Genomic DNA, 144,179 nt, shown 5'->3' with positions numbered 1-144,179 from the left:
AAGTTTTCGGCAATGACGGGAGTGGGGATGGGTGCAGGTAAGCAAAGACCAGGGGGTTACAGCTCTCGGTGGACATCTGCAGGAGTGTGTGTGGATAATTGTCCAGATGCTCTTCCCTAAAGTCAGAACAATAACCCCCAGTAATTTAGACTATCCTGAGGGAGTAGAGAGGAAATGGGGAGAGGAAGGGAAAGAAACTGAAGCCAGTGAATATTAACCCAAAGAGACATAGTCCCAAATAATAATAACCAAGATTATCTCCTGACAGAAGCAGCCATTGGAGCTTGGAAATTACAGAAAAGTAGTTTTACCTTCTTAATAGGTGACAATACTGCTTAAACTCTGCACCTGAATCTGAGTGAGGGCTTTGTTTCCTCACAATGCAGTGCCTTAGAATGGGTAGCTGACCAATAAAAAATCCACCAAGTTCATTTGAAGTTAGTATCACACTTGCCCCCTGCAAGATATCTGGGTCTTGGCACGATTGGTGTTTTTGGCTAGAGAGTTCCGAGGGGCTGTGCTGTACGTCACTTACCAGCATCCCTGGACCCCACCTGTACGGCACTTACCAGCATCCCTGGACCCCACCTGTTAGATGCCAGTAGTTAGTCTCCCCCACCAGTTGCAGCAACTAATTATGTCTTCAGCTATTGCCACGTGTGCCCTGGGGGAGGGGAGCAAAATAGCCCTCAGTTGAGAATCCCTAGGCTAAGGCTATTTCCTCTCCCACTTGTGGAGTCTTTGAAAAGCGCTGAGCTGACCTCCAATGGATTGATAATTAACAATTGCAGCCATTTCCAGTTCTGTCAGACTCCAAAAGACTCAAGGAGAGCAGGAGCCTTAATTAGGCAAAGCCCATCTTTTCTTTCTTAACACCCAGAGAAAGGCTGGAGGGAACCAAGTGGTCCTGCTGACCAGCACCTTTGAAAGACAGTGTAGGATGACCCTTGGTTCTTAAAGTCAGCCTGAGAATGATGTGGGCTATGGGTGGCAGGCTCTTTGTGTCTGCAGAGATAACCTAAACTATCTGTGACTTGTGGGTGTGGGATGATAAAAGGCTGCAGTCCTGCCCTTGGTGAGCAGGAAACAGTTTAACAATGCAAGGTCTATAAACTTTCAGTATTCAGGGGAAATGCAAACCAAATATGCTAAAAGCTTATCAAATGCCTGAGGTCCATGCTAAAAGCTTACCTAAGATGTGGAAATATATGCTAATTCAAGCCTATTGAGAACTGAAACAAAAGGACCATTTGGCCTTTCCTCTCTGTATAAAAGGGACTAAAAAATCTTGTTCTGGGCTCGGGATTGAAACAGAAAATTCCTGAGTCCGGCCGGCCTTCAATAAACCATTTTTCCTTCTCAAAATCATTCCTGAGTCCTGGCCTCTCTATACTCAAATAATTGAACTTCTCTCAAATTCTACAACAAGAATACTAGGCATGGAATACACTAATGACTCTATTTGGCAGCTTGGTAAGTTCCTGTTTTATCTTCGCCAGGGTTTTACACATCTTGAAAGTCAGGCTAGAAGGCCCTCCAGAATGGGTCTATTCTTCCAGGTAGGAAACTCAACTTTGGAGTTGTTCAACTTGCACTGACTTTTCTCTTGCTCAGGAAAATCCTCTTGGAGTGATGACTGTACATGGACTTTGGGTCATATTGTGGAATTTGTACTAGTGATTAAAAAAAACCAGTACTTCCCTCCTGAGCTCTCCTAGCTGGCTTCAAATTCTTGTTTCCTGCCACCACTTCAATCCTCTGAGAGTTTCTTGAGCAAGATGAATGAGATACCAGCCTGTGTCTAGACCCTGACTAAAACTTTGAAGAGATTCTTATTCATACCACCAAGTCCACTTATTTTGTCTAAAATGCCAGTCCTGCGGTGCTTTTGCTTTCAACAACCAGCAGCCTTTCCTGACAGACCCCGGACTTCAGAGGCCCCAAATCTGGATTGTGAAGAGGTTAATACCAGTGAATAGCACTGAAGTGAAATCTTAAAAAGGGATGGGGAAGAACAATCTTGATAGAAGGTAGGTCTCTGGCTTCTCTGGGTTCTTGCCAATGGAGGCTGGGTGAGGAGAACCTCTCCTAGGAGAGGGGAAGGAATATGTCTCATCTCTCTGCCCACCTCCACAAGTTCCACCTACAGCATTGAGCAAGTCAAGGAGCCAAGTCATCAGAAAAATGAATTCTCCAGAAAAGAAGTCCATCATCAGGACCATATAATAAAGCTTCTAGAGAGCACATGTTCTGCATTTTAGCCATCCAGCCTAAGGTTTGGGATTTAAGAGTATACTGAAGTATGAGGAGAAACAATAGGAACTCGGTCAGTGGTTCCTCTATTGTGAGGATTGCTCATCTTGCCAGAACCGACTTGTCTGAAACCAAGACTTTGCTCTGAACAATCTTAAGGAACCCTATTATCTTGATAGGGAACGGAGGTTACTGTTAGCACTTCCTTAAAAGATTGGAGTTTCCAAAGATCAATTGTCCTTAGACCCATTTTGAGTGCAGCACACATGGGCCCAATCACACTTCCTATGGGTGCTGGGCAAAGGGAACTGAGATAACCTGAAACTCCTGCTGCTTGCTGTGTTCACGTCTTCTCTGACCCAGGGGACTCACGTCTTCTGCCAGCATCCATGAAAATGTGGCAGGCTAACTTGCTGCCAGTAGGATAGAAATCTCAGACCCTCCAATTATTGAAAACATCGGCATTAAGAGTAGAAGGCTGGCCGAGACATGGCTTTTGGCAAGAGAAAGGATGAAGACCCTTGGCAGGGGGGTAGGGATAGGAGAAGTGGGTAGCCCTGGGATCTGGCAGGGAATACTTCTGCCGAAATGGTGGGGAGGTAAGATTCCCACAGGGCTGTCAGTGAGACTGAGAGGTGAGGCAGGATTGAGACAAGCAGCCCAAATGGTGCTTTTGGTAGTGGTTGTCCCTCCTCTCAGTGGGAGGAAGGAGTCCCCAAAGCTGATACAGGGTTTGGAGTGAACCAGAAGGGCTCGGTTGGGCCATAAGCAGCTGCTGGGATGCTGAGACAAAGCAAACATGCCTTGCTTGCTGGCATGGAGCCCTCTTCTCCCTTCACCCTTCCGTTCTTCCTTTCTCCTTGACCCCCCTCCCATTTCAGACACTTTAAGGAAAAAGCTGAGTATGCGGGGGAACTTTGGGTAGGGGAAGAACAACAGCTCTGTTGGATAAAGACATACATCGCCATCCTACTCAGTCTTGTGCAGGAAGGGGTGCTTGGATGGGGTTTTGGGGGAGTTCACACTGGAGCAGGGGAGAGGGAACAAATTGACTGAATGGGTTCATCTGAGTGAAATCAACGTTGTTGTTTTGTGTGAAGCCGGCACTCAACCACTGAGACACATTGGCTTCCCTGCATTGGTTTTCTCACTTATTTGCTTGTTTTGTTTTTGTTTCCTTTAGGAGGCACTGGGATCCAAACCCAGGACCTCCCGTGCGGGAGGCAGGTGTTCAACTTTTTGTGCCACATCAGCTCCCTCAATATGCTGTTTTTGTTGTGTCTATACTTAAACCTACCAGGAATTGATGATATGCTTGTATTTCTCCATCCAATGAGAACCAGAGGGGATTATCCCATTTGGAAGAACCGCATGTAAGAAGAGCTAGTGGGACAAACTCCACTGCCATTGGGCACTGGTGGATGGATCAGGATGTAGCATGAGAACCTCTACCCTCTGATGTGCAAAGTTAGCACTATATGAATGTGTTTGTTGGCAAGTCAAAAGCCTCAGCCATCATGCTTCAGCAGGTGTGGTTGTTAAACGCTGAAAATTTGGGGACTGTATGCCAATCAAAGTTTCTTAGGATTATGTGGGTGAGTTAAGGACTTGCTATCTTCTTGGCAGTCAAGGACAAAATGCTATGTCTTCACCCTCCCCCCCCCGCCCCAAAAAAAATAACCCTAGCACCTTACTGGACTCTAGGCATTAAAAACAAAATGAGTGTCTGCTAAATGGAGCCACTGGTAAAGGGAGGCTGCCTCCACTTGGAGATGCCCTTGGGTATTGGACCCGTGGCTCTCTGAAAAAGCTACCAAGTACACCCCTTTTGGAAATCGGCCATTGGCTAGCTGCTGGGCTTTTCTTGAAATGAAATACCTGACTTGTAGAGGTCTTTACTCTCCATCTTGAAATTCCTGTTTTGGGGTGGACCAAATTGGACTCAAGATTAATAAATAGGGAAGCCTTGCACAGGAATAGAAATGGTAGATTCAAGGACACAGCTGTCCTGACTCCAATGGCATCTTGGCTTAACGTGGGAAAAAATAGCTGTAGTCCCTCTGGGGAAAACTATGTCCCCACTCATCAGGGCCCTGTTCAACCTTCCTGGGCCTGACTCAAAAATGGTTTAGCTAAACTGAAATACCAGATGGTATTTCAGATGGGATGATATATATGTTCAGCCTCAGTACCAGTCAAACAGATCTGAAATGGACATAGTTGGCCTGCACATGGGTTATAATTCTGAGTCACTGGGCTATTGCCAGTGGCCTATGGTTTGTTCTACTTGGAAAACTAGTGTGGTGGATTAAAGATGTCCTGTGTTTGTTGATCTGCTACTTATGTAGATGCCCATGGCAAAGATTGGTTTATACAGATTGGACTCAAGTTGCTGGTTGGGTCCAGCTGTTTTTGTGTGTTTTTTTTTCTTCTTAAAGATTTATTTTTATTTGCTTTTTCCTTTATTTATACCTCCTCCCCCAGATGGTTCGCTCATCTGTCTGCTCATTATTTATTTGCCTTCTCTAGGAGGCCCCGAGATCAGAACCTGGGACTTCCCACATAAGAGGCAAGTGCCCAAGAAGCTGAGCCACACCCACTCTCTGTGCACTGCGGAGACTGCTAGCTTGTGGCCTCTGCTCTGTTACAGCGGGAGGTGGCGTCTGCCCCTCTCTTTTTAGGAGGCCCTGGACCCAAACCTGGGACCTCCCATGTGGCAGGCAGGTATCCAAGTGGCTGAGCCACATCCGCTTCCAAGCCAGCTGTTTTTGATGCAGAAACTACTGCTGTGTACAGACTTGTGACTCCTGCCAGAAGCTGACGGGTTTGTCCCGTAATAAGGGAGGCCACCGCAAGCAGGTCAGACTCTCAGACCTTTGCTCTCCCTTGACACTCTTTTAAGTTACTGTTTCATCAACTCTGAGGCACACTGCTGTAGTCCTTGAAGCTAATCTGTCATGTGTTCAGCTTTCCAGATGACTTGCAGTCTGATAATGTGACTTATAAGCTAAGCAACAGTGGGCTGACAGTCTGACTTCACCTCTGTTTCTGCCTGGACTAAACAGCTTAAAGTAGTTGAGGCACTGAATGCAGCTGTCCCCAGAAAGGGAAAGGGATCACCTCGACTGCTTCCTGAGTAACAGCCGGGGTGAGAGGGATGGCGATCCTGACCCCTCTTGGGCACGGTGTGCCTTTGTTCCCCTAACAGTAACTCCAGGCTTACCTGTCAGCTCATCTTCTGGGTGGCAACCTGGGGGACTCAAAATTTAAGATTAATCCTTCTTCTCGTATACCTGGCCCTTTCAGATGAAAGGTCTGGAGGGTGAGTATAAAAGTGAAGTTACAGCTATTAGAATGGGCTGCCCAAGTTTTGTGGCAGTGGAGGTGTTGGGGGGAGAGGGCCATAATGACCTTTTCTTTCAGAACTTCCCCTGGAGCCTTGTTTCAGAAAGCTGACACTTGGTGTGGCTTTCTTAAACTTTTGTAAGAAACTTAAGAGATAATGGGTCTGCCCTCCTTTGTCCGACATACCAGAGACCTAGCTGGTATTGTGCACATATTGGGCTGACTCTCCTCAGAGTCCTGCATCAGCCCTGTGGCAAACCAAGACAGTACCAGAAATGGGTTGGCTCTTATAATGGGAATGTTATTTACGGTAAAAGCTTACAGTTCTAAGGTAGTGAAATGCCAAATCACGGTACCATCAGAGGTACTTTCTCAGCAAAGTCAGCAGCCACGTGGTGATGCAAGATGGTGGGCGATCTCTTGCCAGGTCTCCACCTGCCCCTCCAGGCTCACCAGCTTTTGGAGCCCAGCTCCTGGAGTTCAGCTGTAGCAACCAGCCATAGGGCTTGTCTCTTTCCTGCCTCCTCTGTCTTGCCAGCTCAGCTTTCTTCCTAGTTCAGCTGGGAGCTATCAGGCCTATGGCAGGGCTCGTCTCCTGAACCTTGAGCTGCTCCCTGGACCCAACCCCTCGGAGGCCTCTTTCTGTGCCTCGATGCCCTGGTAGTTTGACTCCAGGACCTGTCAGCCCTCAGGGCTTCTTTTCCCTGCAGACTTCCCTTACAGGGCAGGATCAATATGGCAGCGCCTTCTCTGTTCATATCAGACCCAGCAAGAAGGTGGAGACCCAAGCTGGTTCACGCCTCACTGATGTAATCCAATCAAAAGGCCCCACACCCACCGGAATGGATTAATTAAAAAATATAATCCTCTTTGGGGATTCATAAAAGAACTTCCAACTATTATATGCTCCAAATGAGAACTAGGTAGAAGGCTAGTCACTGTCAGCCTGTGAGCTAATGTAGGGCCCACTTTTCAGGGTCCTATAATAGTTTTCTTTGAAATTCTGTCTTGACATGGCTAGGAGGCCTTGTTGGTTCCCCTTCATGGGCAGCTGTGTTAAGTCTACACCCCAATTACTTGCCCTTCAGGACCACTCTGGGCCCATCCTCATCACCCTGGGGTCACATGCCAAGCAATCAGCCGCTAGGCCCCAGAATTCATGGAATCATTCAAATTAGTCAAGTGCCCACAACGTAGCTAATGCTACCTTGTTGGTTATTCTTTAGCTGCCTTCTGTGATCTCCCTGGATGCAACCCTCCATGTGGCCTCTCATTTGGAGTTATAAGACTTCTGCCTTTCCACTCTCCAAGTCCTTATGTCCCACCAATTTAAGAACCTAGAGTCATACCTAATATCTTCTGTATTGGGTTAATACAGAAACTAAAGACAGACACCTGGTTCTCTAAGGTAGACATTGAGAGGGTGAAGGATTTGTTCAGTTGGAACCCTGAGGGCATAGCTGAGGTTAACACTGCAGGTTGGTCTAATTCTGCTTAGAATACAAACTGAGCAGATTTGGCCTTGGCTCCTAATTACTCAGTGGCTGACAGTGTGGCCAGGACAGAATGGAAACAAGGAGTAAATGTTGGGGAGGGCAATCCCTAACAGCATTTCTGCACATCTTGTGACAGCTTATGTCCTGGAATATCTTAAGGATGCCTGTATGGCAAACAGCCTGTAACAGGGCAGATTTGTTTCTGACCAGGATAAAGATAATGGCTCAACATTGCTACTTGAATTCCCAAGGGAATCTCAAACTTCACATTGAAATCTGAACTCTAGTTCTTCATTCCTAAATCTGCAACTCCTGCAGTTCTCCTTTCAGTTAATGCCAACTTCATTTTTCTCCCAGTTGCCATGGCCAAAAACGTTCTTTCTAACTCATGCTAGATGCCCTAATCATCAGGAAATCCTGTTGGCTTGTCTTCAAAATGTATCCAGAAACGTGCCACTTCTCACTGCCTCTGCTACCCTCACCTGGGTTGTCTCTCCAGGCTTGTGAGGAGGAGACGGTGAAGTGGGTTTTAAGCCCACCGTTTTGGGTGTTCCTTTGCCTCGCTGTCTGCTGGGCTGGATTCTCAGTTCCCTGGGCCCTGTACCTTGTGCCTTTCCAGAGTACTGCGCTAAGGCTCTGTCTACTTCTTGACTTCCCCCAGCCCCTGCAGAGGCTACACTTCCAACTTTCTCTAGGTGCTAAGGCAGCTCTCAGAGGTGTGCTTGCCAAATTCCAAAACCTTGTTCAACTTCTCTGCTGGTCCTCTCTGTCTTTCCGGGATTCTGCCCCCATTTCCCTTTCCTCCTCCCCAATCTTAAATTCATCTTGGCAGGTTTTCAGAAGAGATCCAGCATGTATCCAGTGTACTATGTTTAACTGGGAGTCCAAGTGGTAATTCCTTGAATACTAGCCTTACAGAGTACCTGGCTGACTGTGCATTTCCTTACTACTAACTTCAAGCATTTAGATTTAAATGTATTGCTTCACCAGCCCTGCCTCCAAAGCCCAAGGGGCATTGCTGGAACATTAAAGTTAACTGTTAGACATGTTGAGAGAGTGTCCTAACAAGGTGAAGGACTTTGAAGATGGAGCTGTTTCTAATGGAGAGAACATCTAAAAACCATCTGGATATAGAACTTGATTTAGCAGTAAGCGTATGCTTTGCATTAGCCCGGTCTCTTAACAACAAAGTCCTCTTTAGCATTGTGCTTTTAGTCCACAAATTTTAAAGTGTGTTTTTGAACATCAAGAACATGACTTCCTACTGCATGTGGTGTACTGGTGTTGAACAAAACATGTTTCTGCTTAAGTCCACTTGAGTCAAGTTCAGCGTGTAGAAGTATAAAATACTTAACATCTTTCCAGAACAAGTCCTTGTACTCATCTTAGTTTACTGGCCAATTTATGACAGCAATAAAGAAATGGATTTTATTTAAGAACAGGATAGGAACCCCTAGAATGAACATTGTAGAACTTCTAAATTAATGAGAGGAAAAAAAAAAGGATTATGAAAAACCATGATCAAATCATCCATTCTAAGAAACAGGAAGAGTGAAGAGTAAACAGTAAAAATAGGAAGCAAGTTGTAAAAATCAGTTAAAGAGGAGCCAGCTGACCTTTCCTATTACTAAACGGGCTGTCAGAGTGAGTTAAAAAGCATAGCTGTGATTTTTAGAGTGATGTAATGAAAGGCAAAGAGATTAAGAGGAAATCAAAACAAAATAGGTAAGCAGTGTTATTTGACAAATTTAAGGAAGGTCAAGGTTGTTAAAAGCATTAAGAAGACAAAGGATGTAAGATAATTACTTGGAGCTTAAATTGAAAATATGGCAGTGAAACTTGGCCTAGATTTAGCCAACTGTAAAGCAAAGCAAAAAATCCTCTCAAAATACAGAACAATTTTAGTGGGATTGTTGAAAATACCTCATAAAAATGACCAGACTATTTAGTGGGCAAAAAAAATTCTTTTTTGGAAAGAAATTGCAGTCCTAGATCTATAGAGAACTACAAAAGGCGTTTACAATGCAAAGAATGTAGGTTCAGTGGAACGTATAAAACAGGACATAAAACCCCATGTCCTTTTCTGATTAATAAATAAAAAATATGATCGATGAGAAATTCTTAATTACTTTGAACAGAGTGTGAAATTAAATGCCTGGATCAAATAGGAAGTCAAAATAATTTAAAGCACACTGTAAAATATCAAAAAGGGAATATTTTGTACCAAAAGAAAAAATTTAAGCTGCATTCTGGGGCATATGTTAGCTTTAATGCCTTTCGTATTTTAAAGAGTGAAAAGAAATGAACCAGAAGTTAATTTCAACATTTTGGGAGGAACGAAACAGGAGAGAAATACTAACCCTGGCTGAACACATACAAATCACCTGTTTTACGTGCATTAATGCTTAGAGCAACCACCTGCGGTGGGTGCTCTCATTATCCCATTTTATAAATGAGGTAACTGAAGTTCAGGGAGGTTATTTTCCCCAGGGCCACACTCAGACACTGACAAAAACTGGCATTGAAACCCAGGCAGTTGCTTCCGAGCTCATAATCTTTTTTTTTTTTTAATTTTGTAAAAATATTACATTAAAAAAATATATGTGAGGACCCCTTGAACCCCACCTCTCCCACCCCACCACTTCCCCCCCCCCCCCCCCAGCAACACTCATTCCCATCATAATGACACATCCATTGCATTTGGTAAGTATGTCTCTGGGCACCTCTGTACCTCATGGTCAATGGTCTACATCATGGCCCATACTCTCCCCCATTCCATCCAGTGGGCCCTGTGAGGACTTACAATGTCCGGTGATTGCCCCTGAAGCACCATCCAGGGCAGCTCCAAGTCCCTAAGATGCCTCCACATCTCGTCTCTTCCTGCCATTCCCCATACCCATTAGCCACCATGTCCACTTTTCCCACTCCAATGCCACCTTTTCTCTGTGGACATTGGATTGGTTGTGTCCATTGCACCTCTATGTCAAGAGGAGGCCGAGCCCATAATCTTAACTACCATACTAGACACTCTTCACATAAAAGCTGAAATTAGACTACAAACAAAATTGAACCAATAAAGCTAAAATCTGGCTCTTTGAAAAGAGTAGTGAAATATATAAATTCCTGGTACGTTTGGGAGAGATAGCAGAGAGTAAAAATGTAATTGAAAATAAGAAAAGCAATATAACTAATGACATATTTGGAAGAGATTACGAAATACATGAGACTACTGCATGTAATTCCATGGCAATGAACCTGGAAATCGGGAGGAATTTTGATTTCTCAGCAAAACGTGAAGGCAGTGAAGTCATGATCTACTGTGGTAAAAACCTTCGATATTTCAGTGGCTTAACACTACAAAGGTTGCTTTCTTGAAGCAAACCGTTCATCACAGGGTGGCTCCTCTCTGAGCATTGAGTCCTTGTCCTCTGGGACAGGTGGATGGAGGAGACGTGTGCTGGCCACATGGCAAAGTGGGAGTGACGGGAGGGCTGTGTACTGGCTCTTGATGCTCCTTTCGATGGGGGACACACGTTTCTGCTCACGTATCACCAACCAAACAAGTCACATGGTCACACCCAACTTCAAGGAGGTGGAGAGTGTCATCCTATTGCGTGCCCCAGGGGCGACCAAGGAATAGACATATGCACAGAATGTTTCCCCAGTAGAATACCTTTTAGTTTTCAATGCCCAAACTTTCATAGATTATATGTATTTCTCAGTCTAATGGGGTTTTTGGCAGCTGCCTGACCATGAAGACTTTATGTTGACATTCCAAAAAATAATGCAACGTTTTTAACAATCTGTAGGAAAAGCTAGAATTACATTGCGCATACAAGTGGTAGAATTTCAGAATCAGCCACAAAAGAGACATGAATCTTTGCTGTGCTAAGAAAAGCACCACAGGTTGTCCAACATCAAACAACCATGTCAGTTTTAAAACCGTATGTTTTAAGCCTTTTATGTCCCATCATTACAGTTTGCAGCTTTCATATCTGCACGTTGCTGTGCTTAAGAAATTGGGGAGTTTTGGGTTATGGATAACATCATAGTTTTCCCCGTTTGTAGTATGAGGTGTTGGTGAGGACATGGAAGATATGGAACTCTCACGCTTGGTGGAGATGTAAAATAGTACAACCCTTTGGGAAACAGTCTGGCAGTTTCTTAAAAAATTAAACATGCTCCTACTATATGACCCAGGCCTTCCACTCCTAGGTACAACCCCAGAGAAATGAAAGTATATTTCCATACAGTGACTTGTACTCGAATATTCACAGTAGCTTTATCTGTAGTAGCCACAACTGCGAACAATCCAAATGTTCATCAACTGGCGACTGGATAAACAGTTTATTCCATATCGGTACAATGGAAAGCTACTCAGCCTACACACGGTGACATGAATCGACTTAGTGAAAGGAGCCAACCCAAACCCAAAAGAGTCCATACTGATGATTCCACTTGTATCTCTCTCTAGTAAATGCAAACTACAGTGACAGAAACCGGAGCAGTGGTTCCCTGAGCAGTGGGGTGGCACTGAGGGATGGAGGAGTCAGGAGGGGATGAGAACATTCTGGAGGGTGATGGATAATTGTGTGAATGGCAGGGCTCTTCATATGGATAGCCAGGTGTGGCAAGGCCCAGGGGCACCGGAGAAGTATGAAAGGCAAGTTGGTTCGTCCTCACGGGTCCTAGAACAGAGAGGCGCCTGCAGCTCGCACGGTCCCACGGAGTAGCACATCGGGGTGTAGGCTCCCCCAAGCAGGAGGGAGGTTACAGTGGACCTGGGCCTGCGCCTTCAGAAGGTTACAGGGGATGAGCTGTGGGGTTGGTGGAGCAAGAGTGGGGACTGGTGAGTTTGTGTTGGACTTGAGGCGCCAACACAGGATGAGGCGAGGACAGGGAGAAGTGGTTTATCCTGTATAAGTGGGGGTTTGGGGTGATCGCTGAGGGACCTCTGTTACTCAAGGCAAGGTCCGAGATACTGAGTCCTCATGACAGCGCAAAGCCTTTATTTTATTTTGACTCACTACAGATGTATTCAGTCTTGACTGTGGGGATGGTTTCACGGGCATATCCATATTTCAATATCACATTTACACATTAATCGTGTGCTGTTTATTGCATGTCAATTAGAACTCAATAAAGCTACTTAAAGGTAGGAAATAACCTTCCAGTCAGCATTTTCACACATATTTCTGATGTTAAGCAGGAGATGCCAATATTTGGAAGAAGAATTACTGACTTCCCCCGCCAGGCACGGAGCTCAAAGCCCTCAGGGGGGTGGCAGGGATGGGGCTGAGATGAGGCTCCTCCCTTAGTTCTTTCTTTATTCTACCCCCCTCCCCCCCCAGTTGTCCGCTCTCTCTGTCCATTCGCTGAGTGTTCTTCTGTGATTGCCTCTATCCTTATCAGTGGCACCGGGAATCTGTGTTTCTTTTTGTTACATCATCTTGCTGTGTCAGCTCTCCGTGTGTGGGGCACCATTCCTGGGCAGGCTGCACTTTCTTTCATGCTGGGCGGCTCTCCTTACGGGGCGCACTCCTTGCGCGTGGGGCTCCCCTATGTGGGGGACACCCCTGCATGGCAGGGCACTCCTTGCGCGCATCAGCACTGCACATGGGCCAGCTCCACACCGGTCAAGGAGGCCTGGGGTTTGAACTGAGAACCTCCCATGTGGTAGATGGTCACCCTATCAACTGGGCCAAGTCCCCTTCCCTCCCTTAGTTCTTAAAGGCATTGAGCTGGGGACGCTGGGGAAGCTGGGAGCAAGTGAAGGCTCTAAAATAATTAGGGCATCTAGGGCCAGATGCTGGTTCTGCACCACCTGGTGCTTCCAAGACCTGGTTCAGAGATCTGGATTCTGGGGATACAGATATGGGCCCTGGCTCTGGCAAGCAAAGGCCGCTGGTTCCCCAACGCTGCTGGGGGGCTGCCCCGAACAAACCTGCCGGCTACAGAGAACGACAAACCACCGACCGGCTGCAGGCTCTGTCCTCGCCGCCCTGTGTGCACCGGGTTGTGGACATCTCTGCCCCGGCCTTCCACCAGCTGCCGCGGAGGCAGCTACTTTCCCGCCCCCGCCGCCTCCCCGGGCTGCTGCCTCCCCCGCCGGCCTGGCCGGCCTGGCCTCTCAGGCCTGCAGCGACTCCGGGGAAGCCGGCGGGAGCCCCAGGCCCGCTGCGAGAGGTCCCCGGAAGTTGCCCGTGGCCGCTTGGTGCCCAAACTTGCAGAATGCGCGGGACTCCGGGCTCTTAGCCCCGAGCGCGCCGGCGGCGAGGCTGCAGCCGGCGAGGACGGCCACGAGGGGCCGCCGAGCTTCCGGGCTTCCCCGCATCTGCCCGCCGCGCGGGCGCCGCCAGCCGCGTGCGTCTCTCTCCCGCAGGGGAGACCAGCCTGAGCCAGGAGCGCCCAAGAGGCCGCCTCTGGGGACCCTAAGGTGCACCCTGGGGCTCCCCTGGGCACCGGGCGAATCCCAAGGGGCCAGTCGTGAGCTCCCCTCCTCCCGGCTTCCTCCCCGCACTGCAAACTCTGGCGAGGAAGAGGGGAAAGGGAGGAAAGAGGAAAAGGAGGGAGAGAAACTGAGCCGTGACTTTGGGAGATCCCTCCCGGTTCCGATTTAAACTAGTTCTGACCTTCGTGAGAGGCCCTCAACTTTGGCTGCACTTCTGAATCACCTGGAGAGCTTTAAAAAATCTCATTCTTTTCGCTTTTCAGTCACTCATCAAAGCAAGTCACATCCAACTACAATGTGCTTAGGAGAAGGGTACTATTTAGGGGACAGCGCTAATGAGTGCCGCCTGAGAGAAATAGAAAATCAGAAGAAACCAATTATCACAGGTGATGGCCTAGTTGGTTTTATATAAACATTCACCGTAATTTAAAGTATAATCTTTAAAGAATAGAAAATTCCAAACCATTTGAATTATTTTCTGGTGGAAATCTCTTAATTATCTTATGAAGGTAGCATTACCTTAACCCCCAAATCTGATAAGCATCTGCAATTAAAAATTACAATTATATCATTAGCAAACTGAATCAAGAAATGCTTCAAAAGAATAACAGCAAACACTTAAGATTGTGCTTATTGTTTGTCAGGCACTGTGCTTTTCACGATTAATTAATCTTCACAACAATCCATGATTTAGGTATTATATGATTCCCATTTTACACCCCTGTGTGGCTGGTCACTCCTTGCACGCATCAGCCCTGCGCGTGGGCCAGCTCACCACGTGGGTCAGGAGGCCCTGGGTTTGAACCGCGGAACTCCCATGTAGTAGGCGGACCCTCTATCCATTGGGCCAAATCCGCTTCCCCGATTATAAGCTTTTTGAAACCAACAAAACAGTGTCTCTGAAATGCTTATTTTTAAGAGCAACATCCAGTATCATGATGGGCCTGCTTCCAGGATGAGACAGTTTCAACTAAAGTTCTGTCCTGAGGAAAGGGTCAAATGACAAAGTGCTCTAGCCAAGAATGGAGATTTGGAGTCTTCATCCTTGTCCTTGAAGCCCCAAAATAACCTCAGGGTGTCCTGGTTTGATATTTATTCTGGAAGTTTATTTAACATTTATCCATATTTCCTCCGTTCATGTTTAAGTTTTTCATGATATTTAAAGGTGAGCATAACAGGACTACTTAAAAACATCTTCTTAATTACACAGTCACGTAATTTAATGCCTCTTCTATGCAAGGTGCTCTGAGGGCTTCAGTTTGATAACAATCCATGATTAGGGTGTTGGTAATACTATTTCCATCTTACAGGTGGTGAAAAAGGGCCTAAAATGCCTAAACCATGGATTGTTGAGGGGAAATAGCTATAGTAAATAGCAGTCAGGGTTGAAGGCTGTCCTATAGGAAAGGGGGTCAACAAACACTTTCTATAAACGGCCAGATAGTAAATATTTTAGTCTTTGCAAGCCAAGAGGCAAAGTGGCAGATATTACGTAGGTGCTAATATAATAGAAAAAGCATATTTCCACATTTAAAAAAATGAAATTAAAAATATAATATTGAGTACTTTTTTGTAATATGGATTATTAATATGAAGACTAGAATTCACTTTTTGGAATAGTTAGGGATGCAAGTCAGTTTTCCTAGTATCAAATTATTTGCAAATGTCATTGGCTATGGGCCATACAATGTCATTGGCATATAGGCAGCAGGTTGGATTTGGCCTGCCAATCCCTGGTATAAAAAATAGAATTTCACTGTTTAACATGATCCTAGAGAATGTGGCTAAAGTTAAAAGAAAAGGGAAAAAAAGTGTTAAGGTTTGGAAGAGATACACTGACATTATTTGCAGATAATATGATCATATGCCTAAAAAGCCAACAACCTCCACAATTTATAGAATAAACTTCGGGAAACGGACTTTGGCCCAGTGGTTAGGGCGTCCGTCTACCACATGGGAGGTCCTCGGTTCAAACCTCGGGCCTCCTTGACCCGTGTGGAGCTGGCCCATGGGCAGTGCTGATGCGCGCAAGGAGTGCCCTGCCACGCAGAGATGTCCCCCGCGTAGGGGAGCCCCACGCGCAAGGAGTGCACCTATAAGGAGAGCCGCCCAGCGCGAAGGAGGGAGCAGCCTGCCGAGGAATGGCGCCGCCCACCCTTCCCGTGCCGCTGACGACAACAGAAGCAGACAAAGAAACAAGACGCAGCAAAAATACACAGAAAACACAACCGGGGGAGGGGAGGGGAATTAAATAAATAAAAATAAATCTTTAAAAAAAAAAACTTCAACAAGGTTGCTAGAGGTATCAATCTACAAAAATCAAGAGCATGTCTACATACTAGCAATAGTTAATGATAGCTAATGGTAACGAAAATAAGTTATCTTTCACAAAAGTGTGAAAGTATATGGGAGTTAATAGCCAAGCATACACAATGTAATCACCAGGAAGAAAACTTTAAAATTCTAAGAAAGAACATAAAGATGATCTGAGTAAATTGACAGATATTCCATGCTCATGATGGATGGTTTAATATTTTAAAATTTCCGTTCTTTCTAGGTAAATCCATAAATTCAATGTATTTCCAATGAAAATTTGGATTGGACTTTTAGAGGAACTCAATGAGCTCATAGTAAAATGTTTATGGATGAATAAAATAAAACCACTGTTGGGAATTGAATCATGTCCCCACAAAAAGCATGTTTAGGTCCAAACCCCTGGTCTTGTGGTATGAACCCAGAACCTTCAATAAGCCCTTTGAAGATATTATTAGTTAAGATGTGCCCAAACTGCATGGGAGCAGGGCTTAAAGAAATACGGCTGAAGTTTTAATAAGCAAAGGAAATTGGTCACAGAGAGAGAAGGCACAAGTAGCAGTCAGAAGCTGAAAGCCAATGGAAACCAGAAGAGAAAGAAGAAGCTGCTAAGTGCATTGCTATGTGACAGAAAAGCCAAGGAAACCTGAAGAGTGCCAGGCAGCCAGAAGATCCTGGCCTTAGAAGGAAACGAACCATGTAGTCTCTGAAGCTGTGAGCCAATGAATTCCGTTGTTAAGCCAACCCCTTGTATGGTATTTGTTTTAGCAGCTAGGAAACTAAGACAGTGTGACCCAACTGAGTGAGGATGGGCCTTAATCTGGGTTACTAGAAGCCTAATAAAAAGCCAGAAGCAGGAAGTCAGGCAGACACCAGAAAAACAGACAGAAGAAAGGAGAGGACACCTCTATGTGACCTGAGACAGAGATGCAAGCCAAGGAACCCCAAGGATTGCAGCAAACCAGCACCAGAATGCTGCCTTTGGGAAGAAAGGAAGCCCCGCTAATACCTTGATGTTGGACTTGTGGCCTCTGAAACCATGAGCCAATAAATGCTTGTTTAAGTCAATCTATTGCATGGTATTTGTGATAGCAGCTGTATTAGTCAGCCAAAGGGGTGCTGATGCAAACTACCAGAAATTGGTTGTTTTTTATAAAGGGTATTTATTTGGGGTAGGAGCTTACAGATACCAGGCCATAAAGCATAAATTACTTCCCTAACCAAAGTCTATTTCCACCTGTTGGAGCAAGATGTCTGCCAATGTCTGTGAGGGTTCAGGCTTCCTGGGTTCCTCTGGGCTCAGCGCATCTGGTTTCTCCACAAGGTCAGCTGTAGACTATGAGCCTCCTTAGACTTTGCCTCTCTCCACAACATCAGCTGTAGACTACAGGTGAATGGCTCTGTCTCTCTCCCTGGGGTTTCTACCATGTCTAAGGAGCCATCTCAATTCCTCTATGTGCTACTCCTGGCTCACGTCCTCTCTTCCCGGGGCTTGCTTCTCTTTCCTCTGTGTGCTTACTTCCTGGGGCTGCAGCTTAAGACTTCAGCATCAAACTCCAGCTTCAGAACTCCAACATCCAAAACCCTCAACTCTGTCCTTTGCCATGCCTTTTATCTTTGAGTCCCCATACTCTCCGTACCCTGGGGCAGAAAAACTCCCCACCAAGGGGTGGGGACTCAACACCCTAATGACGTGGCCCAATCAAAGCTCTAAGCATAACTTAAGCATGCCCAGGTACAGACCAGATTACAAACATAATCCAATATCTATATTTGGAATTCATAACCATATCACATTGCTACAGCAGCTAAGGCAGGACTAAGACATACTTGTAACTCTTTGTTTTCATTATTTTAAGGTTGCTTTAGGTTTTATAGCATACACCTTTAACTTATCACAGTCTACCTCCAAGTGATATTATACCACTTCATGTATAGTAAAAGAACCTACAACAGCATATTTCCATTGCTCTCCTCCCAGACTCTGTGCTATTTTTGTAATGCGTTTTACTTCTAAATATGTTAAAACTTCATGCTAAATAGTTATTATGTTGTTTAAGCAGTCAAATATCTTTTTAACTGATATAAATAATGAGAAATACACACACACACACACACACACACACACTATTTCTGTTCTTCATTCCTATTGAAGTTGCTGCATGACTGTCCCTGACATTTGAGTGGCTGCTCAAATTGCTTATTAAACAGCTAAAACAAGATTTATTAATCCTTACTCATTGCATTAACCAGATGCTTCCTTTTGGCTTTCACTTTTTATTATAGTTATTTTAGCCAAGTGATTTATTAATCTTTAATCATTGTAACCAGCTGCTCTACTTGACCTTCAGTTGTCATCATCACTGAATACTCCTTTGCCCCCTCCTTTATACCCTGTTTATTCTAACTCCAAGTAGTTTTAATCAGTTCTCGGAACCTTCCTGGACCCGTGTTTGCACCCTCCCCACTAACTGTGACTGAAAGTAACCTGTTGATGTCTGCCCTGCTGAATTTCCATCTGTGCATGTGCATGTTCTGTTATCATGACTATGTAGTCAAAGTTTTCCCCTGCCTATTCAGGTGATTCTATCAACAACCAATTGGTACATGACAATTTGGATTTCTTCATAATCCCTACCTCCCTTTTTTGTATACCATAAAAATCCCAAGCTTCTTCAACTTGGGAAGACAGATTTGAGCTCATCTCCTGTCTCATCTCCTGTCACCTTGCCTGGCAGCCTCACAATAAAGCTCTTTCTTTGCTTGAAATCCTGTCGTCATAGTATTGCCTTCTATGTACATTGGGCAACAAACCCACTTGCTCAGTAAAACTTTGTATAGATTCTTATTTTCATCTGGCATAATTTTCTTTCTACCTGAAGGACTTTCTTTAATATTTCTTGTACTTAGGGTCTGCTGATGTTAATTTAAATATTTTTCCTTTGTTTTATTTTTAAATTTTTAATTTACTTTTATTGTAGTATATCATTCATACATGAACATGCATAAACAATAAATATGTAGTGAAGATCGTAAACTTATAAAATAAACATCCATAACATCACACAGGGATCTCATACATCACCCCTCCACCAACTCTTTGCATTGTTGTGAAATATTTGTTACAAATTATGCAAGAGCATTGTCAAAATATTGCTATAAACTATAGTCCTTATCTTACATTTGGTGTATTTTCCCCCCAACCCATACTATTTTTTAAAAATATACTTTTATTACAGATATTGTGAACTTGCAAAACAGTCATAAGATGGGTAGATTTCCCATACAACTCCACATCATGGTGGAACTTTTGTTACAGATTATGAAACAATATCATCAGACTATTATCACCACTCATGGTCCATAGCATACATGTGACACACTGTATTAGTCAGGGTTCTCTAGGGAAACAGAATCAACAAGGGATATCTGTTGATAGTAAGAGATTTATCAGAGTCTGTCAGGCAGCCATGGGGATGCACAAGTTCAGGTTCTGCAGGCAGGCTGAAAGCAGGAGCTCTGATGAAAGTCCAATGAAGATTCTTGACTAGTTCTATGAGATGTTGGCTGTCCAAAGACGAGCTGGGAAATTCTGTCTCAATGCTGGAATCACTTCCCGTTTTAAGGGATTCAACTGATTGGGTTAAGTGTCACTCACTGCCTATGGCAATCTCCCTGGTTAATGTAATTTTAACCAGCTATCTATGCTTTACCTCTGCAGTAAAGTCAATGGTGACTAAAGTCCATCAACGTCCTTGTATTACAGTTAGCCCAGTGCTTGCTTGACCAAACAACTGGGTACAATTATCTGGCCGAGTTGACACAATAGCCTGACCATCACACACACTTTTTCCATACACCTCCATTATCACACAGTATAGCTTTGGCATTGATGCAAGAATATTAGAGTATTGCTGCTAGCCACAGTCTATAGGTAACACCAATTGTATCCCATGCTTCTCCATATTCCTATCACTGTGCAATACTGATGTACGTCTGCTCTAGCTCACAGAAGGACTCTCTTGCATTTGTACCCTTTGGGTTCACTGTATTATTCAGTCCCCAGATTATTCTTTAGCTTTCTTTCTATTGATGTTTACTTCCCCAGACTACCTTTTTCAGCCACAAACCTGTTTATAATCCAGTTGCTACTCACTATAATGTGTTACTATCAACTCTATCTATCTCCACACTTTTACAGTCAACTTAATTAAAACTTTTACATACATTAAGCATCCATAGTTCTTCTCAACCCTCCTCTTATCTCCTAATAACCTATAGTCTAGGCTTTAATTCCATGTGTTTATTATTTGTATTTAGTTCTTATTAAGGAGACCATGAAATATTTGTCCTTTTGTGTCTGACTTACTTCACTTAGTATAATGTCTTCAGGACTCATCCATGTTGTCACATATGTCCCAATTTCATTTCTTCTTAGTGCAGCATAGTATTCCATCATACGTATATACCATATTTTGTTTATTCATTCATTGGTGGATGGACACTTGGATTGTTTCCATCTTTTGGCAATTGTGAACAATGACGCTATGAATATTGTTGTGCAGATGTCTGTTCATGTCATAGTTTTCAGATTTTTTGGATATATTCCTAGTAGAGGAATTGCCGGATCATAAGGCTGTTCTATATTTAGCTTCCTGAGGAACCTACAAACTGTCTTCCACAGAGGCTGCACCATTTTACACTCCCACCAACAGTGAAGGAGTGTTCCTATTTCTCCACATCCTCTCTGGCACTTATTGTCTGTTTTTTTAAATAATGGCCAGGCTATGTGGTGTTAGATGATATCTCATTGTTGTTTTAATTTGCATTTCCCTAATAGCTAGTGATATGGAACACTTTTCCATGTACTTTTTGGCCATTTGTATTTCCTCTTTGGAGAAATGTTTATTTAAATATTTTGCCCATTTTTAAATTGGATTGCTTGCTCTTTTATTGTTGAGTTGTATGATCTCTTTATATAGAAGGGAAATCAAACCCTGATTGGATAAGTGGTTTCCAAATATTTTCTCCCATTGACTGGGCTGCCTTTTCACCTTCTTGATGAAGTCCTTTGAATCACAGAAAAGTTTAAGTTTGAGGCGGTCCATTTATCCATGTTTTCTTTTGTTGCTTGTGTTTTTGGTGTAAAGTTTAAGAATCCACCACCTACCGCCAGGTCTTGAAGATGTTTCCCTACATTTTCTTCTAGGAGCTTTATTGTACTTCCTTTTACATTTAGGTCTTTGATCCATTTTGAGTGAGTTTTTGTATAAGGTGTGTGAGAGGGGTTTTCTTTCTTTTGGCTGTGGATATCCAGTTCTCTCAACACCATTTGTTGAATAAACTCTTCTGCCCCAAGTGGGAGGGCTTCACAGGTTTGTTAAAAATCACTTGGCCAGGGAAACGGACTTTGGCCCAGTGGTTAGGGCATCCGTCTACCATATGGGAGGTCCGCGGTTCAAACCCCGGGCCTTCTTGACCCGTGTGGAGCTGGCCCATATGCAGTGCTGATGCGCGCAAGGCGTGCCGTGCCACGCAAGGGTGTCCCCCGCGTGGGGGAGCCCCACGTGCAAGGAGTGCGCCCTTGAGGAAAGCCGCCCAGCGTGAAAAGAAAGTGCAGCCTGCCCAGGAATGGCGCCGCCCACACTTCCCGTGCCACTGACGACAACAGAAGCGGACAAAGAAACAAGACGCAGCAAATAGATACCAAGAACAGACAACCAGGGGAGGGGGGAAAATTAAATAAATAAATAAATCTTTAAAAAAAAAAAAAATCACTTGGCCATAGATGTGAGGGTCTGTTTCTGAACCATCAATGCAGTTCCATTGGTCTATGTGTCTATCTTTATGCCAATGTCATGCTGTTTTTACCACTATAGCCAGGTCATATGATTTAAAGTCTGGAAGTGAGAGTCCTCCAACTTCAGTTTTTATTTTTCAGATGTTTCTGGCTATTTGGAGCCTCTTACCCTTCCAGATAAAGTTGATAATTGTGTTTTCCATTTGCTTAAAAAATGCTGGTGGAAGTTTTATTGGGATATCAATTGGGTAGAATTGACATCTTGACAATGTTTAGACTTCTAATCCATGAGCATGGAATGATCTTCCAATTATTTAAGTCTTTTTAAATTTCTTTTAGCAATGCATTATAGTTTTCTGAACAAAATTAACCTTGGTTAAATTTTTTCCTAAATATTCGATTCTTTTAGTTGCTATTGTAAATGGAAAATTTTCCCTGACTTCCTCCTCAGATTGTGCATTATTAGTGAATAGAAACACCACTGATTTTTGCATATTGATCTTGTATTCTGACATTCAACTGAAATAATTTATTAGCTCTAGCAGCTTTGTTGTAGATTTTTCAGGACTTTCTAGATATAAAATCATATCATCTGTGAATAGTGAATATTTTAATTCTTCCTTTCCAATTTGGATGCCTTTTATTTCTTTTTCTTGCCTGATTGCTCTCGCTAGAACCTCTAGCACCATATCGAACAATAGTGGTAACAGTGGGCATCCTTGTCTTGTCCCTGATCTCAAAGGGAAAGCTTTCAGTCTTTCACCATTGAATACAATGTTAGCTCTGGGTTTTTCGTATATGGCCTTCATGAAGTTGAGAAAGTTTCCTTCAATTCCTATTTTTTGTAGTATTTTTATCAAGAAATGATGCTGTATTTTGTCAGATGCCTTTTCTGCATCAACTGATAAGATCATGTGATTTTTCTTCTTTGATTTATTAATGTGGTGTATTATGCTGGTTGGTTTTCTTATGTTGAACCAGCTTTGCGTGCCTGGTATAAAACCCACTTGATCATGATGGATAATTCTTTTAATGTGTTGTTGGATTTGATTAGCAAGTATTTTATTGAGGATTTTTGCATCTGTATTCATTAGAGAAATGGGCCTTTAATTTTATTTTTTTTGTAATATCTTTATCTGGCTTTGGTATTGGGGTGATATTGGCTTCGTAGAATGAGTTCAGTAGCATTCCTTTTGTTCAATTTTTTGGGAGAGCTTGAGTAAGACTGGTGTTAAATATTCTTTGAATGCTTGGTAGAACTCACCTGTAAAACCATCTGGTCCTGGACTTTTCATTTAGGGAGACGTTTGATGACTATTTCAATCTCTTTACTTGTGTTTGGTTTGTTGAGGTCTTCTATGTCTTCTAGTGTCAGTGTAGGTTGTTTGTACATTCCTAGGAATTTTTCCATTTCATCTACATTGTCTAGTTTTTTATAATTAAGTTGTTCACAGAATCCTCTTATGATCTCTCTTATTTCTGTGGGGTCAGTAGTAAGGTTCCCCTTATCATTTTGTATTTAATTTATTTGCATCTTATCTCTTTTTTCTTAGTCAGTCTAGCTACGGGTTTGTCGATTTTGTTAATCTTCTCGACGAACCAACTTTTGGTTTTGTTAATTTTCTCTATTGTTTTTTTTTCTTCTCAATTTCATTTAATTCTGCTCTGATATTTCTTATTTCATTTCTTCTCCTTGCTTTGGGATTAGCTTGCTGTTCTTTTTCTAATTCCTCCAGCTGCGTAGTTAGGTCATTGATGTTAGGTCTTTCTTCTTTTTTTAATGTAAGCATTGAGGGCTATAAATTTTCTTCTCAACACTGCCTTCACAGCATCCCATAGGTTCTTATATGTTGTATTCTCATTGTCATTCATCTCAAGATATTTATTTATTTATTTATTTTAAAGATTTATTTATTTATTTCTCTCCCCCCCCCCCACCCCAGTTGTCTGTTCCCTGTGTCTATTTGCTGCATCATCTTCTTTGTCCGCTTCTGTTGTTGTCAGCGGCACAGGAATCTGTGTTTGTTTTTGTTGTGTCATCTTGCTGTGTCAGCTCTCCGTGTGTGCGGCGCCATTCCTGGGCAGGCTGCACTTTCTTTTGCACTGGGCGGCTCTCCTTCCGGGGCACACTCCTTGCTCGTGGGGCTTCCCTACGCGGGGGACACCCTGTGTGGCATAGCACTCCTTGCGCGCATGAGCACTGAGCATGGGCCAGCTCCACACGGGTCATGGAGGCCCGGGGTTTGAACCGCGGACCTCCCATGTGGTAGACGGACGCCCTAACCACTGGGCCAAGTCCGCCACCCCCATCTCAAGATATTTATTGATTTCTCTTGAAATTTCCTTTATGACCCACTGATTATTTAAGAGTGTGTTGTTTAATGTCCCTATACATGTGAATTTTCCCTTTATTTGCCACTTGTTCATTTCTAACTTTATTCTATTATGATCAGAGAAAGTGCATTGTGGAATTTCAATTTTGTTGAATTTATTGAGATCTGCTTTGTGACCCAACATACAGTCTATCCTGGAGAAAGATCCATGAGCACTTGAATGTATATCCTGCTGTTATGGCGTGCAATGTTCTGCATGTGTCTACTAGGTTTAGTCCATTTATCATATTATTCAAGCTCTCTGTTTCCTTACTGATCTTCTGCCCAGATGTTCTCTCAATGCTGGGAGTAGTATAGTGAAGTCTCCAACTATTATTGTCGAGATGTCTATTTCTCCCTTCAGTTTTGCCAGGGTTTGCCTCATATATCTTGTGGCATCCTGGTTAGGTGCATATATATTTATGATGGTTATTTCTTTTAAAGAAATAACAGTTTTGCTTTCGAAGGCTATATCATCTGATAAAAGTATTGTTATCCCAGCTTTTTTTGGTTACTGCATGTGTGGAATATCTTTTTCCAACCTTTCACTCTCAGTGTATTGGTATCCTTGGGTCTAAGGTGAGTCTCTTGCAGACGACATAGAGACGGCTTATATTTTCTTATCCATTCTGCCAGTCTGTGTCTTTTGATTGGGGGGTTTAAACCATTAACCTTCAATGTTATTACTGTAAAGGCATTCTTATTTAATTGATTTTGATCTTTGCATTTTGTCTGTCATTTTATATTGACACTTTTAGTTACTGTTACTGATACACTTGTCATTTCTAGACTCTCTTCCAGATCTCTCTCCTGTCTTTTCTTTTCAGTCTATAACACTTCCTTTAGTATATCCTGCAAAGCTGGTCTTTTTGTTATAAACTCTCTGTTTCTGTTTATCTGTAAATATTCTTGTCTCACCCTCATTTTTAAAAGATAATCTTTGCTGGGTATAAAATTCTTGGCTGGCAGTTTTTCTCCTACAGTATCTTAAATATATCATACCACTGCCTTCTTGCCTCTATGGTTTCTGATGAGAAATTGGCACTTAATCTTATTGGGTATCCTTTATATGTTATGCATTGCTTTTCTCTTGCTGTTCTCAGAATTCTCTCTTTGTCTCTGGCATTTGACAGTCTGATTAATATGTGTCTTGGAGTTGGTCTATTTGGATTTCTTCAGATGGAAGTACATCATGCTTCTTGGACAGAGATATCTATGTCCTTCAATAGGGTTGGGAAATTTTCCACCATTATTTTTTCAGATATTCCTTTTGCCTTCTCTTATCCTTCTAGGACACCCATGGCATGTATGTTTGCACGTCTCTTGCTGTCATTTAGTTCCCTGAGACCCGGTTCAACTTTTTCCATTCTTTTCTTCATCTGTTCTTTTGTTTGTTTGCTTTTGGAGGCCATGTCTTCAAGCTCGCCGATCCTTTCTTCTGCTTCCGCAAATATGCTGTTATAGGCCTCCAGTGCATTTTTTATTTCATTTATTGTACCTTTCGTTCCCATAACGTCTGATATTTTTCTATGTATGCTTTCAAATTCTTCTTTGTGCTCATCCAATGTCTTCTTAATATCCTTAATCTCTTTAGCCATCTCATTGAATTTATTAAGGAGATTTTTTTTTGAAAAAATAAGATTAGTTGTTTCAGCTCCTTTATGTCATCTGCAGGCTTATTTTGTTCCTCTAACCTGGGTCATCTATTCCTGTTTCTTGGTATAGATTGTAATTTTTTGTTGGTGTTTCCGCATTTGGCTTGCTAGATGTATTTATTCTGGGTACAGTTTCTCCTTTTAGTTTAGTAATTTTTAAAATCTTTTCTCCCTTGCTATTTGTGTAGTAGGAGGCCAGGATGTAATTGGTGCTGTAAGCTATGGAGGCTGAAACTTCCCACATTGCCCCAGGAAGTGATGAAGCTTCTCCCACCTTTCCCTCTGTCAGGGGTAGGGACAGAGCTGCAGCCATGTATAATAATCCAAGTTGGGCACAACAAGACTCTCTGTAGTCACCTGGAGACACTGATGAAGCTTCAAACCCCTTCCTCCCCTCCTTTAGGCAGGGATGGAGCTATAGTTTTGGTCAGAAATCTATGCTGTGTGGGTCCAAAATGACCACAGTTGCTCAGGTAAACTGATGTAGCACCAGACCTTCTCCCTGCCGGGAGTGGGAATGGACCCTCTGGAGTACGCACCAATCTAATCTCTGTGGGCCAAATATGCCTGCAGTTGCCCTGAGAGGCTGAGGCAATACTGTCCCTTCTGCCCTTTAGGAGGTAGGAAAAGAACCACAAATGCTCAACAGTTCAGTCGGGTAGGCTGGAAGTACCCACTGTTGCCAGGAGAGGCTGAGTAAGCACCCAGCCTCCTCCTATTCTATTGGGTGGTAGGGTTGGTTCTATGGATGCTCAAGAGTTCAGCCCCTTTAGGCCGAGAAAACCTGCCATTGCCTGGAGAGGCTGAGGAAGCACCAGCCCCCTTTCATCCTCTTAAGGCATGGGCTTGAATCCACAGGTACCTACAGTTCAGTCCCTGTTGGCTGAAAGTACCCACTGTCATCCGGAGAGGCTATGGAGACACCAGACCTCTCCTATCCTACTGGGGGTGGGTGTGGATTCATAGGCACCAATAGTCCAGTCCATGCAGGCCAAAAGTCTGCCGTTGCCCCAAAAGGCTGTGGAAACACCAGCCCCCTTCTTTCCTACTGGAGGGTGAGGGAGGGTCCACAAGTACCCACCAGTCCAGGATGTGTGGGCCAAAAGCACCTGCAGTTACCCAGAGAGGATGGGCAAACACAGTCCATCTCTTGTTATATTGGGGATTGAGCTGGAGCCACAGGTGCCCAAGAGTCAGGCTTGAGCAGGCCAAAACTGCCTGAAGTTGCCCTGAGAGGTTGAGGCAACACCAGCCCCCTCCTATCCTGTGGGAGGACAGAGGTGGAGATGGACTCAAAGGCACTCAACAAACCCGTTCGTGTGGGCGGAAAACTCCTGCCATTACCCAGAGAGACTGAGGATACCCAGCTCCTCTCCTGTTCTCTTGGGGAGAGCACTTGCAGTTGCCTGGAGAGCCTGGTGCAGGTCCCTCCAGCTACCTCTCTGTTGGACATGGGGCTGGAGCCTAGGCTAGGGCTGCAGCCCAATCTTGGTGGAAAGAAACCAGTCCCTAACTTCATTGGATTTCAGTCAGCCAGGCTTCCACGCATACCAGGGGCAGAGTCAAAATGGTGGCCACTGGACTCCCTCCCGCCCAGACATGCACAGACCCCAGCTATCTCTAAGATTATACTTTAGCCAGCTGAGTTCACCAATTGGTACCTGAGGTCAGTAGACATCTATCTTTTCCTTGACTGTTTGTGGACAATGGAGCCTCCAACTCCAGCCACAGAATAGCTCCTGAGGCAGCCTGCACCCCCAGAGTAGGATGGGCACCTGCCTGCACAGCGTGGCTTACAGCTTCCTCAGAGAGATGGTGTAGGTCCCTCCAGCTTTCTTCCTGCTTGAGTTGGAACTGGGATTTAGGTTAGACCTGCAATCACCCTGGGTGGAAAGAAGCTGGTCCTTATGAGCACTATGATTTTCAGTCAGCGCCACTTCCCCTTGTGCCTGGGGCTGAGTCAAAATGGTGGCCAATAGTTTCCCTCGGACCTGGACAGGTTCAAAGTTTAGTAGTTCCTAGGATTCTACTTCAGCCCACTGAATCCACTAATCAATAGCTGAACTCAGTGCCACACTGTGTTTTCCTCCCGTTTTTATTGGGGGAAATGGAACGTCCAACTCCAACCACAGCATAGCTCCTGAGGCAGCTTGCACACCACAGGCACTGACCTCTGTGGCATGGAGTGCTCTACTCATGATTCCTCTGTGCAGATGGGTAGTCTCTTCCTTCCACACTCTCAAGGATGTTGCAGGATACTCCTCTGGTCTCCTGGGTCCTCCAAACAGGTACTTTAGGTAGCTCTGGGTGACCACCAACTGCCTTGTTACACGAGCTGACTCCAGGAGCTCCTTACTCTACCACCATCTTGGCTCTACACCCTCCCTTGGTTTTAAAGGATATTTTAGCTAGGTATAGAATTCTAGATAGATGTACTTTTTTCCCTTTCAGTATTTTAAAGATGGTCCACTTTATTCTCTTTTGTGTGGACTAGAATGAGAAACCTGCTGTAATCCTTACTTTTCTCTCTAGCTGCTTTTAGTACTTTCTCTTTCTCACTTATTTTTTTCCTTGAAGATTTATGTATTTATTCTATTTCTCTCCCTTTCCCCCCACCCCCACACCCCAGTTTTCTGTTCCCTGTGTCTATTTGCTGTGAGTTCTTCTTTGTCCACTTCTGTTGTCAGCGGCATGGGAATCTGTGTTTCTTTGTGTTGCATCATCTTGTTGTGTCAGCTCTCCATGTATGCAGTGCCATTCCATGGGGCCCACTCCCCGCGCATGGGACTCCCCCATGTGGGGACACCCCTGCATGGCATGGCACTTCCTGCGCACATCAGCACTGAGCGTGGGCCAGCTCCACATGGGTCATGGGGCCTGGGTTTGAACCAGGCTAACCACTGGGCCAAGTCTGCTTCACTTTCACTGGTTTTGAATAAGTTGATTGTAAAATGCCTTGTGGTAGTTTTCTTCATGTTTCTTTGCTTGAGGTTCGTGAGCATCTTGCATGTGCAGATTTATAGTTTTCACCAGACATGGAAAATTTTCAGTTATTATTATATAAAATTTTCAAATAATTTTTGACCCTCCCACCCCCATTTTCCTTCAAGGACTCCATTTATACGTATATTAGGCCACCTGAAGTTGTCCCTTATCCAATGACTTTCAGATAATTTTTTTGAGTTTTTCCTGTTTCATTTTGTATAGTTCCTATTGCTCTATCTTCAAATTTACTAATCTTTTCCTTTGCACTGTCTAATCTGCCATTAATCCCATCCAGGGCAGGTTGTTTCACACATTGTAGTTTTCATCTGTAGACATTCACTTTTTTTGGGGGGGGGGAGGAGTCTGAGTATGATAAGGACATTTATTTCTTTATTTATTTGGATGTACCCGGTATTGAAACCCACGAGCTTATACATGGGAAGCAGGTACTCAACCACTGAGCTATACCCACTCCCTGAAGCTCAATTTTCATAACTGTTTTAAGGTGTTCTAATGAGTCTAATGCCTGTGCTAGATCTGGGTCAGTTTTTCAATGATTGTTATTTTTTCTCCACTGTGGGTCATATTTTCCTACTTTTTATATGCCAGGTAATTTTTGATTGAATGCCAGATATCGAGGTTGTATATTTTGTATTACAATAAATATTCTTCAGCTTTGTTCTGGGACATAATGAAATAACTTCGAAAATTATTAGATCCTTTTAGGTCTTGCTTTGAAGATTTGATCAAAACAATGGCAGCATGGAGTCTGGGCTAATTATTACTTAATACTGATTAATACTTAATTATTAAATGTCTTTTTTTAAAAAATTTATTTATTTATTCATTTCTCTCCCCCCCCCACCCCGGTTGTCTGTTCTCTGTGTCTATTGGCTTTGTCTTCTTTGTCCGCTTCTGTTGTTGTCAGCAGCATAGGAATCTGTGTTTCTTTTGGTTGCGTTATCTTGTTGTGTCAGCTCTCCGTGTGTGCAGCACCATTCCTGGGCAGGCTGCCCTTTCTTTCATGCTGGGTGGCTCTCTTTATGGGGCACACTCCTTGCATGTGGGGCTCCCCTACGCGAGGGACACCCCTGCGTGGCACGGCACTCTTTGCGCGCATCAGTACTGCACATGGGTCAGCTCCACACGGGTCAAGGAGGCCCGGGGTTTGAACTGTGGACCTCCCATGTGGTAGACGGATGTCCTAACCACTGGGCCAAGTCGGCCACCCCACTTAAATTTCTGATGCAAGAAATTTCTGAGTATCCTATGCACTTTGAATGATGAGGTTTTCCAAACTTTGCCCCAAATGTGTATAAAAACTAAGCCCTATTATCTAGACTTAAATAGGTCTGTAATGTCATTATCCTCTTTCAATTAAATTTATTAGAAGTTAAAAAAACAAAAAGGAGTGCTATTTTTCAGGAAATATTGTGGAAATACCTGAATGAAAAAGGAGAGAAAAGCAGCCCAAAGCATGAATGTTGGTTTGGAGGGTCTATTTCCCATGGTAGGTGGAGGAAGCCTGGCATGGAGAAATCCTGTGGAGACCTGTGGTGAGTTCCCCAAAGATGTCCACATACTAATCCCCAGAACCTGTGAATCTGTGAGTTTACACAGTAAATGGCAATTAAGGTTGCCGAAGAGCTGATCCTGAAATGGGAAATTATTCTAAATTATCTGGGTGGGTCCAATGTAATTACAAGTGTCCTTCAGAGGGGAAGGCAGGAGTGGGTATAGCTCAGTGTTTAGCTTCTTATGTACAAGGTCCTGGGTTCAATCCCTGGTACCTCCTAAAAAAAGTAGAAGGCAGTGGTGGGCAAAGAAGAGAAGCAGAGAGATGGTGGGGTGAGAAGGACTTGGCCTGAGGTTGTTGGCTTTGAAGATGGAGGAATGGGGCCAAGACCCAGTAAGTATGGGTGGCCTCCAGGAGGGGGAAAAATCAAGGAAATGGACTCTCACTTAGAGTCTCCCAAAATGCATGCCACCCTGACACCACCTTGATATTAGCCCAGTAATGCCCGTGTCAGAATTCTGACTTCCAGAACTGTAAGAAAATATATTGGTGGTGTTTTAAATCTCCAAGTTTGTGGTAAAGTGCTTCAGCAGCAATAGAAAACTAATCCAGGGAAGCGGACTTGGCCCAGTGGATAGGGTGTCCGTCTACCACATGGGAGGTCCACGGTTCAAACCCCGGACCTCCTTGACCCGTGTGGAGTTGGCCCTTGCTGATGCGCGCAAGGAGTGCCGTGCCACGCAGGGGTGTCCCCCGCGTAGGGGAGCCCCACACGCAAGGAGTGCGCCCCATAAGGAGAGTCACCCAACATGAAAGAAAGTGCAGCCTGCCCAAGAATGGCGCCACACACACGGAGAGCTGACACAGCAAGGTGACGCAACAAAAAGAGACACAGATTCCCATGCCGTTGACAACAACAGAAGTGGACAAAGAAGAACACGCAGCAAAAGGACACAGAGAACAGACACCTGGGAGGCGGGGGAAGGAGAGAGAAATAAATAAAAATAAATCTTAAAAAAAAAAGAAAGAAAAAAGAAAACTAATCCAGGACCCCTTTCTCCTATCATAAAGAATATGTTTGTCTGTTTTTGATACACAGGCAGGGTTTTCTTGCAGATATTTTAAACTCTTGGAACAAAGTGTTGCGTGAATGGTCACTGAGTAACCATATCACATTTGCTTGCCTCTGACATATTATTCTGTGGTGCTATTTGCAGCAGATTTCTTTTTTTTAAACATATTTTAAATTTATTTTTAAAAGATACATAGATCACACACAATGTTACATTAAAAAACATAGGAGGTTCCTATATGCCCTACTCCCCACATCCCCCACTTTTCCCACATCAACAACTTCTTTCATTAGTGTGGTACCTTCATTGCATTTAAGGAGTACATTTTGGAGCACTGCCACACAGCGTGGATTACAGTTTACATTGTAGTTTACACTCTCTCTCAGTCCATTCGGTGGGTTATGGCAGGATATATAATGTCCTGCATCTGTCCCTGCAACATCATTCAGGACAACTCCAAGTCCCGAAAATGCCCCCATATCACACCTTTTTCCTCTCCCTGCCTTCAACAACGGCTTTCTTTCCATTCCTTTATTCAACTTGTTTTCAGACCCAAAGAACAGGATGACAGGGAGTGAAGTAGAGTGATAGGGGAAAAATACCTTAGAATTCAAATATCATGGTGGAAAATCCCCAAAGGCACTTGGTTGGGAGCAAGGACTTGTAGTTTTTGTGCAAAGTGTACCAAGAAGCAGTAGCATAGTTCCCTTTGATGGCAGCTTCCACCATAACTTGCATTTGATTCCTGATTTCATTAGATATTGTAGCCAGTTTAAAAAGAGGTTTGAAAACTCACTCTGCCTTTTAGTTTAGATAATAACTGATTGGGAAGTGATTGTGGGGTGGGATTGAAAAAATGGTCAAGGTGCACCAATCCTTTCCCCAAAGAGAACATCAGTGTGACGCTGTCATGAGGGGATCCTGTGTCCCTTTCCTCATGTTTTTCATGAGAGAGGAAGACTTCTCCATGAGTAGGATTCCTGGCCTCTCTCACTTCCTTCCTAACCTTTTCCTGGGAGGGAGGAAGGATTTGTCTGCCTAATAACTTGGAGAAAAGGAACTGGACATGCCTGTTGCAGACCATTCTGGGTTCATTCTTCTGAGAGTTTGTATTCTGGTCTGTTCTTTTTTTTTTTTATTGACTTTGTAATAATATTACATTAAAAATATATATATATGAGGTCCCATTCAACCCCACCACCCCCACCCCACCTCTCCACCCCCCAGCAACCCTCATTCCCATCATCATGACACATCCATTGCATTTGGTAAGTACATCTTTGGGCACCTCTGCACCTCATGGTCAATGGTCCACATTCTGGTCTGCTCTTGACCAGGCTGTAAGCGTGGTACACCACTCTGCTCTCTGCTGGATGTGGAGGAGATGTTTAATGGGAAAGGGAGGGTGGACTCGCAAATCCACCTGGCCACACTTACATTTTCCAACAGATTTCTGAGTAGAAAAATTCATCTTGAGTGACATGACTGTTGAGTCTCTGTCTCAGTTCATTCTAAATTTAGTCAGAAATAAAAAGGATGTTATTTATTAGTGTTCTCAAACTTCTCAAAGCCAGTTATTTAGAAACTTCTACCAAGAACCACAGTGTGGTTCTGGAGGTTCCTTTTTTGTGTCTGTCCCAAAAACATGTTTCTTTAGCTGTACTTATGTCCAATGAAATCTTGTACCCTGTTTCACTTTTTAAAAAAATTATTGTGGTAATATATATACAATATAAATCATTCACAATGTTGTGCTACTGTCACTACTAAGATTTCCAAAACTTTTCCATCACCCCAAACATAAACTATACCCATTATGCATTAATTTCCCATTCTCCTGCCCTCCTAATTGGTAATCCTCGATATGTCTCTATGAATTTGCATATTCTAGTTATTTCATATAAGGGAAATCAGACAATATTTGTCTTTTTGTGTTTGGCTTATTTCATTCAACGTGATGTCTTCAAAGTTTATCCATGTTGTAGGATGTATAAGAACGTCATTCCTTTTTGTGGCAGAATAATATTCCGTTGTATGGACATATGACATTTCTTTTTACACTATCTGCCTATTGATTTGTTGACCTAAGCTTTCCCACTCACTCCCCTCACCACCCCTTACTCACTCTGTTTATTTTTTGGTTTAGTTAGAGTTTGGGGAAAGGTGGGAGGAGCCTCCAGTCCAGGCAAAAGCCTTGCTGAATTTCAGAATTCATCCTCTTCCACCTAAAGCTTTCCTAACCATCAGCCCAGGAGAAAAGGAGACTCTAGCGCATTCCCTGGCTCTCAGCTCAGCTCTCGATATTCTTTACCATTTCTTTCCCTTTTTAATTTCTCTTTCCTTCCTTAACCGCCCCCCCCCCTCCCGCCCCACACTTTTTGGAGAAATTTTTAAAATGCAGAAAGCTAGGAGGAAGAAAACAGCAATCACTTATATGTCCCTTGCCCAGAATTAACAGCTCTTAACCTTTTTTCCTGTTTTTCAAAATTTTAATGCATATACTCTTTTTTAAAAATTACTAGTAATTAAACAACTGATTTTATTATTTTTAAAGATTCATTTTATTTATTTCTCTCCCCTTCACCCCTGTCATCTGCGCTCTGTGTCCATTCACCATGTGTTCTTATGTTTCCACTTGCGTGCTTGTCATGCGGCACCGGGAAACTGTGTCGCTTTTTTTGTTGGTGGTGGTGGTGTTGTTGCGTCCTCTTGGTGCGTCAGCTCTCTGTGTGTGCGGTGCCATTCCTGGGTGGGCTGTGCTTTTGTCGCGCGGGGCGGCTCTCCTTGCAGGGCATACTCCTTGCACATGGGGCACCCCTACTCAGAGGACACCCCTCGTGGCACGGCACTCCTTGCACGCAGGCAGCACTGCGTGTGGGCCAGCTCAACACACGGGTCAGGAGGCCCTGGGTATAGAATCCTGGACCCGCCATATGGTAGGTGGATGCTGTATCAGTTGAGCCACAACCGCTTCCCCAATAACTGATTTTAAAAAAGATTGTATCCCCTCTGACTACCATCCCCATCTCATTCCCTTCCATCACTACTCAGAAGTAAATTCTATTGATAGCTGGTAGATGCCCTTCCAATACTTGTTAATAATTTAATATCTTGCTGCTCAAAATGTAGACCACAGATTAGCAGCATTGACATCACTAGGGGACTTGTTAGCACTGCAGAATTTCTTCTGGGGAGTCCTGCTACATTCTCTAACAGAGTTGCAAGAATCTCTAGAGTACATAGGCAGTGCCTAGAAATAGAGGACAGACCAATATGCCAGGCCCTTGACAGTAATGCATGTACTTACGAACCTTATTCTTGTAAAACTTAAACTTAGTCTAGTAATATATTTTGCCTAAGAGTTACCTTCTGAAAACCTCCTTGTTGCTCAAATGTGGATTCTCTTTAGGCCAAACTCAGCATATAAACTCACTGCCTTCTCCCCAGCATGGGACATGACTTCCAGGGATGGGCCTCCCTGGAACTGAGGGATTATGACGAAGCACCAACCAGCAATGCATTTAGGAAAACTCCTTGACCAGAAGGGGGAAATATTACATGCAAATGAGTTCTCCAGCTAAGAGATTTCAAGGGGAGGGAGGAGGTCATTCCAGAGGTTACATTTATGTGGAGGATCTCACTGACGGCCACAGTAAACAATGCTTCAAGCAGAGGTGCTCCTGACAGCTCTAGAGACATCTGGAACCTATTGTTAGGGCAGACAACCCCAGGAAATTAACAGCCCATTGGTGGGACTTATCTTGGTATATATGTTAATCTATCTCCCCAGTGTAACCAGACTTTTCCTACACATGATTCTTTTGCCTCTTTTATTTACCCTCTAATTAGCACTATACCTATTAAATATATGTTCCAGCAACTTAAATCTTCTGTCTGTTCATATGTCAGTTGAACCCTGACTCTCAGCACAGTTACAGCTAACACCCACTCGCCAGTTCATTGGAATCACCCAGGAAAACTAACAAAATGATGAATATGGACAGTGCCCATCCCAGAAAACAGAGTATCTTACAACTGCAAGCAAGACAGTTCAATCCATCTGTGCTTTGGGATCTAAGCCCTCTCTCAATCAGAAGGAGAGTGGCTTCACCATCCCAAAATCCTCAAGATTCAGAATGAACAAACATAAGGGGGGAATGCAACTATGGACCATAGTAGACTTACTGTTATTCTAGTCATGGAAGAACTTTTAGCCCTGATGTAAAGACAGTAGTCACCAGAGGTTCTGAGGGGAGGGAGAGGGAAGAATAGCTTTAACATGAGGCATTTTTGGGACATTATGCATGTTCTGCATGATATTGCAATGATGGATACAGGCCATAATACCTTTTGTCAAAACTCATAAAATTGTGTAATGCAAAGTGTTAAACCATACCATAAACTATGGACCATGGTTAGTAGCAATGCTTCAATATTTGCTTGTGAATTGTAGCAAATGTACTACATGAATGAAAGATGTTATTATTAGGGGAAAACATGAGAGAGGGAAGGGTTAGGGTATATGGGAATCCCTTATATTTTCGATGTAACTTTTGTGTGGTCTAAAACTTCCTTAAAAATTAAAAAAAAATTTTTTTTAAAAAGAATTGCAGAATATCAAGCCCACTCGAGACCTAGTGAATCAGAGCCTGCATGTTATTAAGATCCCCAGGTGATATTTATGCACATTATGAGAACTGTGTTAAGATACATATAGGTATCCATGAATAATCGAGCATGTGTTCCGTATGTTATTTAAAATTATTACAAATGTATCACACTGCCCACAGCATTCAACAACTAGATTTTCTAGCTCAACAATTTTTTTTCAGCTCTAGCAATGCTATTATAGATCTAGTACTTTCCTTTTTAACTTGTCAAAGAAAATTCACATTTATGTTGCTTATAATGATCTGTTATTCAATCAATCTGTTAGGGGCATTGATCTCTTGCAACTGGCTACGAAAGGAGATGGGCCAGAGAGTACTGAGGCTTTTTACCTACGGAAAAAAAAATGCACCCACTTATTTCCTGGGAGGGATCACAGTCACTGGAGGAATATATCTTGCAAAGAAATGCAATTGCTCTTTATGGCCTTAAGACTAATTGTTACATAGCACTATTTGTTGAAGAGACTATTCTTTCACAATTAAATGGACTTGGCAGCCTTGTCAAAACTCAATTGGCCATAGGTCTACTTCTGAACACTCAATTTGACTGGACAATGTATCTATCCTTATGCCGGTACTGTTTTGACAACTGTATCTTTGTAACTTGCTTTAAAGTCGGAGAGTGTGAGTCTTCCAAGTTCGTTCTTTTTCAAGATGTTTTTGGCTATTTGGTTCCCCTTGCCCTTACAAACAAATTTGCTAATTGGCTTTTCCATTCCTGCAAAGTAGATTGTTGGAATTTTGATTGGGATTGTGTTGAATCTCATTAGTCCTTTATTCCATCATGACTGAACCATTCTTTGGCATGACAACCCTCCACCCACGTCTTGCTCTGTCAAAACACCCATGTATAACATTTACACTGTTTTCATTTGCCCGTGGTGGTGGGAAAGGACAATAAATGGGGAAGGATCCATAATTTCCATCTTCCTAAAGACTGTTAGCTCTTCAAAGAAGAGGTTTATAACATTTAACCCCTTGATACCTCCTGACATTACCAAGTACAGAAGACAGGCGTTGCTATCTCACATTTAATAGAACCTCACTTAATATGTTCACAGTAGAAAATAGCAGTGGTTGGAGAAGGGTTCTACATACTCTCTAAAAGCGTGAAAGGATACTAACAATCTCACAGCAAGAATAATATAGAGAAGCTGGGCTACAGGGGCATGTCTTGAAACACGTCAATATGGTACCAGCCTCAGCATTTTTATCTCTCAGTAGATAATTCTAAGATGGAGAAGTTATGGGGAAATTCTTACATTCTTACAGTACATGGAACAGTCTTATCAGTTTCCTAAGAAGTAGACAAATCAAACGGCAAGCAGTGTTCACAGGGACTTGGGATAATGGACAGAGAAGTACTGCAGAGGAGCAAGAATCCTGAAACTTAGGAAGCTTCTAAGAAGCTAGAGGAGGAATTTGGGTGCAGGGCCAAGGAAACCCCCTCATTCACTTGCTATCAACCCACATTTCTCCCATATCCAAAGACATATCACATGACAGCAAGGTTAATCATTTATTGACTAGTTAGAGGAAGGATATATTCATGGTACAATTCCCTGGGTATGGCAAAGAGAATCAGAAACTCAGAGAAAACCTTTGATTCTTGGTGAACTGATGAGTCTTCCGAGGCAATCGGGGAAGATTCTGAAGATGTGGGATCAGGCTTTTATATGTGACAGTGATGGAAATCAGGTTGCAGGATTTATCTTGAGATGATGAAGAGACCATGGAAAGGAAGCACTTGGAGCCCAAGTGAGGAAGCATTCACTTGGTGCTAAGTAAGAAGAGGAGAAAGAGAACATAGAAACTTGTTAAGCTTTCTTTGCATTGAACTGAGGACCAAAATAATTCCCATTGTAGAGAAAATTGGTGAAGGAATAGATATCAACCTGCATTCTGTCTAACCTGTTATTTGCCAGAAGAGGGCAGGGAGAGCATTAACTAAATGACATCTTTTCTGTGGCTGATGCCATCTTAACTTTCCTCTAACTGAGACTATGGAAAAGAGAAAGGATGCACTGAAGAGTTCTAGGCTTGCATTTGCCATTTTCCAGAATTAGAAGTTTTGAAGACTTTGTGATAGATTAAGGAATAATGGCAAACAGTCACAGCAACCTTTTACTAAATGCTTACTTTATGCAAGCCTTAGGTGCTGAGACATTTCACACGTTCTCTGAATAAAGCCCCACAGTTACTCTGAGGCAGGAATCAGATGAGGAAACTCAGTGTCTGTTTGCCGGGTTGGAGGAAATGGGAAGGCCACACAGCTCCCTGTCGAGATTGAGCAGGCACAGCCAAGTACAAAAGAAGTACGAAAGAAGAAATTCTTATAAGTGGAGGCAGAGAGGGCTTCCTGCGCTTGGCAGATGGGCCACAAACAAGGAAGTGTATTTGAGTTTCATACTGCTACTCTGCTACTCTTTTTCCATTTCAAACTTCAAGTGCCAATCATTCTTTAGCCCATTATCAACGACTGTGCCTTTTCGCCAGCATTATATCCACTCTCCACAAGGTCGATGTCATTGTTTGCTTCTTAATTCCTTAGGTCATCTGCTGGAAAGCTCACGGTAGGAGTGGGTCCTGAACCCAGGGCCTCCAACGCAAATTTCACGCTCTTCTCACCAGCTTCCTTACCAAGTTGCTTTTACTATAACAAACTCCCAATGCTTTCAGAAGGCACTAGCTCCTGGACCACCCCATCTTCCCCAGCATTAGAGATCACCAACCTGGAGGCTGGGGCATCTCCCGTCTCTCGGGCCTCCTGACAGCGATCTGTAGAGGCAGAGCAGAACACATTCAGACCCCAACCCCAGCTCGTTTCCCAGAGAGAAACCAGATGATTCTCTCGGTTGGGACTAAGGGCAATGAATAGAGGAGGCATTACTGTCCCTTGGATTTTTCCCTTCAGCCATATGGAAAGTGAGGAAGAGAAAGCTAGAAATCGCTGAACTTACCGACTTTTGTCAGGTCAAGTATGTTTTCCTTAACAATTCCATTCTCTTGGCAAAGTTTCTCAAACCGTTCCTTGATTTTTCCGTTAATGTTTTTCTTTCGGGCTGTAAGGAAAGTGACTGTAACTACTGGGACTCTTGTCACTGAGGCAAGTGAGAGGGGTGGGGCTCGAGATGGATCAGGGAACGGATGGTACTTTCTGGGGGCTCAGGTGGCAGAGTGGGGGATATGAGCTGTCCTGCAATTTGACATCAGTAGACTCTCCCTTCTGGCATGATGAAAGATTTCATCATCTTCCCATCACTGAGACTGAGGAATCCCCAAAGTGAACATCTGTCTTCGGAGAGGGAGGATCTCCTAGGCTAAGCCTTGGAGGACCATTTTGTCTCCAGGGTTCCTTTCTCCCCTTTCTCCCCACCCCTAGATGAGTGCCAGCAGGAAAATACTCTACCATAGAGCGCCATCACGTTGAATTGTGTTCCCTCGTTGTAATTCGTGAGTAGGTAAATAATATATTCGTCATAAACAGTTTCAAGTATGTGAAATTTATTAAGTCCATAATCTGTGGAGGAAACAGAACACAGTTCAGAACCTCATTGGTCCATGGGAAGCAAGCAAAACTCTTCACCTGTTCTCTCTCACATAATAAATTCAAGTGCATGTCCTGGAAGAGGTAGAGACAGAGGATGGCTAATGCCTTCCATTTGCGTCAACCTGTGCCGTATGAGGTGAATTCTAAGAAAAGGGATAGTGGTAAACTGACCACTAGTGGCAGAAGGATTCAGCCCCAGCAGCCATTCACCCTCTTCACCTCCCTGAGACCACCCACCTCTCTCAGCATCGCTGCCCATGACGTGTCTCCATCTTCTTGTTTAAACCCCACTGGCCTATGTACCCCGTGCTACATCCTCAGCAATGTGCTGTTCAGTGGCCACCAGGCATCATCAGAAAGAGAGAGACTGTCCTGCCAATTTACTTTTTTTGCAGGAGGGACATATGACCAAATCACTTCTCTTCATCTAGTGGCATTAAGAGCCAGGCATCGGTATTTTACAACAAAGTTTTCCCAAACTCAGGTCATTGACTATTAGGTGGTCCCCATTATATTACTTAAAAAAAAAACACAAAACGTTGATCAGCAATTGATCATGGTCCCAAAGATATTGGGGTTCTGTAAATTCCTAGCAGTCTGAAGTAGAAATAAGAAAGAGTTTTCTGTTTACTTACACTCAACACTGTATTCATCCTGCACTTCTGTTTTGTCACAAGTAAAATTTATTGAAATACATTCTCCATTTGTTCTGTAAAACAGAGTGGATTGATGTCCAAGAGATGTTGCTAGGAGCTGACTCCCTCCCCGCCCCCCACCTCCGATCTACCTATAACTTCAGTTTATCATTCCATTTACCTTTTGAACATTTTAATACCATTTCCAAAGAACTTTAATTTACATTATTTCACTTGATTTGATACTGTAAAATAACTCAACTCTTCCTGTTATTGTTATTCCTACCACTATTTACACTATTACTCTTTCTGAAACTACTTTTTTAGACAGTTAGCTGAGTCCTCATCACGTGCCAGCCTCTCAGATGAGTGCTTTACAACATTACCTCACCAAAAAAGCCATGAGGGACAGTTATTATCACCTACTTTTACCAAAGGGAAAATGCAAATGGAAGGAGAGGAATTTTCTTGGTCAAACAACTAGTAAGAAATAGAAATAGGTTAGAATTCAGGCTGTTAATCCAAATTCTTTGCTCTTTACCTAAGCTATACTGCCACACTTCCTGTGACTCTGATGCCTCTCTGTCCTCTACTTCCCTCACTGCCATTTCCTTCTGTTACCAACTCTTGTCTCTGAATCTGGAAAAGCCTTAGGTCCATCAAGTCCTCAATCAGTGCCAGATGAGAGACTCTGATTTTGGGCACAGGCCCAGCATGCATGCACAACATGCATATGTGTGCATGTGTATGTGGGGGTGTGTGGGTGTAGCGGTCCAAGCCAAAACCAAGGCTTCTACTTTCCTCTCCCAGCTAATAAAGGCCACACTTACTTTATAAGAAATTCAAAGAACAGAGATGAGTTAGGCAAGACATGGATGCTTTCCAGAAAAACCCTCATGGGACCATTCTCTGCTATATAGTCTAGCCTCTGTGAGGCCAAGGTAATGGTATACCATTCACCTTCAACCTGTAAAAAATCAGTAAAATGATGAGGTAAGAAGAGAGGAGAGAAGACACACATGAACATGCTCACCTTGAACGCTGGCCCATGGGGTAAGATGTGAAGACAGAATTAGGACTCAGGTCAACTGGCAAAACACCCAGGACTCTTTCCACTGTCCCTCCAGTGAGAATGGAGGTCCCCATGTGTTGTTGTCTTTTGACATGGTACAATCAATTTCAGTCCAAGGTCTGAAACCATCCCTTTTATCTAATAGGCCAAGTAACCCCTACCCTCCAGTAGGACTCAACTAGTTTCAAAATCCCCCAATCCACCCTCAGAAGTCCACAGACTCTACCTTTGACATATCAAAGTTGCTCGTCACAACATCATGGCTCTCTTCCTGGTCGGCATAGATCAGAGACAGCCCCAGACACAGCAAAAGCAGCTTCATCTTGACAGGGGACAGCACGTCTCCTCTACAGGCACCTGGGGTGACTTGTTGCCTAACAGTGACTCCATGCCCCAGCTCCTCTGTCTTTATATCCATTCTGAGCCCAGTTTTCTGTCCATGGGTCACTACCTTTCCTCCTCCCACTCCATGAAATGGTCTGGCATTCACTGGTGTGGGTCCAGGGATTATCCATGCCCTTTTTGAAAATTGGCAATCCCAACCCTTTTAGATCTACCTGGTGACCTTGAATTTCTCAAAACATGTTCTCAAGAAAAATAGTGGATGTTATAAAGAGCTGTCTTTTAGAACCAGATTTAACCGCAGATCTGGCTTGGAATAAAAAAGTCAAAGATAATGAGAGGAATTAAGTTTTCATGAACCTCAAAACAGAAAATCGTCTCTATTAAAGATTATAGTGGGAAACAGACGTGGCTCAACTGATAGAGCATCCATCTACCATATGGAGGGTCCAGTGTTTAATCCCCAGGGCTTCCTGATATGTGTGGAAAGCTGGCTCACACACAGTGCTGCAGCGTGCAAGGAGTGCAGTGCCACACAGGGGTGTCCCAGCATGGGGGTACTCCAAACGCAAGGAGTGTGCCCTGCAAGGACAGCCCCCCATGCAAAAAAGCACAGCCTGCCCAGGAGTGGTGCCACACACACAGAGAGCTGATACAGCAAGACGATGCAAAAAAAAGCGATGCAGTTTCCCAGTGCCACTGGGTAATGCAAGTGGATCCAGAAGAACACACAGAGAATGGACACAGAGAGCAGACAATGGGGGTAGGGGAAAGGGAAGAGAAATAAATAAAAAATAAATCTTGAAAAAACAAAGATGATAGTACCTGTCATAAAGCATTAAAATTGAGTTGAAAAAAATAGTCTTTAAAATACAGTGTCTAGTACTCAGTATTCTTTAGGTACTTTTCCTTATTCTCTGCATCCAGCCTTTGCAGCCTTCCTTGCCCCACAATTAATGACGAACTCTTTAACCATGATGCCTATATCCCTACCCAATGGGCTCCATGGGAGAAATGGATAGCTTCCCTTCTTTCAAGTGATGTTGGGGCAACACTTCATACTCACTAAAAATTCTAATGAAAAAGCTTATGAAATAAGCTGTTACGTAGAAAGTGCTTAAGAGCATGGACTTCGGGGTCATGCAGAGCTGGGCTTCGCCTCCATTTCTGCCATTAGGAAACCGTATGGACAGGTCAGTTAACCTCTCTGGACTTAAGCATCCTCCTTTGGGGATCGTTTTACCTAACAGATGGCTGTAGGGACTCAATATGTGTAGAATCCGCAGCATAATGTCTGGACGGTTAGGTCAGAAAAAGCTCCGTGGAGAAGGTTGGGCTTGGGGTAAGCCTTGAAAAGTAGGGAAGGTATGGAAATGTGTAGTGCGGATGAGAAGAGTATTTTCTCTAGGTGGGAGAAATACTGAGGCAGGATCCTGTGTGCTCCCAAAACAGAAAGAGGCTGGTGTCATGGGAGGAGCTGGGCACAAGAGAGTGGGTAGAGGACCTAAGAATCATGGCTTTCCATCTGTGGCCTGCTTACAAAAGAAAGTCACCCCAGCCCCTTAGTGATCATTCCTTGTTCATGTTCAACCAATATCCAATCTCTGGTATTTTGAAGCTTATGCCACTTCACCCATCATGGATTGTAGTGGGTTTAGCTGACCTGACCTTGACACCTGGTGGAAAAAGGCTGACTGCCTTATTCCCTCTATTTGCTTCTCTCCAAGAATAAGATGGCAGCCCATGACCAGCCAGTTTGCACAATGAACTCTTCCCGGGCTATGAGGTTGACATGAGTGTCAGCAGCTGCTGCTGCACACACCGTCCCTATCCCATCCCTCAGCTTTCCTAACTCTGGACTCTTATACCGTAGTGCAATACTGTCACATTCTGGTGTTTTTTTTTCCCTACAAGGAATAATTTCCCTGAAGGAGGAGATATCTACCTTGTTCAACTTTGTACCTTTCGTAGCACCGGATACATAGCACCACATTTGGAATGCTTTGTAAACAAAATCCTATCTTTAAAAGCACTAGGGGTTCTTTTTTTTTTTTTAAGTTTATTGGATTTATTTTTTTGTCTTTATTCATTTTTTTAATATTACATTCAAAAAATATGAGGTCCCCATATACCTCCCACCCCCCTCACCCCACTCCTCCCCACATAGCAACATTCTCCTCCATCATCATGAGACATTCATTGCATTTGGTGAATACAACCTTGAGCATCGTTGCACCTCATGGTCAATGGTCCACATCATAGCCCACACTCTCCCACGTTCCATCCAGTGGGCCATGGGTGGACATACAATGTCCGGTAATTGTCCCTGCAGCACCACCCAGGACAGCTCCAAGTCCCGAAAATGCCCCCACATCCTATCTCTTCCTCCCATTCCCCACCCCCAGCAGCCACCATGGCCACTTTCTCCACACCAATGCCACATTTTCTTCGATTACTAATCACAATAGTTCATGAATAGAATATTAGTAAGTCCACTGTAATCCATATTCTATTCCTCCATCCTGTGGACCTTGGATTGGTTGTGTCCACTCTATATCTATATCAAGAGGGGACTTAGATATTAAAGTGAACCTTCTTGAAAATCCTCTTGTAAATAAGAAATTGCTTTTGGGCATTCACCTCCTAATGTAAATTATTGGGTCAATGGAGTGGAAGGAGAGCTTTAAACAAAAGTCTATGATCAAAAGCTTATGTTTTAGATTATCTTATCTGCTAAGACTTGAGTTGACTATTCCCCATTCTGGCTATTCACGTCCATTTCAAATCTGCCACGTTTTGGCAATTAGCTTGGGCATTGCCAGGAAAGCCTAGAAGCACTGAAATGGCAAGGACAAGGCTGCAAAAATACCCAATAGACGCAATGCAATCCATCTAGAGACTTGGTGAAAGAAAATCCAGACAAAACCAAAGATGAACTAATTGAATCAGTCAAGAGGGATACTTTGCTTTGAAAAAGAGTTCCCTTAAATAATATACTTGTGCTGCATTTAAATATTTGTGCTAAGAGCTGTGGACCTATGATCTGAAAACACTCACAAGTTGTCGGTGATCAATAAATATCACAGTCAAATGAAAGAATAACTTTTGTATTGGGGAACATTGAATAAGGCAGAGAGATAAGGAAGGATGACCAGAAAGAAAAAAAAAAAAAGAGGAAGTGAAAACAGAAAAGTAAGTACTGATGTTAAGGAATTTCCCAGATGATAATGTAAACACATGGGACAAAGACTTAATTTACAAAAGTTCACTTGCCCACCCATCTATAGGAAATGCATCTATTGTATAATGCAAGATACCTGATTCAGCATTTGATTGCAGAGCAATTTTTTCTGTGGTGTAGCAAGTTGCTTTAGAAGGTGATGCTACTAAAAGGTTTCAAAAAATGATGACTGAACTTAGTTCAATTATCATGATCAAATGTTTACTGTGCTGGGTGTATACCTGGCATTGGGAAGGCTAAAGAGATAGACAAGGTGGGGGCTGGGCCCTGAAGAAACTCCTGGCCAGTGTGAAGATGATTTGAAAACAATCTGATTATAAAGTCAAAAGTAAACAATTTCATATAGGAGAAGAGAAGAGTCAATAGTAATGAAGAAGAATAAGAAGAGAAAAAAGGGAAACGTGATCAGGTCCAGTTAAAGACTGCACTCCCAATTCCAGGTATGGAGCCAGAATGGTTGTTTCTTCCTCCAGGTAAATGGGGCTTTACCCAAGGAGCACAAATTCACAAGAAGTAAAGACGGAAAACAAGCACTCTTCAATGACATCCTGTCCTCTCCTGATCCAGCAGGGAAGGAAAAGGAGGGTCTCTGAGGAGTAAAGGGTTTCTGTTTCTCCCACTCCCGACAAGGTTCTGCGCTTTCTGTTAGGGAGAAAGGGGTGAGAACTGAGTTGTTCTGCCAGCCTACAGGTCCAGGGGCACTGACTCCTGCCTTTCTGCCGAGGGAGGAAGAGCAATTCTGATGAGTGGGTCTCAGCAGAACAGCAGCAGATGGGACAAGTGACCCTCTGGTCTACTGCTGCCCTGAAGAGCTGGCCTTTGGGCCTTGTCTTTAATGGGACCACTGAATATGGTCCTGACTCTTGTCAAGAATGGCCAGCCATTCCAGGGTTGAGCTGCCCAGTCGCCTGCCCCCCAATCGATCAATCTTTTAAGAGCAGAGTGTTTATCTAGTTATATCTCCACATTTAAAGCATAGCACTGATATCCGATTGCAAACTGCTATATTAGAGCCATATTGCATCAGCTAGTTTAATATGTAAGGCCCTTGGATTTCAATACAACAATTGTGGCAAAAGCCTGGTAACCAAAGAAAGAACATCTTGTCACAAAGTCATATTTGCGCAGGGCGCTCCAAGCAGGGATTATGCCAAGGTCCATTTACCAAGACAAATAATTACAATGGAAGTATGTTTTGTAGCAGTCCAAATCTCACTTGTCCTGGGGCCAGATATATTAAAATAATAGTTCAATGTCTGAAATAGGGTAAGCCCTCAGTCAGCATTAAATGATCACTTTACACACATTATTTTATCAAATCTTCATAAGCTCTGCATGGGAGCCGCCATTTTATCTTATTTTACAGAATCGTGTGCACTAATGCTCAGAGAGGTTAAGTAACCTTACCAAAATCATGCAAGTATCGATGGGAGAACCCATATTTGAATCTGAGATTGTCTGAGGCCTGAGCCCTCACTCTTATTGGCTCCACTACATGAATTGGGGCCTGCTGTTTCTGACATGAAAAACAGATGACAGGAATAGTAATGCTGTCAGCCCTCAAAGGAGTCTGCCTGGTAGTTGCTACTGAAGAAGCTGCATGCAGATTTCTTAAAGATGTGGTGCTTGGCATGTGGCTGCAAGAGTCTGAGCAATAAAGGGCGATCAACAACTATTGGATGGATGGATGGATGGATGGATGGATGGATGGATGGATGGATGGATGGATGATTTAAGGGTAATTCTCCTCTGATCAGGAATTAGGAGGTGCTTTCATACCAAATATACCTAGTCACCAACCACATTAAGACTCCCACACCAATACTAAATATAGGGCATTTTGTAAGAGGCCCAAGAAAAGGATGACAGTCTTCCAGGTTGTTGAGAAGCAAGTGGCCCAAGTCTTGACTAACTTTGGGTGGGCAAGGGGTTTATGGAGTTCATGTGTGAACAGATAACAGTCCATCTATAACCGGGTAACTTGAATGAAACGAACTGGCTGGCTGGAAATGTACTCATGACCTTGTCCTCAGTTACACTCTCAATCAGTTGGACAAATTCCTCATTGAGAAAGCCAGTGGCAACATTTAAGCCATGTTACACTATACCAAGGCATATTCTGTGCCAAGAAGAATAGCAAGAAACACAAGCTTATTTGATCCATGTGCCAGAGTGGAAATATTTGTTGGTCCCTAGCAGTCAGGTCAATATACATGCTGCTAGTGTTGGCTCAAATCCAACTTTAAATTCTCCATTCCCTTCACCATTGGAAAATTGTTTGGCACTACCAACATTACATCTGTGTTAGCTGGGTTCTCCAAAAGGCAGATGCTGAAGCAGACTTGGGAATGATAAAGGTTTATTAGGGAGTAATATTTGTGAATGGGAAAGGCAGGAAGCAGTATTGGGCAAGGGGAGCTATCAGACCATCATGCAGATCAGATAAAGTTTCTGTTCCTAATGGGGGGCTCCAGAGGCTATTAGAGGAGTCCTACATCTAGCAGAAATGGGTAAGCCCTTGTATAACATGCTTGCTCAGTCATTGGCTGGGGCCATCCTAGACTGGTACCTGGACTCAAGGGTCCAGGCGAATCTGAATGAGTCACCAGTTGGAGGCTGTCAGTCAACCATACCCCTCACAACTGGGCAGCATAGTGAGTCCTTTCTTGAAGGGAGAATTGGAGCGACACATCTCTGTCTGGGACTCCATTCCAGTACCCAGAAACATGGAGAGTCTTCTCATAAGAGGTCCAGAGATCTCTTCTCACATGGGATAGGGACAGGGGTGAAAGCAGAACCACTTTCCCTCTGTTTTAGTTTAAAATTCCCACCACAATACCAGGGTGCCCTGTGGGTCAGAAAACCAGAACCTCAGGGATTGTTGCCTCCAGATCCACTTATTAAAAATCAGCAATGTAATCCATGCTGTGTAGCAATGCTCTAAAATTTACTCATCAAATGCAATGAATGTCCCACACTAATGAAAGAAGTAGTTGTTGTGGGAGGAGTGGGGGGATGTGGGGAGTGGGGTATATTGGGACCTCTTATATTTTTTATTGTAACATTTTGTTTGATTTCAGTATCTTATAAAAAAAAGATAATACAAATTAAAAAAAAAAATTCAGCAAGTACTTACTTACGCATGTCCCCGCGTAACCCAGATGGTACTCTGGGCCTCTCTCAACAGCACATAATTTAGGACTGACTCCTTCCAATGATGATGACACCACCAGCCTTGGGATGAGAGGAGAAAGTTTGGGCAATGGAAGAAATAATTATAAGTCTTGAGTCATGGAGAAAGGATTAAGGAGGTCCCCAAATTAAAGATCATCCATGTTACAGTTTTATCATAGGCAGGACCATTTAAAAAAATTAGAAAATTCTCCATCATACCATCAAAGTGAGAACTGATGCAATTATTTGTGTAAAGAGTTTGGCACAGGTTCTGGTCAATGAATGGAACCTAATCATAGTCTTCCATTTTGATGAACTTACTCATTCAACAAAAGCCTCTCCAGGTCCACTATGTCCAGGAACAAAGAATATGTTATTGAATAAATTAGCTCCAAATTCTGCCCTCATTGAACAGTAGTTTTCGTCTGTTTGGTTTGGTTTTTTTTCCTTCTCCTCCTCCACCCCATCCCCACCCCCACCCTGCTGTTTTTGCTGTCTGTGTCCATTCGCTGTGTGGTCTTCTGTTCTTATTTCTCTTCTTGTCTTCTCCTCTTTCTCCTCTAGGATTCACTGGGATTTGATCCTGGGGACCTCTGATGTGGAGAGCTGTTCCCTGTCAATTGCACCACCTCAGTTCCTGGTCTCTGTTGCGCTTCACCTTGACTCTCCCCTTCACCTCTTTTGTTGCATCATCATCTTGTTGCGTGACTCACTTGCGCAGGCACTGGCTCACTGTGCAGGCACTCAGCTCACCGCGCAGGCATTGGCTCACCATGTGGGGACTCACATGGGCACTGCCTTGCCACATGGGCACTGGCTCAGCATGCGGGCACTAGGCTCACCGCATGGGCACCTGGGTCACCATGGGGTACTCGGTTTGCCATGTGGGCACGCTTTCTCTTCTTCTTTTTTACCAGGAGGCCCCAGGGATTGAACCCAGGTCCTCCCATATGGTAGGTGGAGGCCTTTTCACTTGAGTCACATCTGCTCCTTGTTTGTTTAAGAAGTACCAGGGATTTGAACCCAGGACCTTGAACATGGGAAGCAGGCACTCAGCCACTGAGCTACAGCCACTCCTCTATAGTAGTCTTTTATTTTTTCTTCATTTTTTTAATATTACATTCAAAAAATATGAGGTCCTCCTATACCCAAACCCTCCCCACCCCCCTCCTCCCCCCATAGCAACATTCTTCTCCATCATCATGAGACATTCATTGCACTTGGTGAACACATCTCTGAGCATCGCTGCACCTCATGGTCAATGGTCCACATCATAACCCCCACTCTCCCACTTTCCATCCAGTGGGCCATGGGAGGACATACAATGTCCAGTAATTGTCCCTGCAGCACCATCCAGGACAACTCCAAGTCCCAAAAACACCTCTGCATCTCATCTCTTCCTCCCATTCCCCACACCCAGCAGCCACCATGACCACTTACAGTAGTCTTTAAACAAAAATCTTCACATTCACAACTCATGAGGTCAAGAACTTGATCCAAGGAGAAAGACTAAACCAGGTGCCCTTCTTCTAATCACAGCCTCTACCAAAAAGCTTAATTCCTTCTTTCTTTGCTTGTGTTGCAATCCTCCCCTGGAGAGCCCTCCTTTATTGCTACCTATTCAAATATTATCCCTCCTCCAAAGCCCTGTCTTTGACTCTGCTGGCTCTCAGCCTTCTCATTTGTTCTATATAGCAGTTGGAGCTTTACTCTCACACTGCAGCAGCCAAGTGATATTGGCATAATGCTAGCACACAATATAACCCATCCTCCAAAAAATGTAATCTCCAAGGAACTAAAAACCTAATTCTCATACTATGTAGTGAATATGTGTCAATGATTTCATTAATTTATTACTGAGGAAACCAGAAGAAGGGCAGCTGGTTCAAAAGAGGATGTGAGAAAGATAAAAAAATCTGGAATAAAACTGCTAGGTTAGATACAAGGAGTCAGTGTTTTACAAGGCAATAAATCTACAACCTTTACAGTAATCTTCTCTATTGGACAGAATCATTTACATATCTATCCTCCTTGGGGAAAAAAATCATTTGTACTTTCATGGTTTTCTATTAGTTGATCTCTAACTTTAGAGTCTGGGCCCTAAACAATCGTAAATAGTAAGTTAAACAGTTATATTTTCTAGAGAGCCAGATGACACTTAGCAAGGCTTTTTAGACAGTGCTCCAGCATACCTTTTAAAGGACACATGGTCATCCTTTTTACCTTATTTCCAAATTTTGGAAAATATTTATTTTAACAGTAATTTCTAAACTTGCACATATACTGGAAAGGTAATAAGTGAATGGATAACTGACTTTGGAGTCAGAAGAACCTGGGATCATATTCTTACTCCACAATTAACTTCTCTGGGTCTTTGTTTCCTCAGAGTTGTGGCAAATATTACATGGACAGGTTTCAAAGGTGCTAGAATGCAACGGATGCTCAATAAATCTTAGCTCCTTCATTCTTTCTGTCCTCTTTGGAAAACTGGTCATTTCTTGTACTTCTGTGGCTTGCCTAGGCTCTAGTAAAGTGCCTGAGCTCTCTATAGTAGGTTTTCAGCAAACCTTCTCTGATTGTTTGATACATGGCTTGTCTGTGACTTAGGCAAGTTCCTTCCATCTGGCCCTCAATTTACCCATCAATGACAGTGAGAAGCGTCAGTGGTTCTTTACCTCTGGCAGCACGAGTCCTGGGGGAAGGCGGGGTTTGGGACTCTGGGAGGAATAGGGGTAGTTCTGGTCTTCATGGTCACTAAGAAACACTACTGACATCTGGTGCCCAGAAGCCGGGGATGATGGACGCTCTGCAGTGCTGAGGCCAAGCCCCTACAAGGAGGAGCTGTTTCAGCCAGCACAGCAGTAACGCCCCACTGAGAAACACTGGCTCTTCCCCATACGTCTTTGCATCGCCCCTTCTGACAATAAACTCATGCTTCCGCACTGTTCTCTTCAAAGGATGGGAGGTAAACAGTTGCATTCCAAAGACCTGCTTTGCCTAAAGAAAACAGTGCAGTTTCCAGACATTTGAGCAATTCAGCACATTATTCCATGCCTGAAATGTAGCTTCATGTTGCTGATGATTCTTGTCTGAAGAAAGGCTATAGCATTTTGTTGCCTACAGCCACAAGGATCTGATGTATTTTCTGGCTAAAAGGAATGCCACAAGCATCCAAATTAGGAACCAATTAGTTTTTGCCGAGTGCCCAGGTCAATGCAAAGACCAGCAGTGGCGGTGAAGACAGGTCCCTGACAACCAGCAGGGAACAGACAAGCACCCTATTGCCAAGGGCACCAACCCACGGGATCCCAGCTTTCCAGGAGAAAGCTTGAGGCCACTTAGCTCCGTTCCATGTGCACCCCTTCCAAAGAGCCTACCTTCTCTTCATTCTTTTGTTCACGGCCTTGTACCACATAATTGTCTATCTCCCTCCACTGGACACTGAGCCCTGGAGGGAAAACAACCGGGTTGTATTCTTCTCTGATTCCAAACATACTGAATGGCTGAGCTTAGCCCACAGCAGGCACCAAATTTATACTTTCAATCCAAACCTAGTTTCCTCATTGGCTACCCTTTTGTCTGGCCTCCTGAAAAGAAGTAAGTGCTATAAGCCAAAGAACCAAATAAATTTTCTTCTAGAAATGCTAAATCCTGATAAGATTCATGTTTCCACAGAGATTCTTTCATTAAACACCAGCAAAGCAGAACTAGGAGGGATCCACAAGGCGGCAGGAAAAGAGAGATTTTCTTTCCCTGCAGAGGACCCAATGAGGAAGTGCCTAGTACTCGCTTACAAAGTTGCATGTTGTGATACATTGATAAGAATCATGAGAGTGGGCTGAACAGTGGAAATCTGCTAATTAATTATCACCTGTCTGTAAGGAAATATTGTTGCATTTTTTTCAACTACAATTAGTTTAAGCAATTCAAATTTGGGTAGGGTGATTTGGGGAGTTGCTTTCTCTAGCTTAATCAGAGTCTATAGCAAATATGCTAGACCATATTTAGGGGAGACTGGAAGGGAACAGAGCCTGGGGAGTAGGTGAGTGTGGTCAGGCAGGCTATTGGAGAGGAACCTCGACAATTCTGGGGGAAAAGTTCTTTGAATGCTTACTCCTGAGGACACTTGGCATTTCCCTAGTTGTGATCCCTCCTTTCACACAGCCACTTGGGGAATCTGATTGTTAATTAGGCATACGCCATGCCTGGCCCTCATTCAGGGACAGTACTTTGGCAGCAATAACCAAGAAGGGTCAAGACTCTGCCCAATGTAGGGAAGATGGCCATTAAATGAACAAGCACGCAGATGAAAATAAAACTGGAAATTGCCATGACTGCTATGAAATACTACACATGGGTGCTGTCATCCATTCATTCAAAATATATTTAGCAAGCATCTCTGTGCAAGGACTACTGCTTAGGGAAAATAAGGAAGGCAGATGGGATCCTTCCCTTTGTGGAGTATAGAGGCTGGGAAAGGTTGAAAAATCATTCTTCTAAAGTTATTTACATCCGAATCTCTGGAACATGTGAATGTTATCCTATATGGTCAAAAAGGATCTTGGCAGATGACTGTTGAAGATCTTGATTTTTTCTTTTGGAAAATCAGTTTTCCTCTGGTGCGTCCACTGAAACTTTTTCATTAAAAAGACTAGCAAAGAGGAGTGGATGTAGCTCAAGTGATTGAGTGCTTGCTTCCCACATACAAGGTCCCCAGGTTATATCCTTAATATCTCAAAAATAAAATAAGATGAAATAATAAAATAAAATAAATAAAATGCTTTTTTAAAAAACGTGCAAAGCAGTAATAAGATGCAGTCACAAGGTGGCAGAAAGGAAGATTTTATTTTCCTACAGGCGACCTAATGAGGAAATGAATGTCTAGTTTTACTGGCTTAGAAATTTGTTGCTGTGATGTTGCATGTTGTGAGTTGTAATCACTTGCATAAGAGGGAGGCAAAGGAAGATTTTACACACAAAGAGGGGAGAAGATGCTGTGAAGATGGGACAGAGAGAGAATTGAAAATGCTGGCTGTGCAGGTTGGAGATATAGGGCCATAAGCCAAGCATGTCAGCAGGGGCCAGAAGCTGGAAGAGGCAAGGAACACATTCTCCTCTAGAGTCTCTGGAGGGAGCATCTCCCAGCTGGCACCTTGATTTTGGCTCAGTGATCCTGATTTTGGACTTCTGGCTTCCAGATCTGTAAGACAATAAATGTGATTTTTTCAAACCAAGATTGTGTTAAGTTGTTACAACAGCCACAGTAAACTGATAGAGCGTCCAGCAGGGGAGCTTACTTTGTTGCAAATAAATACATTACCAAAGGACAAGTGCCATATAAACACAGTAACAAAAGGGTTTAGAACGGAGGGTTCCAATATAGTTGGGGAAAACTGCAAACCCCCCGGGGGCAAGGACTATGCCTAGTTCACCAATTCATCCTCAGCATTTAGCTCAGTGCCAACCAGGTAATTAGCACTCAAGGAATATTTGTTAAATGATTGAATGTGGAAGGAAACTTAGAGTAGAAGGATGAATATAAATCAATTAGAAAGAGGAAAGAGGAAAAGAGCATTCCAGGTCGAAGCAAGAGTACATTATATAAGCAAAGGTCTTGTGTCAAGAAGTTGGAAAGTTCAGGGAAATAAAAGGAGGCCTGTGTTGCTAGAGATAGAAACAAGTAGATTATGAAGTGGGCTGAGCATAGAGAGGGGGACAAAGGCCAGGTCATGCAGAGCCGTGAAGGTCATTTTAAGGATTTTGACTTTGTCAAAATGGGAAACTGTCGAAGAGTTTTAAAAGCAGGGGAGTTTCCTGGGAATGCGCCTCCTGGGATGCGCCTCCCTGGCACTGAGGGATTACCGCCAAGCACCAACTAGCAAGGCAACTGGAAAAAGACCTTGACCAAAAGGGGGAAAAGGTAAAGACAAATGAGTTTATATGGTTAAGAGACTTCAAAGTGAGTCAGATCATTCCAGAAGTTACAATTTTGCACATCTCAGCGGAACTCATTGACTGCCAAAGTAGATACTACCACAAGTAGCAGGGCTATGAGGGCTCCGGAGACATCCAGACACTATAGTCAGGACAGACAGCTCAGGAGTTTGGTGCCTTGCCAGTGAACCTACTTTGGAATATATGCTCCCCAGTGTGACAGAGTTGGACGCTGTGGTTTCCCTACTCATGGCTCTTCAGCCCTTCTATTTGAACCTATAATTAGTACTAGAGGTGTTAGGTCTACGTCCGAGAGACTTAAATCTTTGGGCTGTCCATGTGCCACCTGGGCCCTGAATCTCAACCGAGTTGCAACACCTACACTCCAGTTCATTGGTCTCAACCAGGACAACTAACAAGGAGATGACGATGGACAACTATCATGCTGAGGAACTGAGAGTGTTTACAACTGCAAGCAAGAGAGTTCCATCCACTGGCCCTATGGAATCGCAGGCCCATCTCATTTAGAGGTAGAGTGGACATGACCATCCCAGAATCGTAAGGATTCAGGAATGAACGGTGGACTAAAGTAGAATACCAGGAAGTCTAAATGAATCTTTAAAAAATAAAAAACCACTAAATATATTCCTCTAACTCTAAAAAAAAAAAAAAAGAGCAGGGGAGAGGTATGATCAGAAATCACTCTTTTAGAACTCACTCTGGCAGCAGTATAGAGAATGGATAGCAATGGGCAGTGGGGAGGCAGGAAAGAATGCTGGTAGATGTTTTAGGAGTCTACTGCAGCATTCTGTCAAGAGAATGTGTTAGCTGGAACAGAAGTGGATGGAGCCAAGCAATTTTTAGAAGCAAAATAAATAAGATCTGGAAATGCAGTAGATATGTGGTTTACAGAGTGTGAGTTATCAAGGTTAATTTCTAAAATTTCCTCATTAGTCTAACTAGATGAATTGCAAATGTACTCATGAAGACAGGAAACACTGAAGGAGGGAGAAGTGAAGGAAAAAATGATTCCGTTTGGATGCATTGATTTTTAGATGGCTTTGAACATGCTAGGTAAAAATTTTAAACAGGTACAGAGCCACCTGGGACTCAAGGCTAAAGAAGAGATTGAGGCAAAATAAACACCTGGGAATCTGAATGTGGAGAGTAATTGCTAGCTTAGGGTGATGAGCAATCGAACTTCATTGCAACACTCAATAACCTACATGTGAAAATGTTTACTGAGTTGAGTCGTCCAGATCTTTTGTGTATGTTTCTGGGTCCTGCAGAGTACCCGTGTGTCTATTCCCACATTTCTGTATCTGGCATCAGTGAGTGCTGTGAATCATTCTAGTGAATGATTGAACCTAATGGGTATGGCAGGAACCCCCAAATTTGTAGCCAATTGGTCAGAAGCATGGGCAGCCTGGGCCCCCAAACTTGCCGTTGGTGCCTGTAGGACAGTCTTTTAGAGAAAGGATTGCTTGTACCTTTGGAGTCTGGCCTAATTCCCAGTAGTTAGGGTCAGAATTGAATTGAGTTATTGCAGTTTTTGCAGTTGTTGATTGAGTTTTTGGTGCCCTTTACAATATGACTGCCAAGACTTTTATATTCTCATTCCTCAAAATGAGTGTATTCACACTCATTTGATGGTTTTCATAGACATTTTTAAACAGTTTGGATAGCATTTAACTGGTGTTGTTTTTTTTAAAATCAGAATCAGGGAGGAAAGCCGTGCCAATATTTTAGTTATATCTGTGTGTACATGTGTATGTTTAATTTACTGTGTTTTAATATAAGCAGATGCCACATGAGCCCACAAGGACAGATTTTAAAATAATGTACATACAATGTGTTCAAATTTTCACCTTTCTCAGGGATTTCATGGTGTGGCTAAATCCTGCTGTGTTCTTTTTATCTCCACTTAAAACATATTTTTCTATGTATCCTATCATGAATGGTTTTATTAATTATGGTTAGGACTTTATTCCTTAGAATGTATTGAGATGACTCATATGAAACTTCCATTTTTAGAGGACAGAGTTTGGAAGTTTCATGTGGTTCAAACAAATAATAGTGATACTACTGATGATTTTCTTTTCCTGAACTGTAATCATTGATGTGAAATAAAATAATTTTTATAAGAACAAGGCCTAGAGCTGCAGGGTGCCTAAGAGTTACCTCCTGAGAGCCTCCATGTTGCTCAAATGTGGCCAGTCTCAAAGCCAAACTCAGCATGTAAATGTGTTGCCTTCCCCCCAGCGTGGGACATGACTCCCGAGGATGATCCTCCCTGGTGCCGAGGGATTACTACCAAGTACCAGCTGATGATGTAACTAGAAAATGACCTTGAATAAAAGGGTCAACTAGGACCAGCAGAATATCTCAGTCTATGTATAATACCAGGAGTTAAAAATGCTTTTTGACCTGAATAAAAGGGGGAAATGGAAAGGACAAATGAGTTTATATGGCTATGAGTCTCCAAAAAGAGCCAGGAGGTTATCAGAGGGGTTGCCCTTATGCACACCTGAGTAGAGTCCCAGAGACAGATAAAGTAGATACAGCCCTATTTATTGGTTCTGCTGAGGGCTATAGAGACCCACAGGTTCTATGGTCATGGCAGATGGAGTTCAGTGCTATCTCAGTTGGCCCTACTTTGGAGTTTGTGTTTCTGTGTGATGGAGCTGGACTTAGATGTGATCTCTGTCCACAAGTCTCTCCTTTTACTTTTACTGGAACTGTAGTTGGTGCTGGGGGTTAATGTATACCCAGGGGACCTGAATCTCTGGACTGACCATGTGATAGTCAGGCCATGGGCATCAACACACTTGCAACTCCTACACTCTGGCTTATTGAACTTACCCCACTCATCTAACATGGAGGTGAAGAAAGTCAACCACCACACCAGGGAGCCAAGACTGCCTGCAACTGAAAGCAGGAGAATTGCATCCAGCATCCATGTGGAATCTAAGCCCCTTCTTGATATAGATGTGGAGTGGACATAACCATTCTAAGGTCCACAGGATGGAGGAATAGCGTATGGATTAGAGTGGACTTACTGATATTCTATTCATGAACTATCGTGATTAGTAATTGCAGAAAATGTGGCCTTGGTGTGGAGAAAGTGACCATGGTGGCTGCTGGGGGTAGGTAGCGAGAGGAAGAGATGTGATGTGGGGGCGTTTCCGGGACTTGGAGTTGTCCTGGGTGGTGCTGCAGGTACAGTAACCGGACATTGTATGTCCTCCCATGGCCCACTGGGTGGAATGTGGAAGAGTGTGGGCTATGATGTATGATGTGGACCATTGACCATGAGGTGCAGCGGTGCTCAGACATGTATTCACCAAGTGCAATGAATTTCTCATGATGATGGAGGAGATTGTTGTTGTGGGGAGAGGAGTGAGGTGAGGGGGGTGGGAGGTATATGGATGGGGACCTCATATTTTTTGAATTTATTATTAAAAAAATAAAGACAAAAAAATAAAAAAATAAAGATAAAAAATAAGAGAATTTTTAGTACTGTAAGCATATTTAATCAATAATGTAAGAAACATAAAGAAATGCTTAGAGGAATGCTTAAAGTGAAACTGTTAACTGCCTGAAAGAATTTGGCAATAACTAATATTACTTGGTTTTGCTCTACTTAATTCACCAAATACACATTAATGCAGTGCCTGTATGCCATGGAGTTTGACTAATTTTGGGGGGGGGTAACCATCAGTTTTTATTTTAGCACTTAGATTTCATTTGGAATTCAAGAGAAATTAAATAGTCTCTAAATAGTATATATGGGACAGATTTATTTGAAATATATTTTTTAAAATGTACCAGAATCTTCAAATACATTATTTCCAAATCCAGTCTTGTACAATGTGTTTGTTATTTATTATCAGTCAGCTAAAGACACAGTTTTATACAATGAGAAAGACCAAATGTCATTCTGTGTTAAATGACTGTGATGTTGAGCTTAACCACATGTGGTGTAGACCATGTGTGACAGTTTGAAGCTGGATGGACCCCACCTGAGGGCGTGAACCTACTGCAGGTCAGACTTTTGATTGTGTTACTTCAGTTAAGGGCCTTTGGATTATGTTACTTCAGTAAGGCATGACCCTGGGTAAGTGTTAATCCTCTTCCTGGAGTCCTTTATAAATGGGATAAATAGGGAAGAGACAGACACAGGAGCTGAGAGAGAACCATGGAAGCAAGAAGACGAAAGCAAGGAAGCCCAGAGGAGGAGGGAGAGCCCAGCAGATGCCACGTGTGCCTTGCCATGTGACAAAGGAGTCCAGGATTGCTGGCAGTTGGTCTCTGGAGAGAAAGCATCACCTGATGATGCCCTGATTTGGACTTTTTCTCAGCCCTGGAACTGTAAGCGTGCAAGCCAATAAATCCCCATTGTAAAAGCTAACCCACTTCTGATATATTGCATTTCTGCATCCCAGCAGACTAAAACACTATGTAATGATATGTCTTGGAGAGTGTTGTCTGAAAAGTCAAGTAAAATGAGGACTGAAAACGTCCATTTGATTTAGTATCTTGTAGATAATAGGTGGCCTTAGAAGCTCTGTTCCTATGGGGCCACAGGAGCAGCAGCCTCTCCAAGGTCACTGTCCATGCCCGGATCTGCTTCAGCTCATCCGTGGATGAAAGGTGAAGAATTTCTAACTCGATTTTCCATTAGCAGCTTGGGACACAGTTGAAGCTGGTTGAAGCTGGCAAAGAGGACAGCTGATGGGCCCACTGCATGCCTTGAAAGAGCAGGAGCTGGCAGCGCAGCAAGGCTGAGCGTCGCCCCCTGCTGGCCAGTCGACGCGGAAGTGCATGCCACAGCACACCACAGAAGCCGCCTTTCTTTCTTCCTCTGTGCAGGGTAGGAAGGTTTCTGTGATCAGGAGTATTCCCCGGTGTTTATTACACACATACATCAGCGTAAACATAATTTGCCACAATTAGTTGGAGAGCCTCAGCAGAATTCAGAACTGATATTCATGGTCCCCTTTTGAAATTAGTTGAGGAAAAATGTTAGGGGAAAAAGAAAGTAGCAATGGCTTCTGGCTCTAATCATTTCCTTATTGATTTTCATTCACAAGTGCAACCTATTTTCTTCAGAGCTTCCAGAGCAAACTTATAAAAATGGAAATGAGATCATGTTACTCCTCTACTCAAAACCTCCAATGTCTTCTCTATACTCCTAGAAAACCAAGCTGATTCCTGCCTGTGCTGGCTTCTCCAGGTCCAACCTTGGGCCCTACTTGGCTACCTCTTTCACCGGCTGCTTGTTACCTGCCGTGTCAATGGCCACAAGAGCACAATGCATGACCTAAACAAACATGTGGCAAATAAATAAAGGAATGGAAAGAGACCTGCTGTGTGGCATTCCAAAAATCCTGTTTTGGTTGCTTCATGCCCAAGTGTATTAAAAAGCTTTCAAAATTTTTCTTTTCAGTTCTAAGAAAAGCCATAAGCCATGAGCAAATAAAACAGCCTTTCACATTGTGATTCTGAAGATACATAAGTAGCCCAGGTGTCACCAGGACAAAAGAAATCACTTCAGGACACTGGTTAGTTATTGGTCATATTTTTACAAATCTTTTAGCATTGTCTCAATTGAACATTCTACCAAATTTTCTCAAAAGAGGAAATTAACCCAAGATCTCAGAAAATTATACATCAAAAATAGTCAAAATTTATTTACTACACTCTCTCCTAGATGGTTCAAGGTAGATAATTTCTGGGAGTCCAGTCCCTTCTCACCTTCAGGTTGGAATCAACAGCCCCTGCATGTGTTGGCGGGAAAGGAAGGGAGAAGGCATAGCTTTCCGTGAACAGACAGGAGGCACTCTGGACTAGGCTCGTTTTCCTGTTCTACTGGCTGCATGGAATGAAAAACGCTGCTTGTTTCTCTGAGCTTCAGCTTCCCAGGGCCCGCCGGACTGAGGATGAGCTTGGCCCGCCTGACGGCTGGTGTCGCCTGCTCCCTGGATCGGATCTTGGTCTCCAGCTCCTCGCCCTCGCTGCTCTCCAGCCCAAGCTGCCTCTGTCCCAAGCCCTCCCCGCGCTGGACACAGCGGGCCGCGCAGTCTCCCTGTGGAGTCCCCGACTACCCTCCACCACCACCACCCCCTTCCTCCCCACCCCGAAACAAAACTGTCCAAAGAAGCACCCAAATAGACCCCTCCCTCTGTCTTGCTCCCCTCTTGCTGAGGCCGCCTGGGTGTAAAGAAAGTTGGCTCGGTTGAAAGAGTTTGATGCCGCCAAGATGGCCGCGCCCCAAGAGACGCGGCGATAAGGGCGGGGCCGCCTCCCGCGAGAGCGGCCTCGGGCGCGGTTACCCGTCACCACTAGCGCCGGAGCACCAGGTCAGGTCCGTAAACTAGCCGAGTCCCTGCAGCCTCAGATTGGAGACAAGTCTGTGTGTGGTCCTGTGGTTTCATCTGGAGGGGAGAGGAAGGGTAAATATACCCAGGAGTAGAATGGCTGGGTCACACGGCAAACATGTTGACTGGTTCCAGTTCTGGACAAGAAGGAGTAAACTCACACCAGACTTTCTTTCCCATTGAACACAATTGTAAAATCTAGAAATGCATAGGCAGTTATTTGAGATCTCTTAAAAGTATCAGAAAGAAGGTGGAAAAATTCAAACTCAGTGAGTTTCCTGAACCTAAGCGAGTCAATTACCTGCTAAACCAGGAAGAGTGTTTAAACAAGACCCACTGTCTCATAAATTCATATTCAAACTATCCAGAATACAACCCCAAATTATTCAATGTGTATATGAGACAAATACAGCATAAAAGGAACAAGTAAGGTGACTATATGGTGGTAAGGCATCTACATTCCAAATGAAGTAATGAAAGTATTGATTCCAAGTACAGCATGAGAAGTAAGTATGTATTTTGTTGTCCTGTGAGCAACCATTAAAAAAAATACAAAGAGGGAAGCGGATGTGGCTCTGGTGGTGGGCCTTCTGCCTGCCATATGGGAGGACGTGGGTTTGATCCCTGGGGTCTCCTGGTGAAAAAGAAGAGAAAGCGTGCCTGCACAGTGAGCCAGTGCCCGGGCAGGTACCCGCGGGGCGAGCCAGGGCCCATGCAAGCAAGTCACGCAGCAAGATGGTGACCCATCAAAAGAGAGACAAGGGGAGAGTTAAGGTGAAGCACAGCAGAAACCAGGAACTGAGGTGGCGCAATTGACAGGGGACCTCTTCCCACATCAGGGGTCTGAGGATCAAATCCCAGTGAATCGTAGAGGAGAAAAGATGAGAGGAGGAGACAACACAGACAGCAAAGAGCAGAGGGGTGGGAGGAAGGGAAGGGGGACAATAAATAAATAAATCTTTTTAAAAATATAAAGAAATATAGTCAAAATAAAACAAATTTATATTTAAGTGTAATAGTAAAATGTGTTCAAAGAATCCAAAAGAAGGCAGAAAAGGAGAAATATAGAGTGACTAAAACTGGGGAATCAGACAGAAAACAAGGAAAAATCCAAACATATCAATGATTACATTAAATTTGAATGGTCCAAATATACCAGTTAAAAGAGAGTGTCAGATTGGATAAGTAAAAAAGACCCAAAAAAATGTCTATAAGAAACGTACTTCAAATATGAATATATAGGTGGATTGAAAGTAATAGGATGGATAAAGACATGCCACCAATCACAAGAAAGCTGCCGTGACTATATTAACATCAAAGTAGACTTCAGAGCAAAGAAAGTCACCAGGGATAAAGAGGGGCACTACGTATCAATAAAAGGTTCATTTCATCAAGAGACATAACTATTCTAAATATGCATGCACTTAAAAAATGAGCTTTAAGATACATAATACATAAACATACATAAACAATAAGTGTATAGTAATAGTTGTGAACTTACAAAACAAACATATATGACATCCTACAAGACTCTCATAACGCACCCTACCACCAATACCTTGCACTGTTGTTAAACCTTTTTAACTAATGATTACAGAGCATTGTCTAAATATTACTACTAACCGAAGTATTTTCCCCCAACCCACCCTATTACTATCTTTATATCATTTATATATGAACATACATAAACAATTAAGTGTACAGTAAATGTTGTAAACTTACAAAGCAAACATGCATAACATCATATGGGGTCCCATGCATCAACCCTTTACCAACACCTTTGCATTGTCATGAGATGTTTGCTATAGATTATGAAAGAATATTGTCAAAGTCTTACTATTAATTATATTCCTTATCTTACATTTGGTGTGTTTTTCCCATAACCCACCCTATTTTATTTTTTAAATATATTTTATGACAGAAGTTGTAAACTTATAAAACAATCATGCACATGTGCAGAATTCCCAAACAACACCCCCCTATCAACACACCACACTGTGGTGGAACATTTGTTACAGATAAGATAATATCATATGATTGTTACCATGTCCATAGTGTATATTTGGCTCACATTTTCCATACTGCCCCATTATCAACACAGTACATCTTCGACATAGATGCAAGAATATTATATTATTACTGCTAATCACAGTCCATAGGTCACTCCAGCTGTATTTTTCCCATGCGTCTCCACATTCCCAACACCCTGCAGTAGTGATATACATTTGCTCTAGTTCACAAAGGACACTCTTGCATCTGTACCATCAACCACAATTCTCATCCACCTCTTGGTTTACAGTGCTGTTCAGTCCCTAGATTATTCTCTAGCATTCTGTCAGTTGGCATTTACATACCTAGACTACCATTTTCAGCCACATCACTATTTGTTACCATTCACTCTATACATTTCCACACTTTTACGGTAAAGCTAATTAAAACTTCTACATATATTAAACATCAGCAGTCCATCTTAGTCCTTCTCTTATCTCCCTTAAGAATTCACCACCTACCACCAGGTTTTGAAGATATTTTCCTACAATTACTTCTAGAAGTTTTATGGTTCTTGCTTTTATTTTTAGGTTTTAGATCCATTTTGAGTTAATTTTTTGGATACGTGTGAACTAGGGGTCCTCCTTCCTTCTTTTGGCTGTGGATATCCAGTTCTTTCAGCACCATTTATTGAATGGACCATTCTGCCCGAGCTGTGTGGGTTTGACAAGCTAGTCAAAAATCACTTGACTGTCCATGTGAGGGTCTGTTTCTGAACCATTGATTTGTTTCCATTGGTCTATGTGTTTGTCTTTATGCCACTTCTATGCTGTTTTTACCACTATCACTAGGTAATATGATTTAAAGTCTGGAGATGAGGATTTGCTTTTCCTTTTGATGATGTTTCTGGCTCTTCAGGACCACTTACCCTTCCAAATAAATTTGATAATCATGTATTCAATTTTTTAAAAAGTGCTGGTGAAAGTTTTATTGGGATTGCATTGATTCTGTGTATCAATTTGAGTAGAATTGACATCTTAATGATATTTAGTCTTCTAATCCGTGAGCATGGAATATTCTTCCAGTTATTTACATCTTTTAAAATTTCTTTTAACATTGAGTTGCAGTTTTCTGAATACAAGTGCTTTACATCACTGTTTAAGTTTTTCCCTGACTATTGGAATTTTATGTCATATTTTACTTTCACTACTCTTTTGACAGTTTTAGTTCTTTTTATTGATATAATCTTCATTTCTAGACTCTCTTCCAGGCCTCTGTCTCCTGTCTTTTCTTTTCAGGCTCTAGCATATCCTTTACTATCTCCTGAAAATCTGGTCTCTTGCTTAGAAATTCTCTCAGTTTCTGTTTATCTGTGAATATTCTAATCTCACCCTCATTTTTGAAAGAGAGTCTTGCTGGATATAAGATTCTTGGCTGCAAGTGTTTTTCTTGAAGTATCTTAAATATGTCATAGCACTGTCTTCTTTCCTTCGTGGTTTCTGGTGAGAAATCAGCACTTAATCTTATTGAGCAGGGACTCAGAGAGTTAAATGATGACACAAAACACAATAACATATGTCATGGGAATTCCAGAAGGAGAAGAGAAGGGAAAAGGGGCAAAACAGTATTTGAGGAAACGATAGCTGAAAATTTCCCAACTCCTGTGAAAGAACTGAACTTACAGTCCAAGAAGCACACCGTACCCCAACCAGAATAAATCCGAACAGACATACTCCAAGACACATCCTACTCAGAATGTCAAATGTCAAAGATAAAGAGAAAACTCTGAGAGAAGCAAACCATCATGTACAAGGGACACCCAATAAGTCTTACCGCAGATTTCTCTTCAGAAACCCTGGAGGCAAGAAGACAGTGTATGATACAATTAGGATACTGAAAGAGAAAGACTGCCAGCTGAGAATTCTTTATCCAGTAAAACAGTCCTTCAAATATGAAGGTAAATAGAAAATATTCACAAACAAACAGAACCCAAGAGAGTTTGCAAAAAATAATCCACCTTTGCAGGAAATATTAAAGGAAGCCTTAGAACCAGAAAGAAAAAGACAGGAGAGACAGGCTTGCAGAAGAATTTAGAAGAAAGAATATCAGAAAGGATAACCAAAATAGTAACAAGACAGACAAAAATATCACATATCAAAACCAAAGAATAAAATGGAGAAAGTAAATAGTACATTTACAGTAGTATCATTGAATGTGAATGGATTAAACTCCCCAATCAAAAGATACAGGCTGATGGAATGGATGAAAACCATGAACCAGCCATATGCTGCTTACAAGAAACTGACTTTAGACCCAGGGATACAAACCAGCTGCAAGTGAAAGGTTGGAAAAAGATACTTCACACGAATAGTAACCAGGAAAGAGCAGGGATAGCTGTGCTACTATCAGACAAAACAGACTTTAAATGTAAAAAAGTTATAAATGATACAAAAGGTCATTATATATTAATAAAAGGAAAAGACCACCAGGAAGATATAACTGTCAAAAATATCTATGCACCTAACCAGAGTGCCCCAAAATACATGAGACAAACTCTGGAAAAACTAAAGGGAGAAATAGAATCTCTTTACAATAATTATTGGAGACTTCAACACCCCACTCACATCATTAGATAGAACTAGACAGAAGAAAAACAAGGAAATAGAGAAACTGAATAATATGATAAGCAGACATCTACAGAACACTGCATCCAAACTTAGTGGGTTATACTTTCTTCTCAAGTGCCCATGGACCTTTCTCCAGGATAGACCACATGTTAGGGCACAATGCAGCTCTCCATAAATATAAAAAGATTGAAATTATACAAAGCACCTTCTCAGATCATAATTCATTTCCAAAGAAACTGGAAATCAATAATAGACAGGGAAGAAGTAAGTTCAGAAATGAACTAAATAATAACACTCCTAAATAATCAGTGGGTCAAAGAAGAAATTGCAAATGAAATCACTAAATATATTGAGACAAATGAAAACAAGAATACAACATATCAGAACTTATGGGATAAAGCAAAGGCAGACTTGAGAGGGAAATATAGAACCCTAAATGCCTATATTAAAAAAGAAGAAAGAGCTAAACTCAAAGATTTAACTGAACAATTAGAGAAACTAGAAAAAGAACAACAAACCAACCCCAGAGCAAGCAGAAGGAAAGAAATAATAAAGATTAGAGCAGAAATAAATGAAATTGAGAATAACAACAACAACAAAAAAAAAAACACAAGAGAAAAATCAACAAAATCAAAAGCTGATTCTTTGAGAAGTCAATAAAATTGACAAACCCCTATAGCCTAACAAAGAAAAAGAGAGAGAGATGCAAATAAATACAATCAGAAAGGAAAGCAGAGGAGTTACAACTGATCCCACAGAGACAAAATGAATCATTAGAGGATATTATGAAAGACAAACTGTATGCCAACAAATTAGACAACCAAGATGAAATGGGCAATTTCCTAGAAATGCACAACCAACGTACAATGATGCTATTAGAAATACAAGAACTTACCAAACCAATCACATTTAAGGAGATTGAATCTTATCAAAATATGATAATGAATATCAAAATATGAATTATCAAAAATATTCCAGCAAAGAAAAGTCCAGGACCAGATGGCTTCAGGGGTGAATTCTACCAAGCATTTTGAAAAGAATTAACACCAATCCTGTTTAAACTCTTCCAAAAAATTTTGAGAGGAGGGACAATTGCCCAACACATTTTATGAAGCCAATACCACCCTAATACCAAAGCCAGATAAAGATATTCAAGAAAAGAAAATTACAGACCAGTCTCTCTAATGAACATATGCAAAAATTCTGAACAAAATACTTGCAAATTGAATCCAACAGCATACAAAAGACTTATACATCTCAACCAAGTGGGATTTATTCATGGTATACAAGGCTGGTTCATCATAAGAAAATCAATCAACATAATACACCACATTAACAAGTTGAAGGAAAACAAAACACATGGTCATCTCAATTGATGCAGAAAAGGCATCTGACAAAATCTAGCATCCTTTTTTTGATAGAAACACTTCAAAATTTAGGAATAGAAGGAAAATTCCTCAATAGGATAAAAAGGCATATGTGAAAAGCCACAGCCAACATACTCAATGGGGAGAGGTTGAAAGCTTTCCCTCTATAGAGGGAACAAGACATGAATGCCCACTGTCACCATGGTCTTTCAATATTGTACTAGAAGTTCTAGCTAGGGCAATTAGACAAGAAAAAAATATTGAAAGCATCCAAATAGGAAAAAAGGACGTAAGACTCTCACTGTTTGTGGATGGCATGATCCTGTACTTAGAAAATCCTTAAGTATCAACGAACAAAGCTACTTGAGCTACCAAATGAGTTCAGCAAAGTGGCAGGATACAAGATCAACACCCAAAAATGAGTAATGTTTTTGTACACTAGTACTGAACAATCTGAGGAGGAAATCGGGGGAAATCCCATTTTCAATAGCAACAAAAAGACTCAAATACCTAGGAATTAATTTAACCAAAGAAGTACAGGACCTATATTCAGAAAACTATTAAACAATGCTAAAAGAAATTTTAAAAGACCTAAACAAATGGAAAGACATTCCGTGTTCATAGATTAGAAGAATAAATATTGTGAACATATCAATCTTACCCAAACTGATTTATAGATTCAATCCAATACAATCAAAATACTAACAGCTTACTTTACAGAATTAGAAAAGGAAATAACCAAATTCATTTGGAAAGGAAAGTGCACCCAAATAGCCAAAAGCGTTCTAAAAAAGAAGAGCAATGTGGGAGGAATTTCACTGCCTGACATTACAAAGCTACAACATCATTAGTCATTAATGAAATGCAAATCAAAATCACAATGAGATACCACTTAATACCCTCTAGGATATAACCAAAAGGTCAGATAATAAGAAATGTACACAAGGATGTGGATAAACTTCATACATTGCTGGAAGGAATGTAAAATAGCGCAACACTTTGGAAAATAGACTGGCAGTTCTTCAGAATTACTATTTGGCCCCCAAATTTATGAAAACATATATTGCACACGTTTATAACAGCACTATTCCTAATAGCCCAAAAGTGTAAACAACCCTAAAATCCATCAAATGATGACTGGATAAAGAAAAGGTGATATATCCATTATAGAGAAAACTATTTGGCCATAAAAAGCATGTATGCTATAACATAGATGAACCTTGAAAAAATTATGCTAAGAGAAAGAACCCAGTCACAAAAGGGGGTAGTGGGTGTAGCTAAGTGGTTGAGCACCTGCTTTCAATGTACAAGGTCCCGGGTTCATTCCCTGGTACACCTCCCCCCCTCAAAAAAAAAGCTCACATCTTCTATGATCCCATCTATGAAATGGCCAGATTAGACAAATCCATAGTAAGAAAAAGTAGATGAGTGTATTGCAGGGGCTGGGGAAGAGAGAGCATGGGGGTGATTGCTAAGGAATAAAGGTTTTGCTTTTGAAGTGATGAAAATATTCTAAAGTTGATTATGGTGATAGGTACACAACTCTGTAAATATAGTAAAAAGCACTGAACTGTACACTTTCAAAAGTTTATTTTCTGGCATGTAAATGACATCTCAATAGAGCTGTTATTTTTTTTATTCCATTGAGTAAATGTTCAAAATTAAAGATAAATTTGAGACAAGTGATGTGTTTATACTATTGTTTTCAATCATGTATATTTATTAACTATTATTCTCTCTCTTCTTTAGAAAAGGCTTACTTATTCTTATATCTTAGAATCTTTAAATTCCTGGTGTTTTTAGAAATGTATTGTGAATGTCACTTTTATATATCCACTTTATTATTTCTATTAGTTGGGTTTTTTCATCATCTCAAATGATGTCAGTCTTCTTCCTTACAAATATTAATAGCTTATTTCTTTTTTCTCTTATTGAATTACCTGGGACCTTCACGAGAATGTTGACTAACAGTGGTGACACCAAATATTCTTTGTATGACTCTTGTCTCTGGTGAAGAGTGCTTCTGTTATTTAGGGTGTTTACTGCAGGTTCTTGGTAAATGTCATTTATCAGTTTAAGGAAGTTTCCTTCTATTCCTAATGTTTTAAAAGCCACCAATTCCTGCAGAATTTTACCAAATACTTTTTCTCCATCTATTAAGATACTATGTAGGGAACAGATGTGGCTCAATCAGTTGAGTGCCGCCTTCCCAATGAGAGCTGCTGCCTCCTAAAAACAAAACAAAATGAAAAAAGTAAATGAAAAAACCCATCCCAGGGGTGTGGATGTGGCTCAGAGATTGTGCGTCAGCCTCCCACATACAAGGTCCAGAGTCCAATTCCTGGCTCCAGTACCTAAAAAAAAAAAAAAAAAAAAATATATATATATATATATATATATATATATGCTTTTTCTTCTTTACTTAGTAATGTGTATTTATACTTTTGAACTAATTTGGCAGTACTAGGATAAACCTAATGACTGATTTTATTAAACTGCTAAACCTGATTTGTGACTGAATTAGAAATGTTAACTTCCTTTTTATTTGTATTTCTATTCATTTCCTTACTCCTGGATGTTGTTTACTCTATTATTCCTTGTTCCTACTTCCTGAAATTTTGTCTATTGGTTTATCAAATCTCTTTTTGTACTTCTTTCATAAATGTATGCTTTTATCTATAGTAAGGCATTCCTTTTATTTTCTTTGGGGTTGCTATTCTTTTTCCTATCTTCTTAAATTGAATGTTTTGTTCTAGCTTTTTTTTTAAGATTTATTTATTTATTTATTTTTATTTCTCTCTCCTTCACCCTCCAACCTCCCATTGTCTGCTCTCTGTGTCCATTTTGCTGTGTTTCTTTGTCCACTTCTGTCGTTGTCAGCGGCACAGGAATCTGTGTTTCTTTTTGTTGTGTCATCTTGTTGTGCCAGCTCTCCATGTGGGTGGTGCCATTCCTGGCAGGCTGCACTTTCTTTCGGGCTGGGCAGCTCTCCTTACGGGGCGCACTCCTTGTGCGTGGGGCTCCCCTACGTGGGGACACCTCTGCGTGGCATGGCATTCCTTGCACGCATCAGCACTGTGCATGGGCCAGCTCCACATAGGTCAAGGAGGCCGGGGGTTTGAACTGCAGACTGCCCATGTGGTAGATGGACGCCCTATCCACTGGGCCAAGTCCGTTCCCCTTATGTTCTAGCTTTATTGTTTTCCAATAATTGCATTTTTCCTCTTCTGATTTATTTTTAATTTCTAAATAATTTTGAGCCTTTAGTTTTTCTTTGTAATTTTATTGCAATTCCATTTCTATTGGTAAGAAAAAATTGGAAGGTTCTGAATAGTTTGCTCTGGTGGAATTTATTCAGATTTTCTTTTTAGGCATATTTATAGCATATTAAAAATATTCTATGAATGTTGGAAAAATAATGTATATTTTATCTGTTGAGTAAAAAATACCTTTTTTCTATGGCTATTAATCAAACTTGTCAATTTTGTTATTCAAACTCTCTTTAAATGTACTCAGCATTGCACATTAACATGGGAATTACTATAAAGACAAGAGATTATGTGTACAGTGAACAATTTTCATTTCACTAGAAATTCTGTGTACCAGAAAGGCTTTATTTTTAAATTATAAGCAAATATGTACATCTGCAAACAATTGTCTTTATAAAAAATTTCTTTTAAAAAAACTCAATCTGTATGAATAATTCCATTAAAGCTTTTCTCTCAATGCTAACAAGTTTTCCAGATTAATTATAAGAACAGTGTTTCTTCTTAGCAGAAAGAGTATAGTTTTGAGTGAATGGGTATTTCACCTGAAGTTTTACTCACATAATAAACCTAGGGTTGTTTGCCACTGTGAATGCTCATGTGTGACCATTATGGCTGCAGGCTTTCCCACATTCCTTACTCTGGTAAGATTTTATTTCTGAAATGAGATCTTTGATGTCAAACTAACAATGTATTATAACAAAAAAATATCACCGCATTTACTACATTGGTAGGTTTCTCTACTGTATGTGTTTGCTTATGTTTAGTATGGGCTGAGCTTAAGCTAAAGCTTTCCCACATTCATTACAAAGGTAGGTTTTCCCTCCTCTGTGAGTTTTCTGATGTCGAATTAGTGATGTTCAATAGCAAAGTAGTTTCTAACATTCATTACATTGATACGGTTTCTCGCAAGAATGAATTTTTAGATGTTCCATAAGGTGTGTTCTTCAGCTGAAGGTTTTTCCACATTCCTTACACATAAAGGGTTTTTCTCTAGTTTGAGTTCTCTGGTGTTCTGTAAGATGTGCGCTCCGACTGAAGGCCTTTCCACATTCATTGCACTCACAGGGTTTCTCTCCAGTATGAATTCTCTGATGTTGAATGAAGGCTGGGGTATGGTTGAAGGATTTCCCACATTCAGCACACTTGCAGGGTTTTTCTCTGGTGTGAGTTCTCTGATGTTGGATTAGTGATGTGCTGTGGCAAAAAACTTTCCTACATTCTTTACACTGGTAGTATTTCTCCCCAGAATGAATTCCCTGGTGTTCAATAAGATGTGTACTCCGGCTGAAGGTTTTCCCACATTCAGTACATTCATATGGTTTCTTTCCAGTATGAATTCCGTGATGTTGTGTAAGGGCTGAAATATGGCTAAAGGCTTTCCCACATTCGTTACAAGGATAGGGTTTTTCTCCAGTATGAATTCTCTCATGATTTCTAAGAGATGGCCTATGACTGAAGGCTTTTTCACATTCATTACATTCATAAGGTTTCTCCCCAGTATGAACTCTTGGATGTTGAATAGGGTTAGTACTCTGACTAAAAGTTTTCCCACATTCATTACATTCATTAGGTTTCTCTCCAGTACATATTCTTTGATGTTGAATAGGATTAGTGTTTCAGCTCAAGGATTTACCACATATTGTGCATTCACAACGTTTTTCTCCAATATGTGTTTTGCAATGCAAGAGTAGCCTTTCCCACATTTAATACACTGATAAGATTTCTCTCTCATATAAATTTTCTCAGATCCCATCAGTACTGAATGATGGCTTTACATTTAAATTGTACCCAGAATAAGTAAGGTTTGAGGTACAACTGCATCATTTCTTATATCTAATAAATTTTTATCCATGACCTTCCTGAAAAATGTCAATTAAAGTGAATTGTATTTCAAGCCCTACCATTTGTGTCATAATTATGAGGTCTTTGTCTTATAGAAACTCAGTTGTTTAAAATGTTTGCACGTAAATTAACTATTTCTCTAAAATTACCATGTTCATGATTTTTCTTTTGAAACAGCTTTTCCTTGTAATCTTTTTATACTGGTAGTTTTCAAACTGGTCATCGAATTCCAATTCTTCTAATGTGGAATTTCGGGAACCATCATTTGAACATTTTTCTAATGTCATGTGAGAATATTATTTGTCTTTTGGAAATGCTCTGCTTTGGAGCTGCTGCTCTGACTTCAGGTAAGGTATTCAAGATTAAAGAGAAGACACTATCTCTTCCCTCTGTAAACTAGAGGGAAAAACAAGACTCACATGTCAGTTACAGAAAAAAAATTTTTAATATAAAAAGAAGGCAGTGCAATGAAAAAATATAACATTATACACTATAGGTCATGATTAACAGGGGGGTTTAGAAAAGGAAAGGATCAATATAGATAGGCATGGTAAAGAAATGGTAAGACAAAAGGCGTAGTATAATCAAAGATGAAACACAGAAAAGTATATGATGTGACTACCAGCCCATGAGATGAATTCAAATATTAATACATGTCTTTGGAATGCAGAGATAAAAATATGACAGGATAAGTGAAATGAGATCAGATAATGGAGAGCTCTAACAATTAAACAGAGAAATTCAATGTCATATAGCAGGAGACAGAAGAGTTTAAATTTTCTTTCAGCGTAGTATCATTAAAAATACATAATGGTTTAGATGAAAATGCTTGTTAATTCCATATAAAATGGTTAAGAAGAGGATAAGGCTATCATATTCAGCATGAAAGTATGAAATTAATGTCTGGTCCTGGGTTGGGGTAATACTGATAAGAATTTAGTAGAGGAGTAAATCTAATATATGAGGAGGAAGAAACAAAAAATACTGATATTGATTATGGGAAAATTTTCAAATAAGATTCATAAAAATACAATGGTTTCTAGCTTAGGAGGTTGGAAGAATAATGACACTAATGACAGAAAGAGTAAAGAAGGAAAAAGAGGTACTTAATAAAAGCTAGAGATTTCACTTTTCAACAAATTGACTTTAAAGTGATTTAAAGTGAAAGGGGACATTCAGGTGGAGACTAAGGAGGGGAAACCATGAGGATAGAATGCAAATTAGATATCTGGGCTAAAAAACTTATTTCAGGGAGTATGAGGGTTAATGTCATGTGTCCACTTGGCTGGGTTGTGGTGTCCAGCTGTTTGGTCAAACAGCACTGGCCTAATTGTTACTGTGAGGATATTTTGTAAATTGACTGGCATAGGTAATCAGTTTGATTGCATCTATAGTTGATTGCAACTTCAGCAAATTGGGGAGATTTCCATTAGCAATGTGAGGGGTCTACTCATCTGATCAGTTGGCAGACTTGGGAGCTGGAACTGAGGATTTCAGAGGTCAGAAGGAAGAATTTCTGCCTCTACTGCTATTAGCCAGCCAGCCAGCTTCTTCTGGGGAATTCAACATCACCTTCACTGGAGTTTCTAACTTGCATTCTACCCTACAGAATTCAGACTTGCCATTCCCCACAGTCACATGAGCTAATTCTTATAAAAAAATCTCTTAGTAACTATATACATATATAGCCTGGTGACTTTATTTCTCTAGAGAACCCCTACTAAAACAGAGGGTTAAGACATGGAAGGACTGACTATTTGAGGATATCAAAATTTATGGATTCTCTGAGACAAAAATAAACAATTAGGAAATAAACCCTAGAAATTTATGTATTTTCATTAGAGAGGAATTAAAGTTAATGAAAAGCATTTGGAAAGAGGCTAGAATAGACAAGAACATGGTGGTGTCACACCAGAAAAGATAAAATATCAAGCACAACAAGAAAGTTTGACTAGTGAAAAAACTATGAATACGCTGCTTTAAAGAAATAAACCTTCAGGAATCTCTTCAAAATAATTTTACTAGAAAAGTAGAAGATAAGAATATAAATTCAAATAATGAAGAATAGGTATTGAAGCTGTTAGCTACAAGTTTTTAAAGTTTGGTAATAAAAGAAGAGAATAAAATTGAAGGGAAGACAAAAATTAAATTGCTGTTGGGCAAGGTATTTGTTTTTAAAAGCAGGATAAACTCCTAAACGTCTGAAAGGAGAAGGAAAGGAACTAATGAACAGGGAAAGACCAAAACAAAAAATAATTGTTAAAGCAACGTCCTAGAATAAGTAGAAAAGAATGGAATCTGGAGAGATTAAATAGCAATGGAAGAGGGCTCTGTCTTTCTCTGAGATCACAGAGACATGTGGGAGCAACGTCAACTTCCTTTCTCCATACTATACTCCCTATGCCCTCACTAGGTGAAACCAATCTTCTGAACATAAAAGGGGGATCTGCGCAGAGGACCCTAGCCCACATTTCCAGAGCTACCTCCTAGAACCACTACTGTTACTATCCCCACAAGGGACAGATGGACTGCTGCTTACAGAGGATCCCACCTACTCGGTTGTTACTTAGCTAGATGATTCTTTTTTGGCTATGTATTTTGTGACTTTTTCCTTTTTTTTCTTCCGTTACCCATTAATAAGGTTCTTCTCACTTGGAAGATAAATGATTAGGAAAAGGCGATAGCTTACTTTTGTCAAAGGATCTGGGCTTAGGTGTTTATGATGGATAGAAGCATCTCAGAATTTTGTCCTCAGCAGTCTTCAGGAACTCTGAGATAGAGGAATTTTGATACCTCTCAGATAACACACTAAAGCTATCTATTTAGAATGTTTTAAAACAAAATAGCTTTCACCTGGTTAGTAATAAAAGAAAATCTTGTCTCTATACATCACTAAATACAAAAAATCTCTTGTCCCTAAACTCAAAGCCCAGGCTCAGACGAGAACTTGTAAATCCTATAGATGCTGACATTTAAGGAAATAGTAACTTCGGTCTATAGAATTATAAAGCTATACTTACCCAAGGAGACAGAGTTCATGTGGTTTTTCAGGGTCTCTGGTAATGGTCTGTTTTCATTCTTACAACGTAAAGTCCACTGGCACATCCTCTAGTGTCACTGGTTCCTACAACATCAAGCAAATACTTTCTAAGGGATCACTCAGGCACCCATTAATGGAAGAAGGAATAAAGCTGGAAACCAGAAATGACAAAGTGGAGGGACGTGATGTTCAGAAAGGGTACAAGTTCTTAAGTTCAAAAGTGCCCAAAGTTACATTTGGTGTCTGCTATGTAAATGTCAAAATTATAAAGAAGCAATAATGAGGGGGTCTCTACCAAGATACTGAAAATAAGAAATATAAAATTGGCCTCTAGTAGGGAAATATAAACTCAAGAAGTGAAGAGATATCCTAAGAAGGTAGTGCAGACAAGGACTTGTTTACAATCCTATTGGTGGTAACAATACACATGAAGAAAAATGGATCGATCAAAAGTAAAGTGATTAGGGAAGCAGACGTGGCTCACGTGACTGGGTTCCCATGTACCATATGGGAGGTCCAGAGTTCGATTCCTGGGGCTCCTGGTAAAGGCAAGCTGGCCCCCACAGCGAGCTGGCCTCAGTGGAGAGCTGGCCCATATGGAGTGCTGGCCTGTCCAGGAGTAACGGCAAGATGATGCCACAAAAAGAGACAGAGAGGAGAGATAATATGAGACACAGCAGACCAGGGAGCTGAGACGGCAGAAAAGATTGGGGGCCTCTCTCCCACTCCAGGAGGTCCCAGGATTGGTTCCCAGTGCTGCCTAAAGAGAAGACAAGCAGATACAGAAGAACACATGGTGAATGGACACACACAGCACACAGTGAGTGCAAAACAACAGGGGACGGGAGGGGGAAGCATAAATAAATCTTTAAAAAAACAAACAAACAAACAAACAAGTAAAGTAATTGTACCAGAGCACAGAGAAAAGGAAAATTAGACATGCAAACATCGGCAATTTCCTCCTATATAATATAGGTAGTCTTGGGAAAAAGAGACTGGCACCAAGGAGCTAAAATCCAAAGACAGCATAATATGAATGCATTAAACATTTACATCATGCCATCATCTCTCCTTGGATTACAATTTGGTTCCCATATATTTTTTATTGCCAGAGGAACTAAAGATCTGAACTCCTTGGTAGTTCTAGATCTCAATGTAAAATAATAAAAACACTGTTTAATACTTCAGTCCCTTGTAAGTTTGCATAGTATGATTCCATTTCTACCCTGATTTCAAGTTTCTGAATCTGCAAATATGAGGACCAGACCTTAGTCCACGAGGAATTCAACAAGATAAATGTCACAGTATGAGATTCCTTGGCTATCAACCAGCCAAACCAACTTCCCCAGACAACTTTGATATCACTGTCAGCTATATTTAATATTTCAGTAGACCCTCCTTTATTATTACACTCTCTAAATGATAGAAAAGATAGAACAAATACCAAACTGGCTATTAAAAGACATGTCCTCTGGTTGGAAAGAAAAGTTTCAGTGGTAGGGAAGGGAGCCTGAAACCAAAACAGGCAAAAGAAAGATCTAGAGAAGTAGTGAAAGGACCACTTTTTACCTGGGAGAACTAAATTCTTACTTCTGACATAAGCTAGAGACTGAGAATCCAAGTTTGACCACCTAGCAGAAGGCCACTCAAGAAGGACAGAGAAACCAGCATGGATTTTGACATTCACAAGAGGCCAGAATAACAAAACCAGGTACCGAAGGGGCCTCAAACCCATGATTAGACTCTCCCAAAGCATCTGCTGAATTTTGGAGCCACAGGGGTAAGAGTCTAAAGAGCTAAGCTGAAAACCTCTGAATGACATATGTAAGTCTCCCACAGATTTTCAGAGCTGAGGAGACAAAGACCTACCATATTCTTAACTGAATGCTCAGGACATCCGCACCCTAGGAAAAGAAGCAACGAAAAGTTGATTAAATCTTGTCAAAACAGAAACCACGTCCTAATTCAGCTGGACTGAAGTGATCCTATCTACCTAAAATAGAAAAAGGAAAATACTTCCTGGAAATGATGCCATCAACTTGGAATTTTATGGTTCTTTCATACATCATAATAGATGTACAATCAAAACTTACTTAACATGCAAAGAGTCATTACCATATAAGCAGTAATTAAGAGAAAATTAAAATAGGAGGAGAGACAAAATAGAGGAAAGGACAAAAAAATTTAATAGCTATTTGGAATCAATAAAAAGGAGTCAAAGAAGCATTCTAGAACAGAATATCTGAAATTAAAAACTCAATAGATGGCTATAACAACAGACCAGACCCATAAGAAAACAGCAGGAATTAACAGGAACACAGATCAATAAAAAATACCCAAACTGAAATACAGAAAGGATAAAAAAAAGAATAATAATAACCAAAAAAAGGAGAGAAAATGTTATAACCAAGAACAGCCTATGGAGACATGACAACTAAATGTAACATATCTTGGATGGGTTCTTGAAACAGTAAAAGGACATTAGGTAACAACTAAGGAAATCTGAATAATACGGACTTTAGCTAATAACAGTGTATCCATATTGGTTCAATATGTGTGACAATTTATCATAACAATATAAGATATTAATAATGGAAACTAGCTAGGGGATATATGAGAACTGTGTGTGGTGTATCTGCAATTTTACTATAAATCAAAAACTATTCTAAAATTAAAAGTTTAGTAAAATAAAAGTAAAAAAATGATACTTCATTACATTTTAATTTCCTACTTACATTATTTTCCTTTGTTTTTCTTTTGGTTAAAATGTAGTCTTGCTTTTTTGTTTTACACCCTGATGGTATACTTTATATAGTTCTTTTCATAATTCAGACATTTAATAAAAGATTATCTCTTTTAAAAAAAAGGATTAGCACATAGGAAATCTATGAGACTCACTCAAAAGGTCTAACATACATGCAACTGAAGTCTCAAAAAAGGGGAGAGAATGAAAACAAAGAATATTTGAAGAAATAAATGTTGCATATTTTCCTAGTGGATGCATAGATTCAAGATGATCTCAAACCATAAGCAAGAAAACCATATCCAGAATTCTCTTTTCAAACTACAGAGAACTCAAGGGGGAAGGTATTTAAGCCGGGAGGCCTGGTTCCCAGGACTCTAGAGCGCTTGGCCTGACAACCACGAGGGGCAGTGGGAATGGACTTGGGCTGGTGACAGGGGGATTCCTCGCTTCCAGGTGGTAAGTCTCCTCCTACTCTCTGTAAGGACTTCTGGTCAGCCAAGCGCTGGGCTGAGGGCTGAGCAAGTCAGGACTGCAAACCAGGCTTATTTAGTTCACTCAGTCCTGGCGATGCTTAAAATGAGTCACTTCAGGGAAATGGACTTTGGCCCAGTGGTTAGGGCATCCGTCTACCACATGGGAGGCCCGCGGTTCAAGCCGTGTGCAGCTGGCCCATGCACAGTGCTGATGCGCGCAAGGAGTGCCCTGCCACACAGGGGTGTCCCCCACGTAGGGGAGCCCCACGCACGAGGAGTGCACCCATAAGGAGAGCCGCCCAGCGCGAAGGAGGGAGCAGCCTGCCGAGTAATTGGCGCCGCCCACACTTCCCTGCCCTTGCCGCTGATGACAACAGAAGCGGACAAAGAAACAAGACGCAGCAAAAAGACACAGAAAACAGACAACCGGGGGAGGGGAGGGGAATTAAATAAATAAAAATAAATAAATCTTTAAAAAAAAAAATGAGTCACTTCACATGTATCTCCAGGCCCGTGGCTTCTCCTGGGGAAGTCAGCAACTTTCACAGTGCTTCTCACCATGGCTCCCAGGGGTCAGTGGAGGGCCACAGGGGCAACCCGCTTTGCTGAAAAGTCAGGTTTTTCCCGACTCACGTTTTATCCCTTCTCTATTAACAGCAAAGCGCAACAGAACACATGAGAGGCCGCTTTTTTCCTCAAGGCTTCTAGTCACAGATGTCCTAAGTTGAGGCCAGAGCACGGCACTTGTTCCTTGTTCTTGGCCTCATTACTCACAAGTGCCTCTGTCTAGCATGTGTTGCTTTATTAAAAGCAAAGGATGTGGAAGAAACCTAGAGGTTTCTGGACACAAAAGGAAGACCCCAGGTGAGGAAGGACTGAGAATTGGAAGAAGACTCTAAGAGTTACGTCAGTGAGTGTTCCTGGGAGACCCTGAGCTGCTTCCTTCTGCTACAGCCCCTGGGGGGTATATCTGCAGGGTGGGGTCACGACAGAAGTCCTGCAGGAATCTGCAGGGAGGCCAGTAAACCAAGTGAGTTGTACAGAACTTCTGCCTAAGATCCTGGGCTAGAAGAGCCTCACCTGCTTAGGGCAAATACAGCTGAGTGGAGATGGCTGCAGGGCACTGAAGGTCAAGAGAAGGCCTGGTTAGTTTACCATCACCACCCCACCTCAGCTTCCCAGGGCTGCAGAGGGTTGTAGGAGTGGGTAACAATTCCCCATTGCTTTGGAATGGCAAACCTCCTGCAAAGAGAATTAGCAGGCCTGGAATGGGCCTTTTTGGGGAAGAGAAGATGAATAGAAACCAAGTTGTTAACACCTAAAGGTTGGGGGTGGGGGAGGATATGGGACCTGAGAAGTTTTCGGCAATGACGGGAGTGGGGATGGGTGCAAGTGAGCAAAGACCAGGGGTTACAGCTCTCGGTGGAGATCTGCAGGAGTGTGTGTGGATAATTATCCAGAAGCTCTTCCCTAAAGTCAGAACAATAACCCCCTAGTAATTTAGACTATCCTGAGAGAGTAGAGAGGAAATGGGGAGAGGAAGGGAGAGAAACTGAAGTCAGTGAATATTAACCCAAAGAGACATAGTCCCAAACTATAATAACCAAGATTATCTCCTGCCAGAAGCAGCCATTGGAGCTTGGAAATTACAGAAAAGTAGTTTTACCTTCTTAATAGGCTACAATACTGCTTAAACTCTGCACCTGAATCTGAGTGAGGGCTTTGTTTCCTCACAATGCAGTGCCTTAGAATGGGTAGCTGACCAATAAAAATCCACCAAGTTCATTTGAAGTTAGTATCACACTTGCCCCCTGCAAGATATCTGGGTCTTGGTACGATTGGCGTTTTTGGCTACAGAGTTCCGAGGGGCTGTGCTATACGTCACTTACCAGCATCCCTGGACCCCACCTGTTAGACACCAGTAGTAGTCTCCCCCACCAGTGGCAGCAACTAATTATGTCTTCAGCTATTGCCACGTGTGCCCTGGGGGTGAGGAGCAAAACAGCCCTCAGTCGAGAATCCCTAGGCTAAGGCTATTTCCTCTCCCACTTGTGGAGTCTTTGAACAGCGCTGAGCTGACCTCCAATGGATTGCTAATTAACAATTGCAGCCATTTCCAGTTCTGTCAGGCCCCAAAAGACTCAAGGAGAGCAGGAGCCTTAATTAGGCAAAGCCCATCTTTTCTTTCTTAACACCCAGAGAAAGGCTGGAGGGAACCAAGTGGTCCTGCTGACCAGCACCTTTGAAAGACAGTGTAGGATGACCCTTGGTTCTTAAAGTCAGCCTGAGAATGATGTGGGCTATGGATGGCAGGCTCTTTGTCTCTTCAGAGATAACCTAAACTATCTGTGACTTGTGGGTGTGGGATGATAAAAGGCTGCAGTCCTGCCCTTGGTGAGCAGGAAACAGTTTAACAATGCAAGGTCTATACACTTTAAGTATTCAGGGGAAATGCAAACCAAATATGCTAAAAGCTTATCAAATGCCTGAGGTCCATGCTAAAAGCTTACCTAAGATGTGGAAATATATGCTAATTCAAGCCTATTGAGAACTGAAACAAAAGGACCATTTGGCCTTTCCTCTCTGTATAAAAGGGACTAAAAAATCTTGTTCTGGGCTGGGGATTGAAACAGAAAATTCCCGAGTCCGGCTGGCCATCAATAAACCATTTTTCCTTCTCAAAATCATTCCTGAGTCCTGGCCTCTCTATACTCAAATAATTGAACTCTCAAATTCTACAACAATAATACTAGGCATGGAATACACTAATGACTCTATTTGGCAGCTTGGTAAGTTCCTGTTTTATCTTTGCCAGGGCTTTACACATCTTGAAAGTCAGGCTAGAAGGCACTCCACAATGGGTCTATTCTTCCAGGTAGGAAACTCAACTTTGGAGTTGCTCAACTTGCACTGACTTTTCTCTTGCTCAGGAAAATCCTCTTGGAGTGATGACTGTACATGGACCTTGGGTCATATTGTGGAATTTGTACTAGTGATTAAAAAAACCAGTACTTCCCTCCTGAGCTCTCCTAGCTGGCTTCAAATTCTTGTTTCCTGCCAGCACTTCAATCCTCTGAGAGCTTCTTGAGCAAGATGCATGAGACACCAGCCTGTGTCTAGACCCTGACTAAAACTTTGAAGAGATTCTTATTCATACCACGAAGTCCACTTACATTGGCCAAAATGCCAGTGCTGCAGTGCTTTTGCTTTCACCAATTAGCAGCCTTTCCTGACAGACCCCGGACTTCAGAGGCCCCAAATCTGGATTGTGAAGAGGTTAATACCAGTGAATAGCACTGAAGTGAAATCTTAAAAAGGGATGGGGAAGAACAGTTTTGATAGAAGGTAGGTCTCTGGGTTCTCTGGTTCTTGCCAATGGAGGCTGGGTGAGGAGAACCTCTCCTAGGAGAGGGGAAGGAATATGTCTCATCTCTCTGCCCACCTCCACAGGTTCCACCTACAGCATTGAGCAAGTCAAGGAGCCAAGTCATCAGAAAAATGGAATTCTCTAGAAAAGAAGTCCATCATCAGGACCATATAATAAAGCTTCTAGAGAGCACATGTTCTGCATTTTAGCCATCCAGCCTAAGGTTTGGGATTTAAGAGTATACTGAAGTATGAGGAGAAACAATAGGAACTCGGTCAGTGGTTCCTCTATTGTGAGGATTGCTCATCTTGTCAGATTCGACTTGTCTGAAACTAAGACTTTGCTCTGAACAATCTTAAGGAGCCCTATTATCTTGATAGGGAACGGAGGTTACTGTTAGCACTTCCTTAAAAGATTGGAGTTTCCAAAGATCAATTGTCCTTAGACCCATTTTGAGTGCAGCACACATGGGCCCAATCACACTTCCTATGGGTGCTGGGCAAAGGGAACTGAGATAACCTGAAACTCCTGCTGCTTGCTGTGTTCACGTCTTCTCTGACCCAGGGGGCTCACGTCTTCTGCCAGCATCCATGAAAATGTGGCAGGCTAACTTGCTGCCAGTAGGATAGAAATCTCAGACCCTCCAATTATTGAAAACGTCGGCATTAAGAGTAGAAGGCTGGCCGAGACATGGCTTTTGGCAAGAGAAAGGACGAAGACCCTTGGCAGGGGGGTAGGGATAGGAGAAGTGGGTAGGCCTGGGATCTGGCAGGGAATACTTCTGCCGAAATGGTGGGGAGGTAAGATTCCCACAGGCCTGTCAGTGAGACTGAGAGGTGAGGCAGGATTGAGACAAGCAGCCCAAATGGTGCTATTCGTAGTGGTTGTCCCTCCTCTCAGTGGGAGGAAGGAGTCCCCAAAGCTGATACAGGGTTTGGAGTGAACCAGAAGGCTTGGTAGGGCCATAAGCAGCTGCTGGGATGCTGAGACAAAGCAAACATGCCTTGCTTGCTGGCATGGAGCCCTCTTCTCCCTTCACCCCTCCATTCTTCCTTTCTCCTTGACTCCCCCCCCCCCATTTCAGGCACTTTAAGGAAAAAGCTGAGTATGCGGGGGATCTTTGGGTAGGGAAGAACAATAGCTCTGTTGGATAAAGACATACATCGCCATCCTACTCAGTCTTGTGCAGGAAGGGGTGCTTGGATAGGGTTTTGGGGGAGTTCACACTGGAACAGGGGAGAGGGAACAAATTGGCTGAATGGGTTCATCTGAGTGAATTCAACATTGCTGTTTTGTGTGAAGTCGGCACTCAACCACTGAGCCACATTGGCTTCCCTGCATTGGTTTTCTCACTTATTTGCTTGTTTTGTTTTTGTTTCCTTTAGGAGGCACTGGGATCCAAATCCAGGACCTCCCATGCGGGAGGCAGGAGTTCAACTTTTTGTGCCACATCAGCTCCCTCAATATGCTGTTTTTGTTGTGTCTATACTTAAACCTACCAGGAATTGATGATATGCTAGTATTTCTCCATCCAATGAGAACCAGAGGGGATTATCCCATTTGTAAGAACCGCATGTAAGAGGAGCTAGTGGGACAAACTCCACTGCCATTGGGCACTGGTGGATGGATCAGGATGTAGCATGAGAACCTCTACCCTCTGATGTGCAAAGTTATCACTATATGAATGTGTTTGTTGGAAAGTCAAAAGCCTCAGCCATCATGATTCAGCAGGTGTGGCTGTTAAACGCTGAAAATTTGGGGACTGTATGCCAATCAAAGTTTCTTAGGATTATGTGGGTGAGTTAAGGACTTGCTATCTTCTTGACAATCAAGGACAAAATGCTGTCTTTGCCCTCCCTGCCCCCCCCCAAAATAACCCTAGCACCTTACTGGACTCTAGGCATTAAAAACAAAATGAGTGTCTGCTAAATGGAGCCACTGGTAAAGGGAGGCTGCCTCCACTTGGAGATGCCCTTGGGTATCGGACCCGTGGCTCTCTGAAAAAGCTACCAAGTACACCCCTTTTGGAAATCAGCCATTGGCTAGCTGCTGGGCTTTTCTTGAAATGAAATACCTGACCTGTAGAGGTCTTTCCTCTCCATCTTGAAATTCCTGTTTTGGGGTGGACCAAATTGGACTCAAGATTAATAAAGAGGGAAGTCTTGCACAGGAATAGAAATGGTAGATTCATGGACACAGCTGTCCTGACTCCAACGGCATCTTGGCTTAACGTGGGAAAAAAATAGCTGTAGTCCCTTTGGGGAAAACTATGTTCCCACTCATCAGGGCCCTGTTCAGCCTTCCTGGGCCTGACTCAAAAATGGTTTACCTAAACTGAAATACCAGATGGTGTCTTCTGGGATGATATATATGTTCAGCCTCAGTACCAGTCAAACAGATCTGAAATGGACATAGTTGGCCTGCACATGGGTTATAATTCTGAGTCACTGGGCTATTGCCAGTGGCCTATGGTTTGTTCTACTTGGAAAACACTAGATGTCCTGTGTTTGTTGATGCCCATGGCAAAGATTGGTTTATACAGATTGGACTCAAGTTGCTGGTTGGACCCAGCTGTTTTTGTGTGTTTTTTTTTTTCTTCTTAAAGATTTATTTTTATTTGCTTTTTCCTTTATTTATACCTCCTCCCCCAGATGGTTCGCTCATCTGTCTGCTCATTATTTATTTGCCTTCTCCAGGAGGCCCCGAGAACAGAACCTGGGACTTCCCACATAAGAGGCAAGTGCCCAAGAAGCTGAGCCACACCCACTCTCTGTGCACTGCGGAGACTGCTAGCTTGTGGCCTCTGCTCTGTTACAGCGGGAGGTGGCGTCTGCCCCTCTCTTTTTAGGAGGCCCTGGACCCAAACCTGGGACCTCCCATGTGGCAGGCAGGTATCCAAGTGGCTGAGCCACATCCGCTTCCAAGCCAGCTGTTTTTGATGCAGAAACTACTGCTGTGTACAGACTTGTGACTCCTGCCAGAAGCTGACGGGTTTGTCCCGTGATAAGGGAGGCCACCGCAAGCAGGTCAGACTCTCAGACCTTTGCTCTCCCTTGACACTCTTTTAAGTTACTGTTTCATCAACTCTGAGGCACACTGCTGTGGTCCTTGAAGCTAATCTGTCATGTGTTCAGCTTTCCAGATGACTTGCAGTCTGACGATGTGACTTATAAGCTAAGCAACAGTGGGCTGATAGTCTGACTTCACCTCTGTTTCTGCCTGGACTAAACAGCTTAAAGTAGTTGAGGCACTGAATGCAGCTGTCCCCAGAAAGGGAAAGGGATCACCTCGACTGCTTCCCGAGTAACAGCCAGGGTGAGAGGGATGGCGATCCTGAGCCCTCTTGGGCACGGTGTGCCTTTGTTCCCCTAACAGTAACTCCAGGCTTACCTGTCAGCTCATCTTCTGGGTGGCAACCTGGGGGACTCAAAAATTAAGATTAATCCCTCTTCTCGTATACCTGGCCCTTTCAGATGAAAGGTCTGGAGGGTGAGTATAAAAAGTGAAGTTACAGCTATTAGAATGGGCTGCCCAAGTTTTGTGGCAGTGGAGGAAATACTTTAGTTAGACCTTGGGAGGTGTTGGGGGGAGAGGGCCATAATGACCTTTTCTTTCAGAACTTCCCCTGGAGCCTTGTTTCATAAAGTTGACATTGTTGTGGCTTTCTTAAACTTTTGTAAGAAACTTAAGAGATAATGGGTCTGCCCTCCTTTGCCCGACATACCAGAGACCTAGCTGGTATTGTGCACATATTGGGCTGACTCTCCTCAGAGTCCTGCGTCAGCCCTGTGGCAAACCAAGACAGGACCAGAAATGGGTTGGCTCTTATACTGGGAATGTTATTTACGGTAAAAGTTTACAGTTCTAAGGTAGTGAAATGCCAAATCACGGTACCATCAGAGGTACTTTCTCAGGAAAGTCAGCAGCCACGTGGTGATGCAAGATGGTGGGCGATCTCTTGCCAGGTCTCCACCTTCCCCTCCAGGCTCACCAGCTTTCGGAGCCCAGCTCCCGGAGTTCAGCTGTAGCAACCAGCCATAGGGCTTGTCTCTTTCCTGCCTCCTCTGTCTTGCCAGCTCAGCTTTCTTCCTAGTTCAGCTGGAAGCTATCAGGCCTATGGCAGGGCTAGTCTCCTGAACCTTGAGCTGCTCCCTGGACCCAACCCCTCGGAGGCCTCTTTCTGTGCCTCGATGCTCTGGTAGTTTGACTCCAGGACCTGTCAGCCCTCAGGGCTTCTTTTCCCTGCAGACTTCCCTTACAGGGCAGGATCAATATGGCAGCGCCTTCTCTGTTCATATCAGACCCAGCAAGAAGGTGGAGACCCAAGCTGGTTCACGCCTCACTGATGTAATCCAATCAAAAGGCCCCATACCCACCGGAACGGATTAATTAAAAAATATAATCCTCTTTGGGGATTCATAAAAAAACTTCCAACTATTACATGCCCCAAATGAGAACTAGGTAGAAGGCTAGTCACTGTCAGCCTGTGAGCTAATGTAGGGCCCACTTTTCAGGGTCCTATAATAGTTTTCTTTGAAATTCTGTCTTGACATGGCTAGGAGGCCTTGTTGGTTCCCCTTCATGAGCAGCTGTGTTAAGTCTACACCCCAATTACTTGCACTTCAGGACCACTCTGGGCCCATCCTAATCACCCTGGGGTCACATGCCAAGCAATCAGCCTCTAGGCCCCAGAATTCATAGAATCATTCAAATTAGTCAAGTGCCCACAACCTAGCTAATGCTACCTTGTTGGCTATTCTTTAGCTGCCTTCTGTGATCTCCCTGGATGCAACCCTCCATGTGGCCTTGTGTAGAGGCCTTCTCATTTGGAGTTATAAGACTTCTGCCTTTCCACACTCCAAGTCTGTATGTCCCACCAATTTAAGAGCCTATAATCATACCTAATATGTTCTGTATTGGGTGAATACAGAAACTTAAGACAGACACCTGGTTCTCTAAGGTAGACATTGAGAGCGTGAAGGATTTGCTCAGTTGGAACCGTGAGGGCATAGCTGAGGTTAACACTGCAGGTTGGTCTAATTCTGCTTAGAATACAAACTGAGCAGATTTGGCCTTGGCTCCTATTACTCAGTGGCTGACGGTGTGGCCAGGACAGAATGGAAACAAGGAGTAAATGTTGGGGAGGGCAATCCCTAACAGCATTTCTGCACATCTTGTGACAGCTTATGTCCTGGAATATCTTAAAGATGCCTGTATGGCAAACAGCCTGTAACAGGGCAGATTTGTTTCTGACCAGGATAAAGATAATGGCTCAACATTGCTACTTGAATCCCAAGGGCATCTCAAACTTCACATTGAAATCTGAACTCTAGTTCTTCATTCCTAAATCTGCAACTCCTGCAGTTCTCCTTTTCAGTTAACGTCAACTTCATTTTTCCCCCAGTTGCCATGGCCAAAAACGTTCTTTCTATCTCATGCTATATGTCCTATCCATCAGGAAATCCTGTTGGCTTGCCTTCAACATGTATCCAGAAACATGCCACTTCTCACTGCCTCTACTACCCTCACCTGGGCTGTCTCTCCAGGCTTGTGTGGAGGAGACAGTGAAGTGGGTTTTGAGCCCACCATTTTGGGTGTTCCTTTGCCTCGCTGTCTGCTGGGCTGGATTCTCAGTTCCCTGGGCCTGTATTGTACCTTGTGCCCTCTCAGAGTACTGCGCTAAGGCTCTGTCTACTTCTTGACTTCGCCCAGCCCCTGCAGAGGCTACACTTCCAGCTTTCTCTAGGTGCTAAGGCAGCTCTCAGAGGTGTGCTTGCCAAATTCCAAAACCTTGTTCAGCTTCTCTGCTGGTCCTCTCTGTCTTTGCGGGATTCTGCCCCCATTTCCCTTCCCTCCTCCCCAATCTTCAATTCATCTTGGCAGGGTTTCAGAAGAGATCCAGCATGTATCCAGTGTACTGTGTTTAACTGGGAGTCCAAGTGGTAATTCCTTGAATACTAGCCTTACAGAGTACCTGGCTGACTGTGCATTTCCTTACTACTAACTTCAAGCACTTTAGATTTAAATGTATTGCTTCACCAGCCCTGCCTCCAAAGCCCAAGGGGCATTGCTGGAACGTTAAAGTTAACTGTTAGACATGTTGAGAGAGTGTCCTAACAAGGTGAAGGACTTTGAAGATGGAGCTGTTTCTAATGGAGAGAACATCTAAAAACCATCTGGATATAGAACTCGATTTACCAGTAAGCGTGTGCTTTGCATTAGCCCTCTCTCTTAACAACATAGTCCTCTTTAGCATTGTGCTTTTAGTCTACAAATTTTAAAGTGTATTTTTGAACATCAAGAACATGACTTCCTACTGCATGTGGTGTACTGGTGTTGAACCAAACATGTTTCTGCTTAAGTCCACTTGAGTCAAGTTCAGCGTGTAGAAGTATAAAATACTTAACATCTTTCCAGAACAAGTCCTTGTACTCATCTTAGTTTACTGGCCAATTTATGACAGCAATAAAGAAATAGATTTTATTTTAGAACAGGATAGGAACCCCTAGAATGAACATTGTAGAACTTCTAAATTAATGAGAGAAAAAAGGATTATGAAAAACCATGATCAAATCATCCATTCTAAGAAACAGGAAGATTGAAGAGTAAACAGTAAAAATAGGAAGCAAGTTGTAAAAATCAGTTAAAGAGGAGCCAGCTGACCTTTCCTATTACTAAACGGGCTGTCGGAGTGAGTTAAAAAGCATAGCTGTGATTTTTAGAGTGATATAATGAAAGGCAAAGAGATTAAGGGGAAATCAAAACAAAATAGGTAAGCAATGTTATTTGACAAATTTAAGGAAGGTCAAGGTTGTTAAAAGCATTAAGAGGACAAAGGATGTTAGATAATTACTTGGAGCTTAAATTGAAAATATGGCAGTGAAACTTGGCCTAGATTTAGCCAACTGTAAAGCAAAGCAAAAAATCCTCTCAAAATACAGAACAATTTTAGTGGGATTGTTGAAAATACCTCATAAAAATGACCAGACTATTTAGTGGGCAAAAAAAAATTCTTTTTTGGAAAGAAATTGCAGTCCTAGATCTATAGAGAACTACAAAAGGCATTTACAATGCAAAGAATGTAGGTTCAGTGGAACGTATAAAACAGACATAAAACCCCATGTCCTTTTCTGATTAATAAATAAAAAATATGATCGATGAGAAATTTACTTGAACAGAGTGTGAAATTAAATGCCTGGATCAAATAGGAAGTCAAAATAATTTAAAGCACACTGTAAAATATCAAAAAGGGAATATTTTGTACCAAAAGAAAAAATTTAAGTTGCATTCTGGGGCATATGTTAGCTTTAATGCCTTTCGTATTTTAAAGAGTGAAAAGAAATGAACCAGAAGTTAATTTCAACATTTTGGGAGGAACGAAACAGGAGAGAAATACTAACCCTGGCTGAACACATACAAATCACCTGTTTTACGTGCATTAATGCTTAGAGCAACCACCTGCGGTGGGTGCTCTCATTATCCCATTTTATAAATGAGGTAACTGAAGTTCAGGGAGGGTATTTTCCCCAGGGCCACACTCAGACACTGACAAAGCTGGGATTGAAACCCAGGCAGTTGCTTCCGAGCCCATAATCTTAACTACCACACTAGACACTCTTCTTCACATAAAAGCTGAAATTAGACTACAAACAAAATTGAACCAATAAAGCCAAAATCTGCACTTTGAAAAGAGTAGTGAAATATATAAATTCCTGGTATGCTTGGCAGAGATAGCAGAGAGTAAAAATGTGATTGAAAATAAGAAAGGCAATTCTAACTAATGACATATTTGGAAGAGATTACAAAATACATGAGACTACTGCATGTAATTCCATGGCAATGAACCTGGAAATCGGGAGGAATTTTGATTTCCCAGCAAAACGTGAAGGCAGTGAAGTCATGATCTACTGTGGTAAAAACCTTCAATATTTCAGTGGCTTAACACTACAAAGGTTGCTTTCTCGAAGCAAACCGTTCATCACAGGGTGGCTCCTCTCTGAGCATTGAGTCCTTGTCCTCTGGGACAGGTGGATGGAGGAGACGTGTGCTGGCCACGTGGCAAAGAGGGAGTGATGGGAGGGCTGTGTACTGGCTCTTGATGCGCCTTTCGATGGGGGACACACGTTTCTGCTCACGTATCACCAACCAAACAAGTCACATGGTCACACCCAACTTCAAGGAGGTGGAGAGTGTCATCCTATTGCGTGCCCCAGGGGCGACCAAGGAATAGACATATGCACAGAATGTTTCCCCAGTGGAATACCTTTTAGTTTTCAATGCCCAAATTTTCATAGATTATATGTATTTCTCAGTCTAATGCGGTTTTTGGCAGCTGCCTGACCATGAAAACTTTATGTTGACATTCCAAAAAATAATGCAACGTTTTTAACAATCTGTAGGAAAAGCTAGAATTACATCGCGCATACAAGTGGTAGAATTTCAGAATCAGCCACAAAAGAGACATGAATCTTTGCTGTGCTAAGAAAAGCACCACAGGTTGTCCAACATCAAACAACCATGTCAGTTTTAAAACCATATGTTTTAAGCCTTTTATGTCCCATCATTACAGTTTGCAGCTTTCATATCGGCACGTTGCTGTGCTTAGGAAATTGGGGAGTTTTGGGTTATGGATAACATCATAGTTTTCCCGGTTTGTAGTATGAGGTGCTGGTGAGGACATGGAAGATATGGAACTCTCACGCTTGGTGGAGATGTAAAACAGTACAACCCTTTGGGAAACAGGCTGGCAGTTTCTTAAAAAATTAAACATGCTCCTACTATATGACCCAGGCCTTCCACTCCTAGGTACAACCCCAGAGAAATGAAAGTATTTTTCCATACAGTGACTTGTACTCGAATATACACAGTAGCTTTATCTGTAGTAGCCACAAACTGCGAACAATCCAAATGTTCATCAACTGGCGACTGGATAAACAATTTATTCTATATCGGTACAATGGAAAGCTACTCAGCCTACACACGGTGACATGAATCGACTTAGTGAAAGGAGCCAACCCAAACCCAAAAGAGTCCATACTGATGATTCCACTTGTATCTCTCTCTAGTAAATGCAAACTACAGTGACAGAAACCGGAGCAGTGGTTCCCTGAGCAGTGGGGTGGCACTGAGGGATGGAGGAGTCAGGAGGGGATGAGAACATTCCGGAGGGTGATGGATAATTGTGTGAATAGCAGGGCTCTTCATATGGATAGCCAGGTGTGGCAAGGACCAGGGGCACCGGAGAAGTATGAAAGGAAAGTTGGTTCGTCCTCACGGGTCCTAGAACAGAGAGGCGCCTGCAGCTCGCAGGATCCCACAGAGTAGCGCATCGGGGTGTAGGCTCCCCCAAGCAGGAGGGAGGTTACAGTGGACCTGGGCCTGCGCCTTCAGAAGGTTACAGGGGATGAGCTGTGAGGTTGGTGGAGCAAGAGTGGGGACTGGCGAGTTTGTGTTGGACTTGAGGTGCCAACACAGGATGAGGGGAGGACAGGGAGAAGTGGTTTATCCTGTATAAGTGGGGGTTTGGGGTGATCGCTGAGGGACCTCTGTTACTAATGGCAAGGTCTGAGATACTGAGTCCTCCTGACAGCGCAAAGCCTTTATTTTATTTTGACTCACTACAGATATATTCAGTCTTGACTCTGGGGATAGTTTCACGGGCATATCCATATTTCAATATCACATTTTACACATGAATGGTGTGCTGTTTATTGCATGTCAATTACACCGCAATAAAGCTACTTAAAAATAGGAAATAACCTTCCAGTCAGCATTTTCACACATATTTCTGATGTTAAGCAGAAGAGGCCAATATTTGGAAGAATTACTGACTTGTCCCACCAGGCACGGAGCTCAAAGCCCTGGGAGGGTGGGGTGGGGTGGCAGGGATGTGGCTGAGATGAGGCTCCTCCCTTAGTTCTTTTTTTTACACAAACACACCCCCACCCCCTCACCCCACCCCCCCCACCCCACCCCACTCCTCCCCACCCCCCCGTGTCCATTCGCTGTGTTCTTCTGTGATCACTTCTATCCTTATCAGTGGCACCAGGAATCTGTGTTTCTTTTGGTTGCGTCATCTTGCTGTGTCAGTTCTCCATGTGTGCAGAGCCATTCCTGGGCAGGCTGCACTTTCTTTCATGCTGGGCGGCTCTCCTTACGGGGCGCACTCCTTGCGCGTGGGGCTCCCCTATGTGGGGGACACCCCTGCATGGCAGGGCACTCCTTGCGCGCATCAGCACTGCACATGGGCCAGCTCCACATGGGTCAAGGAGGCCTGGGGTTTGAACTGAGAACCTCCCATGTGGTAGACGGTCACCCTATCCACTGGGCCAAGTCCCCTTCCCTCCCTTAGTTCTTAAAGGCATTGAGCTGGGGCGCTGGGGAAGCTGGGTGCAAGTGAAGGCTCCAAAATAATTAGGGCACGTAGGGCCAGATGCTGGTTCTGCACCACCTGGTGCTTCCAAGACCTGGTTCAGAGATCTGGATTCTGGGGATACAGATATGGGCCCCGGCTCTGGCAAGCAAAGGCCGCCTGTTCCCCAACGCTGCTAGGGGCTGCCCCGAACAAACCTGCGGGCTACAGAGAACGACAAACCACCGACCGGCTGCAGGCTCTGTCCTCGCCGCCCTGTGTGCACCGGGTTGTGGACATCTCTGCCCCGGCCTTCCACCAGCTGCCGCGGAGGCAGCTACTTTCCCGCCCCCGCCGCCTCCCCGGGCTGCTGCCTCCCCCGCCGGCCTGGCCGGCCTGGCCTCTCAGGCCTGCAGCGACTCCGGGGAAGCCGGCGGGAGCCCCAGGCCCGCTGCGAGAGGTCCCCGGAAGTTGCCCGTGGCCGCTTGGTGCCCAAACTTGCAGAATGCGCGGGACTCCGCGCTCTTAGCCCCGAGCGCGCCGGCGGCGAGGCTGCAGCCGGCGAGGACGCCCACGAGGGGCCGCCGAGCTTCCGGGCTCCCCCGCATCTGCCCGCCGCGCGGGCGCCGCCAGCCGCCTGCGTCTCTCTCCCGCAGGGGAGACCAGCCTGAGCCAGGAGCGCCCAAGAGGCCGCCTCTGGGGACCCTAAGGTGCACCCTGGGGCTCCCCTGGGCACCGGGCGAATCCCAAGGGGCCAGTTGTGAGCTCCCCTCCTCCCGGCTTCCTCCCCGCACTGCAAACTCTGGCGAGGAAGAGGGGAAAGGGAGGAAAGAGGAAAAGGAGGGAGAGAAACTGAGCCGTGACTTTGGGAGATCCCTCCCGGTTCCGATTTAAACAGGTTCTGACCTTCCTGAGAGGCTCTCAACTTTGGCTGCACTTCTGAATCACCTGGAGAGCTTTAAAAAATCTCATTCTTTTCGCTTTTCAGTCACTCATCAAAGCAAGTCACATCCAACTACAATGTGCTTAGGAGAAGGGTACTATTTAGGGGACAGCACTAATGAGCACCGCCTGAGAGAAATAGAAAATCAGAAGAAAGCAATTATCACAGATGATGGCCTAGTTGGTTTTATATAAACATTCACCGTAATTTAAAGTATAATCTTTAAAGAATAGAAAATTCCAAACCATTTGAATTATTTTCTGGTGGAAATCTCTTAATTATCTTATGAAGTTAGCATTACCTTAACCCCCAAATCTGATAAGCATCTGCAATTAAAAATTACAATTATATCATTAGCAAACTGAATCAAGAAATGCTTCAAAAGAATAACAGCAAACACTTAAGATTGTGCTTATTGTTTGTCAGGCACTGTGCTTTTCACGATTAATTAATCTTCACAACAATCCATGATTTAGGTATTATATGATTCCCATTTTACACCCCTGTGTGGCTGGGCACTCCTTGCACGCATCAGCCCTGCGCGTGGGCCAGCTCACCACATGGGTCAGGAGGCCCTGGGTTTGAACCACCGACCTCCCATGTGGTAGGTGGACCCTCTATCCATTGGGCCAAATCCGCTTCCCCGATTATAAACTTTTTGAAACCAACAAAACAGTGTCTCTGAAATGCTTATTTTTAAGAACCACATCCAGTATCTTGATGGGCCTGCTTCCAGGATGAGACAGTTTCAACCAAAGTTCTGTCCTGAGGAAAGAGTCAAATGACAAAGTGCTCTAGCCAAGAATGGAGATTTGGAGTCTTCATCCTTGTCCTTGAAGCCCCAAAATAACCTCAGGGTGTCCTGGTTTGATATTTATTCTGGAAGTTTATTTAACATTTATCCGTATTTCCTCCGTTCATGTTTAAGTTTTTCATGATATTTAAAGGTGAGAATAACAGGACTACTTAAAAACATCTCCTTAATTACACAGTCACGTAATTTAATGCCTCTTCTATTCAAGGTGCTCTGAGGGCTTCAGTTTGATAACAATCCATGATTAGGGTGTTAGTAATACTATTTCCATCTTACAGGTGGTGAAAAAGGGCCTAAAATGCCTAAACCATGGATTGTTGAGGGGAAATAGCTATAGTAAATAGCAGTCAGGGTTGAAGGCCGTCCTATAGGAAAGGGGGTCAACAAACACTTTCTATAAACGGCCAGATAGTCAATGTTTTAGTCTTCACAAGCCAAGAGGCAAAGTGGTGGATATTACATAGGTGCTATTATAATAGAAAAAGCACATTTCCACATTTTAAAAATGAAATTAAAAATATAATATTGAGTACTTTTTGTAATATGGATTATTAATATGAAGAATAGAATTCACTTTTTGGAATAGTTAGGGATGAAAGTCGGTTTTCCTAGTATCAAATCATTTGCAAATGTCATTGGCTTATGGGCCATACAAAAATAGGCAGCAGGTTGGATTTGACCTGCCAATCCCTGGTATAGAAAATAGAATTTCACTGTTTAACATCAGCACTGCGCGTGGGCCAGCTCCACATGGGTCAAGGAGGCCCAGGGTTTGAGCCGGGACAACCACTGGGCTAAGTCCGCTTCCCTTTCACTGGTTTTGAATAAGTTGATTGTGAAATGTCTTGTGGTAGTTTTCTTCATGTTTCTTTGCTTGAGGTCCATTGAGCATCTTGTATGTGCAGATTTATAGTTTTCACCAGACATGGAAAATTTTCAGTCATTATTATATAAAATTTTCAAATTATTTTTGACCACCACCCCCCCCCCCATTTTCCTTCAAGGACTCCATTTGTAAGTATATTAGGCCACCTGAAGTTGTCCCTTAGCCCAGTGACTTTCAGATAATTTTTTTTGAGTTTTTATCTTTATTTTATTTTGCATAGTTTCTATTGCTCTATCTTCAAATTTATTAATCTTTTCCTTTGCACTGTCCAATCTGCCATTAATCCCATCCAGGGCAGGTTGTTTTACACATTGTAGTTTTCATCTGTAGACATTCACTTTTTTTTTTTGGAGGGGGGATCTGAGAATGATAAGGACATTTATTTATTTATTTGAATGTACCAGGATTGAAACCCACGAGCTTATATATGGGAAGCAGGTACTCAACCACTGAGCTATACTTACTCCCTGAAGTTCAATTTTCATAACTGTTTTAAGGTGTTCTAATGAGTCTAATGCCTGTGCTAGATCTGGGTCAATTTTTCAATGATTGTTATTTTTTCTCCACTGTGGGTCATATTTTCCTACTTTTTATATGCCAGGTAATTTTTGATTGAATGCCAGATAAGGCGGTTGTGTATTTTGTATTCCAATAAATATTCTTCAGCTTTGTTCTGGGACATAATTAAATTACTTGGAAAATTACTAGATCCTTTTAGGTCTTGCTTTTAAGATTTGATCAAAACAATGGGGAAACGGACTTAGCCCAGTGGTTAGGGCGTCCGTCTACCACATGGGAGGTCCGCGGTTCAAACCCTGGGCCTCCTTGACTGGTGTGGAGTTGGCCCATGCGCAGTGCTGATGTGTGCAGGGAGTGCCCTGCCACACAGGGGTGTCCCCACCTCGGGGAGCCCCACGCGTGGGGAGTATGCCCTGTAAGGAGAAGTGTCCAGTGCGAAAGAAAGTGCAGCCTGCCCAGGAAAGGCGCCGCACTCACGGAGAGCTGACACAGCAAGATGATGCAACAGAAAGAAACAGATTCCCGTGCCGCTGACAAGAACAGAAGTGGACAAAGAAGAACACGCAGCAAAAGGACACAGGGAACAGACACCTGGGGGGACGGGGGAAGGAGAGAGAAATAAATAAAAAGAAATCTTTCAAAAAGAAAAAAGGAAACTAATCCAGGACCCATTTCTCCTATCATAAAGAATATAGCTGTCTGTTTTTGATACACAGGCAGGGTTTTCTGCAGATATTTTAAACTCTTGGAACAAAGTGTTGCAAGAATGGTCACTGAGTAACCATATCACATTTGCTTGCCTCTGACATATTATTCTGTGGTGCTCTTTGCAGCAGATTTCTTTTTTTTAAACATATTTTAAATTTATTTTTAAAAGATACATAGATCACACAAAATGTTACATTAAAAAATATAGGAGGTTCCTATATGCCCTACTCCCCACATCCCCCACTTTTCCCACATCAACAACTTCTTTCATTAGTGTGGTACCTTCATTGCATTTGATGAGTACATTTTGGAGCACTGCCACACAGCATGGATTATAGTTTACATTGTAGTTTACACTCTCTCCAAGTCCATTCAGTGGGTTCTGGCAGGGTTTATAATGTCCTGCATCTGTCCCTGCAACATCATTCAGGATAACTTCAAGTCCCAAAAATGCTCCCATATCACACCTTCTTTTTCCTCTCCCTGCCTTCAACAACGGGTTTCTTTCCATTCCTTTATTCAACTTGTTTTCAGACCCAAAGAACACGATGATAGGCAGTGAGGTAGAGTGATAGGGGAAAAATACCTTAGAATTCAAATATCATGGTGGAAAATCCCCAAAGGCACTTGGTTGGGAGCAAGGACTTGTAGTTCTTGTGCAGAGTGTACCAAGAAGCAGTAGCATAGTTCCCTTTTATGGCAGCTTCCACCATAACTTGCATTTGATTCCTGATTTCATTAGATATTCTAGCCAGTTTAAAAATAAGTTTGAAAACTCACTCGGCCTTTTAGTTTAGATAATAACAGATTGGGAAGTGATTGTGGGGTGGGATTGAAAAAATGGTCAGGGTGCACCAATCCTTTCCCCGAAGAGAACATCAGTATGATGCTGTCGTGAGGGGATCCTGTGTCCCTTTCCTCATGTTTTTCATGAGAGAGGAAGACTTCTCCATGAGTACTATTCCTGGCCTCTCTCATTTCCTTCCTAATCTTTTCCTGGGAAGGGGGAAGGATTTGTCTGCCTAATAATTTGGAGAAAAGGAACTGGACATGACTGTTGCAGACCATTCTGGGTTCTTTCTTCTGAGAGTTTGTATTCTGGTCTGCTCTTGACCAGGCTGTAAGCGTGGTACACCACTCTGCTCTCTGCTGGATGTGGAGGAGATGTTTAACGGGAAAGGGAGGGTGGATTCGCAAATCCACCCTGCTACACTTATATTTTCCAACAGATTTCTGGGTAAAAAAAGTCATCTTGAGTGACATGACTCCCGAGTCTCTGTCTCGGTTCATTCTAAAATTAGTCAGGGATAAAAAGGATGTTATTTATTAGTGTTCTCAAACTTCTCAGAGCTAGTTATTTAGAAACTTCTACCAAGAACCACAGTGTGGTTCTGGAGGTTCCTTTTTAATGTCTGTCCCCAAAACATGTTTCTTTAGCTGTAGTTATGTCCAGTGAAATCTTGTACCCTGCTTCACTTAAAAAAAAATATTGTGGTAATATATATACAATATAAATCATTCACAATGTTGTGCTACCATCACTACTAAGATTTCCGAAACTTTTCCATCACCCCAAACATAAACTATACCCATTATGCATTAATTTCCCATTCTCCTTCCATCCTAATTGGTAATCCTCGTTATGCCTCTATGAATTTGCATATTCTAGTTATTTCATATAAGGGAAATCAGACAATATTTGTCTTTTTGTGTTTGGCTTATTTCATTCAACGTGATGTCTTCAAAGTTTATCCATGTTGTAGGATGTATAAGAACGTCATTCCTTTTTGTGGCAGAATAATATTCTGTTGTATGGATATATAACATTTCTTTTTACACTATCTGCCTATTGATTTGTTGACCTAAGCTTTCCCACTCACTCCCCTCACCACCCCTTACTCACTCTGTTTATTTTTTGGTTTAGTTAGAGTTTGGGGAAAGGTGGGAGGAGCCTCCAGTCCAGGCAAAAGCCTTGCTGAATTTCAGAATTCATCCTCTTCCACCAAAAGCTTTCCTAACCATCAGCCCAGGAGAAAAGGAGACTCTAGAGCGTTCCCTGGCTCTCAGCTCAGCTCTCGATATTCTTTACCATTTCTTTCCCTTTTTAATTTCTCTTTCCTTCCTTAACCGCCCCCCCCCCTCCCGCCCCACACTTTTTGGAGAAATTTTTAAAATGCAGAAAGCTAGGAGGAAGAAAACAACAATCACTTATTTGTCCCTTGCCCAGAATTAACAGCTCTTAACCTTTTTTCCTGTTTTCCAAAATTTTAATGCGTATACTCTTTTTAAAAAATTACTAGTAATTAAACAGCTGATTTTATTTTTTTTAAAGATTCATTTTATTTATTTCTCTCCCCTTCACCCCTGTCATCTGCGCTCTGGGTCCATTCACTGTGTGTTCTTATGTTTCCACTTGCGTGCTTGTCATGCGGCACCAGGAAACTGTGTCGCTTTTTTTGTTGGTGGTGGTGTTGTTGCGTCCTCTTGGTGTGTCAGCTCTCTGTGTGTGCGGTGCCATTCCTGGGTGGGCTGTGCTTTTGTCACACGGGGCGGCACTCCTTGCAGGGCATACTCCTTGCACATGGGGCACCTGTATTCAGAGGACACCCCTTGTGGCAATGCACTCCTTGCATGCAGGCAGCACTGCGTGTGGGCCAGCTCCACACACGGGTCAGGAGGCCCTGGGTATAGAACCCTCCATATGGTAGGTGGATGCTGTATCAGTTGAGCCACAACCGCTTCCCCAATAACTGATTTTAAAAAAGATTGTATCCCCTCTGACTACCATCCCCATCTCATTCCCTTCCATCACTGCTCAGAAGTAAATTCTATTGATAGCTGGTAGATGCCCTTCCAATACTTGTTAATAATTTAATATCTTGCTACTCAAAATGTAGACCACAAATTAGCAGCATTGACATCACTAGGGGACTTGTTAGCACTGCAGAATATCTTCTGGGGAGTCCTGTTATATTCTCTAATAGAGTTGCAAGAATCTCTAGAGTACATAGGCAGTGCCTAGAAATAGAGGACAGACCAATACTCCAGGCCCTTGATATTAATGCATGTACTTATGAACCTTATTCTTGTAAAATTGAAACTTAGTCTAGTAATATATGTTCCCTAAGAGTTACCTTCTGAAAGCCTCCTTGTTGCTCAAATGTGGACTCTCTTTAGGCCAAACTCAGCATATAAACTCACTGCCTTCCCCCCAGCATGGGACATGACTTCCAGGGATGGGCCTCCCTGGAACTGAGGGATTATGACGAAGTACCAACCAGCAATGCATTTTGGAAAACTCCTTGACCAGAAGGGGGAAATATTACATGCAAATGAGTTCTCCAGCTAAGAGATTTCAAGGGGAGGGAGGAGGTCATTCCAGAGGTTACATTTATGTGGAGGATCTCACTGACGGCCACAGTAAACAATGCTTCAAGCAGAGGTGCTCCTGACAGCTCTAGAGACATCTGGAACCTATAGTTAGGGCAGACAACCCCAGGAAATTAACAGCCCATTGGTGGGACTTATCTTGGAATATATGTTAATCTATCTCCCCAGTGTAACCAGACTTTCCCTACACATGATTCTTTTGCCTCTTTTATTTACCCTCTAATTAGCACTATACCTATTAAATATATGTTCCAGCAACTTAAATCTTCTGTCTGTTCATATGTCAGTTGAGCCCTGACTCTCAGCGCAGTTACAGCTAACACCCACTCGCCAGTTCATTGGAATCACCCAGGAAAACTAACAAAATGATGAATATGGACAGTGCCCATCCCAGAAAACAGAGTATCTTACAACTGCAAGCAAGACAGTTCAATCCATCTGTGCTTTGGGATCTAAGCCCTCTCTCAATCAGAAGGAGAGTGGCTTCACCATCCCAAAATCCTCAAGATTCAGAATGAACAAACATAAGGGGGGAATGCAACTATGGACCATAGTAGACTTACTGTTATTCTAGTCATGGAAGAACTTTTAGCCCTGATGTAAAGACAGTAGTCACCAGAGGTTCTGAGGGGAGGGAGAGGGAAGAATAGCTTTAACATGGGGCATTTTTGGGACATTATGCATGTTCTGCATGATATTGCAATGATGGATACAGGCCATAATACCTTTTGTCAAAACTCATAAAATTGTGTAATGCAAAGTGTTAAACCATACCATAAACTATGGACCATGGTTAGTAGCAATGCTTCAATATTTGCTTGTGAATTGTAGCAAATGTACTACATGAATGAAAGATGTTATTATTAGGGGAAAACATGAGAGAGGGAAGGGATAGGGTATATGGGAATCCCTTATATTTTTTATGTAACTTTTTTGTGGTCTAAAACTTCCTTAAAAATAAAGAAAAAGATATTTTAAAAAAAGAATTGCAGAATATCAAGCCCACTCGAGACCTAGTGAATCAGAGCCTGCATTTTAACAAGATCCCCAGGTGATATTTATGCACATTATGAGAACTGTGTTAAGATACATATAGGTATCCATAAATAATATAGCACGTGTTCTGTATGTTATTTAAAATTAATACAAATGAATCACACTGCGAACAGCTTTCAACAACTAGATATTCTTGCTCAACAATTTCTTTTTTAGCTCTAGCAATGCTATTATAGATCTAGTGCTTTCCTTTTTAACTTGTCAAAGAAAATTCACATTTATGTTGCTTATAATGATCTGTTATTCAATCAATCTGTTTTGGGCATTGATCTCTTGCAACTGGCTATGAAAGGAGATGGGCCAGAGAGTACTGAGGCTTTTTACCTAAGGAAAAAAAAAAATGCATCCACTTATTTCCTGGGAGGGATCACAGTCACTGGAGGAATGTATCTTACAAAGAAATGCATTTGCTTTTTTTTTTTTTTATTCATTTTTTAAAAAAAATATTACATTCAAAAAATATGAAGTCCCATTCAACCCCACTGCCTCCACCCCCCACTCCCCCCACAGCAACACTCTCTCCCATCATCATGACACATCCATTGCATTTGGTAAGTACATCTCTGGGCGTCGCTGCACCTCATAGTTAATGGTCCACATCATAGCCCACACTCTCCCTTGTTCCATCCAGTGGGCCCTGGGGGGATCTACAATGTCCCATAATTGTCCGTGAAGCACCACCCAAGACAACTCCAAGTCCCGAAAACTGCAATTGCTCTTTATGGCCTTAAGACTAATTGTTACATAGCACTTTTTGTTGAAGAGACTATTCTTTCACAATTGAATGGACTTGGCAGCCTTACCAAAAATCAATTGGCCATAGGTCTACTTCTGAACACTCAATTTGACTGGACAATGTATCTATTCTTATGTCAGTACTGTTTTGACAACTGTATCTTTGTAACTTGCTTTAAAGTCAGAGTGTGAGTCTTCCAACTTTGTTCTCTTTTTTTCAGGATGTTTTTAGCTATTTGGTTCCCCTTGCCCTTCCAAACAAATTAGCTTCCAAAAGCTAATTGGCTTTCCATTCCTGCAAAGTAGGTTGTTGGAAATTTGGTTGGGATTGTGTTGAATCTCATTAGTCCTTTCTTCCATTATGACTGAACCATTCTTTTGGCGTGACAACCTTCCACCCATGTCTTGCTCTGCCCAAAAACCCATGTGTAACATTTACGCTGTTTTCATGTGCTGGTGGTGGTGGGAAAGGATAAGAAACGGGGATGGATCAATAATTTCCCTCTTCCCAAAGACTGTTAGCTCTTCGAAGAAGAGGATAATAACATTTAACCCCTTGATACCTCCTGACATAACCAAGTACAGAAGAGAGGCGTTGCTATCTCACATTTAATAGAACCTCACTTAATATGTTCACAGTAGATAATAGCAGTGGTTGAAGGAGGGTTTTACATACTCTCTAAAAGTGTGAAAGGATACAATCTCTTAGCATGAATAATATAGAGAAGCTGGGCTACAGGGGCATGTCTTGAAACACATCAATATGGTACCAGCCTCAGCATTTTTATCTCTCAGTAGATAATTCTAAGATGGAGAAGTTATGGGGGAAATTCTTACATTCTTGTACTACATGGACAGTCTTATCAGTTTCCTAAGAAGTAGACTAATCAAACGGCAAGCAGTGTTCACAGGGACTTGGGATAATGGACAGAGAAGTACTGCAGAGGAGCAAGAATCCTGAGACTAAGGAAGATTCTAAATAGCTAGAGGAGGAATTTGGGTGCAGGGCCAAGGAAACCCCCTCATTCACTTGCAATCAGCCCACGTTTGTCCCATATCCAAAGACATATCACATGACAGCAAGGTTAATCATTTATTGACTAGTTAGAGGAAGGATATATTCATGGTACAGTTCCCTGGGTATGGCAAAGAGAGTCAGAAACTCAGAGAAATCCTTTGATTCTTGGGGAATTGATGAGTCTTCCAAGGCAGTCAGGGAAGATCCTGAAGATGCGGGGATCAGGCTTTTATGTGCGATAGTGATGGAAATCAGGTTGCAGGATTTATCTTGAGATGATGAAGAGACCATGGAAAGGAAGCACTTGGAGCCCAAGTGAGGAAGCATTCACTTGGTGCTAAGTAAGAAGAGGAGAAAGAGAACATAGAAACTTGTTAAGCTTTCTTTGCATTGAATTGAGGACCAAATTAATTTCCATTAAAGAGAAAAATGGTGAGGATAGAAATCAGCCTGCATTTAATTTAACCTGTTATTTGCCTGAAGAGAGCAGGGAGAGCATTGACTAAATGACATCTTTTCTGTGGCTGATGCCATCTTAACCTTCCTCTGAGACTATAGAAAAGAGAAAGAAGGCACTGAAGGTTTCTAGGCTTGCGTTTACCATTTTCCAGAATTAGAAGTTTTGAAGACTTTGTGGTAGATTAAGGAATAATGGCGAACAGTCACAGCAACCTTTTACTAAATGCTTACTTTATGCAAGCCTCAGGTGCTGAGATGTTTCATACATTATCTGAATGAAGCCCCACAATCATTCTGAGGCAGGAATCAGGTGAGGAAACACAGCGTCTATTTGCCAGGTTGGAGGAAATGGGAAGGTCACACACCTCCACTCTGAGATTGAGCAGGCACAGCCAAGTACAAAAGAAGTACAAAAGAAGAAATTCTTACAAGTGGAGGCAGAGAGGGCTTCCTGCACTTGGAAGATGGACCACAAACAAAGAAGTGTATTTGAGTTTCATACTGCTACTCTGCTACTCTTTTTCCATTTCAAACTTCAAGTGCCAATCATTCTTTAGCCCATTATCAACGACTGTGCCTTTTCACCAGCATTATATCCACTCTCCACAAGGTCGATGTCATTGTTTGCTTCTTAATTCCTTAGGTCATCTGCTGGAAAGCTCACTGTAGGAGTGGGACCTGAACCCAGGGCCTCCAACGCAAATTTCAAGCTCTTCTCACCAGCTTCCTTACCAAGTTGCTTTTACTATAACAAACTCCCAATGCTTTCAGAAGGCACTAGCTCCTGGACCACCCCATCTTCCCCAGCATTAGAGATCACCAACCTGGAGGCTGGGGCATCTCCCATCTCTCGGGCCTCAAGACAGCGATCTGTAGAGGCAGAGCAGAACACATTCAGACCCCAACCCCAGCTCCTTTCCCAGAGAGAAACCAGATGATTCTCTTGGTTGGGACTAAGGGCAATGAATAGAAGAGGCATTACTGTCCCTTGGATTTTTCCCTTCAGCAATATGGGAAGTGAAGAAGAGAAAGCTAGAAATCGCTGAACTTACCGACTTTTGTCAGGTCAAGTATGTTTTCCTTAACAATTCCATTCTCTTGGCAAAGTTTCTCAAACCGTTCCTTGATTTTTTGGCTGAGGTTTTTCTTTCGGGCTGTAGGGAAAGTGACTGTAACTACTGGGACTCTTGTCACTGAGGCAAGTGAGAGGTGGGGCTCAAGAGAGATCAGGGAACGGATGGTACTGTCTGGGGGCTCAGGTGGCAGAGTTGTGGGGGATATGAGCTGTCCTGCAATTTGACATCAGTAGACTCTCCCTTCTGGCATGATGAAAGATTTCATCATCTTCCCATCACTGAGACTGAGGAATCCCCAAAGTGAACATCTGTCTTCAGAGAGGGAGGATCTCCTAGGCTAAGCCTGGGAAGGCCATTTTGTCTCCAGGGTTCCTTTCTCCCCACCCCAAGATGAGTGCCAGCAGGAAAATACTCTACCATAGAGCTCCATCAATTTGAATTGTGTTCCCTCGTAGTAATTCGTGAGTGTATAAAAAATATATTTCTCATAATCAGTTTCAAGTATGTGAAATTTATTAATTCCACGATCTGTGGAGGAAACAGAACACAGTTCAGAACTTCATTGGTCCATGGTAAGCAAGCGAAACTCTTCACCTGTTCTCTCTCACATAATAAATTCAAGTGCATGTCCTGCAAGAGGTAGAGACAGAGGATGGCTAATGCCTTCCATTTGCGTCAACCTGTGCTGTGTGAGGTGAATTTTAAGAAAAGGGATAGTGGTAAACTGACCACTAGTGGCAGAAGGATTCAGCCCCAGCAGCCATTCACCCTCTTTACCTCCCTGAGACCACCCACCTCCCTCAGCATCGCTGCCCATGACGTGTCTCCATCTTCTTGTTTAAACCCCACTGGCCTATGTACCCCGTGCTACATCCTCAGCAATGTGCTGTTCAGTGGCCACCAGGCATCATCAGAAAGAGAGAGACTGTCCTGCCAATTTACTTTTTTTGCAGGAGGGACATATGACCAAATCACTTCTCTTCATCTAGTGGCATTAAGAGCCAGGCATCAGTATTTTACAACAAAGTTTTCCCAAACTCAGGTCATTGACTATTATGTGGTCCCCATTATATTACTTAAAAAAACACACAAAACGTTGATCAGCAATTGATCATGGTCCCAAAGATATTGGGGTTCTGTAAATTCCTAGCAGTCTGAAGTAGAAATAAGGAAGAGTTTTCTGTTTACTTACACTCAACACTGTATTCATCCTGCACCTCTGTTTTGTCACAAGTAAAATTTATTGAAATACATTCTCCATTTGTTCTGTAAAACAGAGTGGATTGATGTCCAAGAGATGTTGCTAGGAGCTGACTCCCTCCCTGCCCCCCACCTCCGATCTACCTATAACTTCAGTTTATCATTCCATTTACCTTTTGAACATTTTAATACCATTTCCAGAACTTTAATTTACATTATTTCACTTGATTTGATACTATAAAAATAACTCAACTCTTCCTGTTATTGTTACTCCTACCACTATTTCCACTATTACTCTTTCTGAAACTACTTGTTTAGACAGTTAGCTGAGTCCTCATCACGTGCCAGCCTCTCAGATGAGTACTTTACAACATTATCTCACAAAAAAAGCCACGAGGGACAGTTATCACCCACTTTTACCAAAGGGAAAATGCAAGTGGAAGGAAAGGAATTTTCTTGGTCAAACAACTAGTAAGAAATAGAGATAGGTTAGAATTCAGGCTGTTAATCCAAATTCTTTGCTCTTTACCTAACCTATACTGCCACACTTCTTGTGACTCTGATGCCTCTCTGTCCCCTACTTCCCTCACTTCCATTTCCTTCTGTTACCAACTCTTGTCTCTGAATCTGGAAAAGCCTTAGGTCCATCAAGTCCTCAATCAGTGCCATGAGACACTCTGATTTTGGGCACAGGCCCAGCATGCATGCACAACATGCATATGTGTACATGTGTATGTAGGGGTATGTGGGTGTAGAGGTCCAAGACAAAACCAAGGCTTCTACTTTCCTCTCCCAGATAATAAAGGCCACACTTACTTCATATGAAATTGAAAGAACAGAGACGAGTTGGGCAAGACATGGATGCTTTTCACAAAAACCCTCATGAAACCATTCTCTTCTATATATTCTCTCCTGTCTGAGGCCAAGACAATGGAATACCATTCACCTTCAACCTGTAAAAAATCAGTAAAATGATGAGGTAAGAAGAGAGGAGAGAAGACACACATGAACATGCTCACCTTTAATGCTGGCCCATTGGATAAGATGTGAAGACGGAATTAGGACTCAGGTCAACTGGCAAAACACCCAGGACTCTTTCCACTGTCCCACCAGTGAGAATGGAGGTCCCCAAGTGTTGTCGTCTTTTTTTTTTTTAAAGATTTTCTTTCTTTATTTCTCTCCCCTTCCCTCCCACCCCAATTGTCTGTTCTCTGCGTCTATATGCTGCATGTTCTTCTTTTGTCCGCTTCTGTTGCTTTCAGCAGCATGGGAATCTGGGTTTCTTTTTGTTGCGTCATCTTGTTGTGTCAGCTCTCCATGTATGCAGTGACTTTCTTGGGCAGGCTGCACTTTCTTTCACGCTGGGCGGCTCTCCTTACAGGGCACACTCCTTGCACATGGGGCTCCCCCACGCGAGGACACCCCTGCGTGGCACAGCACTCCTTTTCGGGGACACCCCTGCATGGCACGGCACTCCTTCCGCATATCAGCACTGTATATGGCCAGCTCCACACAGGTCAAGGGGGCCCGGGGTTAGAAACACGGACCTCCCATTTGGTAGATGGACGACCTAACCACTGGGCCAAGTCCGCTTCCTTTTGTCGTCTTTTGACATGGTACAATCACTTTTAGTCCAAGGTCTGAAACCATCCCTTTTATCTAATAGGCCAAGTAACCCCTACCCTCCAGTAGGACTCAACTAGTTTCAAAATCCCCCAATCCACCCTCAGAAGTCCACAGACTCTACCTTTGACATATCAAAGTTGCTTGTCACAACATCATGGCTCTCTTCCTGGTCGGCATAGACCAGAGACAGCCCCAGACACAGCAAAAGCAGCTTCATCTTGACAGGGGACAGCACGTCTCCTCTACAGGCACCTGGGGTGACTTGTTGCCTAAAGTGACTCCATGCCCCAGCTCCTCAGTCTTTATACTGAGTCTGAGCCCAGTTTTCTGTCCATGGGTCACTACCTTTCCTCCTCCCACTCTATGAAATGGTCTGTCATTCACTGGTGTGGGTCCAAGGATTATCCTTGCCCTTTTTGAAAATTGGCAATCCCATCCCTTTTAGATCTACCTGGTGACCTTAAATTTCTCAAAACATGTTCTCAAGAAAAATAGTGGATGTTATAAAGAGCTGTCTTTTAGAACCAGATTTAACCGCAGATCTGGCTTGGAATAAAAAAGTCAAAGATAATGAGAGGAATTAAGTTTTCATGAACCTCAAAACAGAAAATTGTCTCTATTAAAGATTATAGTGGGAAACAGACGTGGCTCAACTGATAGAGCATCCATCTACCATATGGAGGGTCCAGGGTTCAATCCCCAGGGTTTCCTGATCTGTGTGGTAAGCTGGCTCACATGCAGCACTGCAGTGTGCAAGGAGTGCCGTGCCACGCAGGGGTGTCCCAGCATGGGGGTACCCCATACACAAGGAGTATGCCCTGCAAGGAGACCCCCCGCACAAAAAAAAAGCGCAGCCTACCCAGGAGTGGTGCCACACACATGGAGAGCTGATACAGCAAGATGACGCAACAAAAAAGAGATGCAGTTTCCCAGTGCCACTGGATAATGCAAGCGGATACAGAAGAACACAGAGAGAATGAACACAGAGAGCAGACAATGGGGGGTTGGGGGGAAGGGGAGAGAAATAAATAAATAATAAATCTTAAAAAAAAAAAGATGATAGTACCTGTCATAAAGCATTAAAGTTGGGCTGAATAAAATAGTCTTTAAAATACGGTGTCTGGTACTCGATATTCTTTAGGTACTTTTCCTTATTCTCTGCATCCAGCCTTTGCAACCTTCCCTGCCCCACAATTAATGATGAACTCTTTAACCATGATGCCTATATCCCTACCCAATGGGCCCCATGGGAGAAATGGTAGCTTCCCTTCTTTCAAGTGAAGTTGGGGTAATGCTTCATATACTCACTAAAAAATCTAATGAAAAAGCATAATGAAATAAGCCATTATGTAGAAAGTGCTTAAGAGCATGGAGTTCGGGGTCATGCAGAGCTGGGCTTTGCTCCCATTTCTGCCATTAGGAAACCGTATGGACAGGTCAGTTAACCTCTCTGGACTGAACATCCTCCTTTGGGGATAATTTACCTAACATATGGCTGTAGGGACTCAATATGTGTAGAATCCACAGCATAATGTCTGGACGGTTAGGTCAGAAAATGCTTCCTGGAGAAGGTGGAGCTTAGGGTAAGTCTTGAAAAGTAGGGAAGGTATGGAAATGTGTAGTGTAGTTGAGAAGACTATTTTCTCTAGGTGGGAGGAATACTGAGGCAGGATCCTGTGTACTCTCAAAACAGAAAGAGGCTGGTGTCATGGGAGGAGCTGGGCACAAGAGAGTGGGTAGAGGTCCTAAGAATCATGGCTTTCTATCTGTGGCCTGCTTACAAAAGAAAGTCACCCCAGCCCCTTAGTGATCATTCCTTGTTCATGTTCAACCAATATCCAATCTCTGGTATTTTGAAGTTTATGTCACTTCACCCATCATGGATTGTAGTGGGTTTTGCTGACCTGAGCTTGCATCTGGTGGAAAAGGCTGACTGCCTTATTCCCTCTATTTGCTTCTCTCCAAGAATAAGATGGCAGCCCATGAGCAGCCAGGTTTGCACAATGAACTCTTCCTGGGCTATGAGGCTGACATGAGCGTTAGCAGCGGCTGCTGCACACACCGTCCCTATCCCATCCCACAGCTTTCCTAACTCTGGACTCTTATACTGTAGGGCAATACTGTCTCATTCTGGTATTTTTTTTTTCCATACAAGGAATAATTTCCCTGAAGGAGGAGATATCTACCTTGGTCCACTTTGTACCTCTCGTAGCACCTGCTACACAGCACCACCTTTGGAATGCTTTGTACGCAAAATCCTATCTTTAAAAGCACTAGGAATTCTTGTTATTAAAGTGAATCTTCTTGAAAATCCTTTTGTAAATAACGATTGCTTTTGGGCATTCACCTCCTAATTTATATTATTGTATCAATGGAGTGGAGGGAGAGCTTTAAACTAAAATCTATGAGCAAAAGCTTATGTTTTATATTATCTTATCTACTAAGACTTGAATTGACTATTCCCCATTTTGGCTATTCGCTTCCATTTCAAACTTGCCACGTTTTGGCGATTAGGTTGGGCACTGCCAGGAAAGACTAGAAGAACTGAAATGGCAAGGACAAGACTGCAAAAATACCCAGTAGATGCAATGCCATCCATCTAGAGACTTGGTGAAAGAAAATCCAGACAAAACCAAAGATGAACTAATTGAATCAGTCAAGAGGGATACTTTGCTTTAAAAAAGAGTTCCCTTAAATAATACACTTGCGCTGCATTTAAATATTTGTGCTAAGAGCTGTGGACCTATGATCTGAAAACACTCTCACAGGTTGTCGGTGATCAATAAATATCACAGTCGAATGAAAGAATAACTTTTGTATTGGGGAGCATTGAACGAGGCAGAGAGATAAGGAAGGATGACCAGAAAGAAAAAAAAAAAGAGGAAGTGGAAACAGAAAAGTAATTACTGATATTAAGGAATTTCCCAGATGGTAGTGTAAAAGTGTAAACACATGGGACAAAGAGTTAATTTACAAAAGTTCACTTGCCCACCCCATGTATAGGAAATGCATCTATTGTATAAAGCAAGATAACTGATTCAGCATTTGATTGCAGAGCAATTTTTTCTGTGGTGTAGCAAGTTGCTTTAGGAGATGATGCTACTAAAAGGTTTCAAAAAATGATGACTGAACTTAGTTCAATTATCATGATCAAATGCTTACTGTGCTGGGTGTATATCTGGCATTTGGAAGGCTAAAGAGATAGACAAGGTCGGGGCTGGGCCCTGAAGGAACTCCTGGCCAGTATGAGGATGATTTAAAAACAATTTGATTATACAGTCGAAAGTAAACAATTTCATATAGGAAAACAGAAGAACCAATAGTAATGAAGAAGAATAAGAAGAGAAAAAAAGGGAAACATGATTAGGTCCAGTTAAAGACTGACCTCCCATTTCTTAGAGCTCTTCATGGAACCAGAATGGTTGTTTCTTCCTCCAGGTAAATGGGGCTTTATCCAAGGAGCACAAATTCACAAGAAGTAAAGACGGAAAACAAGCACTCTTCAATGACATCCTGTCCTCTCCTGATCCAGCAGGGAAGGAAAAGGAGGGTCTCTGAGGAGTAGAGGGTTTCTGTTTCTCCCACTCCAGACAAGGTTCTGTGCTTTCTGTTAGGGAGAAAGGGGTGAGAACTGAGTTGTTCTGCCAGCCTACAGGTCCAGGGGCACTGACTCCTGCCTTTCTGCCGAGGGAGGAAGAGCAATTCTGTTGAGTGGGTCTCAGCAGAACAGCAGCAGATGGGACAAGTGACCCTCTGGTCTACTGCTGCCCTGAAGAGCTGGCCTTTGGGCCTTGTCTTTAATGGGACCACTGAATATGGTCCTGACTCTTGTCAAGAATGGCCAGCCATTCCAGGGTTGAGCTGCCCAGTCACCTGCCCCCCAATCTATCAATCTTTTAAGAGCAGAGTGTTTATCTAGTTATATCTCCACATTTCAAGCATAGCACTGATATCCGATTGCAAACTGCTACATTAGAGCCATGGTGCATCAGCTAGTTTAATATGTAAGGTCCTTGGATTTCAACACAACAAAGTGGCAAAAGCCTGGTAACCACATGTGGAATCTAAGCCCTCACTTGACATAGATGTGCAATGGACACAACCAATCCAATGTCCACAGAGAAAATGTGGAATGTGTGTGGAAACGGTAGCCATGGTGGCTGCTGGGTGTGGGGAACGGGAGGAAGAGATGAGATGTGGAGGCGTTTTCGGGACGTGGAGTTGTCCTGGATAGTGCTTCACGGACAATTACGGGACATTATAGATCCCCCCAGGGCCCACTGGATGGAACGTGAGAGAGTCTGGGCTATGATGCGGACCATTGACTATGGGGTGCAGTGATGCTCAGAGATGAACTTACCCGGTGCAATGGATGTGTCATGATGATGGGAGAGAGTGTTGCTGTCGGGGGAGTGGGAGGCCGGGGGCGGTGGGGTTGAATGGGACCATATTTTTCATAATGTAATTTTTTAAAAAAATAATAAATAATTAAAAAAAAAAAAAAAGCCTGGTAACCAAAGAAAGAACATCTTGTCACAAAGTCATATTTGCGCAGGGCGCTCCAAGCAGGGATTATGCCAAGGTCCATTTACCAAGACAAATAGTTACAATGGAAGTATGTTTTGTAGCAGTCCAAGTCTCACTTGTCCCTGGGCCCAGATATATTAAAATAATAGTTCAATGTCTGAAATAGGGTAAGCCCTCAGTCAGCATTAAATGTTCACTTTACGCACATTATTTTATCAAATCTTCATAAGCTCTGCATGAGAGCTGTAAAACAATTTTATCTTGTTTTACAGAATCGTGAATGGGAGAACCCATATTTGAATCTGAGATTGTCTGAGGCCTGAGCCCTCACTCTTATTGGCTCCACTACATGAATTGGGGCCTGCTGTTTCTGACATGAAAAACAGATGACAGGAATAGTAATGCTGTCAGCCCTCAAAGGAGTCTGCCTGGTAGTTGCTACTGAAGAAGCTGCATGCAGATTTCTTAAAGATGTGGTGCTTGGCATGTGGCTGCAAGAGTCTGAGCAATAAAGGGAGATCAACAACCATTGGATGGATGAATGGATGGATGGATGATTTAGGGGTATTTCTCTTCTGATGAGGAATTATAGGAGTTGCTTACATACCAAAAAATACCTGGTCATAACCACATTAAGACTCTCACACAAATACCAAACATAGGGCATTTTATAAGAGGCCCAAGAAAAGGATGACAGTCTTCCAGGTTGTTGAGAAGCAAGTGGCCCAAGTCATGACTATGACTTTGGGTGGGCAAGGGGTTTATGGAGTTCATGTGTGAACAGATAACAGTCCATCTATAACCGGGTAACTTGAATGAAACGAACTGGCTGGCTGGAAATGTACTCATGACCTTGTCCTCAGTTACACTCTCAATCAGTTGGACAAATTCTTCATTGAGAAAGCCAGTGGCAACATTTAAGCCATGTTACACTATACCAAGGCATATTCTGTGCCAAGAAGAATAACAAGAACCACAAGCTTATTTGATCCATGTGCCAGAGTGGAAATATTTGTTGGTCCCTAGCAGTCAGGTCAATATACATGCTGCTAATGTTGGCTCAAATCCAATTTTAAATTCTCCATTCCCTTCACCATTGGAAAATTGTTTGGCACTACCAACATCCCATCTGTGTTAGCTGGGTTCTCCAAAAAGGAGATGCTGAAGCAGACTTGAGAATGATAAATGTTTATTAGGGAGTAATATTTGTGAATGGGCAACGGAGGAAGCAGTATTGGGCAAGGGGAGCTATCAGACCATCATGTAGATCAGATAAAGTTTCTGTTCCCAATGGGGGGCTCCAGAGGCTATTAGAGGAGTCCTACATCTAGCAGAAATGGGTAAGCCCTTGTATCACACTCTTGCTCAGTCATTGGCTGGGGCCATCCTAGACTGGTACCTGGACTCAAGGGTCCAGGCAAATCTGAATGAGTCACCAGTTGGAGGCTGTCAGTCAACCATACCCCTCACAACTGGGCAGCATAGTGAGTCCTTTCTTGAAGGGAGAATTGGAGCAACACATCTCTGTCTGGGACTCCATTCCAGTACACAGAAACATGGAGAGTCTTCTCATAAGAGGTCCAGAGATCTCTTCTCACATGGGATAGGGACAGGGGTGAAAGCAGAACCACTTTCCCTCTGTTTTAGTTTAAAATTCCCACCACAATACCAGGGTGCCCTGTGGGTCAGAAAACCAAGGACCTCAGGGATTGTTGCCTCCAGATCCACTCATTAAAATTCAGCAATATAATCCATGCTGTGTAGCAATGCTCTAAAATTTGCTCATCAAATGCAATGAATGTCCCACACTAATGAAAGAAGTACTTGTTGTGGGAGGAGTGTGGGGATGTGGGGAGTGGGGTATATGGGAACCGCTTATATTTTTTTATTGTAACATTTTGTTTGATTTCAGTATCTTATAAAAAAAGATAATACAATTAGAAAAAAAATTCAGCAAGTACTTACGTATGCATGTCCCCAGGTAACCCAGATCGCCTGCCCTCTGGGCCTCTCTTAACAACCCGTAATTTAGGACTGACTCATTACAATAATGATGACACCACCAGCCTTGGAGTGGGAAGAGAAAGTTTGGGCAATGGAAGGAATAATTATAAGTCTTGAGTCATGGAGAAAGGATTAAGGAGGTCCCCAAATTAAAGATCATCCATGTTACAGTTTTATCATAGGCAGGACTGCGGTCACCCCTCGGGCTGAAGTGTGGTTTGCTGGCCTGGCAGGGGAGCGGCCACGGTAGGCCTAATTCCGCTGCCCCCATAATAGGGTGGTTGGTCGGGCCCACCGCCACCCCTGAAGGAAGCTCGGCATGGGCGCAGAGTGCCCTCGGGTCTCCCCTTCTCCGCAGCCATGCTTCCGCGGCCGCCCCTCCTCCCGGATGGCGCCACCCAATGCCTGTGGGGCAGCACCCTTCTTCTTCTTTCTCCCTGCGCAGCAGGGCGGAAAATTCCAGTCTGCCCTTTTCCCCTCCCCCGACAGCAGCAACAGCCAGGTGTGGGCGGAAAAATCCAGCCCGCCCTTTTCCCTTCCCCCGACAGCAGCAACAGCCAGGCGTGGGTGGGAAACTCAAGTCTGCCCTCCACCCCAGCAACAGCAGCCACCAATCCCTAAACCCTGCCCCTTCCCCCAGCAACAGCGACAGCCAATCCATAACCACCACCACCACCCCCCCCCCCCCCCCCCCGTCCAGTACCGCCCACTGACCTTTCGCCGGCAACCAATCAGAACAGGGCGTGGCTTCGACCAATCAGCCTTCCCCAGCCCCTATAAAACTGTTGCCTCTCCCTCAGTAAAGTGGACTTGCGTGTTTACCTTGTCTCCGCGGTAGTTCTTCTGCCGTGCGCCCTCCAGTCCTGAGAGCCCCCGACAAGGGCCTGGCCTCCCTTGTCCCCAGTTCGTCGTCTGCTTCTCCGGGCGACCCCTTCGTCGCCTGCTTCTCCGGGCGACCCCTTCGTCGCCGGCTTCGCCGGGCGACCCCGTCAGCCGAACCGCGCAACCCCTTGTGAGACCGATCCCTCGTCTGCTGCCGGACCGACCCCTCGTCCCAGGTGGGACCGACCCCTCGTCCCAAGCGGGACCGACCCCTCATCCAGAGCTGGACCGACCCCTCGTCCGCAGCCAGACCCCACCTCTACCGACCGAGCAAGCCGCCGCACAAGACCATTTAAAAAAATTAGAAAATTCTGCTTCATACCATCAAAGTGAGAACTGACACAATTATTTGTGTAAAGAGCTTGGCACAGGGTCTGGTCAATGAATGGAACCTAATCATAGTCTTCCATTTTGATGAACTTACTCATTCAACAAACAGCCTCTCCAGGTCCACTATGTCCAGGAACAAAGAATATGTTATTGAATAAATTAGCTCCAAATTCTGCCCTCATTGAATAGTAGTTTTCTTCTGTTTGGTTTGGTTTCTTTTCCTTCTCCTCCTCCACCCCATCCCCACCCCCACCCTGTTGTTTTTGCTGTCTGTGTCCATTCGCTGTGTGATCTTCTCTTCTATTTCTCTTCTTGTCTTCTCATCTTTCTCCTCTAGGATTCACTGGGATTTGATCCTGGGGACCTCTGATGTGGAGAGCTGTTCCCTGTCAATTGTGCTACCTCAGGTCCTGGTCTCTGTTGCGCTTCACCTTGACTCTCCCCTTCACCTCTTTTGTTGCATCATCATCTTGTTGCGTGACTCACTTGCGCAGGCACTGGCTCACTGTGCAGGCACTCAGCTCACCGCGCAGGCATTGGCTCACCATGTGGGGACTCACATGGGCACTGCCTTGCCACATGGGCACTGGCTCAGCATGCGGGCACTAGGCTCACCGCATGGGCACCTGGGTCACCATGGGGTACTCGGTTTGCCATGTGGGCACGCTTTCTCTTCTTCTTTTTTACCAGGAGGCCCCAGGGATTGAACCTAGGTCCTCCCATATGGTAGGTGGAGGCCTTTTCACTTGAGTCACATCCGCTTCCTTGTTTGTTTAAGAAGTACCAGGGATTTGAACCCAGGACCTCGAACATGGGAAGCAGGCACTCAACCACTGAACTACAGCCACTCCCCTAGAGTAGTCTTTTTTTTTCTTTTTGTCTTTATTTTTTTAATATTACATTCAAAAAATATGAGGTCCCCCTATACCCCCACCCCACTCCCCCCCCATAGCAACATTCTCCTCCATCATCATGAGACATTCATTGCACTTGGTGAACACATCTCCGAGCATCATTGCACCTCGTTGTCAATGATCCATATCATAGCCCACACTCTCCCACGTTCCATCCAGTGGGCCATGGGAGGACATACAATGTCTGGTAATTGTCCCTGCAGCACCACCCAGGACAACTCCAAGTCCTGAAAACGCCTCCACATCTCATCTCTTCCTCCCATTCCCCACACCCAGCAGCCACCATGGCCACTTAGAGTAGTCTTTAAACAAAACTCTTCACATTCACATCTCATGAGGTCAAGAACTTGATCCAAGGAGAAAGACTAAACCAGGCGCCCTTCTTCTAATCACAGCCTCTACCAAAAAGCTTAATTTCCTTCTTTCTTTGCTTGTGTTGCAATCCTCCCCTGGAGAGCCCTCCTTTATTGCTACCTATTCAAATATTATTCCTCCTCCAAAGCCCTGTCTTTGACTCTGCCGGCTCTCAGCCTTCTCATTTGTTCTATATAGCAGTTGGAGCTTTACTCTCACACTGTAGCAGCCAAGTGATATTGGCTTATGGTAGTACAAAATATAACCCATTCTCCAAAAAATATAATCTCCAAGGAATTTAAAACCTAATTCTCATACTATATAGTAAACATGTGTCAATGATTTCATTAATTCATTACTGAGGAAACCAGAAGAAGGGCAGCTGGTTCAAAAGAGGATGTGAGAAAGAAAAAAAAATCTGGAATAAAACTGCTAGGTTAGATACAAGGAGTCAGTGTTTTACAAGGCAATAAATCTATAACCTTTACAGTAATCTTCTCTATTGGACAGAATCATTTACATATCTATCCTCCTTGGGAAAAAAATCATTTGTACTTTCTTGGTTTTCTGTTAGTTGGTCTCTAACTTTAGAGTCTGGGCCCTCAACAATCGTAAATAGTAAGTTAAATAGTTATATTTTCTAGAGAGCCAGATGACACTTAGCAAGGCTTTTTAGACAGTGCTCCAGCATAACTTTTAAAGGATATATGGTCATCCTTTTTACCTTATTTCCAAATTTTGGAAAATATTTTAACACTAATTTCTAAGCTTGCACATACACTGGAAAGGTAATAAGTGAATGGATAACTGACTTTGGAGTCAGAAGAACCTGGGATCATATTCTCACTCCACAATTAACTTCTCTGGGTCTTTGTTTCCTCAGAGTTGTGGCAAATCTTACATGGACAGGTTTCGAAGGTGCTAGAATGCAAAGGATGCTCAATAAATCTTAGCTCCTTCACTCTTTCTGTCCTCTTTGGAAAACTGGTCATTTCTGGTACTTCTGTGGCTTGCCCAAGCTCTAGTAAAGTGCTTGAGTTCCTATAGTAGGTTTTCAGCAAATCTTCTCTGATTGTTTGATATATGGCTTGTCTGTTACCTAGGCAAGCTCCTTCCATCTGGCCCTCAATTTTCCCATCAATGACAGTGAGAAGCGTCAGTGGTTCTTTACCTCTGGCAGCACGAGTCCTGGGGGAAGGGGGGGTTTGGGACTCTGGGAGGAATAAGGGTAGTTCTGGTCTTCATGGTCACTAAGAAACACTACTGACATCTGGTGCCCAGAAGCCGGGGATGATGGACGCTCTGCAGTGCTGAGGCCAGTCCCCTACAAGGTGCAGCTGTTTCAGCCAGCACGGCAGTAACGCCCCATTGAGAAACACCGGCTCTTCCCCATAGGTCTTTGCATCGCCCCTTCTGACAATAAACTCATGCTTTCGCACTGTTCTCTTCAAAGGATGGGAGATAAACAGTTGCATTCCAAAGACCTGTTTTGTCTAAAGAAAACACTGCAGTTTCCAAACATTTGAGCAATTCAGCACATTATTCCATGCCTGAAATGTAGCTTCAGGTTGTTGATGACTCATCTGAAGAAAGGCTATTGCATTTTGTTGCCTACAGCCACAAGGATCTGATGTATTTTCTGGATAAAAGGAATGCCACAAGCATCCAAATTAGGAACCAATTAGTTTTTGCCGAGTGCCCAGGTCCATGCAAAGAACAGCAGTGGCGGTGAAGACAGGTCCCTGACAACCAGCAGGGAACAGACAAGCACCCTATTGCCGAGGGCACCAACCCACGGGATCCCAGCTTCCCAGGAGAAAGCTTGAGGCCACTTAGCTCCGTTCCATGTGCACCCCTTCCAAAGAGCCTACCTTCTCTTCATTCTTTTGTTCATGGCCTTGCACCACATAATTCTCTATCTCCCTCCACTGGACACTGAGCCCTGGAGGGAAAACAACCGGGTTGTATTCTTCTCTGATTCCAAACAGCTTAGCCCACAGCAGGCACCAAATTTACACTTTCAATCCAAACCTAGTTTCCTCATTGCCTACCCTTTTGTCTGGCCTCCTGAAAAGAAGTAAGTGCTATAAGCCAAAGAACCAAATAAATTTCCTTCTAGAAATGCTAAATCCTGATAAGATTCATGTTTCCACAGAGATTCTTTCATTAAAAACCAGCAAAGCAGAACTAGGAGGGATCCACAAAGCGGCAGGAAAAGAGAGATTTTCTTTCCCTGCAGAGGACCTGATGAGGAAATGCCTAGCACCACTCACTTATAAAGTTGCATGTTGTGATACATTGATAAGAATCATGAGAGTGGGCTGAACAGTGGAAATCTGCTAATTAATTGTCACCTGTCTGTAAGGAAATATTGTTGCATTTTTTTCAACTACAATTAGTTTAAGCAATTCAAATTTGGGTAGGTGATTTGGGGAATCACTTTCCCTAGCTTAATCAGAGTCTATAGCAAATATGCTAGACCATATTTAGGGGAGACTGGAAGGGAACAGAGCCTGGGGAGTAGGTGAGTGTGGTCAGGCAGGCTATTGGAGAGGAACCTCGACAATTCTGGGGGAAAAGTTCTTTGAATGCTTACTCCTGAGGACACTTGGCATTTCCCTAGTTGTGATCCCTCCTTTCACACAGCCACTTGGGGAATCTGATTGTTAACTAGGCATACGCCATGCCTGGCCCTCATTCAGGGACAGTATTTTGGCAGCAATAACCAAAAAGTGTCAAGACTCTTGCCCAATGTAGGGAAGATGGCCATTAAATGAACAAGCACACAGATGAAAATAAAACTGGAAATTGCCATGACTGCTATGAAATACTACACATGGGTGCTGTCATCCATTCATTCAAAATATATTTAGCAAGCATCTCTGTGCAAGGACTACTGCTTAGGGAAAATAAGGAAGGCGATTGGATCCTTCCCTTTGTGGAGTATAGAGGCTGGGAAAGGTTGAAAAATCATTCTTCAAAAGTTATTTACATCCGAATCCCTGGAACATGTGAATGTTATCCTATATGGTCAAAAAGGATCTTGGCAGATGACTGTTGAGGATCTTGATTTTTTATTTTGGAAAATCAGTCTTCCTTTGATGTGTCCACTGAAACTTTTTAATTAAAAAAACTAGCAAAGAGGAGCAGATGTAGCTCAAGTGATTGAGCGCCTGCTTCCCACATATGCAGTCCCTGCGTTCAATCCTCAGTATCTCAAAAATAAAATAAGATAAAATAATAAAATACATAAAATGCTTTTTAAAAAAACTTGCAAAGCAGTAATAAGATACAGCCACAAGGTGGCAGAATAGGAAAGATTTTATTTTCCTACAGGCGACCTAATGAGGAAATGAAAGTCTAGTTTTACTCGCTTAGAAAGTTGTTGCTGTGATGTTACATGCTGTGAGATGCAAAAACTTGCAAAAGAGGAAGCAAAGGAAGATTTTACACACTGAGAGGGGAGAAAATGCTGTGAAGATGGAACAGAGAGAGAAAAGAAAATGCTGGCTGTGCAGGTTGGAGCGATAGGGCCATAAGCCAAGTATGTCAGCAGGGGCCAGAAGCTGGACGAGACGAGGAACACATTCTCCTCTAGAGCCTCTGGAGGGAGCATCTCCCAGCTGGCACCTTGATTTTGGCTCGGTGATCCTAATTTTGGACTTCTGGCTTCCAGATCTGTAAGACAATAAATGTGTATTATTTCAAACCAAGATTGTGGTAAGTTGTTACAACAGCCACAGTAAACTGATAGAGTCCAGCAGGGGAGCTTACTTTACTACAAATAAATAAATTACTGAAATAAGTGTCATAGAAATACAGTAACAAAAGGATTTAGAATATTTGGGGAAAACTGCAAGCCTATTGTGGGCAAGGACTATGCCTAGTTCACCAGTGCATCCTCAGCATTTAGCTCAGTGCAACCAGGTAATTAGCACTCAAGGAATATTAGTTAAATGCCTGAATGTGGAAGGAAACTTAGAGCAGAAGGATGAATATAAATCAATTAGAAAGAGGAATAGAGCATTCTAGGTGGAAGCAAGAGTATATTATATAAGCAAAGGTCTTGTGGCAAGAAAGTGGCAAGTTCTGGGAAATAAAAGGCTTGTGTTGCTAGAGATAGAAACAAGTAGATTATGAAGTGGGCTGAGGATAGAGAGGGGGGAAAAGGCCAGGTCATGCAGAGCCATGAAGGTCATTTTAAGGATTTTGACTTTGTCAAAAATGGGAAAATGTTGAAGAGTTTTAAAAGCAGGGAAGCCTCCTGGGAATGCGCCTCCTGGGATGCGCCTCCCTGGCACTGAGGGATTACCACCAAGCGCCAACTAGCAAGGCAACTGGAAAAAGACCTTGACCAAAAGGGGGAAAAGGTAAAGACAAATGAGTTTATATGGTTAAGAGACTTCAAGTGAGTCAGGAGATCATTCCAGAAGTTACACTTTTGCACATCTCAGCGGAACTCAAACTGCCGAAGTAGATACTACCACAGATAGCAGGGCTGTGAGGGCTCTGGAGACATCCAGACACTATGTCAGGGCAGACAGCTCAGGAGTTTGGTGCCTTGCCAGTGAACCTACTTTGGAATATATGCTCCCAAGTATGACAGAGTTGGAAGCTGTGGTTTCCCTACTCATGGCTCTTCAGCTCTTCTATTTGAACCTATAATTAGTACTAGAGGTGTTAGGTGTACTTCTGAGAGACTTAAATCTTTGGGCTGTTCATATGCCACTTGGGCCCTGAATCTCAACCGAGTTGCAACACCTACACTCCAGTTCATTGGTCTCAACCAGGACAACTAACAAGGAGATGATGATGGACAACTATCATGCTGAGGAACTGAGAGTGTTTACAACTGCAAGCAAGAGAGTAGTTCCATCCACTGGCCCTATGGAATCGCAGCCCCATCTCATTTAGAGGTAGAGTGGACATGACCATCCCAGAATCCTCAGGATGGGGAATGAACGATGGACTTAAGTAGAATACCAGTAAGTCTAAATAAATCTTTAAAAAATAAAAATAAAAAACCACTAAATATATTCTTCTAACCCTTAAAAAAAAAAAAAAAGCAGGGGAGAGGTATGATCATAAGGGAGTCTTTTAGAACTCACTCTGGCAGCAGTGTAGAGAATGGATAGCAGTGGGCAGTGGGGAGGCAGGAAAGAATGCTGGGAGATGACTTAGGAGTCTACTACAGCATTCTGTCAAGAGAACATGTTTAGCTGGAACAGAAGTGGATGGAGCTGAGCAATTTTTAGAAGCAAAATAAATAAGATCTGGAAATGCAGTAGATATGGGGTTTACAGTGTATGAGGGATCAAGGTTTATTTCCAATTTCCTGATTAGTCTAACTAGATGAATTGCAAAGGTACTCATGAAGACAGGAAACACTGAAGGAGGGAGAATTGAAGGAAAAAATGATTCCGTTTGGATGCATTGATTTTTAGATGCATGCTAGGTAAAATTTGAACATGCTAGGTAAAAATTTCAAACAGGTACAGAGGCACCTGGGACTCAAGGCTAAAGAAGAGGTTGAGGCAAAATAAACACCTGGGAATCTGAATGTGGAGAGTAATTGCTAGCTTAGGGTGATGAGCAATCGAACTTCATTGCAACACTCAACAACCTGCATGTGAAAATGTTTACTGAGATGAGTCGTTCACATCTTTTCTATAGGTTTCTGGGTACTACAGAGCACACGTGTGTCTATTCCCACATTACTGTATCTGGCTTCAGTGAGTGCTGTGAATCATTCTAGTGAACTATCGAACCTAATGGGTATGGCGGGAACCCCCAAATTTGTAGCCAATTGGCCAGAAGCATGGGCAGCCTGGGCCCCCAAACTTGCCGTTGGTGCCTGTAGGACAGTCTTTTAGAGGGAGGATCTCCCGTACCTTTGGAGTCTGGTCTAACTCCCAGTAGTTAGGATCAGAATTGAATTGAGTTATTGCAGTTTTTACAGTTGTGGAGTGCTGTGCCACGCAGGGATGTCCCCCGTGTAGGGGAGCCCCATGCGCAAGGAATGCGCCCCGTAAGGAGAGCCGCCCAGCGTGAAAGAAAGTGCAGCCTGCCCAGGAATGGTGCTGCATACATGGAGAGCTGACACAAGATGACGCAACAAAAAGAAACACAGATTCCCGTGCCGCTGACAACAACAGAAGTGGACAAAGAAGACGACGCAGCAAATAGATACAGAGAACAGACAACCAGGGAGGGGGCGGGGGGGAGAGGAGCGGAAAATAAAGAAATAAATAAATCTTAAATAAAACAACAACAGTATGCTACTGGCATAAAGATAGACACATCGATCAGTGGAACAGAATTGAGAACCCAGAAATAAACCCTCACCTACAGAGTCAACTGGTTTTTGACAAACCTACCAAGTTAATGTTAATGGGACAAAACAGTCTCTTCAACAAATGGTGCTGGGACAACTGGGTATCTTAAACCAAAAGAATGAAAGAGGACCCCTATCTCCCTCCCTATACAATAATCAACTCAAAATGGACCAAAGACCTAAATATAAAAGCCAGGACCATAAAACTACTTGAATAAAATGTAGGGACACATTTTCAAGATCTTATAGTAGGTGGTGATTCCCTTGGATCTTACGCACAAACCATGTGCAATAGACAAAAAAAAATAGATAAATGGGACGTCGTCAAAATTAAACACTTTTGCTCCTCACAGGTCTTTGTCAAAAGGGTGAAAAGGCAGCCAACTCAATGGGAGAAAATATTTGGAAATCACATATCTAATAAGGGCTTAATATCCAGGATATATAAAGAGATGTTACAACTCAACAATAAAAAGACAAACAACCCAATTAAAAAATGGGCAAAAGAATTAAATAGACATTTGTCCAAAGAAGAAATACAAATGGCAAAAAAAAAAAAAAATCATGAAATGCTCAACATCACTAATGATTAGGAAATGCAAATCAAAACTACAATGAGATATCATTTTATACCTATCAGAAAGGCCACTATTAAAAGACAGAGAACTACAAGTGTTGGAGAGGATGTGGAGAGATAGGGACACTTCTCCTCTGTTGGTGGGAATGCAGAATGGTATAGTCACTGTGGAGGATTGTTTGCAGTTCCTAAAGAAGTTGAATATAGACTTGCCACGTGACCCTGCAATACCAATACTGGGTATATACCCAGAAGAAATGAGAGCACGACATGAACAGACATCTGCACACTGACATTTATAGCGGCATTATTTATGATTGCCAAAAGTTGGAAACAACCCAGATCTCCATCAACAGAGGAATGAATAAGCAAACAATCGTCTAGTCACACAATGAAATATTATGCAGCTGTAAGAAGAAATGAAGTCGTAAAGAATGTAACATGGATGAACCTGGAGGACGTTATGTTGAGCAAAGCAAGTGAGACACAAAAGGACAAATACTGGGTGACTGCATTACTATGAACCATATACTATACACTATACTAGACACTATATATTGTGTAACATATTGTATGATTAAAAAATGTATCCAGTACATTTAACTGAGAAATGTTTTTTTCAACTGTTTTCTTTTTAGTTTTTGTTTATATTTTCAATTACGAAATGTACAAAATAAAGTTTTTAAAAAGTTATAAAGGAAAAAAATCCATGTCACATAAAAAGCATTTAAAATCAGAATGGCATTCTTAGCAGCAACAGTGAAGCTAGAAACCAATAAAGAAATGCCTTTAAAATTCTGGAAAAAAATGATTTTCAACCTATAGTTTTATATCTACCCAAACAATCAAGCACAAGAGTAGAGTGAAGACAATTTCACCTATAAAAAGTTGAAAATTTTTACTTTAATGTATCCTTTCTCAGGAAGTTGATGGAGGAAGAGATTCACAAAATGGGGAAGAAATCCAAGAAAAAGACAAATGCAGGATCCAAGAAGCAGGGGACAGTACACAAGAGAGAATGAAAGGGAAGTCCTAGGATAATGGAAAAGGAAAGTCCCAAGATGAATGCAACAAAGTAGATCTGAAAGCAAATATCTTATTGGGTGGGTCAAGAGCTCCAGGAATGTCTGCATGTTTAATGGAAGAAGAAAGAGGAGAATAAAAGATGAGGAGGAGCAAGAAAAGAAATAACTAAAAGGGATTTATACTTCTGACAGTTATTTAATAATAAGGGAAAAATACATAACCAGAATAATATAGAGCAATAAATAACTAAGGAAAACAAAAGTTTTTAGAAGATATGTAATAACTTTCCAGTATAAATCACATTGAAATTCCAGTATAAATCATATTTAAAAGGATCACGTAATATAAAGCCCCCACACAACACAGACACACGTCTCTCGGAGCCTGCATGACCAGAATAATGTTCACACTCTTCAAGTACAAGGATGCACTGGAGGTGGTCCTGGATGAACTGTTGGCTCTGGTGGACAACTTCCTTTGCGTGCCCCCTGGTGACATGCAGCCCATATCTTGTAGTAGGGATCAATGTGTAAAATAACAGATAAATCAATTGTGTAGGACTATGCACGTGCATGTGCTTCTGAGCCATGGGGGTGTGCTGCTTGTGCAATTGCATAGGAATCAGTGCTCAAAAGGGACCCATTCATGGTTTAATGTTCTACTGTCATTATCTTGAAATTCTTAATAATTTTTATTTTCGAGCTTATGCTTTGTTTATGAAGTCTGGTGGGACAACAGAGCATGAGCATGAGCAGAAGATATATGCACAATGTGTGTCTAATTCTTTGCCATTTCATTTGCGTATAGCATTCACATTGTCACATGAACATACAATGTGTCAGGTATAGAAGACTCAAAAAAGGTAAGGGCATTATGCCTACAACTAAGTTGGGGTACTGACAACTAAAAGAGGCCACACTTTCCACTTGAACCAGAAGCTCAAACTCAAAAAGAAGGCACTGCAATATAAGAAACACAGTGAAGTGGATGTGGCTCAAGCAATTGGGCTCCTGTCTACCGTATAGGAGGTCCAGGATTGAATACCCAGGGTCTCCTGGTGAAGGCAGGCTGGCCTGTGTGGCAAGCTGGCTCACACAGGAACCTGGCCTGCCTGGAGTGCTGCCCCACACAGGAGTGCTGGCCCATGCAGAGAACTGGTGCAGTAAGATGATGCAACAAAAAGAGACAAAGAGGAGAGATAATGAGAGACACAGCAGACCAAGGGAGCTGAGGTGGCTCAAGAAAATGATCACCTCTCTCCCACTCTGGAAGGTCCAGGATCAGTTCCTGGAGCTGCCTAATGAGAATACAAGTAGACACAGAAGAGCACGCAGCAAATGGACAGAGAGCAGACACTGGAAGGAGGGGGGAGAAATAAATAAATCTTAAAAAAAAAAAAAAGAAACAATTAAGGAACCATACATCATATCCTTTTATACTAGGATTACTTCCCTATATTTACTTATGCAGACAATGATGACAAAGAGAAAGATAAGACAACATACAATTCCTTTCCCATTCAGTCCTTTCTTACTCATCAGTAAGGTGAAGGGAAAGTGTAGATAGAAGGTGTGTATATCACGAAGTGAAATAAACACAGGGAATTATTATTTTTGTGTACCATGTATACTATTCTGGTAGAACGGAATATATATGTATATATGAACTAAGTGCAAATTATGTAGTTTTGGTAATTCAGCATGAGTTAAATGCTGTTGCATTTGCATTTAAATTTGACATTGCACAATGTAGAGATGAAAGGTAAAATCCACATATATTAGTTAGCCAAAGGGGTGCTGATACAAAATGTAAGAAATTGATTGGTTTTTATAAAGGGTATGTATGTGGGGTAGGAGCTTACAGATTCGAGGCCATAAAGCATAAGTTACTTCCCTCACCAAAGTCTATTTGGAGCAAGATGGCTGATGACATCTGCGAGGGTTCAGGCTCCCTGGGTTCCTACGTTCCTGGGGCTTGCTTTTCTCTGGGTTCAAGTTTCCTTCCTTCCTGGTGCTAGCTTCCCTTTCCTCTGGGTGCTGACTTCCCAAGTCTTCAGCATGAAACACTAACATCAGAAATCTCCAACTCTATTCTTTGCCATGCCTTTTATCTGTGAGTCCCACCCACTAAGGGGTGGGGATGCAACACCCTTATCATAACTCAATCATGCCCAGGTACAGATCAAATTATAAACATAATCCAATATTTCTTTTTGGAATTCATCAATTATATCAAACTGCTACACTATGGTAGAACTGTTTTCCTTTACTTAAAAAGGCATTAAATAGAAAATAAAAAGCAACATGAAGACCATGGCAGAAAGGAAAAAAGCTTCTATTTTATTACCTTTAATGGCACTTTTTTCCCTGCCTTTTGAACAAAGGGCCCCATATTTTCATTTTGCACAGGGCCATACAAATTGTGTAGTCCTGCTTCTGAGATCACTTTTCCCCCTTATTATTTTTCACAACTGTGTTTTGTTTGCTTCTCTCACCCCCTTTGTTCTTTATTAAATTAACTGGTGGTTGTGCAGCTGTATTTCAAAAGACGATTCAGATGAGTTTGATTTCTATACTGGTTCTACTGTTTTTCCTTCTGTGTTATCTCGTTATTAGGTTGACTTGCGTCTTCCAAAATGATGTGTTGAAAAGCTAACCCACAGTACCTCAGAATGTCACTTTATTTGGAAACAGGGTTGTTGTAGACAGAATTAGTTAAATCAAGATGAGGCCCTTTTGGAGTAGGGCTGTCTCCTTTTCCAATAGGACTGATGTCCTTATGAGAAGGGGAGAAGAGACAAACAGGAGAGAAAAGATGACCATGTGAATTCAGAGCAGAGACTGGAGAAATGCTGTCACAAGCCAAGAAACACAAAGAATTGTTGACTGCCACCAGAAGTCAAGAGAGAGGGATGCAACAGAGTCCTCCCAAGAAAATTCCAGAGGGAGCATGGTCCTGCCAACACCTTTATTTTTGACTTCTATCCAAAAGAGTGAGGCACTGGAAGAGTAAGGCAATACATTTTTGTTCATCTAAGCCACCCAGTTTGTGGCTCTTTGTTCTGGCAGTCCTAGGAAACTAGTTTTCTCTTGATGTTTTTACTTGTTTTTTTTTTTTTTGAGTTGGAAATGTCACTTATTCCCCCATTTTAATTGAAATGCCTTAGGGTCTAAATACTGACTCTAGAAACCAGGGTCTAAGCAACCAGACCAACAGAGGTCTCCCTGGGTAGCAGGTCCTTCCTTACCAAAATGTTTTTTTCATTTTCACATATTTAATTAATATGCAATTTCTGTACCTAGCTTCTACATACTGAAAAACTACCAAAATGGCATCAGTTATTCCAGAATTTCTATTCCTCTCAGAATTAATTTTTGTGTATAAGGACCTATTTTTTCCAAATGAATAGCCAATGATATATCACTTATTGACTAGTCCATTATTTCTCTACTGCTTTCAGATGCTTTTGGGGTAAGGGGGGGGATTGTATCTTGTTCCCCATTAAAGACATATTCATTACAGCTGGTCCTGTGGATGTGAACTCATTTCTAAATAGGACCTTGAGGATATTATTATTAACATTAAGGTATAGACTCATTTGTGAATAGGATATTCAGAGGTCCTATTTAGATAGGCCAAACTGAACAGAGTGGGCCTTAACCCATGACTCGAGTTCTTATAAGCAGAGGAAATTTGGACACAATCAGTAAAAGCCAGAAGTCAGGAGATGTCAGAGAATGAGGCAGATCACCAAGTGATGGAGGTACAGATGCAAGCCAAGGAACCCCAACGATTGTGGCAAACCAGCACCAGAATGCTACAGACTCCAGGAGAAAGCACAGCCTGTGGAGTGAGAACTTGATGTTGGACTTTTACTCTTCAAAACCATGAGACCATAAATTCATGTTGTTTAAGCCAACCTATTCAGTGCTTTTTGTCATAGCAAACAAAGACAGTTTTCGAATACCAAATTCCCATATATATGTGTTTTCTATTTTACAGATCCATTTGTAGATCTGTACACCTTTGGTGTACCAACTATTTTATGTCATATAAGCTAACATTTGAATTACTTGGAGGGCAAGCCTCTTCATTATTTTTAGTTTTTAACATCCTTTTGGTTATTCTCATACATTATCTTAAGTATACCAAACATCATTTTAAAATTCCATTGAGTGAGGGGCCATGGCAATTCAATGAGGGAAAGAATAGTCTTCTCAAAACTGGTGTTGGGACAATGATATCCACATGCCACAAAATGAAGTTGGATTCTCACCTCATACAGTGTGCTTAATATTAACTCAAAGACCTAAATGTCAGAGTTAGAAGACATTGGGCTAGGCAATGATTTCTTAGACACAAAACCAAGAGGGCAAGGGACAAGAAAAAACTAGGGAAACTGAATTTCACCAAAATTAAAACCTTTTGTGCTTAAAGAACACAATCGAGAAAGTGAAAAGACAATCCACAGAATGGGAGAAGATATTTGCAAATCAAATAACTATCCAGACAATACAATGGACTCTTGCAGCTCAACAATAAAAAGATAAATGACTCAATTAAAAATGGACAATGAATGAGTTTATATGGCTACGAGTTTCTAAAAAAGAGTCTGGAGGCTGGCAGAAGGATTGCCCTCGTGCACAACTGAGCAGAGTCAGAGAGACAGATAAAGCAGATACAACCCCCAGATATTGGTTCCTGTGAGGGCTAAAGAGACCCATGGGAGTTATGGTCATGGCCGATGGGGTTAACTACCAGGGCAGATGGCCCCTCTTTGGAAATGGTGTTTATGTGTGATGAATCTGGACTCAGATGGGATCTCCCTTCATAAGACTTTCATGCTAATGTGCTGGAGGTGCAGTTAATGTTGGGGTTTAAGATATATTTAGGGGATTTGAATCTCTGGACTGACAATGTGATAGCCAGGTCCTGAGCCTCAACAGACTCCAGCACCTACAATCTGATCTATTGGACTTACCACACTCAGCTAAGATGGAGTTGAAGAAGGACAACCACCACACCATGGAGCCTAGAGTGATTACAACTGAAAATGGGAGGATTGCATCCAGCATCCATGTGGAATCTGAGCCTCCTCTTGACATAGAGGTGCAATGGACACAACCAACCCAATGTCCACATAGAAGAGGTGGCATTGGATTGGGAAAAGTGGACATGGTGGACGATGGGTATGGGGAAAGGCAGGAAGAGATGAGAGGTGGAGGCGTCTTTGGGACATGGAGCTGCCCTGGATGGTGCTTCAGAGGTAATCACCAGACATTGTAAATCCTCACAGGGCCCACTGGATGGAATGGAGGAGAGTATGGGCCATGATGTGGACCATTGACTATGAGGTGCAGAGGTACCCAAAGATGTACTTACCAAATCCAATGGATGTGTCATGATGATGGGAACGAGTGTTGTTGGGGGGGGAGAGGAGGGGTGGGGGGTGGGGCTGAATGGGACCTCACATATATATTTTTAATGTAATATTATTACAAAGTCAATAAAAAAAATTTATAAATAAAAAAAATAAAAAATAAAAAATAATAAAAATAATTTAAAAAATGGACAATGGACCTAAATAGACATTCCTCCAAAGAACATATGCAAATGAACAATAAATACATAAAAAGATGCTCAGCATCATTAGTCATTAATGAAATGCAAATCAAAATCATAATGAGATACCACTTAATGCCCTCTAGGATATAACCAAAGGGTCAGATAATAACAAATGTTCACAAGGACGTGGATAAACTTCATACATTGCTGGAAGGAATGTAAAATAGTGCAACACTTTGGAAAATAGACTGGCAGGTCTTCAGAGTTACTATTTGGCTTCCAAATTTATGAAAACATATATTGCACACGTTTATAACAGCACTATTCCTAATAGCCCAAAAGTGTAAACAACCCAAATATCCATCAAATGATGACTGGATAAAGAAAAGGCGGTATATCCATTATAGAGAAAACTATTTGGCCATAAAAGCATGTATGCAATAACATAGATGAACCTTGAAAAAACTACGCTAAGTGAAAGAACCCAGTCACAAAAGGGGAAAGTGGGTGTAGCTATGTGGTTAAGCACCTGCTTTCTATGTGTAAGGTCCTGGGTTCATTCCCCCGTACACCACCCCCCCAAAAAAGATCACATCTTCTATGATCCCATCTATGAAATGGCCAGATTAGAAAATGCATAGTAAGAAAAAGTAGATGAATGTATTCCAGGGGCTGGTGAAGAGAGAGCATGGGGGATGACTGCTAAGGAATAAGGGTTTTCTTTTTGAAGTGATAAAAATATTCTAAAGTTGATTATGGTGATGGGTACACAACTCTGTAAATATAGTAAAAAGCACTGAACTGTACACTTTCAAAGGTTTATTGACTGGCATGTAAATGACATCTCAATAGAGCTGTTATTATTTTTATTCCATTGAGTAAATGTACAAAATTAAAGATAAATTTGAGGCAAGTGATGTGTTTTATACTATTATTTTCAATCATGTATATTTATTAACTATTATACTCTTCTTTAGAAAAGGCTTATCTATTCTTCTTATGTCTTAGAATCTTTAAATTTCTGATGTTTTTAGAAATTTATTGTGAATGTCACTTTTATATATCCAGCTTATTATTTTTATTAGTTGGATTTTTTGATCATCAAACATCATCTCAAATGATGCCCGTCTTCTTCCTTACAAATATTAGCAGCTTATTTCTTTTTTCTCATATTGAATTACCTGGGACCTTCAGAAGAATGTTGACTAACAGTGGGGTGACACCAAACATTCTTTGTATGACTCTTGTTTCTGGTTAGAGTGCTTCTAGTTATTTAGGGTGTTTACTGCAGGTTCTTGGTAAATACCATTTATCAGTTTAAGGAAGTTTCCTTCTATTTCTGATTTTTTAAAAACCACCAATTCCTGTAGAATTTTACCAAATACTTTTTCTGCATCTATTAAGATACTATGTAGGGAGCAGATATGGCTCAACCAGTTGAGTGCTGCCTTCCCAATGAAAGCTGTTGCCTCCCAAAAACAAAACAAAACAAAACAAAATGAAAAAACCCATCTCAGGGGAGTGGATGTGGCTCAGGGTTGAAGTGTCAGCTTCCCACAATTCCTGGCCCCAGTACTTCAAAAACAAAAGATATGCTTTTCTTCTTTACTTTAATAATGTATATTTATACTTTTGAACTAATTTGGCAGTACTAGGATAAACCTAATGACTGATTTTATTAAACCGCTAAACCTGATTTGTGACTGGATTAGAAATGTTAACTTCCTTTTTATTTGTATTTCTATTCATTTCCTTACTCCTGGATGGTGTTTACTCTTTTATTCCTTGTTCCTACTTCCTGAAAGTTTGTCTATTGGTTTATCAAATCTATTTTTGTACTTCTTTCATGAATGTAAGCTTTTATCTATATTAAGGCATTCCTTTTATTTTTCTTTGGGGTTGTTATTCTTTTTCCTATCTTCTTAAATTGAAGGTTTATGTTCTAGCTTTATTGTTTTCCAATAATTACATTTTTCCTCTTCTGATTTATTTTTAATTTCTAAATAATTTCGAGCCTTCACTTTTTCTAATTTTATTGCAATTCCATTTTTATTGGTAAGAAAAAAATTGGAAAGTTCTGAATAGTTTGCTCTGGGGGAATTTGTTCAGATTTTCTTTTTAGGCATATTTATAGCATATTAAAAATATTCAATGAATGTTGGAAAATAATGTATATTTTATCTGTTGAGTAAAAAATGCCTTTTTTCTATGGCTATTAATCAAACTTGTCAATTTTGGTATTCAAACCCTCTTTAAAGGTATTTAACATTGCAAATTAACATGGGAATTACTAAAAAGACAAGAGATTATGTGTACAGTGAACAATTTTCATTTCACTAGAAATTCTGTGTACCAGAAAGGATTTATTTTTAAATTATAAGCAAATACGTACATCTGCAAAAAATTGTCTTTATAAATAATTTCCTAAATATGTCTTTTAAAAAAAACTCAGTCTGGATGAATAATTCCATTACAACTTTTCTCTCAATGCTAACAAGTTTTCCAGACTAATTATAAGAAGAGTGTTTCTTCTTAGCAGAAAGAGTATAGTATTGAGTGAATGGGTATTTTGCCTGAAGTTTTACTCACATAATAAACCTAGGGGTTTTTGCCACTGTGACTGCTCATGTGTGACGATTATGGGTGCAGGCTTTCCCACATTCATTACACCGGTAAGATTTTACTTCTGACATGAGTTCTCTGATGTCAAACTGTCGCAGTGTGGGCTCACCCGGAGGGCTGCTGCAGGGGCAGTGTGGGCTCGGGCGGAGGGCTGCAACACACGGAGGGGCCTTCCGAGAAGGCGCTCCAGGGCCGGCAAGGTGCGGAGGACGCGCGGTAGGAAGAAGACTACCGAGGAGACCAGGATCTGTGCGCAAGTCTGATTTATTCAGGAAGTACAGCGGTTAATATAGGGCGAAGACGGGGGAGGAGCAGGGGGCATGGCCGGGGGGCGGCAGACGGCTGATAGGTTCGTGCAGGGGTGTATCACTGGTTGCGGGCAGAAGACGGGGTAGCCAGGGTTCTCGGCGGCAGCGAGGCGGGGCTGTCATGGCGCGGCGGTGGCCCTCGGGGGAGAGGCAGGGTTAGGCCACCGAGGGGGAAGCGGGTGCAGCTGGGCAGAGGGGCGGGCAGTATGCCCGAACCCCAATCGGAGGGCCTTAACGCCCGTTCCCGCCACCCGGGTCCGACTCGCACCGACGCCTGGAGACGAGCCGACCCTTGCTGTCGCCACGCTCCCACACGGTGCCACCCTACATTTCCCCCTTTTCTTTCATTAAGCGCCGAAGAAGGTGGAGGAGGAAGGGCCAGCGCTCATTTTGTTGGGGGGGGCCTCGCCAGGCAGCGCGTTCGAGAAGCCTGTCTTGGGGGGGGGTGAAGGTGGGTGGCGGCGGCCGCCGGGCCCTTTCAGCTTGGGCTAGGTGGAGTAGCCGCAGAACTTGTTGGCGGAGAGGGTCGGGCTCGGCATTCAGGGTCATCATGGCCATCTGAGGGGTGAGGTGTCGCTGGCAACGTTTCTCTCTCCGGGTCAGGCGGTTCGGCAGTGGCAGGCCGGATGAGGTGTCCTGGGATCCAGATGGGCTGGGTGGCATCATCTGGAAAGACACAAGCAAAACCCCTTCCCTGGGCAAGGAGGGGGGCAGGCCCTGACCAGATGTTAGTCTTGGGGTCTTTCCACTGAAAAGGGGGGCCTGTGTGGGCCGGTAGGACAGGCCCCAATGAGCATGTACTGGGGAAAGGCCATCCTCATCAAAGCAGAGGAGGTTGTGGTGGATTAAGGCAGAGGTGACAATTTCTCCAGGTGTGTGGCGGGGATGGTTGCTCCTTTCCTTTTGAATAAGATGCTTGAGGAAGAGATGAGTGCGTTCAACCATGACTTGACCTTGGGGGTTGAACGGAATTCCAAAGTGATGAGTGATGTTGTATAGCCTCAGGAACGTGGCGAAGGAAGCGCTGCGATATGCTGGTCCATTGTCGGTTTTTAGGTCCCATGGGACTCCCATGAAGAGGATGGCTTGTCTGAGGGCCTGAATGCAGTGCTTGGCTGTTTCTCCTGGGAGGGGAACGGCATAGCATAGGTGGGAGAAGGTGTCGATGGCCACATGGAAACACTTGAGCCTGCCAAACTGGGGCACGTGGGTGACGTCCATTTGCCATCGGGCATTGGGGCATAGCCCGCGCGGATTAACTCCTTGTGGCTGTAGCGGCCCAAGGGGCAGAAGGGGTGCACAGGTTCGGCAGCATCTGACCATGTGCTTGCAGGCCTGGATGGAAAGTTCCGGGAACAACTTGTGAAGGCTCCTGGCAGAGAAGTGAAATCAAGAGTGGAGTAGCTTGGCTTGGTTGAGGAGGTCGCCAGGTGGAGGGGTGGGCGGTCGGCCTCCCGAGCGCTCTACTGAGGCTGGGAGGGCTTGGACGTCTTGATCGGCGAGGTTATTGCCGGCGGCGATAGGTCCAGGAAGGCCAGAATGGCTCCTCACATGGGCGATGTACCAGGGCGCCGTGCGGTTTTCCAAGAGACTCTGGAGAGTTAGGAGTGCTTGGTCGATAGGCCTTTTGGCAGGAAAAAACGTGGCGAAAGCCAAGACTTGGCAGACTTGCAAGGTGTACAGGCTGTCAGTGAAGATGTTGAGGGGTCTGTCGGGACAGGCGCAGAGAGCTAGGATGACGGCTTGGAGCTCTCCTACCTGGACAGAGTTCACGTTGATGTGGATGAGTATTTGAGGCTCTGACGTACCAGGCGAGTAGATGACAGCTGCGAACTTGTGCTTGGAGGCATCAGTGAAGGCGGTGGTGGCATGTGGGTAGGGGCGGTGAGACGAGAAGGGGTGGTGCGGGGGAGGGATGAAGGATAACTGGGAGATGCCCTGAAGCAGCCGATGGCTGGGGTAGTGGTTTTCAAATTCGCCATGGAAGAGTTCCGCAAGGACTTGCATGTCTGGACTGGACAGAAGCAGCGCGGTGGTTTTCTTGGCATCAAGCGGCCACACAATGGTGTCAGGGGGAGTACCATATGTGTGGGTGCATTGCCGGATGAGGTCAATGGCCAAGGAGATCCAGAGGGTGACTTGCGGGCCGATTTTTCTGAGCTTGCTTTTGGCGGTATGGAGCCAGAGAAGGGGCCCCTTCTGCCAGAGGAGCCCGGTGGGCGTACCCGTGGTAGGCAGGATCAGCGCCAAGATGGCTCAGTTGGGGTCATGACGCTGCAGTTGGCGTTCTCGCAGGGCATCATTGATAGCTCGGATGGCCTCCTGCGCAGCCGAGGTAATAGCGATTTTCTTTGTTACGGCCTGCGGAGGGTCTTGGTCGGTTTGCAGGAGGGCGAAGAGGGGTTGTAGTTGAGCGGTGGTGATCGGGAGAGCCGAACGGAGCCAATTGATGTGCCCACAGATTTGCTGTAGCTCTGTCAGAGATAGCTTCTGCGGAATGGCCAGTTGGGGGGCCGCAGGCGTGATGGTGTTGTGGATGTTGAAGCCTAGAAAGGTGAAGGGGAGCTCCATGCGTACCTTATCTTGTTGGACTTGTAGGCCAAGGTTGTTGAGATGGCGCAGTAATGCCGTGACAATGGCTTGGAGGCCTCCGGGGGTTTCATGCGCCAGGAGAAGGTCGTCCATGTAATGAACAATGTATGCAAAGTTCTTTAATGGCTGAATTGCCTTATTGACATAAAGCTGGCAGATGGCCGGGCTGTTTCGCATCCCTTGTGGGAGGACTCGCCATTGGTAACGCTCAGCTCCTTCTTGGTGATTGGTGCATGGGAGCGTGGAGGCAAATTTTGGACGGTCTTTTGGGTGCAGTGGAATGGAGAAGAAACAGTCCTTGATGTTGATGGTGGCGGCGCACCAGTGTCTAGGTATAGCCGTGGGTGGGGGCACCCCGTTTGGGGGGAGCCCATTGGGCGGATGTGCTTGTTGATCTCACGCAGGTCGTGGAGGAGCCAGTACTTGCCTGACTTCTTCTGAATGACGAAGACGGGTGAGTTGTACGGACTGGTGGATGGCTCAATGTGTTCTGCGTCGAGCTGGTCATAGACAAGAGCTTGGAGAACTAACAGTTTCTGGGATGAGATGGGCCACTGCTCCACCCAAATGGGCTCCTCGGTATCCCATTCAAGAGGAGTGGGTGCTGGGGGTGTACTGCGAGCAGTGGCGTATATCACTGGGGGGGAGCCGTGGATAGAATGGCTCCGCAGTTTGAGAGGACATCCCGGCCCCAGAGGATATTGTCGATGCTGGGCAGGACAAGGGGGCGGAAGGTGCCTTGGTGGCCTTCATTGTCCTTCCAAATAAGATCTCGGCTGGTTTGGAATGAGGGAGCTGTTCCGGTGGCTCCAATGACACGGGGGCCGGGGAGCACACCCCAGTTGTGTGCGGCTGTTTCTGGGAAGCAGGATATTTCTGCCCCAGTGTCAAGGATTCCCTCGAACCATTGGCCTTCAACCTCTAACTCCATTATTGGTTTCTTGGGTCCCAGTGGAACGGTCCACATTACGGCAGGGGGTGGTGGCGTGGGTGAGCGGCCTCTTGCTGGCGGGGCTGAGGCCTGCCCCCTCTCGCGTTTAAAGGCTGCCGTTGGCTGTTGGCGGTGCGGCAGTCACAGGCCCAATGGTATCCTTTGCCACAGCGGGGACATGGGGTGGGAGGCGCGCGTGGTCTGGCTCCTCCGGTGTCTTGAGGCATGTTCGTGGATGGTCGTGGTCGGGCGGCATGAGGGCATTCGCGGGCAAAATGTCCGGTTTCTCCGCATTTGAAGCAGTCGGAGGAGAGGGACATGGCCGTGGCTATGGCCTGAGCCAGCGCGGTGGCCTGCGGGTCTATGTGGGAGCAGGCCAGGATCCAGTCGTGTACTCCCCTTTCCTTCATTGGTAGGATGGCTTGTCGGCAGGCATTGGTGGCCCCTTCCAGAATGAGTTCCCGGGCAAGGGCTTGTTGCGCACGCTCGCCAGGGACCTTGCGCTTGCAGGCCTCCTGAACCCGGGATACGAAGTCGGCGAAGTCTTCGTCTTTTCGTTGGACTAGCTTGGCAAGTGGCTCAGGTCTGGTGGCGGAGCAGCTGCGGAAAGCGCATAAAGCCAGCTCGCGAAGTTGGAGCCAGAACTCGGGGGGGGCGTTGTAATATTGGGCCGGATTGGCGAATTGGCCCATGCCTGTGTAAGCATCCAGGGGATGGCGAGCCCCGTCACGGGCGTTGTGTGCCACTTGCTTTTCTGCCTCTGATGTAAAGTGAGCATGCCAGTCGATGAATTGGCCGGAGGTTAGAATGGCCCGAGCGAGGGAAACCCAGTCATACGGAACCGCGAGCTGAGTGCTAAGCTCCTCAAGCAAATGTTGGGTGTAAGGGCTACCGAGGCCGTCCTCTTTAACAGCCTTGCGGAGGTTTTTTATTTCGTCGGCTGTAAAGGGGTACCAATCCTGTGGACGGTGCCGCGAGGGGGCGGCATTCAGCGGGTATAAGAGGGGCGTCTGATGTGTGGGGGCCTCTGCCCGTGGGGGCCAAGTACCCATGGGCCCTCTGGTGGATGAGGGATCCGCGGCGGGGGGGTGCCCAGGGGGTGGGGCGAGAACGTGGCTCGTCCCAAGATGGCGGCGCCTCACAAGATGGCGGACTGCCCCAGGGGGTAGGCGGCTTGTAAGATGGCGGCCGCTCCTCTTCCGGCGGGGGCCAAGACGGCGCCGTGGCCGGAGGGGGCGGGTATAGGGGGAGGGACTTCCCTTTATCCTCCCAAGAAGAAGGCGGAAGTTTGCCATCTTGGGGTAAGGTAGGCGCGTCTGGTTTGGGCGGGCAAGAGTCCAGGGCGTTGTTGAGGCGGCTGGACAAGGACTCGGTGTCGGAATCACTGTCTGACTGAGACCCCTCTCCCTTGCTCTTACCGCAGGTGCAGTGGGAAGCGTCCCGACTGACGGGGGTGCCCTGGAGGCACGAGCGAATGGCGATGAGCATGGGGAGAAGGCTGGGGGGAAAACGCTTGTTCTCATACTCCATAGCCGCCGTGATGCGGTCAATGAGGTTAGTGTACATGACCGGGTCCCACAGCTGGCAAGTGGAGAGCCAGGGGTTGAAAGGCAGCAAAAGATCCCAGTACGTTTGGAGCTGCTTTACTGAGACATTCATATGATTGGTGTCTAAAAGGCCGGCAAGGGCCCTAACCTGAGGTGCCTGGCGGGAGTAAAGACGGCCGCCCATGGCGCCGACGGCGGGGCCTAGCGAAGACGGGGGTCCTTACCTTGTGGGCGAGGCGGGTGGGGGTCCGGCCGGGAAGTTGTTGCCCCCACGTTGGACGCCAAATGTCGCAGTGTGGGCTCGCCCGGAGGGCCACTGCAGGGGCGGTGTGAGCTCGGGCGGAGGGCTGCAACACACGGAGGGGCCTTCCGAGAAGACGCTCCGGGGCCTGCAAGGTGCGGAGGACGCGCGGTAGGAAGAAGACTACCGAGGAGACCAGGATCTGTGCGCAAGTCTGATTTATTCAGGAAGTACAGCGGTTAATATAGGGCGAAGATGGGGGAGGGGCAGGGGGCGTGGCCAGGGGGCGGCAGACGGCTGATAGGTTCATGCAGGGGTGCATCACTGGTTGCGGGCAGAAGACAGGGTAGCCAGGGTTCTCGGCGGCAGCGAGGCGGGGCTGTCATGGCGCGGCGGTGGCCCTCGGGGGAGAGGTGGGGTTAGGCCACCGAGGAGGAAGCGGGTGCAGCTGGGCAGAGAGGCAGGCAGTACGCCCGAACCCCAAGCAGAGTGCCTTAACGCCCGTTCCCGCCACTCGGGCTCGACTCGCACTCACGCCTGGAGACGAGCTGACCCTTGCTGTCGCCGCGCTCCCACACGGTGCCACCCTACATCAAACTAACAATATAACGCAAAAACATCACCGCATTTACTAGATTGGTAGGTTTCTCTACTGTATGTGTTTGCATATGTTTAGTAAGGGCTGAGCTTAAGCTAAAGCTTTCCCACATTCATTACAAAGGTAGGTTTCCTCCCCTGTATGAGTTCTCTGATGTTCAATTAGTGATGTTCCATAGCAGAATAGTTTCTAACATTCATTACATTGATAGGGTTTCTCGTTTAGATGTTCCATAAGGTGTGTACTTTGGCTGAAGGTTTTTCCACATTCCTTACAAATAAAGGGTTTTTCTCCAGTTTGAGTTCTCTGGTGTTCTGTAAGATGTGCGCTCCGACTGAATGCCTTTCCACATTCATTGCACTCACAGGGTTTCTCTCCAGTATGAATTCTCTGATGTTGAATGAAGGCTGGGGTATGGTTGAAGGATTTCCCACATTCAGCACACTTGCAGGGTTTCTCTCCTGTGTGAGTTCTCTGATGTTGGATTAGTGATGTGCTGTGGCAAAAAACTTTCCTACATTCTTTACACTGGTGGGATTTCTCCCTAGAATGAATTCCCTGGTGTTCAATAAGATGTGTACTCCGGGTGAAGGTTTTCCCACATTCAGTACATTCATAGGGTTTCTTTCCAGTATGAATTCTGTGATGTTGAGTAAGGGCTGAAATATGGCTAAAGGCTTTCCCACGTTCATTACAAGGATAGGGTTTTTCTCCAGTATGAATTCTCTCATGATTTCTAAGAGATGACCTACGACTGAAGGCTTTTTCACATTCATTACATTCATAAGGTTTCTCCCCAGTATGAACTCTTTGATATTGAATAACGTTAGTACTCTGACTAAAAGCTTTCCCACATTCATTACATTCATTAGGTTTCTCTCCGGTATTTATTCTTTGATGTTGAATAAGATTAGTGTTTCAGCTCAAGGATTTACCACATACTGTGCATTCACAAAGATTTTCTCCAATATGTGTTTTGCAATGCAAGAGTACCCTTTTCCACATTTAATACACTGATAAGATTTCTCTCTCAAACAAATTTTCTCAGGTCCCATCAGTACTGAACTATGGCCTTACATTTAAATTGTATCCAGAATAAGTAAGGTTTGAGGTACAACTGCATCATTTCTTATATCTAATAAATTTTTATTCATGACCTTCCTGAAAAATGTCAATTAATGTGAACTGTATTTCAAGCACCTACTGTTTGTGTCATAATTATGAGGTCTTTGTCTTGTAGAAACTCAGTTGTTTAAAAATGTTTGCACTCAAATTAAATATTTCTCCAAAGTTACCATGTTCATGATTTTTCTTTTGAATAAGCTTTTTCTTATAATCTTGTTATATTGGTAGTTTTCAAACTGGTCATCGATTTCCAATTCTTCTAATGTGGAATCTCGGGAAACATCATTTGAACATTTTTCTAATGTCATGTCAGAATATTATTTCTCTTTTGGAAATGCTCTGCTCTGGAGGTGCTGCTCTGACTTCAGGTAAGGTATTCAAGATTAAGGAGAAGACACTATCTCTTCCCTCTGTAAACTAGAGGGAAAAACAAGACTCACATGTCAGTTAAAAAATTTTTTTAATATAAAAATAAGGCAGTGCAATGAAAAAATGTAACATTATACACTATAGGTCATGATTAATGGGGGGAGCTTAGAAAAGAAAGGATCAATATGGATAGGCATGGTAAAGAAATGGTAGCAGTTAGACAAAATGCATAGTATAATCAAAGATAAAACACAGAAATGTATATGACGTGACTACCAGCCCATGAGATGAATTCAAATATTAATATATGTCTTTGGAACACAGAGATAAAAATATGACAGGGTAAGTGAAATGAGATCAGATAATGGAGAGCTCTGACAATTAGACAGAGAAATTCAAAATCATAAAGCAGGAGATAGAATAGTTTAAATTTTCTTTCAGGGTAGTATCATTATAAATACATAATGGTTTAGATGAAAATGCTTGTTAATTCCATATAAAATGGTTAAAAAGAGAATAAGGCTATCATATTCAGCATGAAAGTATGAAATTAATGATATGGTCCTGGGTTGGGATAATACCGATAAGAATTTGGTAGAGGAGTAAATTTAATGTATAAGGAGGAAGAAACAAAAAGTATTGATATTGAATATGGGGAATTTTTCAAAATAAGACTCATAAAAATACAATGATTTCTAGCTTAGGAGGCTGGAAGAATAATGGCACTAATGACAGAAAAAGTAAAGAAGGAAAAAGAGGTACTTAATAAAAGTTGGAGATTTCACTTTTCAACATATTGATTTTAAAGTGATTTAAAGTGAAGGGGGACATTCAAATGGAGACAAAGGAGGAGAAACCATGAGGATACAATGTAAATTAGCTATCTGGGCTGAAAAAACTTATTTCAGGGAGTATGATGGTTAATGTCATGTGTCCACTTGGCTGGGTTGTGGTGTCCAGCTGTTTGGTCAAACAGCACTGGCCTAATTGTTACTGTGAGGATATTTTGTAAATGGACTGGCATATGTAATCAGTTGATTGCATCGATAGTTAACTGCAACTTCAGCAAATTGGGGAGATTTCCATTAGCAATGTGAGGGGTCTACTCATCTGATCAGTTGGCAGTCTTGGGAGGTGGAACTGAGGATTTCAGAGGTCAGAAGGAAGAATTTCTGCCTCTACTGCCATTAGCCAGCCAGCAAGCTATTCTTGGGAATTCAACTTCACCCTCACTAGAGTTTCTAATTTGCATTCTACACTACAGAATCCAGACTTGCCATTCCCCACAGTCACATGAGCTAATTCTTATAATAAATCTCTTAGTATCTATATACATACATAGCTTATTGATTTTGTTTCTCTAAAGAACCCCTACTAAAACAGAGGGTTAAGACATGGAAGGACTGACTATTTGAGGATATCAAAATTTATGGATTCTCTGAGACAAAAATAAACAATTAGGAAATAAACCATAGAAGTTTATGTATTTTCATTAGAGAGGAATTAATGTTAATGAGAAGCATTTGGAACGAGGCTAGAATAGACAAGAACATGGTGGTGTCACACCAGAAAAGATAAAATATCAAGCACAACAAGAAAGTTTGACTAGGGAAAAAACTATGAACATGCTGCTTTAAAGAAATAAACCTTCAGGAATCTCTTCAAAATAAGTTTACTAGAAAAGCAGAAGATAAGAATATAAATTCAAATATTAAAAAAATAGGTATTGAGACTGTTAGCTACAAGTTTTAAAAGTTTGGTAATAAAAGAAGAGAGTAAAATTGAAGGGAAGACAAAAATTAAATTGCTGTTGGACAAGGTATTTGTTTTTAAAAGCAGGATAAACTCCTAAATGTCTGAAAGGAGAAGGAAAGGAGCTAATGAACAGGGAAAGACCGAAACAAAAAATAATTGTTAAAACAATGTCCTAGAATAAGTAGAAAAAAATGGAATCTGGAGAGATTAAATAGCAATGGAAGAGGGCTATGTCTTTCTCTGAGATCACAGAGACATGTGGGAGCAACATCAACTTCATTTCGCCATACTATACTCCCTATGCCCTCACTAGGTGAAACCAATCTTCTGTACATAAAAGGGGGATCTGCACAGAGGACCCTAGCCCACATTTCCAGAGCTACCTCATAGAACCACTACTGTTACTATCCCCACAAGGGACAGATGGACTGCTGTTTACAAAGAATCCTACCTACTCGGTTGTTACTTAGCTAGATGATTCTTTTTTGGCTATGTATTTTGTGACTTTTTCCTTTTTTTTCTTCTGTTACCCATTAATAAGGTTCTTCTCACTTGGAAGATTAATGATTAGGAAAAGGTGATAGCTTACTTTTGTCAAAGGATCTGGGCTTAGGTGTTTATGATGGATAGAAGCATCTCAGAATTTTGTCCTCAGCAGTCTTCAGGAACTCTGAGATAGAGGAATTTTGATGCCTCTCAGATAACACACTAAAGCTATCTATTTAGAATGTTTTAAACAAAATAGCTTTCACCTGGTTAGTAATAAAAGAAAATCTTGTCTCTATACATTACTAAATATAAAAAATCTCTTGTCCCTAAACTCAAAGCCCAGGCTCAGACGAGCACTTGTAAATCCTATAGATTCTGACATTTAAGGAAATAGTAACTTCGGTCTATAGAATTATAAAGCTATACTTACCCAAGGAGACAGAGTTCATGTGGTTTTTCAGGGTCTCTGGTAATGGTCTGTTTTCATTCTTACAACGTAAAGTCCACTGGCACATCCTCTAGTGTCACTGGTTCCTACAACATCAAGCAAATACTTTCTAAGGGATCATGTCGCTGCCTCCCTTCACCCCTCCTCCTAGTCTTTGTTATCTCCCTTTTCCAGCAGTTGCTATCCTTCACCGCCTACCTCATAGCTGCCTGCACAGCTCCGCCTATCCACTACCGCCCCGTAGTTAATCCGCCCCCGTTCCTACCCCTCCCTTGACCCGACCTTATATAATCAAGTGTATTTCCGCAATAAAGTGGACTAGCTCACTCTCAAAGGCTGTCTCCGTGGTTTTTACCGCGCGTCCCCCACACCTGGAGAACCTAGGCCCACGCGCTGGCCTAGGGGCTCACCGCCGAGCCGTGGAAGCCCGCCCGGTCCTCATGGGTTGCTAAATCAAAGTAGCAAGCTCAAAATAGCAAACCCACAGCTGGGCGCCCGTCCGGGATCCTTTCCTTCCACCGCCCTCCGGCCCCTCTCTGCTGCTGCTGCTGCTGTCTACAGGCGACCATTTCAGCTCTCCAGGTAGGGACCCCATCGCCGTCTTTTCTTCTCCCACTATGGGCGCCTCTCTCTCCTCACACCATACCCCTCAGTTTCGGCTTTTAGCCGCCCTGCTTGATACCAATGGAGTCCGCGTTTCCCTGAAACAGCTCCAAAAATACTGGGACCTGCTACTCCCTTTTAATCCGTGGCTCGCCACCTGCCAGCTCTGGAGCCCAGACACATACTCTCGACTCATAGATCGAGTCACCTCCGCCATAGAGCATGAAAAGCGGTCTTTTCCGCCCGGCCTGCTGCCTGCTCTAGTAGCCATACACGCCTGTCTCCTTGGTGCGCCGTCAGAAGCCATCCGAGACAAATCGGTTAAGCAACCCAATGACTATGAGCCCGATGATCCTGGCGACACAAATTCTCTGTCTGACCAGCTCGCCGCTGCGCTCGAGCACGAACCTCCCCGCCCGCGCTCCCCACAACCCGCAGAAGCCGCTTCAGTAGCTCCTCAAAATAGTGGACTTTCTCCCTCTTCTTCCACCTCTGCCCAAAATGGCGCACTTCCGGCTTCTTCTTCACCTATATCCGAGCCCGCCGGCGGGAACAAAGGCGCTTCCTCTTACCTTTACCTGCCCCTCCCTGTCCCGTCATCTTCCGGCCCTGCCCCGGAAATAATGCAGCCGCCATCTTGGCTGGCGCCCGGAAATGACGTGACTTCGCCGCCATCCTGGCCAGCGCCCGGAAATGACGTGACTTCGCCGCAATCCTGGCCGGCGCCCGGAAATGACGTGACTTCACCGCCATCTTGGCCGGCACCCGGAAATGACGCGACTTCGCCGCCATCTTGGCCGGCGCCCGGAAATGACGTAACTACACCGCCATCTTGGCAGGCGCCCGGAAGTGATGTAGCCGCTCCGCCATCTTGTCCAGCGCCCAAAAATATCCCGCCGCCAGTTTGTTGCCGCCTTGACGCTGCTAAGCCATCATTCTCTCATCTGTTTCCCGCTACCGTTCGTCCCTCGCCACCACCGTATGGCAGCAGCCCCCCACCTGCTTCTAGCGAAGCACATTCTCCCGCCCCCCAGCTATACCCGCTCAACCCGCTGCCCACACAGCAACACCCTCAGACTTGGCTTCCCTTCACAGCAGAAGAAGTTAAAACTCTTCGCAAAGCCGTTAAAGAAGACGGCATTGATAGCCCATATGCTCAACAACTAATAGAAGAGTTAGGGGTTCAGCTTGTTCTTCCTTATGATTGGATTTCTCTAGCCCGTTCCATCCTTCAGCCAGGCCAGTTCCTTGAATGGTGCGCTCACTATCAAGTGGCTGTTGATCAACAAGTAGTGGAAAATGTTCGAGCAGGTGTCCAAGATCCAGCTGATGCCTACACAGGGGTTAACAACTATGCTGACCCTCGTTCCTATGTGGACATAGACCCAGGGTTTTGGCACCGAGTGAAAGTTCTCGTTCAGCGGTCATTCTCTTTAATTTCCACCAAACAATCCACCAAGTTCGCGCAAAGGCTTCAAGACTCACAAGAAACCTTTCCGGCATTTGTTGCCCGTGTTATCGAAGCATGCCAATGTAAAATTACTAACGAAAATGCTCAGTTTGCATTAGCAAAAGAACTCATTCTCGATGGGTGCCTCGCACCCTTCCGAGCTGTCATCCTTCCTATCCGTGACAAGCCGATGCACGAATGGGTCCTAGCTTGTCGAGACATTGACCCACAGACTAAAGCACTTACTGCTGCCTTCGCTTCCGCCATGGCTGTCTCATCTGCCTCCACTTCTGCCTGCTTTCGATGCGGTCAGCCCGGTCATTTTGTTTGCGAGTGCCCTCAACCGGCAGCTCCCCGCCCTGCCATAGCACTGCACAGACCAAGAGGTCCCCCCACGCCATGCCCGCGCTGTGGTAAAGGGTATCACTGGGCCCACGACTGCCACTCAGCGCAACGTTTTTCTCAGCCTTTAAACTTCCAGCGGGGCAGGCCTCAGCCCCTCCCCCAAGAGGCCCTCCACAAAGCTCCAAAACCCTAATGTGGACCATGCCTATCAAACGTCACCGAAAACCTTCACTAGAACTTAAAATAGAGGGACAATGGCTTGACGGACTCTTAGACTCAGGTGCCGAAATCTCTTGTATTCCCTTCGAAATCGCCGCTTTTAATCACTGGCCCCTCGAAACTGGCCCTCAAGTCATCAGCGCCACAGGAGCTGCTACTTCTTGGAAAACATCTCAGCCTCTGCATTGGAGCGACCGAGAGGGTAACGAAGGTCAAATTCGTCCACTCGTCCTCTCTTCAGTCCAAACCATCCTGTGGGGAAGAGA

The 144,179-nt window shown here is 43.2% G+C and overlaps 3 protein-coding genes and 1 long non-coding RNA gene across 4 annotated transcripts; all 4 read right to left on the bottom strand.

Moving 5' to 3' along the window:
- Positions 1 to 37,434: 37,434 nt before the first annotated feature.
- Positions 37,435 to 41,619, bottom strand: LOC139439413 (lipocalin Can f 6.0101-like). Its single transcript, XM_071216556.1, has 7 exons — positions 41,413 to 41,619; positions 40,945 to 41,081; positions 40,115 to 40,188; positions 39,339 to 39,449; positions 38,890 to 38,991; positions 38,662 to 38,707; positions 37,435 to 37,709 (listed from the first exon to the last, which is right to left on the bottom strand). The coding sequence occupies exons 1-7, from the start codon at positions 41,602 to 41,604 to the stop codon at positions 37,700 to 37,702; spliced, it is 672 nt and encodes a 223-aa protein (XP_071072657.1). The 5' UTR covers positions 41,605 to 41,619; the 3' UTR covers positions 37,435 to 37,699.
- Positions 41,620 to 59,128: 17,509 nt separating this feature from the next.
- LOC131279372 (zinc finger protein 883-like) lies at positions 59,129 to 138,543 on the bottom strand. Its single transcript, XM_071216538.1, has 4 exons — positions 138,473 to 138,543; positions 137,338 to 138,002; positions 70,735 to 71,022; positions 59,129 to 59,163 (listed from the first exon to the last, which is right to left on the bottom strand). Exons 1-4 carry the CDS (start codon positions 138,541 to 138,543, stop codon positions 59,129 to 59,131), a joined length of 1,059 nt encoding a protein of 352 aa, XP_071072639.1.
- Positions 74,040 to 76,371, bottom strand: LOC131279628 (uncharacterized). Its single transcript, XR_009187025.2, has 3 exons — positions 76,261 to 76,371; positions 74,372 to 74,475; positions 74,040 to 74,121 (listed from the first exon to the last, which is right to left on the bottom strand). It is a non-coding gene; the product is annotated as an uncharacterized lncRNA (long non-coding RNA).
- Positions 101,454 to 106,054, bottom strand: LOC139439520 (lipocalin Can f 6.0101-like). Its single transcript, XM_071217053.1, has 7 exons — positions 105,880 to 106,054; positions 104,949 to 105,085; positions 104,125 to 104,198; positions 103,350 to 103,460; positions 102,909 to 103,010; positions 102,681 to 102,726; positions 101,454 to 101,734 (listed from the first exon to the last, which is right to left on the bottom strand). The coding sequence occupies exons 1-7, from the start codon at positions 105,973 to 105,975 to the stop codon at positions 101,725 to 101,727; spliced, it is 576 nt and encodes a 191-aa protein (XP_071073154.1). The 5' UTR covers positions 105,976 to 106,054; the 3' UTR covers positions 101,454 to 101,724.
- Positions 138,544 to 144,179: the final 5,636 nt, after the last annotated feature.

Source organism: Dasypus novemcinctus, chromosome 8, assembly GCF_030445035.2.
Source record: "Dasypus novemcinctus isolate mDasNov1 chromosome 8, mDasNov1.1.hap2, whole genome shotgun sequence".
Classification (NCBI taxonomy): domain Eukaryota; kingdom Metazoa; phylum Chordata; class Mammalia; order Cingulata; family Dasypodidae; genus Dasypus; species Dasypus novemcinctus.
This window is presented reverse-complemented; position numbering and strand designations above follow the sequence as displayed.

Coding starts and splice junctions, on each gene's coding strand:
- LOC139439520 (XM_071217053.1), bottom strand. CDS start 105,975: ATGAAGCTGCTTTTGCTGTGTCTGGGGCTGTCTCTGGTCTATGCCGAC. Junction 103,011..103,349: donor CAAATTGATGGAGCTCTATG/GTAGAGTATTTT, acceptor CTTTCCCTACAG/CCCGAAAGAAAAACCTCAGC. Junction 102,727..102,908: donor ACTTGACCTGACAAAAGTCG/GTAAGTTCAGCG, acceptor CTGCCTCTACAG/ATCGCTGTCTTGAGGCCCGA.
- LOC131279372 (XM_071216538.1), bottom strand. CDS start 138,543: ATGACATTAGAAAAATGTTCAAATGATGTTTCCCGAGATTCCACATTA. Junction 138,003..138,472: donor GAATTGGAAATCGATGACCA/GTTTGAAAACTA, acceptor TCAACATCAAAG/AATAAATACCGGAGAGAAAC. Junction 59,164..70,734: donor TGGGGAGAAATACTACCAGT/GTAAAGAATGTA, acceptor TTGACACGGCAG/GTAACAAGCAGCCGGTGAAA.
- LOC139439413 (XM_071216556.1), bottom strand. CDS start 41,604: ATGGATATAAAGACAGAGGAGCTGGGGCATGGAGTCACTGTTAGGCAA. Junction 41,082..41,412: donor GCAACTTTGATATGTCAAAG/GTAGAGTCTGTG, acceptor GATTTTTTACAG/GTTGAAGGTGAATGGTATAC. Junction 38,708..38,889: donor ACTTGACCTGACAAAAGTCG/GTAAGTTCAGCG, acceptor CTGCCTCTACAG/ATCGCTGTCAGGAGGCCCGA.